Source organism: Equus asinus, chromosome 5, assembly GCF_041296235.1.
Source record: "Equus asinus isolate D_3611 breed Donkey chromosome 5, EquAss-T2T_v2, whole genome shotgun sequence".
Classification (NCBI taxonomy): Eukaryota; Metazoa; Chordata; class Mammalia; order Perissodactyla; family Equidae; genus Equus; species Equus asinus.
In genome coordinates this window covers 33,170,549-33,314,727 of record NC_091794.1, presented here as the reverse complement: position 1 = coordinate 33,314,727, position 144,179 = coordinate 33,170,549, and the positions used below count along the sequence as shown (strand labels likewise).

Genomic DNA, 144,179 nt, shown 5'->3' with positions numbered 1-144,179 from the left:
AAATGGAAAACAACGTCACGTGGCAAACACTTGAGTAGAAATGCCGACCAGAGATTCTGCGTGCACACGGTGTTTTTGTTTGTTCTCATAGAGATACACTACTCTACACATCCTCTACAATTCTGATACAAAAGTGGTGATGATGTTCAAAATCACAAATATCCAGTAAGTCAAGTCATCATAAAAGATTAACAAAAGGAGGGTAGTCTTCAGGCTTAAGCTTTCTTACAGCTGGTTGGGAGCATACTGATGCCATGGAGGAATGGGCAGGCTGCTCCTGCTCACCTCATCAGAAGATTTCAATCAAAGGGGAAGTTGGCAGAACAATCCAGGACTTCTTGAAGGAGAGGACAGGAGAGAGAGATGTGTCACTGTGGAACAATAAAGGCCCCACCCACAGACCCAGTTTGCTGTCTCTGACAGGTTGAGTTCCACCCTGTAAACAGCCTCAATCCTTTCATTCGACCCTTTGTTTGTGATTGAGCATCTGATTCTCAGTCCATTTGGTGAGGCGAGATTCAGACAGTGGGGTGACAGCACGAGAGCTCCCGCCTGTTTGGCTTTATTTGAGCCCATCACACCTCCACCAGCTGCCATCCGTGGTCTGGCCCCATTCATCCAGGAAGAGAAAGAAGAACCTCGAGGACCAGCCACAGCCTAGTCAGGGAATGCCAGGTGGCTTGTCACTGGTTCTGCAAAGAGATGAGATTTCTCTCTATGAGCTTATTGCTCCTGTCCCTTCGCCTAGCTTTCTGGCCACCTCCACCACTGACTTACACCTCCACCTAGGCTCATAATTTTCATGACCATATGTAAGTTCTCCATTCTTCCTTACTGCCCTGAGTTAGTGAGATTTGTAGACCAGCAGTTTTTAGCCTATAAAATCACTTGGCCTTCTTATCTATATATTGATTTTGATCTTAACTGCCCTACAAAATGGTAGGCTAGGTATGATTTTCTCCATTCGGTGGCTTAGTGAACAGAGGCTTTGAAATGAAACAGAAAATGATTTGTTTGAGTTTGGTCAGCAGGCTAAGGCCAAGATTAGATTTGATTCCTTCTTCTCTCTCCCTCTACTGTACCACCCAGCAGGTCATACCTTATCTCGAAAAGCTAAGAGAAGTGAAAGGACTTCCTGAACTGTCTAATGGCAAACAAAAGGTGTTATTTCCTTGCAGGCAGGTTGAGAGGGATATGTTTGAATTCATCTGATAGAGATTTTATAATGATATATAGGCTCCATCAAATAGCGCTATTTTTAGAGACCAAATGGGAGTATGTATGTAAAGGGACCTTGTAAACTGAAAAGTGATATGCAAATTCGAGAAGATGACTACATGGAGCCTGAAGCATGTTCTGGCTCTCTGTATAAGAAGGCTTTCCTTTGGGGCTGAATGACACTCTCCTAAAGTCAGCAGCAACATTATGAGGCACAAATGACAAAGGCCCTGGGGAAATATTTTAGCTTTTCAGTCTTACTGTGGTATGTGGAAAAGCAAATCTCAACAGGGGGGAAAAACACCGCCAAATCCTTCCAAATTGACTGCTGCAATTTCCTCTCTTATGACAGCTATCATTATATCTCATTGTTCTACAGCTTTAAGAAAATCTCATCTTCAGTGATTATGTAGTTTATTTTTTAAGATGCGAATTTTAGCTATCATTTTTCCCTACATGCTCAAAAGGTTGTATCATTCTTAGTTGTGGAAGGCAATGTTTCCTTGTGTGTGTGTGTGTGTGTTTGAGTTTGTTATGACAGTGCTAATATTCATCCCTGCGGGCCCACAGTGCAGTGGGTTGCGATGCTATACAATCTTTGGCAGACTTCTGTATATTCTTAGTGTCTTTCTGGCTGTGTCTTGAAGAAATCACTTAATCAATTAGCTTTTCAAAATAGAGAAACTGAAGCCCAGAAAGATGACATGAAGTGCAGAAGGCCACGCAGCTGGTGGTCATTGGAGCTGTAAGTCAAATGCAGATCTCTTACTCTTTTACAGCCCACGACATGTAGTGAATGGTGCCGGGCATCCCTAAGCAGAAGCATTAACTGTGTCATTTTGGAGATTGCACCCAGATGTCCTTTCAGATTCCTTTCACTTAAAAGTTTGAAGACACTTGGACTTTTTCTTAGCATCTAGTGGAAATGTCATACCCTGTAGAGTAGAGGACTTTTCCAGAGAAGCCTCTTTGCTTATTAACCTGGTTCTTGTGGAATATTTGTTTCAGCCAAGTTTTGGAACTTCTCCTTAGGTATAGGGTTGGAAGGTGGACAAACAATTGTGGTATCTTCACGTTATTCAACCAATCTGGAACTTTCTTTGTATCTTCTAGGATCCTTCTAAAGAGGCATCACTCAGTTCAGAACTTGCAATGCTAGTTGAGCTTTTATTCAGAGTTGTAGAATCTAATGGCAGGGTTGAGCCTGAGAGTTCCTTTCATCTGGGTGATTTCAGCATTCAAACGTGTTTTGTTTGTGCTGCAGTGGTAAACAGCATTGAAATAGTTGCAGATATTTAACATCCAGGAAATTTCTTGTAAAAATGCAGATATCTCAGTTTTCAGGAAGAACAGAAGATCTGGTAATAGCTGATCCACATTCCCACGTGGAAAACACATGGGCTGGGTCTGGGCAGCATGTGCTCCCTGTAGGTGGGGCATGTAGTCCCCAATCCTCCACAGCCCCTGTGGGACCTGATTTAGGCTACCAAGTTTTTGAGTTTGTCAACACTGGTCTCTTCCAGCCTCTTATGTGTTCAAATCATTCTCTTTCGAGGGAAACCTAGTTCTATATAATAATAGGCCAGGCCACAGATCAATGTCACCAAGGAGGAGATGAAATTAATTCTTTGGTCCTAACCTCTCATTATTTAAGAGGTAGAAGGAGGAATGATGACTTCAGCAGAACATGCCATTGGCTCTGATACCTACCCAGGATATTAAGCCAGATATTGACGCTAAGTGACTTGAAAGCTAAAATATTAAGGAAGCTGATGCAATTCCAGCATAATTTCCAGATGCCTGCCAGAGAAAAGGGAGGAAAATTGACAAATGCACAATAATACTCTTTACTCAAGAGGTCATGGTATAAAAATAAGAAAAGAAGTTACTATGTATGATAGTACATGGATAGCAACACAATGCCTTGCCTTCACGAAGAAGGCAGAACAAATCACTGAAATCCTGGAAACAAGCTTAATAACATGTTTTTTTATAATCCATTCACTAATAAATAATTTCCCGTTGATCACTTATGGTGTACATCACCCTAAGCTTGGGGATTTGGGGATGAAGAGCAATGACCCTTCCCCAAAGCGTCTTATTAGTACTGAAAATGTGTACACAAATAACTACAACACAAGATAAGACGTGATGAATGATACAAGAAGAAGAAAGCAAATGTTCTTGGTTTTACTGAGTAAGGAGATATTTATGGCAACTAGGTAGGTGGTCATCGAGGATGGTTGTAAGAAGGAAACGGCATTTGGCCTGGGCTTTGAACAGATAGAGGTGAGAAGAGTTTCTAGCAAAAGAATTTAAGCAAACTCATAAGTCAGTACTGTCTGAAGCCTACTTGAAGGATAGAGAACATTCGCTGTGGCTGTGTATGGGACCAATGAGACAGTAGGGGAAATGAGGTTGGAAATTTGGGTGTGCACCAGATCCTGGGTGCTGAGTGGTAGGCTGAGGGCTTCAGATCAGGCAGAACATGGTGACTTTGAGGAGCATTACAACTATTGACCAGGCATCTAGTCCAAGCTCATGACTCTCCAAGTCTATAATTGGGCAGTGACGGAATATCCGTGTAGGTATCACTTAGCTCTGCTTTAAGTTTTTCAGAAGAATTAAGAGCTACAAAACAGAATTGAGTACTTCTAAACACAGTGGACAGTATCAGATGCTTAGTGAGGGAGGCAAGGTGATATTATACAGTGGAATCAGAAAGATGGATGAAAACATTTTTAAAATACGTTAAGCAACTTGTAAGGAATATTTTGAAAAATGTGGTTAAAATTTCTTTTTTTTATTCTATTTTTTAAATTCTATTCTTCTGGGTTATCTGAAAGTTAGAAAAGTGATGTTGCATAAGTCCTTAACTTGTGGGATATGGAGGGTCATTTTTAGTTGATAAGCTTTGTCCTTTGGTCTGGGAGGCAGTCACTCCCTAAAGAATAGTTATAGAACGTTCTTGGATGTCCTGGCCCTAGACTCTTGCGTAATAAACACTGCTGGAGAATTCCATAAATACGTGAATGCTCTGCTATGGTTTTTAGCATTCCTGATGGGCTGAAGGGAAGGTTCTGGTCTTGTGAGGGGCTCCACCAGTCACCAGAACAGTGTTTACATACATACCCCAAGGGATTTATGTAACTAACCAAACTTTCTCATTTTCATGCACATGGGTGTGTGTGAGATCTGTTCGGAATTGTACCTCTATCTCAAACGTCTTTGCTTCAAGGGAAGTAGGTAGGTGATGTGGCACAGACTCAAATGAAGTATGCGAACAAGATTGATTCATTCAAAACTGTGTATTGATCAGCTCTTCTGTTCAATACAAACATCTTTTCAAATTTCACTCATTCAAAACTATTTATTGAACATGTGTTCAGGGTTTGGGAAAATAGCAGCAGTGAGTGAAAAGAAATAATCTCTGCCCTCAGGTAGCTTACATTTCTAATGAGACAGATAGAAAATAAACAAAATCAATCAGTAAAATACGTTATTTATGAAACAGAGAGAAAAGTATAAAAGAGAAGGGGATAGGAAGTCTTGGAGAGTTGAGATTTTGGAGAGGGTACTTAGAGAGTAACAAGTAGTTATTTGAGTAAAGATCCTAATAATACAAGGGAGTGAGCCATGTAAATACCTGGAGAAACAGCATGCCAGGCAGCTGGAACAGCAAGTGCAAATGTCCTGAGGCAGGAGCGTGACTTCTTGGCACCTTTGAAGAATAAAGCATAAACTGAACTGAGTGGAGAAATTTTTGAAAATGAAGTTAGAAAGATCATGGTGCAGTGAGGATGGGGGCAGCAATAATGCAGAGCCCTGTAAGACACAGTAAGGACTTTGATTTTCACTCTGAGTAAAATGGGATTCATTTCCACATTTTAGACAGAGAAATGACATGGTCTGACTTACATTTCAAAGGGATCCCTCTGTGTGTGTTGAGAATAGATGAGGGTGACGTCGGGACAGGGCAGGCAGAAGAAGGGAGATTAATTAGGGAGTTGTTACTATAATCCAGATGAGTGATGTGGAAGCTTGAACAAACAGATAGTGCTGGAGGTGATGACAACTGTTTGGATCTTGTGGTTGATTGATTAAATGGCGAATAATGAGACAGCAAGGAGATAATGATGAGGCCAAGATTTTTACTGAGCGACTGTTAGAAAGAAGTGGCCTTTATGGGAGATAGAGAAGACCTTAAGAGGCATAGATTTTGAAGGAACATTAGGAGCTTACTTTTGGACAAGTTAAGTCAGAGATGTTGAGTACTGAGTTAATATATGTATCTGGGATTCACTGAGGATATCTGAGCTGAAGATGAAAAGTGGGAGGTTGCAATATACATACACATGATATTTACAGCAATGAAATTAAAGGAGATCATCAAAGGAGTTAGTTTAGACAGAAAAGAGAAACGGTTTAAGGGCTGACTTGGGATGCCGTATGGTTTTGGGTTAGGGAGGTGAGGAGAATCTAGTCAATAGTGCACCAAAGAAGAAAGGGTGTGGTGTGGGCAGTCCCACATCAGCGGAGAGGAGGATTTTATCACTGAAATTATTTACAATCCCAGTACACGGTAATCATGAAAAGCGTTTTTCATTTCCATTTTCTGTAGACAATGCACCCACCCCTTTATCATCTGCATAATGAAGCAGCCCACTCCTACTGCCATCTAGACCTCTCTGGTTCCACGGGAACCAAGAAAGGAGATAGAAGAGGAGTAGCCGGAGTGGTGGTGAGTGTGGTGTGTTCTGGGATCCAAGTGAAGAAGGTTCCAAGGAAGAGAGAGTAGTGAGATGGCACAGATGCTGCTGAGAGGGGAGTGAGATAATGTCAGGGATCTGAGCACACAGCAGGGTGGCTGGAGTGGGTTCAAGAGAGAACAGGAGAAGAGGAATCGGAGCTGGTGAATATAGATGTTCTTTTCAAGGAGCTTATTTGTAAAGGCGCCCAGAGAAAACAGGCACAAGCTGGAAGGGAAAGAGAGAGGAGTTTTCTTTTTTCCTTAAGATGGGAGAAAGATGATAGAAATGTACTTTTGTAGAGATTATAACTTGATTAATACACATAGATAGAATATTTTTTCTACTCCTGTGAAGTAGTCCTGGTAAGGGTTATCATCTTACATTTTTTTCAGGGAAGGAAAATAGGGCTCAGAGGGTTTAAGTCATCTGCCCCAAATCACACAGCAAATTAATAACAGATGGGACTCAAACCCAGGTTCTTAAAAATTGAGTTCATTATTCTATTCCCTGCCACTGCCTCATACTAAACAGATAATTTTGAAGATGACTTATAACTTTAGAACTCTCTCTAAAGCTCATAAAACTTTCACTTTGTCATTGTTGAAGGACGTTACATGAATCCCAGGGAATTCACACTTCCCAGCAACGTCTCCTGAATGGCAGGTGCTGTTATACCAGTTGCAGGATGTTTGGGACCCAGGGAGGGAACTAGAACTCAGTGTCTGCATCAATGAAAACTTGCGACATTTGGAAAGAGTTTTCCAGCACGATCAACACAGGGCTCCAGGCTGAACCATCTGCATGCTGGTGGATGGGAATGCAATTTCTTATGCCTGTATCTTGGGCTGATTCTCGCATCCATCTTTTCCTCTAATAGTGAGTTTGTATCTACTTACTGACATTTATGATACATCCTTAATGCTATCTGCTGCTTTCTGTTCACTTGAAGGTCATACACTATTAAAGCTCTTTCCATTTCAATGGAGCTCCAAGCAGACGTTTCTGGGGCTTCAAACTTCCCTGGTTCCCAACTGGGACATTGTTACTCTATAAGCAGAGAAACACTGAAACACATACTATTCAATCCAGCTCTAGAAAGTGCATGTTAAGGATAAAAAGCTTTGCCCACCATTTGTCACCCCCCAGTGGCAGCTGTTCTCTCCCATCATTGATGGCACCGAAAGGCAACTCCTAGAGTAAAATATAACGTGTATCTTTCGGCAGTGGGTCGTCCTGGGTCCTTGGTGTCTGTTTAGTGTTTTGCTGTGTGCAAGAGCTCTTAGGTCCATATGTATCGAGACAGCTCAGTGTGACTCTGCCGTGCCCCTAGAAGGCGCCTATTGCTCTTTGTACAGATCACCATCTAGGGCTTTGGCCAGCCATCTTGCAATTATCTGTTTGCACATCTGATTCTTTCACAGACAATGTACTCCTTAAAGGCAGAAAATTGTATTTGCAGCTTGCTTCTGCTCTCTGCCTCTCTCTTTTCCCCAGCACAGTGCTTGGCACAGAGAAGGTTCCCCCCCAAATTTGTTTGAATTAATGAATTAAATGAAGCATTTTGTACCATGCACAGTTGTGCTATGGAGATTAATCTATGTCACACAGGAAAAAAATGAAATCCCCAAGTTCAAGATATTCTTATTTGCAGAATTAACGAATTAGGCAAATCAAATCTACAACTTTAGAAGCCAACTGATGGTTCTTTCTGTTCTATAGTCAAGGATACATAAACCTGTGTAATTGATGGGCCCATTTTGAAAATGTCACACCATCATTACTCATGCCTGTAGACCTCAGTGGCGTCAGTATGATCATTAACAGCTGTTCTATCATACACATTTGTTTAATTGTTAATGTATTTAATAAAGAAAGAATTCTTGTGGATCAGTAAGACAAAAAAAAGATGAAACTAATAAAAGTGTCAAACATATATTGCCCCCAACCTTTCAATCTCACAACTAAAAGAAGTATAGAAAGTTAAAAGAAATATTGGACTCATTTAAACTAATTGCAAAGTATTTTTTTTAAATTATAAAACCTCCTTCTGACCTGCAGGAAAATGGGCTTCATATTCTTTTTTAAATTTTTCTAATTTTTTTATTGAGGTATAATTGACATATAACATTATATTAGTTTCAGGTATACAACATAATGATTCAATATTTGTATATATTGTGAAATAATTACCACAATAAATCTAGTTAGCATCCATCACCATACATGATTACGAATTTTTTTTCTCGTGATGAGAACTTTTGAGATCTACTCTCTTAGCAACTTTCAATTATGCAATACAGTATTATTATCTATAGTCACCATGATATACATTACATCCCCATGACTTATTTATTTTATAACTGGAATTTGTACCTTTTGACTTTTTTCACCCAACCCTCACCCCCAGCCTCTGGCAACCACCAATCTGTTCTCTGAATCTATGAGTAGCTTTTGTTTATTGAGATTCCACATATAAATAGGCTTCATATTCTTCTGAGACTTGAATTGCTACAACATCTCTGGGAGGGGCAATTTGGCCATATAGACCTTAAACATACAATTTGACCCAGGATTTCCATTTGTAGGAATTTATACTGAGAAAAATTTAAGGATTATGAAAAGTTTTACCAATAGGGATCTTCAGTTCATAGCTATTGTCAAAGCAAAGTAAAAAGGAAGCAACATGGATAACTAACCATTGGGGATGAGTTAAATAAATATGAGTGGTTGTATAATGGAACCCTACACAGCCATTCATATGCTGGGGTAGGAAATTATTTATTAACTGAGTCAGGTAGCACAGTGGTGGAAAGCAGGGGCTTGAGGTCTGAGAGCTCTTACCGTTTACTAACTATGTGACCCTGAGCAAATTCTTCAAACTTTCTGAGTTTCAGTGTCCTAATCTGTAAAGTAAGGATAATTATAATACCTGGACCATGGGCTATGGTGAGTTTGACATGAACAAATGTAGTCAAAGCCAAATGTTTGGCACACAGTAAGTGCTTAATAAGCATTGGCTACCATCGTCAGTATCAGTATCCTTATTAAGTGCAAACGGCAGTTTTTGAAATAATATTTACAGCACAACTCCATTTTGAAGTAGAAATGATATCTATAGATAAATGTAGAAGAAGTCTTAAAGAATATGCATCAGAATTATTTACTTTCGTTTTCTCTGCATAGTAGATTTAAGGAAAGATTTCTTTCCCTTCTTTTGCTTTTATGTATGGCCTACAATGTAACAAGAAAAGTTAAACGGGTCCAAATAATCATTCACATCAATCCCCATAAGTGAGCACCTATCACTGCAGTAGTTCTCTGCCTGTGTTATTGCTGTTTTCCTCATTGTCAAGTCACCAGATCTCTCCATATCATTGTCCTCAAGGCCATATATCCAGTGGTTCATGGTGCTGGGCTGATTACCTCCAGGTTCCTCTTGCTCCTCTGCCTTTGTCCTTCTGCCATACCCCATATCGTGTGCATCATAAACATCTACTAAGTGTCTGTTCTATTCGGAACACTCTGTGTTGGCAGTGGGAGTGGGATACAAAGCAGCACAGAGGATGGTTTCTTGTGCTTGTGCCCCTGGAGGGAAAGGGCACTTACCTTATGGTGCATGTATTGCTTCAGCTCATTGGAGGTGGGGGGTGGGGGTCCATCTGTTCCAAGGGAGTTTTGGTGGCTAGGGAAAGGTTTCTTAAGTAGGTAGGGCTGAGCTGGACTAAATATGTCTCTTAGTTGTGCTTTAAAAACAAGTGTGTCTCCGTGTCCCACAGGTACAGTGATCTCTGACTAGGATGGTGCCCTTCCAAGCTCCTGTGTCACCATTACCCTGATGAGATTTCTCTCATGATTGCCTCTTTACCCACTACTTTCTGGGGTCTCAAGTTTTTATTCGTATATTTTAATCAATTCCTTTTATCCCCATAGCCTTAGGACCCTGACTTGTATTCACATGGTACACTTCCTTGAAACACTATTTTTAACATTGTTTTCCTCAATCATAGCTTTAATGTATGCTATTTTTAACATTGTTTTCCTCAATCATAGCTTTAATGTATGCTCAGAGCAAAAAAAAAAAAAAGGAAAATTTAGAAAAATGTATAAAAGAAAGTAAAAATCTTCTGTAAACCAGCCATGTAGACATAATCACTCATAACATTTTGGTGCATGTGCTTCCAAGGCATGTGCGGGTGATTTTAATACACTAATTTATAATCTGTGTTTCTGATTCATAATAATATATATTTTCATATCAATTAATATTTGTCTACAGGATTATTCTCTGACTTCCTTTAAAACCTCCTCCTTCCAGAGATAAACTCCTTTTAAGACTTCAATATGCTAATTTCTAGTGTTTTTCTTTGTTTATTTACACATCCTTTAGATTTTGAAAATAAAACCATAGGGTATGTGTTCCTTAGGACCGTGCTTTTTCACTTAGCATTATTATGTGAATTTTTATCTGTCATTTAATTGTCTTCAAAAATATGAATTCTAAGGTTGCATTATATTCCGCCATGAGTGTGTACACATAGTGTGATACAATAAATACCTTTCAATTTAAATCTCTTTAATTTAGGATTGATGCTTAAATTGTTATCCCCTCTATGAGGTTCTAAACTGCTTGCAAGAAAATCTAGTTTTGATTCATTTTTGAATCATGGTTGCATAGTCAGTTGACAAAGATAAAATCCTTCATTCTAGGTAAGATAACCTCTAAATGGAAGCTTCCACTATGTGAAGGGATCCAGGAAGCCACGGCTGGACCATTTCAGAGGCTGGAGAAGAGGCCGTGACCTACAATGTCATGGTCAGTTGGGTGGGAGGGAGAATCTCAGTTAGAATAGAGCATGTCTAGCTGGGTGAGGCCCTATGCTAAAGAGGTCAGTCCTCTCTGAAGTGCCACTCTCATTGGTTGGAAACTAGACAGGTTGGAAAATAGACATTAAGCGTTTCTTGCTTGTTGAATTAGAAAACAAAAACAAAAACAAACTAGTAACTTGTTCTTCACATAGATTTCTTATCCCTGGTACTCTTAAAGATGGAATTTTCTGTAAACATATAACCAAGGACTAAAACATTTTGATTTATAGTTGGATAAAGGTGATAAAATAAATATATTCCAGTTTTGTTACTTTGGTATTTGATCTGATTTGTAAAGACTTCCTAGCTCTCCATCCTGTTTAGAATGGGAGCCCTACACCAGGCCCATGTGGAGTCCAGACTAGCAGAACTGGAAGGAAACTTAGGGTTCAAATAGTTCAAGACCCTCCAAGCACATATGAAAAAACCCAATACCCAGAGAGAAGAAATGACTCACCTCCCAACCCAGATTTCCTACTACTTCAAGGCTTTCCCCACCATTGCTGGTTGTCATATACTCTGCTCCCAATTGTTCAAGTTGCTCTCACATAGATTCAGTCCATTATTCAACTCCTTCTGGCCATTCTTTTCCCCCAAGCTTTAAAACTATATTTTGAAACCGTACCATATTTTAGATAATTTGCTAGGCCTTTAGATCCATTAGTTCCTCTAATTCTTATACTGTGCTGCAAGGTAAATATTGGATCCACTTCACATTTGAGAAAATTGAAGCTAAGGATTTTAAAATTGCTACCCAACCTCAGGCAGCTGGCAAGTTACGGAGCCTGGATTGAAGCCCAGGTCTGTCTGACTCCAAAGCTTTCTCGACTGTGCCAGTCTATTTCCTGATACAGGAATTGATTACATGAAATGAATCTTTACTGTTCCTTGTCCGTTGTCTTGTGGAAGAGTTGGCTTAATTAATTCTCCAAACATTTGTGCTTTTGAGTTGTAGGTGAGTGATCTTGATACATCACCCACAAAGTTGTGTTTAAATCAAAAATAAAGACATCTTTCAGGCTCCAATGGAAGAAGCTAAATTGTGTGGCTTAGCCACTCCTACTGATTGGCTGAGCTCCCAAACAGGATTGAAGCTTAACTGAAAATAAACAAGAATTAAAGTTTTGCAAAGATTGAATTAAAAAACAGCATGAAAGGAAAAGAAAGAAAAAAGCTTATTCAACACCATGTAAGTAATGTCATCTCTACTAAAAGAGAGGATGCCTTTCAGGAGAAGTACCGATGTCAGAAGAGTCACTGAAGAGTTTGCAGGGATGACAAAATTTAGGGCTATGTTTTGGGATACAGATTCTCTTGGCCAGGCATTTTTTCTTTACCTCTTCTCAAAGAGAGATGGGCTATATTATGACTTCTAACTCTTTTGGCACAATGCAGGAGGAGGGAAGGAAAGAATTCTACTCTAGTTTGTTTCAGATCAATGCTTTTGAATCTCGCCTACAGGAAAGTCAGGTTAGTGTGGAATGTCTCCCATTGACAGTTCCCGCTCACTACTGCTCCATCAGGCACTCTAAAACAGAGTCACTGACACTTCTTCCTTCTCCAACTCCACAACACTTGCCATGACCTTCGGCTGGGAAAACTAGAACTTCTGCCAAGTTACCCTGTCCAGTCCGTCTGTAACTAAGGGCTTTGTTCTCAGAAGATCTATTCATGGGAAGTGCATTGGACTTATTTCTCTAAGACAAATATTTCCCCTACCTTTCTCCCTCATATAATTTACATAACAAGTTTGTAACTTCTTGGCCTACATAGCAGTTTCGTAACTTCTTATGATAAAACTTGCCCAAGAGACACTATCTTTCTCCATCTCTCAAAGCTTCTTTTGATTTTATTTCCTGAATGCCGCCTTTGCATATCAGTGGGCAGATAAAAGTCATTACCCAATAACCCACCTATCTGTGTACAGGAAATAGTCTCTATTTGGATATGAATTTTAGTCTTCTTCTGACTTTAATTTTTGGAGAATTTCTTAGGGCCAAAGTTTGATGTATTTTCTCCATGAAATAGAAATTGTTTTTTCCTTGATGGTGGGTGCTGGAGAATGGGAAATCTGTGATGAAAATGTGACTGCTTAAAAAACATTTAAGTTTGCAAATGTTTAGACTAGAACTAATTTTTTTTCTCATGATATCCTCTTTATAACAATTTTATCATAGAAAATTAGAAAATACAACTAAGCAAAAAAAAAATTTATAATCTCATTACCCAGAGAAAACCAGTGTTAACATTTTGGTGGATTTCCTTGTAAACTTTCTTTTATACATATCTGTTTTATTCTTACAAAACTAAGATCATGCTGTGTCCTATTTTATAACTTGGATTTTGTTTTCCATCCCTCCAAAGCCCCCCAGTACATAGTTGTATATTCTAGTTGTAGGTCCTTCTGGTTGTACATGTAACTTGGATTTTTAAAAAAGTATACCATGGATGTCTTTCTATTGTATTTGTACAATATTAATTATAATAGCTACATAGTATTCTATCTAAACTACATTTAGATAGCTTAGCTATTATAAATAAATTATAAACAAAATAACATTGCTTTTTAAAAAGGGCATTGGCATAAGGATGCACTTGGTTTTGCCGTTGGAAGATGATGAGCTAAAAAGATAGCTAGAGATATCACTTATTTTAAATGATGTCTCTGTTTCGTATGTTCAAATATACCAGCACAGCTTCTAATGATGTACCGGTTAATCCCACTTTTTTTATCACGAAACCTAAATCTAGAGTTAGGTAACATTATTAGTCAACAAAACTAACAATCTTAGAGATGCCTATACTTGATGTGAAGTAGAACTGGCATATATAATGTCCCTCCTAAACTAAAGATTCTATGTTCAGTCACTCCCAACAGAAGAGTTGATTTCAGCTACTCTCTGTAGCATTTTCTAATAAGTTTATCCACTGGCTGGGCTTTGGTGGGAGAATTACAGAGTTTCACAGTCAAACATGAATGGCATTTGGAGCCTGACATTGCCTATTGTAGATGGGATCCAAGAGAAGTAATGAATAATATTAACTAGGAATACTACTGGGTATTATGGATTGGCTCCAGCTCATTAAGAAGGAAAGATAGAACTTCCCTCATAGTTAACTGGGAATATATTCTGGAGACATGTCAAATATCTAATGATCTCTTTAAAAATATCATGAATGTTCAGGTGAAGTTCTTAGATGCAGAGACACTGCCAAACAGTAGTACTGTGGGCTAACCCACTTTTGGTGACATTTATGGCAAAAGAGAGCTCTATGGAGTCGTAAAACATCCATACACTTGAATTTCTCCATTTACAAATAGGAAATATTATATAAGATGATCTTTTACTGCTTTTATGTTCTGAAGGGACACTCTAGAGGCAGGAATCGACATAGGAAGCATGTATACAGGTGACTTGGGCAGCATGAGATTCTGGCCCTGTGGGCTTCAGTTTCTCTGATTCCCAGGGACAGGGGAACAATTGCCTTCTGGAAAGATTTGGCACATACCTGGTCTAAACACGTTGCCTCTCCTCCCTCTCACCTCCTACAACTTGCCAGTAGTTTTGACTTTGTCAAGATAGGAATAAATGCTCCCTGAAAGCTTTGGGCAGCCCCACTTTTATTTGGGCATCTTTCAGGGACTGCCAACAGCCTCAGCTCAGATATCATTTTATTGCCTGCTCCTTCTTCTATGATAACATGCTAATGGCTCTTCAAAAGATACAAGATCAAGGCGCTTCTTTGCTTACAAAGTACTTTCACAGCTTGTTCATTTCATCTTTACAAAAATCACATAGAATAAGCAGGACGGGCATCAACACGCACATTTTCACAGATATAGAAGTTGAGAGGTCTTATTATGACATGTATGTACACGTAATATATGAAGATGGCCTTACTGACCACACTTAATAAGGACTGTTTTGATTGATCTTTCCCTGCCCCATACTCTACTCCTCTCTTGATCACTTGGTAATTGAAGTAACACATTTATAGAAAGACTGATCAAAAGCAAACATTATCCCTCTACAACAATCCAGCCTTGAGATGCATATTCACAGAACCGAGAAAAGTGAATATCACAGGTAGCACTTTAATTTTCTCAGTGCTTTTACTGTCTATTTTGGCTAATGTTGCTCATTGCTTTAACGGGAGTTGTAGCAGATAACACATAAACATATATTTATCCTTTCTTTCCAGTATTCCGGCCTTATTTATTCACATATGTACATATACAGTTATATTTTCTTCGATACACTTTTATTTTTTGTTTTGTTTTCTTACTGAAATACAGAAAAAGAAAGAGCTTTTTGTGACAGATGTGTTGTTCCTCCTCTGTGTCTTTTATCTAACTACCTTCAACAAGGTAATAGGAACTTTTTTTTTTTAGCTTTTATTCTTTAGTATCCTGGAAGCCCACTTTTCCTAAATCAACTTAGAATGAATGTGAATGTCATTCTTGAAACAAAACTACTTTCATTTCTCCATACTTGTGTCCTGGCCTTCATTATTTTAATGAGAGCTGTTCCTATTGCTCAAACTCTCTTTCCTCTTCTCTCTCTGGGTGGAGCTCTCTGGACCCGTTTAGAGCTTCCAGGAATCTTGTAGAACAGGCTGAATTCCAGGTGTTACCATTCTCATCTACATGGAGTGGAAATGGGTCAAAGTTACCCTAGAATGATATTATTCTAACACTTTCTTGTATCTAACTATTTTGTCCAATTTGGTGTCTTGTTTAGCATTCACTATTTTAGGAGTTTAATGTATATTTCATTATTAAAATACAGATTGCCCTTCAGTTATGCTGACCGACAACCTGAGAAGTTGGCAGTATTTGTTTTTAAGACCCTGGGCTCCTCTTTCTGGTGTCGTTCCACCCCTTTCAAGTGCTTGCTCCTGAACACTGCCCTTTGGCTTCAGGATAAGCCTCCCCTCTATTCCCTTCATCCCTAGACCTGCTCTCAGGAAAGGCTCTCATATTTGTCACTTATCTCTCAGGAAAGTGTAAGGCAGAAGTCAGTTTTTCTTTTTTCTGTCTGTCTCTAGTGGTGCAGACATCTTCTGTGACATCTGCTGTGACTGACCTCACTGTGCTACACAAAGGGTTACACATTCTGTGTGCATCCGAGAGGACAAATGATGGCATGATTCCTTCCCTCACAGAACTCACAATCTGCTCATTGAGACCAATCACAGGCGAAAAGTAAAGAACTGATTGATAGAAGATCATGGTGCCTGGAGAGAAGGAAAAATTACATTTCTGAATTGCCATGTTACGCTTGTGGGAACTGGTGAGTTTGGAACCTGGTTTAGAAGAAAGGGTTTCAAATTTTCTCTTGTCGGGACTGGTTCCATCACATCTGAGGAGAGAGATTCTCGAAGTTGAATCTCTTTTGCATTTTCTGTCATGGGTGCTCCACAGAGTGAAGATATTTATTATGGATCCATTTATTCAGCTAATACATAATGAATGCTTTCTATGCCCTCTACTTGATACTAAGGATACCACAATAAAAAACAAAACAAAACAAAACAAAACCCTGACCCTATCATCAAGGATCTTCTGTACTAGTGAGGAGAATGTAAAAGTTAAGGCAAGTTAGCAGGTAGCTGTAACAGAGTATGATCAGTACTGTCATAATGATAAGAATGGTCTACAAGGAGAAACAGTGGAGAGGCATGTAACTCGTGAGATGAAATGGGTCAGAGAATCCTCTAGCCACTTTCTAAGATGAGGCAAGATGGGCAGTGAGACTTATCAGGTAAAGGAAATGAGAAGGAGTGTGGTGGATCTGTGAGACTAAAGGTAGAGTAGTATGGCTGAAGCATAGGGTATAAGTGCTATGGCGGGGTAAGGAAGATGGGAGAAGATGACGGAGAAGAAAAGGGAAGGAAGAGACTTGGCAAGACATGAACCCATACAAGTAAATAGGGTTCAGATCATGAAGGTCTTGCTTACCATGCCCAGGAGTTCAGATTTTATTTGGGTGCAGTGGGGCTCACTGAAGGTTAAGTGGCCAGTGACACAATCTGATTTGTATTTTAGAAAGATTAGTCTCCTTGCTGTGTGCTGCATAAATTGAAGAGGGTAACGCTGGAGAGAGATCAGTAAGAACGACTTTTAATGATCCTCAAGAGATGAACTAAGGCATGGCAATAGGAATGGAGCAAAGTAGAGACTTCAGAAGATATTAAGGAATTAAAACCTATAAGACTAGATGCCTGATCAGTAAGTATTGGGTGAGAAGAGGGAATCTGGCATGTTTCTGACTTGGGCAACCTGCTCTCATTCACTGAAATTGGAATAAAAAGGAAGAGCAAGTTTATGGGGAAGGTAAGAAGACAGTGAGTTCCTCTTTCGATGTGATGAGTTAGAAGTGCATGTGGGTCAACTAAGATGACACGTGTAGTAGGTAGTTATGTAGATGGATTTGGGGCTCAGGAGGGAGATCTTACTGGAGATACAATGTGGGAGTCATAGATCTATAGATTATGGTTAAACAATGAGCACGAAGAAGATTGCTTAGAGAGAACACCCAGAGTGTACTCTGATAAACATCTGCATGTGAGAAATAAGCTGTCTGCATGAAGGAAACTACAAGCCACGAACAAAGAAGTAGAAAGAAAGCTGGGAATCTGCAGTTCCAAGGAACAGAAGGACACAAGAACTTCAAGAAGGATGATGTGAGCAGTCAACAGTACAAAAAGATCAAGGGAGATAAAGAGTGGAAAGTATCTATTGGCTTTAGTCCAAAGAACTTTGTTGAGAATGTTTCAAAGGTATGCTGGGACTGAAAAGCAGATTTCTATGGGTTACGGTGTGAATGAGATAAAATTAAGTAGAGACAGCAAGAGTGGGCCATGTTTTAAGAAGCATGGTCATGAAAAACAAGAGATCCATCCATTCTTGTGCTGTCTAAGATCAAATGGAATAAATGTGCTTTTTTCCTCCTGGCAAGCCTTAAATATCTGAAGAAAGTGATCAGTGTCCACATTTTCTCTCATCTGAAATTCTTCAGTTCCCTCCACCATTCCTCATGTGACAGTTAGAGGTCCCTCACCATCTATGTGGTAACATCTTTAGAAAAGAGGAAAGTCATCTCCCTAGGCTATGGGTCAGAATGACCAATCTGATAATGAAATAATGAAATAGCAGAGATGAGTACCCGTTGAAAAGCATCTGTTGATACCTTGAAGTGTCTCTTCATGAATTCACTTAACAAATACTCCACCAGGGATCGATATACCAGGCGACTCTGACAGAGGGAAATTGATGGATTGTTTGGGTTTTAGAGCTGTGTCTTGGGGACAGCTCTTCAGAGCCTGGCTTTATGGGGATAGGAGAGAGCTAAGCTCAGACTGCTGGGGAAAGGAGTCATCATGAAGAGCAGGTTTCTCTTGCTCTGTAGGTCAGCTAAGCCTTCCCAGTGAATCTGAAGCAATAAGAGGAAAGAGGAACCTGAAACCCTGGCAGTTCTAACTCGCTTTATGAGCTGAAGTAAGTCATTTCCCTGCTCCCATCTGAGCATCTCGTTTACTTCTAAAATGAGGATGTTGAGTTAGATGATATCTAAAATGTCTAGCAGCACCTTCAAATTCTATCATGTGAAACCCAACTGAAGGTTCACTTTGAGAAAAGTAATCCTGTCAGGGTGCTGGTAATATGGTATTTCTTGACTATGTGATGGTTACATGGGTGTGTTTATTTTTATGATAATTCATTGATCTGCATACTTGACTTTTTGAGTGCATGTTGTATTTCAATAAAAATGTCATTAAAATAACAAAGGCTGTAGTTGTTGTTTTCGGGGAAAAATACAATTGTCAGCCTTTGAATAAATGTCTTTCCATAAATTTCATGAAATCCATACGTGAGAAGTCACGGCTGGCCTAGCAGGAAACCCAGGCCTTGGGACAACTTCCTTAATCAAAGCTTCCAGCCAGCAGCATCTGGTGGTGAAATGTGTGCTAATGCTCCTGCCTGGCACCAGGGTTAATGCTGGGTAGGTAGTAGTCGCCATTAGACATAATCCACACACTCCCCTGGGACGTCCCAATAACTGGGGAAGAGGTTTGTTCTAGTTTCTAAGCATTGTCACCATCTAGTTTCTGAATCAGCAGATTCAAAATCAGGAATCCTGTTTACTTTGGAGAGAGAAGGAAATGGCTGCTGCAGGCTGAATTGTTGACCTGGGTTGATTCTCATGATTTCCCTGCTCTTTTCTTTTTCACTTGTACATGGAGAAAACATCTGAGTGCTTGTAGGCCCCGCAAAATACATCACTAGGACCAACATCTTTATTCTGGTCAGTTCCTTAAATGTTGCTTTTTTTGTTTTTTAGACGGTGTGAGGAGGTTGGTAATGTTGGCTTAATTATTCTCCTCCCAAGAATGCCACCACTATTCTGTTCCCTCCTTGCCCTAGGCTCTTCATGGTCAGGCTATTGCAAAGTAGGACACTTCTGCTACTGCCTGAGATAAGTCCTTACAGTTGATGCCTGCCTTACAGGTTGGCTTCTTTCTACTTTTTCAAATACATCTCTAGTCAACTCTCCCCTGACTCACAAATCTTTGTACAGGTATATTTTAATATCTACTTCCAGAATTTATCTTTGTGGGAGAATTCCATTTATTTGGGATGTTGAAGGGGAAAACCTGAGAGACCTGGATATGTGGATGAAATAGATATGTATTTTAAATAATAAGCAAACACACACACAAAGAAGAAAGTGTTACCCTGGAGAGAGAAGAAACAGATGAATGGTGCAAAGTGGACCACACATGATGTGACTCACCTCTCCATGACTTCTCTCGATCTTTAATGAAGTTGTTAATCTCATGAGGTCCTTGAGGCAAGTGGAATCCTTACAGTGCTGAGCCCAGACTCTGCATTTGGGTTGACCATAAGTGATGGAGGTGTGACAGCAGAGAGAAGGGCATACCGAGAAGGTGTGAGGAGGATTTCAGACTTTCATCCTGTCAGACAGTGGAGTTTGAATTGAGTGTTACCAGCTCATCAAGGGGTGGGTGCTGGAGGTGAGCAGCAGATATCTCAGTTAGTTACGCCATACGACCTGCTGTCCTTTGAACACACCTCTTCTTCACACCTCACACCTCTGCCTGGAATGTCCTTGCCCATCCTCCAATAAGCAGTGGGGTCTGAGGCACCTTTCTCCACACCTCTGTGCTTCCACACTCTCAATCCCTCACCCCTGGTACTCTCATCTTCTGTTTCGATTCTGTTTTGTGCACATTCGCCTATTATGGCTCTATCACATCAGTCTACAATTATCCCCTTATGTTTCCCTCACCTCCACTAGACTATGACCTTCTATAGATGGAAGACTGTGGCATGCGTTTCTCTGTGTGTCTCTGTGAGGGTAAGTGTTTGTGTGCAGAAGATGGTTCCATTCATGCCTCACGTAGAGTTTCATTACTCAGTCCACAAACATTTACTGAGCACTCATGTATTAGGTATGAGGTAATGTGGGAAGAGCAATGGATCAGAGACAAGCCTTGCCTTTCAGATCTCACATCCGGCAGAGAAACAAGCAGAGCATCCATCCATCCGTTTGAGAACTTGAACTCAGTGCCTATTGTGTACATGCCCACACCAAGTGCTGGCTATAAAGATGAGTGCAGCACAGTTCTTGCTCTGGAGTTGCTCACAGCCCAGGAATGAAGACAGGAGAGTAAATGGTGATTACAGAACGACGTGACACATGCTGCAGGAGTCGGGAACTCAAGCACGATCATAACCCCAACTGGGTGAGTGCTGGAAGTGTTCATGGAAACGTGCAAGAAAATTAATCTCAAGGAGTCACAAGGGATTTGTAATCTCACATAGTTCTTTAGTCAATATCTCCTTGTCTTTATCAATTATTTTCTGTATATATTTTTGAGGAAACCCCTCTAAACTTAGTATCTTATGTGAAGAGCTCAGCAAAACTCTAAATTTTTCCCTTCTTAAATGCAAGAATAATTATTGAGGCTCTAGTACCTGTCTGACCCTGGCCTGGGTGAGGTGCCCAATGCTCCACAGTGGATGTCCCTAGCATCTCAGGTCAGTGTGGGTGTCCATTTGCATTAGAGGGAAATCAGAGGCCAAGCACCACAGCATCTCCACAATCGGTGCCCAATTTTGTAACTGCCATCACAATCCTCTTCCTCTAACCCTATAGCATTGGAATCACAAGGGTAATAATATGCTTGATTGGAATCATATAATGAAGATGAGATGCTCTGAGCGCTGGAGAAAAATCAATCAAGTCTTGTGAAGTGATTGAGCTAGAAGTAAACTTAGGAATAATTTAGTCCAACAGCTTTCAAACTTCAACACATCTTTTGCCCCAAATGAAAGCTTCAGAAGACGTCCATAAACAGATAAACGGATCTGTTGTGATTAAAATGGGTTAGTCATTTCCAAGAGTACAGTTCGCAAACCAGAAAGTCTGGCCCCTCGTTTTGTGGATGAGGAAGCTGCAGTGCAGAGAGGGCAGGCGACTTGCCCGGGGCTACCCAATGAGTGAGAGAGGGAGTGGGGACCCACATTTCTTTATCCTGGCCCTGAATTCTCCCCCAACCCCCTGCTGAGTGCAAGTACTAGTAGCAGAGCAGAGGGCCCTGAGCTAGGAGGGAAGAGACCCTCCATCAATTCGACTTTCCCGCAAGACATGGAGCAGCCCCGCTGGCATGCTATCACTAATGTACAAAATGCAAAATTGTGAAGAATTGTTTGCCAATTTTCTTATCTCAGTTGGCACAGAGGAGGGCTTGTTGGAGAGTTTCAAGGTGTTAGAGTATTGTTACTTATCCACCGCACATCCCTCTGCTGTTCTCACAGAAAGACTCAGGAAAGGCTGCACACATAAATTCACATAAATTACCTTTACAAAATGTCAAAATTAAAAGTGGATTTTTATTTCGGGGCTGTGTCTCAAGAATGTTAACCCTTTCATGTGGGTAGAGATGTCACCATCAGAAAAGCACAGTTGACATCTTTGAGTGCAACACAAACCACAGGAACTAACTCCCACGCTTCCTTCCCAGCCAGGCACTGCCTCACCTGTGTAAGGGGAGCAGTTCTTGTTAACAAACCATAGACTTTTCTAGGTTCCTAGTTGGCCCACAAATATTCTTCTGGATATAGTATTTTTAATCCTGTGGTGGCCATAACTTCATTCTCTGTTGTTTTTAACTCTTTTTTAATGAACGTGAGTGGGAGTTTAGGAGAGACGCATAACCCATCTGGGCCTCAGTTTCCTCATTTTACAAAATGTGGAGGTTAGAATAGATGAGTATTTCCTAACTAGGCAGTCTGTCTTCCCAGGAGTCCAGAGAGGTTGTAACAGGGACATTCAACCAGCTATTAACATTTCAAGAGCTTTTTGGAAATCACAGATACCTGCAGTGGCTTACATACGTTAAAAGACATCCAGTGGAGGGCCGGCCTAGTGGCAGAGTGGATAAGTTCATGCACTCTCCTTTAGCAGCCCAGTGTTCACAGATTTGGATCCCAGGTGCAGACCTATGTGCTGCTCATCAAACCATGCTGTGGGGGCATCCCACATACAAAATAGAGGAAGATTGGCACAGATGTCAGCTCAGGGCAAATCTTCCTTAGCCAAAACAGGAAGATTGGCAACAGATATTAGCTCAGGGCCAATCTTCCTCAGCAAAAAGAATTAAAAATAAAAAAAATCCCTTGGAGACTTTTGGAAATATCAGGAGACAGACTCGGAAAGTGAGGAAAGCAAGGAAGAGATGGGTTGTGCAGGCTTGCCAGGGAGACAGAGAGAGCAAGGAGCCAAGAACTTCTTAAAACAGATCAGAAAAGGGGGAAGGTAGTGTTGAAGAAATGAAGAGAGGCATAGCCCTTGAGAAGAGGTTGTCCATGAAACAGCCCTGGGTTTTACCAGTATCTCTGTTTAATGTCAATCCTGTCTTCTTGATAGAAACTATGATACTTTCTGTTATGAGCAAGCTGTTCTTTATTAAACTCTTGTGAGAGGGGGAAAAAAATCCCCAAACTCCCCCTTTCTTTGTCTCTGGCTGGAGTTGTGGCTACTCGGTGTCTCCAGCTTCTCCTTTCACGGTGATTGGAAGTTCTTGCCACAGCTAGAAGGACCTGCAACTAAAGCATACAACTATGTACTGGGGGGACTTGGGGAGAAAAAGCAGAAAAAACCCTGAAGTTCTCAGGGTAGTTATTCATGTACTTCTCTGGGAAACAAATATTTATAGGGGGTTGACTATGTTGGATCTCTGAGAGTTTAAGAAAGCAAAAATAATTATCTTAAGATTGCACAGTTTGTCTGCAGGACAGAAGATTTCCAGTACGTGGTGGAACAGACTCCTCCAGGATAAAGAGTTTGGAAAGTGCTGGAACGAGGGAATATTTCTAGCTCTGATGGTCTAGCATGGAGCCCCAGAATGGAACTATTAAGAAGGCAATGTGAGTAGTAGGATGAAGATGTGAGTCGGGGCCACATTATCACTTCCACGAGCCCAAAACTCTTTTGCCTTTGTGGACCTCTCCATTATAACAATGTAATATTAAAACTTATGTTTCTGTAACTTTAAATATTTCAATATTTTATTTTATTTCAGCTTTTGGCAAAATGTAATAGATTTTGGGTACCCTACCAATTTCACTTTTTTTCTGATATGAGAAAAAAATGAAAACGTTTATTCAACCATGAAATACAGTTTTTCCCTTCTGATTTTAAAATAAATTAAAACATTTCCTGAGGCCCTAAAAGTTTTGTGGACCCAGGCACTGTGCCTGCTGTTCCTAAGGTAAGTCAGCCTAGCGCCAGGTGTGGGAGAAAGCTTCATCGGGCAGTGCTGAGGCCGGGTGCTCATGGGGGAGAAGCTGGGAAGGAGCCCTGCTTCATGGGGGCTGTTTGGCCAATTCCACAGCAAAGCAAAGCTGACTGGCAGCAGCCATTTGGCAAAAGCGTCTCCATTTTACCAGTGCGTGCGTTTGATAGTTGCTTCTCTACTTTGCTTGTAAGTGCTACAACTTGAAATGGTGAGCTAGAGTCCAGGAGCCTGCTTTCATGTTTTGATTCTATTTAGCTGTGTGACTTTGGGCAAGTCTTTCACCTCAGTGTTCCAAAATTTGCAAAATGAAGGAGTTGGACTAGACGATAATTCTCTAGCTGTAATTTATGCACTATATGCTTCTGAAATATGAGAAAAAGTCACAAAGAGATAGATGAAAGCATGTACACAAAGGAGGCAGGTCTGCTAGACCAGGATCCAGAAATAAGTTATTTACTGCAATACTGTATTAAATTTAGCTCTGCATTTGCTGGCAGCTGAGAAATATAGAATTCTTATTGTCTGACCAAAGGAAGGGTAGCGCCTCTTTAGGTTTTTATTTGGCATTTTGTTGGAGGAGGTCATTGATAGGACGTGACCTCTGTTTGGCCCACGTGACCCAGGCAATGGGAAGCTCCTCACCCTCTTCCTGTCCTTGGAAATTAGGTTCTACCCACTCTTCCCACAGTGGGAGTCATTTTGAAGGATGCAGCCTTGAGAGAATAAGGTGTTGTTGAGAACATCTGGATGGTATATGTGGCTGAACCCAGTTAAGGCCTCTATATATAGTTTTAAGTTTCTGGTGGGCCAGTGTGGAGATCTGCTGTCTTGCGGACACCCAAGACAAGCCTTCGTGTAAGTTTCCTTGCTTACTAAACCTGCCACATACCAATGTGGAAGGGTCTGCTTCTTTCTCCGGTCTCTCCTTGCCTTCCAGGTATGGGGGCCAGTTTCAGATTTCACCCGGAAAGCTCCTGAGTTTGCATTTATTCATACATTTTGTTTCTTATTAGGAAAGCAGCACACACATGATTTTAAATTTTTTAAAAAGCAAAGATTCACTTATGATCCAACCACCTCAATCAATCTGAATATTTCCCTTCTAGTCTTTACCAATGTAAAAATTATTCAAATCATCATTACCAGGGAAAATTCTGGTCTTTGATTTTTTTCACCCAAGAAAATCCATCCTTTACTCTCATGCTGCTTCAGTGCTTGTACCTGCTGTTTTAAGTGTGTGCACAACACCAATTGGACAGACTTAGTGAGTCCTTGGCCATTAGGTGTTTAGATGATTTCCAATTTTTCATCACCATCCAGAATAAGCAATTAATGTTGTAGTCTTTTCCTTCTTTAGGATAATTTTCATTCCATGAATTCCCTGGAATGATAAAATTAGGTCAAAAAGTATACATCATTTTTTTCTAAGCCTTGACTGTCTGTTTCCCTTGGAAATTGTACTGCCTTTACACTCCTGTTCACTATATGCTAAGATAAATTTGCTGGATAATCTTAGGGAACAATGATCCTTTTCAATTCTAAATGGCTCCGATGGGTCTGTTGCAAGGCATCATTTATCCATGTAAGAGCAATGGCGACATCTTGTTTTCACTGGATTTGTTACTAGTATTAATATGCTTTTAATATTTCGATGTATGTTGTCTTATAGGGGAAGAGGGAGGACTCCCTCCCCCAACTCCGTTCCCTCCAGATCTCATAACTGGTCAAAGAATTAAAAAGGCAGGTTAGTAGGAGAAAATAAAACAAAGTTTAATAACATGTAAATATGGGAGAAACCCAGGAAAACTGAGCAATTTGCTACAAGGGCCAAAGTTGCCACCTTAAATACCATCTTCAGCTAAAGACAAGGGAGGATGTTGGGGATAGTGGTTTAGGACTTCAAAGGGGAAGAAGGCAATTCATATGGAGATGCAAAAGCAAATGTTTGTTAGACAACTTTTGCTGGGCCACCTATAGAGAATGTGGCCTGAGACAGAATTTCGATAAAATGGGCTTGTGGGTGCCTTTCTTATCACACCATTTTACATTATATGATAGTTATCTCATGGTATTAGCTCCTGCCTGGATCAGGCCTTCTATCCTAAATTCTTTTAGGCAGTTGGGGAGAAGGCCAAATGTCCTTCCTCAGTCTTCTGAACCTTTATTGTGTTCAGCTCTAAATAGTCCACATACCAGAGTGGCGCATCTTGGGGTGGCCTGCCCTGAACCCCATCAGTCTGTTTAAGCAGGGATAGAAGGGCATGTTTTGTTGAACAGGTGGCGATGAGGAATGGAGTGGACTGCTCAGATGCATGGCACTCCTCTCCTATCAGGGAAGCTATTGAAGAGGTTACATTCCTTATCCTTGCAAAGATGTCCTTACGACTGGCACAGAGCTGGAATCATTCCAGATGGAGGTGTCTGGGCTCAACTTCTGCACTGCTCGTGGCTGTGAGAATTTAACTGGAGCTGAGAGTTTCCTTCTTTCCTGGATCTCAAATAGTTCAGTCTCAAAGTGCTCCACTTCCCTTCCCCAAGTGCTTCCAGAGAAGACAGCCTGGGGGAGAGGAAGCGCTGCTAATTAAATCCTCCCTGTTTTCCAGGCACAGGAGCCTTTCGCAGATGTCTGTTGTGAGGCGCCTGTTCACAGAGTGTGACAAATACAGAAGCAGGCTTTCCTCCTCCAAAGGCACAAACCTTCCTTCACAGGTTACAGGGAACTCTAGAAATGCACTGACTTCCAACCACCACTGTATAGAGGCAGCAGACCTGCATAAATAGAGCCTGTAGCTGCCAGGAGGCCAGAGTGCCTCACTGATCTCTCTTTCTCTTTCACACACACGCGCACACACACGCATTAAATTTCTCCTGCTTCTTCCTGTGTAGCTTGTATTTCTCATAGGCCAATCTCTGCCCTTTGTACACCTAACTTTAAAAAATTACCTAAAACTCAGCGAAGCTTTCCCTTTGTAAGACAGCACGCATCATGGTGGTCATTCTAGACTCAAAGCATGGTTGGGAGTCCTGGATGGGTGTCCAGGTGCTGCCACAACTACCCAAGTGTGCCCTGGGTGAGTCCCATCAACTCTGTGATCCCCAGAGAGATGGAGATGAAACCATCCTCCTAGGGCTGCTGGGGGGATCCAGTGAGATAACCTGTAATATGATCTGCAGAGGCCTTCTCCCTGGTGAGTCCCCTAACCAACTGTGTTTTCTCCTACATTCAAAGCCCTCCAGATGATTGTACATGTCCCTGTTTGCCTGAGATATTCCCAGTTAACTCCCATCATCCTGGCATAATTGTTAATAGCACCCTTTGCATGCTCAAAAGTGTCCAGGTTTATGCAACAAATTACATGGTCACACTTTTTTACCTCTTTTGAATACTCTCATTAATCTCAATTTTAAGAATCAACTTGCTGGGGATAGGGGCTGTTTCTCACTTTCTGGTATTTCACAAGAATCTAGGAAATTTAATTTGTCGGATTAAGAACACCGAGAAAGCCCTGAGAATAAGATGGCTTTCCCAGGAACTCACAAAACTGGGCATGAAACCCTCCTTCCTCGTAGTGTTGGCAGTGTGCTTACCATAGGAATGACTATCCGGCTTCAGTTTGAAAATGGCGGCCTGATGAGAGCACTTTTCACTAGGCTAGCACGTGCCTTCTGTTTTATTTTGTTTTGTTTTGCTTATATTACAAAATAGAAATAAACTTATTGTGTTTTTATTTGTCATATACAATCATTGTAAGCATCCAGAGACTTATGAAAACAGAAAACAAAAATCACCTGTAACCCTACCCTCCAGAGATAATCATTGTTAACATATATATATATATATATATATATATTTTTTTTTTTTTTGGTGAGGAAGATTGTCCCTGAGCTAATATCTCTGCCCATCTTTCTCTATTTTATATGTGGGATGCTGCCACAGCATGGCTTGATAAGCAGTGTGCATGTCTGTGCCTGGGATCCAAACCCACAAACCCCAGGTCACCGAAGCGGAGCTTGCAAACTTAACCACTATGCCACAAGGCTGGCCCCATTAATATTTTATTTTAGTTCTTTTCAGACCTTTTCTAACCTCTGTCATATGATAAATGAATGTACATATGCAAGTCCAAGCTTTCTTCCTTCCTTCCTTCCCTCCTTTCTCTCTTCCTTCCTTTCTTCTGTTTGTCTTTCTTTCTGAATTCTTTTAACAAATTTGAATAACATTATTCACAATATTTTATAACTTACTTTTTTCTATTAACAGTATATTTTGGACATCGTTCTGTGATAAAAATACGCACTCACATTTTTAATGACTCCGTTGTATTTCACTGTATGGTATAACACGTCTTATTTAGCCAGTTCCCTGCTGATGGGTTCTTAGTTTCGCCATATTCTTTTGCTGTTAGATATAATGTTGTGTGTGTCTAATATTGCTATCACACACAATATTTTGCCATTAGACATAAAGTTGTGTATTTTTCTGCTATTAGACATAATGTTGTGATGAAGAACCTTCTATATTGACGTCTTTGGGCATTTGTTCAAATTATTTCCTTAGGATAAATTTTTAGAACTGCAATTTTTCTGTTAAAAAACCTGCTCAGTTCGAAGTGCTTTTTGTGCCCTATTACTACCTAGGTAGCACACGAGAAGGCGCAGTATTATTGCTTTCACCTCTTAAATAAGCTTCAGTCTGGTGGATGTTTAAGCAAAAATGCTATGAAATCTTGAAGAGAATTTGTCTCGTAATTATTTCATATTACTCTTGCCTTCTTCAGCTGCCTGTTCCCTGCCGTTAAAGATGAGAAAATGGAACTACTTGCAGCCTCCTTTTCTTTGTCTAGAGGGTCTCTGCTTCTCTCCCCTGGTAAATGGCCCTGTGGGATTGTGGAGTTTGCATTATTGAACTGCATCCATCAATGCCTCTCTTTAGTTCACGTGTGGGTGGGTTTGTCAGTTTCAGGAGCATCATTTGCTCACTGTAGTCTGTTTTGCCATAGCCAGGGCACAGGTGACTTTTCTTTTCTTCTAATGAGAAGATTATTTCTTCCCTTGTTTTAAGCTGAAGAGATGTCAATGATTGGGAGTTCCAAAGCATTCCAGCCTGTGTCTCTGAAGCAAGAAGGAGATGACCAACCCTCTGAGACTGATAAGCTGTCCATGGAGGACGGGGACCTAGGCAAGGACCCAGTGCCAAGCCAGATTTCAAGACAGCCAAGTGTGACTGAATCAACATTCTACCCCAATCCGTATCACCGGCCTTATATCTCACGGAAGTACTTCGTTACACGGGTAAAATTGTTGGTGCTCTTAAGTACTACATAAGACTTCTCTTTAAAAAATCCTAGTATCCTTCTATATACCACATGTTTTACTAAATGTTCTCACATGTCTCATGTAACAGTCATAATAACTGCGAAGAAGTTATCCTTATCTCCATTTTACAGATGAAGGATCTGAATTTCAGAGAAGGGAAGGGTCTATTTTTGATCACCAGATAATACTGAGGAGAAGCAGGTCCTCCAGCCTCCATAGATCTTTGGCTCCTCAGTCCTGTGTTCATGCTAAACCTAACATCAACCAATTAATGTTCTGTGGAAAGAGAACCAGAGCAGCTAGAATATAGTGCTGTGATCCCAGAGTTGGTGTTTACTGTATATTTGAAAAGATATGGGTGATGGAGTGAAAAAGCTTGCTGAGAATAGGCTGAACTTCAAGGGTCTATGTTGGGATACTGGTATTACAGTGTGGGAGCAGGCACTTTAAAATCCCAAACCTATAGCTGCAGTCTGGAGCTGAGCTCTCTTCCCTGTGCATTGGAGATGGGAAAGTAAATGGATGGATGGGTAATGAGGACGGGTTTGTATATCTAGATGTAAAAAATGATATTTAAACTTCTAGCATTTGGATCAAGTGGAGAGTGGACAATGTGTTTCTAGTCCCTTTCTTTGTCTTGAACTCTCTTTCCCACTTATAGATCTTCTTTCCCAATCCTTCAACATTCTTGTCAACACAGTAGTGGTTAGCTCATAGGCTACAATCAACTGGGGGCAAAATCAGGGATTTGCGTTGTGGCAACAGAGACCATCTCATTTTTCAAGTGCACGTGGAACATCTCTATTGAAAAAATTTTTTTCCACTTAATCTCATAAATAAATGAGGCCAAGGTTCTGTGGCTATTTGCAAAGCTTTAATTAATTAATCCTTATTTTGTAGCTTTTAAAATGTATCTTTGGTTAAGACAAAGTTTTAACCAAGGGGACTCAATGTGTTATGTGTGTGTTTGAAGATAACGTGTACCCATATCACCTATATTCATTGACTCTTCCGTGCAGGGTGCTTTGGTAGGTGCTGTACTGTGTTTGTGTGAGTCTTTTTGCTTATGTAGGACATATGGTTTGTTTTCCAAAGTATGGGAACTTTATTGAATATGCCAAGTTAAGTTATAAGATATAGCTGCAGAGGAAATCAAAGATTCCTCTAAAGTTTTCTTACCGTTGATATTGATCATGTAGCAGTCAGGGTTTGATGAGAGACGAACACCCATGAGAGATACAGAATAAGGGATTTATCATTGGAAGCTGGTGTCATTATGAGAACTGGCTGAGAAATCTATGCAAATCTCTTGTCTTTGCATCTAGTGACAGGCCTGAAGTTGCTATAGGTCAACCAGTTGGCAGTTGTGAAGAGGAAATAGGGAATAGGGAAAAACTGGAACCTGTATGGACAAACTGGAATTCCCCATGACCAAGTGGAACTAATGAGGAAAAACTGGAACCTGTGTCTGTCTCTTACAAAGTCTAAACTTGAAGATGTGAGTCCCTTTCAGGAGACACTGGCATCTTTTTCCACTGAGCTGCACACTTAGCCCACGGGAAGGAGACTCTGTGGGAGGAGCTCTGACTGTCACAAAAGGTGCTGCCCCAAGCCATCAAGTGAGCCAGGAGATCAGCAGCTGTGAATCTGAGTTGCCACAGTGCCTGGTGGCCTGCACTCATCTTCAGCAAGGAAAATGACTGATGTTTCATTTCTGCCTTTCCAGTCTTACACAAACATCTCTTGTGGCCAACCCTAATTTGGAAACAGACGGGAAAGGGAATTCTAGAAAATATAGTTTCAGCTTAGCTAAATTGGCACAGTCAAAAGCCACCATGGAGGTTTTATGTATTTATCTGCATGATGCCTTTATTTGTATGGCTCTATGGAGCTTAGAAAGTCAAGGTCCTGGGAGCAACGCTGTGAGGCAGGCAGGGAAGGGTTTCTCACTCTTGTTTTAATGGTAAACATACTGAAGTTTCAGAAGAGTGAAGTGACCTGTCTGAGTCACACAATATTAGTGGAAGAGCCAGAGCTAGAATCTGTATCTTCTGTCTGGAAGGCCAGTGCTCCTCCTACCATAATGTACAATTGAATTTATGGCCTATTTATAAGGATTTTTAATGTCTGACTCTGATCCATGGGAAGAGCATCTTCTCTATCAGGTGTATAGAAAATAACCATAAGTTCTTGGGAAGGAAAGCCTTCTTCTAATCTTATTAGTGAGTCCAAAGTAGACCTGAGGACTCCTTAGGAGCCGTGAGGACTGCATTCCTAAGGCACTCAACCTTTACTCCTTCAGACCAAGAGACGTGATATGAAAAGTTCTTTTTAGCATGTGAGTATAATGAATGTGCTTTAATGTATGTGAGGATAATGAAAATACAGCTGTTGGCTCAACTGAAATTTATAATGATAAGTGTTTTTTTGAATAAATGAAGGAATGATCCAGTTTTCCTACCATGTAAACCACAAATCTGGTCTGATGTAGTGGTAGTTGAGAAAATGGGGGAAATGCATGTATGTATGTGCGTGTGTGTGTATGCATTTATATTTACGTACAAATTTCCTCATCTGCAAAGTGTGGATAAAATACCAGTATTATATGGAGGTTTAAATAAGTTAACTTTGTAAGAGTGCTTAGTAGGGTAGCAGTAGAGAGACTTAGGTGAAAGTAGCCGATTCATTTTCTCAAGGAACAGTTAAATAAGACCAAGGCTCTGAATGATTCAGATCTATGAAGGATTCATCATAAAGTATCACTTCTCAGAACTGAAATGAGATCTATAGATGATCTGGTCCAGTGATTCTCAATCTTTACCAAGCAAACAAATCATCAGAGATCTCGTTAAAATGCTGCTTCTGATTCAGCAGGTCTGGAGTGAGGCCTTAGATTCCACATTTACATAAACTCTGTGGCAATACCAATGCTCTCTGTCCACAGACCACACTTTGAGCACCAAGGAGCAATCTACACTCTTGTTTTCATAGGCAGCCAAGGCCCAAAGAGGGACCGTTGCTTGTGCAATGTCTTGACAATTAGTGAGCACTGACTTGCCCAAGAGGCTAGTAAGTGGCAAACCTAGGGTTAGAACCACAATTTCCTAATTTCCAATTCATAGTTCTATGATCCCATGCAGCAATTAAAAAGAAATCAATTTATTACAGTGTAATAATTTACAGTATGTATGTTTCAAATTCAGAAGAACAGTACGTGAGTGAGTAGACTAATTCCTTGGTCAAGTGTTTTATTTTATTAAAAGACTTTAGGGGCTGGCTCTGTGGCCGAGTGGTTAAGTTCGTGTGCTCCGCTGCGGCAGCCCGGGGTTCGGATCCTGGGCGCGGACATGGCACCGCTCGTCAGGCCACGTTGAGGCAGCGTCCCACATCCCACAACTAGAAGGACCGGCAACTAAGATATGCAGCTGTGTACAGGAGGGGTTTGGGGAGAAAAAGCAGAAAAAAAAAAAGAAAAAGATTGGCAACAGTTGTTAGCCCAGGTGCCAATCCTGAAAAAAAAACAAAAAACAAAAAACCCCTGACTTAAAAAAAAAAAAAGACTAAAATCATTTCACAGGAGGTGGATTATTAAAGAAAAAAGGAAAATATGGATAAGCAAAATAAAAGTCACCATAATCCCATTGCTCAAAGTTAACCAAAATATGTTGAATGTGCTCTTATACATTTTGGTGCATATCCTTTCTTACTTTTTTTCTTACATGTACAATTTGTTGTGCAAAATAGGATTACAGGCAAAATATTTCTTATGTCAGTAACTTCCATAACATGATTTTTAACAGCTCCATAATATCCCACTGTGGAGCTGTCCTACAATTTATTTAACTTTTGCTGGATGTTTAGGTTGTTTCCTGTTTATATCTTTTAACCCATAAAGGAAAGTTATTCCTCAGCTTGCTGTTGCAGGATGGCACCCAGTTTCTCAGATGCCAGGAGTGGACACCCAGTGCTATAATAAGAAGGAGGATCAGTTTGATGAGTTTCAAGCTAGATATACAAAGATGTGACTGATATGGAAGTATAAACTAATTCAGGACAAACAAGAGGCATTTTTGGCATTATAATCTCGTAAATTAGATCACACCTCTCAATACCAGATCATAAAAGAAGTCAATCTGGTCCCTTAAACCTCCTGTGTTTTTTTATGGGTTACTCTGGGATGTTGCCTCCTTCTCTCAGTCTTCTAGACCATTATTTATTTATTGAAACTTTGCCCTTCTGATATAGCTCAGCAACATTCTTGCTCAGAGCCAGAAGGAGCCTCAGAGAATATCCAATCCAACCCATGAAACACACAAAGGAGATATGACTCGTCCAAGGTCAACCAGCAATTTAGGGGCCATGCCAGGACTGGAAGCTGGCCTAGAAGCCAGGACTCCTGACACTTTCCACCACCCCTCCACTGCCTCTGACAGTGCCTTGGACAATGAATGAGACATCACAATAATGAAGGGCTGACCCACTTGCTATCAGTCTGCTTGGATAACCTTTTCCTCCTGTTTTTGTTCATCTGCTGTTACTGCTTAGACATATCTAAAAAAGGCCTAGTGCCATCTCTGAACAAAAGTACCCCTCAAGGCTAATAACTCGAGGTATTATGATAATCACTTTAGTTGTGGAGACTGATATTCAAAAGCGACTTCTTATGAAAGGAACAATACTTGATCCGCATGGGGAAAGATATTTTTAAACTCCCTGTAGGAATCTATATTTGCAGATACCTTATCAGAAAGTTGAAAGCGATTAGGGATGGGGAATTATCTCTAAATTTATACTTGAGAATGTAAATTACATACAAACTAATGGGGCTAAAACTATTTGATCTTTTAATATTTAATTAATGGTTCCCCCTGGCCTTTTTATAGCCTGTGTTCTATTGTGAGCAACGAGACTTTAATAAGCAGGTTTGGGACTTCCCATTGTGTGGCAAGATGTCGTTGCTTTCATGACACTAATTTGGCTTTCACACTCTCTCCCTTTCCCTCTTCTCTTACTACAGGGTTCCTAGCGTCTTGCTCTTATATTGGGAACAACTAAATATGTTAGCTGTATTGTATTATTGTCTGTGTGATCTTCTTTCTGGTCTAGAAATTATATATCTCACTGGGCAAAAGGTTTCTCAACTCCCCTCCTTACACTGAAATCCCTTGAAGATTGTAATAGAGTTGATGTTTCTTTCTGAGGGCAGATACTTAACAATAATGAAATAAAATACATTTCTTTCATTTTTAGGGAAAGACGACTTTGCAAATCATATACAATTTGGAGCTGGTTTTCTTATCTTACCTATTTACCACAAAGTGATCCTTCTCTGGACATGATGACACCCACAGGAGAGATCTTACTGTGTCTCAGTCCCTAGGAGCATTCCTTTCTATGCCCCCCCTCCTCTCACTGTCTAGTTAAGAAGTCCAGGACAGAGGAAAATATTAGCCGGGGACAGGAGTGTTTCTTGTGTGACAACTGGCCCCGGGCTAGTCTAGCTCAAGGAAACAAACACATATGTCTTTGAAATTCTCTCAGTAGGTTTGTTTTGACTGAAGATATTCAGTGCTAGACTATTAGAGAAGATATTGCCTATTATGCTATGTAGTCCCTTATAAGTAAGGATCCCCGCTAATGATTTTTTCTTAAAATTGAGAATTAGAAATATATATGTCCTGCCTTGTGAAGCTCTCTTTTATCAGATGATGAGTACATATTATTCCATCATTATTTCCTATTAGTTTTAGTCTGCAAGGAGTCTCAGAGCTAATTGTTTCATTTCAGTAACCATTTGATCCCCAAATCCTGGTATGATTATTTCCCTTCTGTTTAATATTAACAATAAAAATGATAATAAAGTTTTTTATTATTCAGCGTTACCAAATGTTTTTGGCATCTCCTGACAGCTCTGTCACAGTTAATATTATCGTATCCATCTAACGAATGAGTAAACTGATGTACAGAATGACAAGATGACATAATGTGTGTCTCACAGCAAGCAGAAAGGCTGGGACTGAAACCTTGTCCTAGACACAAGTCAAAGAGTTCACATGTTTTATTTCATTTCCAACACTCCCTGGCTGAAGTTTATGATAGTACCAATAGCAACAAATGGAGGAAAGTAAAATACTTTATTGGAGTATAGTGTGTAACTGTTCCATAAGGGCATGACCAGTGTTTCTACTGAAGGTAAGAACGTCACAGACACAGTGAGGACATTGACAGAACTCCAGAGACTTTCACACCATTCGGTAAAGAACATGCTTTATTTTTAACGTTTAACTTTTGAAAAAGTGTACAGTAAAATATCACCTTCATCCACTGTCCCCATCCTTCAAGTTCCTTTCCCACCCTTAGGGCACCGTTGTTAATGGTTTCTACCTATTCTGTTAGACTTCCTTTAGGTATATACAAGCAAACACAAATATTTATCCTTATCCCTTATCCTCCCTTTTACTCAAAAAGCAACATATCTACCCTCTCTTCTCAACGTTCTTTTCTTTCACTTAATAATATATTTTGAATCTTTCCATTTTAATACAGGTTTCCTCATTGTTTTTTACATATTCACCACATTCCATTGTATGGATGTGTCCCATAATATATCTAACTAGTTTCCTATTGATAGATATTTGGGTTGTTTCCAAATTTTTGCTATCCACAAATAAGCCTACAAAGAACATTTTATACATATGTCATTTTGCACATACACAAGAGTATCTATAGTAGAACTTCACAGAGGTGGAATGTGTGGATCAAAGGACAGATCCTTTTGATAGATTTTGCCAATTGCTTTCCATAGGGAACACAAGAAGGAAGGTTTTGAAAAATTCTACAGCATTATATTCATCTTCACATATTTTTGGCAAAGTGCCTGGCTTAAAAGCACTCAACAAAATGCTTATTTTAGGATTATTTCACTATTTTCCAATTCCACTTATGATTTTTTTCTTCTGGAAAGTGTTGGTTTTACTACCAAGTTATATTAGCTGAGGCAGAAATTATATGACTACAGGAGGAGAGACAGTAAAAATACCCATGATGAGTCATTAAAGAAAGTATCATTTTTTAGAGAACGTTGACCAGTGAGCCTGGTAGAGTCAGGCTGCACCTCAAGGAGCTGAGGTTGGGTGATGGGAGACTCGTCATGGGATATAGAGAATTTCCTTCCACGGTAGTCCAGTCCTACTAGCAGGGTCACTGAAACCAGTGATGTTGGCACAACATCCTCTGTCAGTGGGAGCTCAAGGCATGTTTGATTAATGTCCCAGAACTTACTGATTTCATGACACGCAGGTTTCAGCAGGCATGGGGTGCCACATTAGCTTTCTGACAACACTTTAACCAGAAGCAAAGGATGAAAAGAAAGTTAGAAATCATTCAGTCCACTGGCTGACTAGCCAAGCTGGTGTCCCTGTTTCCTTTTGTGAGAAAAGGCTCTCAGGCTGGTAAAATTAGGAATGTTAATATTTTAGAGAAGATTAGGTGCTTAATATCAAAGCCTTATTATATAGAGAATACCTGAGAACTTGTAACCTACTCATCAGTAGCCCAGGGTTGGCAGTGAGGCCAGCACTGTGCTGTAGGCCTGGAAAAAGAAGGTTTGGGTTTCTTGCTTTGTCTCTGCCACTTCTTAGCCGAGTGAACCTGGCAAGTTACTTCCCCACACTTGCCCCTGTTCCCACACCTATAAAATGAAATGGTTTACACTAGATAAGCTCTGGGCTTGGGTGGTTGTCAACCTTGGCTACACATTGGAGTCATCTGGAATGCTTTTAAAAATCCTAATGTACGGATATGTGGGTCCCATCCACTGAGTATCTGACATAATTGGCCTGGTACACAGCCTGGGCCTTAAGATTTTTAAAAATTTCCTTGATGATACTGCTGTGTAGCCAAAGTTGAGAATAACTGCCTAGAGAGCAATGGTTCTCATAGTTGAGTCTCACACCAACAGCATCACCTAGGAACTTGCTAGAAATGCAAGTTCTCAGGCCCACCCCAGACCTACTGAATCAGAAACTCTGGGGACAGTGCCCAGAAATCAGTATTTTAAAACACACTTCAAGTGATTCTGCTGTGCACTGAAGTTTAAGAATCGTTGAGCTAGAGGGCCTATGAATTTCTTAGTACAACAGGGGTTAATCAATTTTTAAGCTAGAGGTAGGCCTCTAAGTAGGAACACCTGCGTAGAGAAGGGTGAAGAAAGCCAGGAAAGGAGACAAAAAAGCTCATTTCTCAGAGTCAGCTAAAATTATGGTCAGGATGTTGGAAGAAGGTTTGTTTTTTGTGTTTTGTTGTCACGTGCTCTTTGAAGAGAGAAACGTTTGATTTAAGAAATATATATATTGCTAAATGCTTTCAACATCCTGATAAACACGTTTGTTTGGAAAAGCTGGTCCTCTGAAAACGGCTGTCTTCATTTCTATGAAAAAGCAAGAGTAAGATTATGGAAGACAGGACTTGGATCACTTTCATCTCATCCAAGGAGAGCAGCTTAGTAAATACCAGAGTCCAAGACCAGCTCTCCAGCAGGCAGTGCCTAGAACAAACAGGCAAATGCAAGAACTTTCTTTCCTGATCAGCTTTCTGGAAGAGCTGCAGGACATACTAACTAATCCTATGCACAAAGAAGGCTTGGTCTTCTCTAAACTAGGTATTTTCTTCTTCCTACTCAGCCAGGAGCCATTGAGACTGCCATGGAAGATTTGAAATGCCACGTAACCAAGACTTCCGGAGAGACCATTCAAGGCTTCTGGCTCTTGACAGAGTGAGTAGTTATGGCTAAGTGAAGGGCAGTGGAAATGTAGCATTTTCCTTGACACCACTGTAACAGAATAGGAGATGGGCCTGTGGAAGAATTTCTTCTGGTTCCTATGTAAGGTAATTAATTGACTGACATATCCAATTAGAGAGTAAAGTTTCTCGGTACCCCACAGCTGATAGTACGACCAGATTTGACTCCTACAACTGTTTTCCGGGCTAGTCACTTCACTCAACCATTACTATGACTCCTGGAAGTCAGACTTTGATCATTGCTTTCCAGGACTATTGCAGTTGTCTCCTAACTGATCACCCTGGTTCCAGTCTCTGTCTCCCACAAGCATTCTCCCTCCAACCACATCAGGCTACTAACCATCCACTCTGGGTGCAGTGGAAAGGAAGGCTAGGAAAGAGTATGAACGAAGTCAGCATATACGGTTTGAATTTTATCTTATGCACAGTAACATGAGCAGAAAAACCAGGAAAATCCTGCAGGATAGAGAAGACAGGCCACGCGTCAAGAGCTAGGATAAAAATCAAGTCTAATACTTAAGTCTTTTTGCTTTAATAACTGCCTCCATTCACCAGCAAGGTTTATCTTAGCTATAAGGGCTTTCACTGCGAGTGACACCATGAAGATGGCCATGCTTCTGGCCTGCTCTGAAACTCTAGTGTCTGTGCAATCTTTTCTTCACCCACCAGGAGAATGTTAGCAATGCCATGGTCTTTACAATGTAAGTAAAATATTCACATAATAAGGGAATCACTTTTTTTCTTGTACAGAATCCGTAATATTAATTGGAGAATGCAATTAGAGCTTCATTTCAGATACTTAATCAGTTCAGTAAGTTTTCTGGCTTAGTAACATGATCACCGAAGGATCTAGCAGAAAAGCTCAGTAATTCCTATGCTTTGAGCGAAGAATTATTTAATCTTTCACCACTGGGCAGGGCATCTTTTTTGATTAAGTTTCTGGAGGGCAACAGTTGAATGTTTAACCATCCAGGCCAGCACAACTCCCTCAATCAATGAAATGGAGAACCAGATCAGCTGTGAGTCCATCTGACTGACCACCATATTATTTCAGTGTTTCCAATGTGTTCCAAGAATTGAATGAAAATGAACTTTTGAAAACTAACCTGACAACTTTTGAGCATTTGTTTCTTCATCTATAAATGGAGATAATGATATGTACTTGAAGAGTGGGTGTGAGGACTAAATGAGATAACATTATAAAACTCTTAACAAAGTCCCCAAGATAGTGGATTTCAATAGATATTAAGGCCCCTCTATTCACAAGTACTAACTGTTGGTAAAAGGCCTGTTTTTGGAAGCCTTTATTTCTGTCCTAGCCACCTCTATTTCTATCATCTCTGGTTACCTCTAATGAAAAGGAAAGCCTACAGTTCAGGCTTTTCTCTAATTCACCTTTTACCAGCCCACATTTTATTCCCCACTCTTCAGCTCCCATCAGCAGAGTAAAATTTGACTTGTGCAAATGAAACGTCTGCCTTGATTAGGACAGATGTCTGTGTAAATTCTAAAGGTCAAATCAAAAGTAAACCCTTACAAATTTTGTTTCTAAGGTGCATCTCAGTAATGGGGATGAATGAGCAAATGTGGTCCTTCAAAATCCAGTAGTGACTGTATTTGAATTCTCAAAAAATAGAATCAGTAATTTCTTTTCTTTTTTTTTTCTGCTTTTTTTCTCCCCAAATCCTCTCCCAGTACATAGTTGTATATCTTAGTTGTGGGTCCTTCTAGTTGTGGCATGTGGGATGCTGCCTTAGCCTGGCCTGACAAGCAGTGCCATGTCCATGCCCAAGATTGGAACCGCTGAAACCCTGGGCTGCTGAAGTGAAGCATGCGAACTTAACCACTCGGCCACAGGGCTGGCCCCAGTAATTTCTTTAATAGTGAATATGTTAATTGTTTGGTTTTATTTGTAAAGAAGTTTGACTCATTTTTTGGTTCATCTGAATGTTTTTGTTCAGTGATTATACAGGCCTGTAGATATCAATTATCCAAAGATAAATCAGATTGTGTGATCCGCATTGAGGTTTAGTAGCATAATTCTGTGTGTCTGATTTAACATCAATTAGAATGATTGGTAAAACTGGTAGTTTTCAGATTAAGTATGAACAGCTGTGCCCCAAAGACCCAAGTTTTGCACCCCGTGTTGAACCTAATAGGAAGCTCAAAGAGGTGGTAAGGACTATCTGGTAACCAGTTTTCTATTTCTGTTTTGTTTTTTGGTACCCATTTATTTTAAGGACAGCAATAAGGCTTGTATCCTGTGCACATGGAATTTCAAGCAACCACATTTGCTTGTTTACTGACAGGCTTTCTTCCTTTGCATACTGGAACCCATTTCTCCTCTTTAAATGGTAGTTCTTTTGTCTTCTGTTTGGTCTTCCTCTCTGCCAAAATCCTCTTACTCCTCCCCCACCCCCAAGAAAAGCTACCACCAAGAAAAGATCTGATTATAGTCATTTCTACCATAGTAAAAATTTGCCAGTTTCTTTTCTTTGCCAATTAAGCCTTACAGCTGGTTCAAACAGCCTTCTTGCAATGGAAAGAGCTGCCAGTTGGACAGAAGATGGTTCTGGCATCTGGACTAAATGAATAGGCTTCCAGTCACTGTGACTGTTTGAGCAGAAGGTGGGAGGCTCTTTGTCAAAGGAGGTGGGTGTAGAGGTTTCGAATGACCTTTCACACTTAAGTCTTTTGCTTGTTTGTAGTGCGTCAATAGAGGGAGAGGTAAAAACAACAACAGCAAAAGCAGACAGAAACCAACCACCCCAAATAACAGCATTAAAAAAACCTCAACGAAACAAACATATAAACACATAGGCCCAAAAAGGTGAGAACCTGGAGCTACTCTTGTCCCCTCTCCTCTTTATCAGAATGGAAGGAGAGCCATCCATTCAGCTCTTATGAATTACAAGGGCTATAATATCGACCAACTTCCCCAACCACACAAGACTCTTTTCAAGCATAACACTTCTTGTGTGTGATGGAAATGACTGGGCTTTATGCACATCGACTTTCAGCTCTGTCATGAGATGCTGCTCATTCAACAGTTTAAAGAATTCCTGCTTTCAAACAAGTATTCCAATTTTGGGATGATGAGAGTAACAACCCTTTTGATGTAGAGAGCACTTTGTAAAGTATCTTCACATCCATGAACTTGCTTTAGCTTCGTTACAGCTTTGCTGGTTTTATGACTGCCATTTTACAGATGAAAAATGGAGACTAGGGAAGATGAAGTGGCCAGATGAAGATCAGACAGAACAAGGAAGATGAACTGCACTCCTGTATTTGGGTTCTGATCCCTTCTCAAGGGTGTGAGGTGTTGGTGTGGGGTGATTAACGAGCCCAGCTCAATCTTTAGTCATGGTTGGCCAGACTCCTAGAAGTAGTTGGACATAGGAGGGCAAGGTGAGAACTGTCAAGAGAGGAGACTGGAGAAGTACTTAAGGGCCTCATGCATCATGGTTAAGAACTTAGATTCTGTCCCACAGGTGGTGGGGAGGCACTGAAGGGTGAGAAAGTGTGACTATGTTTATATTTTATAAAGATCACTAAAGGTCCACAATCCCTTATCCAAAACCTTTGGGACAAGATGTGTGAGTGAGATTGAGAACTTTTCAGATTTTAGAAAGGTAAAACAATGCGTATACTGTTTATTTTATGCCCCAAATGGAGGTCTGGGACAGCACCCCATAATCAAACTTGTTAATACTTTTTCAAGGAAACATGTGGTATTAAAATTAGAACAAATAAGAACAATAGATGGTCTCATGCTGGTTCTCACCTGGTTTTACCACACAGTGAGTTTGCACCACAGCTGCTATTTTCAGAGCTTTGTTGACTTTGGAATGGTGGATGAGGATTTGTGACTTGTACGTGTTTGAAATGTGAATGATCAATGAATAGATGGGAGATTGGGTGACAAGTTAGAAACTTGTGCAATATCAGCGAGGGTCTGATCCAGCGGTATGCTAGAGCTGGTTCACACTGGCTCAGAAGAGGTGAATTTTGAGAGTCACCTCTTCTTTAATTTTGTTAATTATTAAAATTAATTAATTTTGTTAATTATTAAAATTGAATTATATAAAATATCACACCGAATAAGTTAAATTGAAAACAAGGTGATATACTCAAAGGCCTCATTTTCTGATAGTTTACTTCATTTTGCTCTTATGTTATGCTGTTGGCGTTACTTATGCCTACCATATTCGTGTAGTGAAAATACTATATGATGGTGGCCTACCATCCCTTCTCAACTCCACATTCAGTGATGCCACGTTGGTAGCTGGGAATTGGTGGTGTTTACACAATGGAAATTGCCAAACACTACAGACCAGAGCTTGATTTATTGTTTTGTCGATTGTCTAAACTTAAGAAAGTAATGGTGAATATGTTAACAATGCAGATTAAACTTAAAAGTTTGCAGTGTCTGTGGCTGTTACATTGTAATAGCACACACACAAAAACTGAGGAAATATTCTTGCAGCATTCAGAAACTATTATCCAATTCAGCAAAAAGTCACCTTTCTCATTACCGAATGGATGAAGTCTGGACAGGTGGCTGAGGAAAGGTTAACGCCAGGCAGATGTTGCAAAGTTGCAGACGGTCTGTGTTCTGGGCCCGTGGCTGGGGCATATGCCACTGGCCGTTCTCACACCTACACTGCTGACTGTCAGCACAAGCTGGGAATTACGAAAAGCCTCTTCTTTCTCCTATATCCCTCTAGCGCTCTCTACTGCAGAAGCGTAAGGAGGTGCACACTTTAAAGGAGAAATGCTTAAAGAAATTCTGTTGTTTATCATAGAGCGTATACTGAAGGGTGCATTTGGAACTGGGAGGCAAATAAACTGATACCTGACATAGTTGGGCTTTATGGATCTTTCTGTTTAACCGTCCATGGGGAAGGAGTCCAGGGTAACTCTTGGGCTGTGACCTGGGAAACTGATGAGTTGACTGTTCCATCGTTCCAGCTTTAGAGGGAAATGATAACCTGTTAAGAAACTACCATATGCAACTGCTGTAGAAGGAACTTTGTGCACACAATCTCACTTAATTCTCCCAATACTCTTGTCATTTACTTCTTAAAGAACTTGTTGAGTACATTTTTGGGAAAAAATGAGTCTGAGGTGTCCATAGAGCATCCACATGGAGATGTTGAATAGATGGTTTTACAGTATGTCCAGATACTGTCTTCATAAGTGGTTTTTCAAAAGGGATAGTATTCTTGGGCTGGCCTGGTGGTGTAGTGGTTAAGTTCATGTGCTCTGCTTTGGCAGTCCAGGGTTCACAGGTTCAGATCCTGGGTGCAGACATGCACACCGCTTATCAAGCCATGCTGTGGCAGCATCCCACATACAAAATAGAGGGGGACTGGCACGGATGTTAGCTCAGGGCCAATCTTCCTCACCAAAAAAAGGAGACAGAAATCTTGACCTATTTGTTTCTTATAGCCTTGCATTCTATAGAAGCTAAGAGCATAAACTTGATTGTCAGTAAAGGCATTTTCCAAGGGATGTCACCTGACTTAGTTCAGGCGAGCTGATTTGTGATGTTCTACATTTATACAGATATATTGTGCAGTAAAATTAGAAAAATGGATTTGAAAACACTTAAGTGGAGGATGTGAGGAGGATGGACAGGGAAGCCAAAAGGAGATCTGGAGAGAGTAACCATCAACTCCAGCTAGATCCCACTTAGCTGAAACCATAAAGAATAGCCTAGGAGACTCCAGTTAGGACCCACGCCTCCAGCCCAGCCCAGCGCAGCCCATCCAGAAACTTTGTATGCCTCCACAGCTATCAAGACACGACAGTGTTTGTCTCCTCCTCTTACTGTCTTTCTTGGCCCTTTTGGGAAAGGAATTTTTAAAGAAATTGTGTGTACCCTTTTAGAAGCGATCTATTAAGCCAGCACCAGGGAGAACATCTTGACATTTTATGGAGTCTGAAAAAGCGTGACATGATGGCAATGAAGTGGCTCTTCAGTAGAATGTACTGAAGATGTTTTTGTCTATTGTGGTTAAGGAGGTGGGAGGAGACGGGCTCTTCCCTCCACACATATTAGTGTGGAGTGCTGGTGGAGGATTGTTGTTCTTATTCCTCTCATTCAAACAAGAGGACTCGCCTCTAGTGGCTGAAATCAAGTAACTCTCACCCTTCATCTTTGTGGAGAATATCTACAGTATATTTCATTGTCTGCTTTCCCCTAAACCCACCTAGGTTTCTATCCTAGGACGTTGGTATAATAAGTGCGCAAAATCCGTTAACTATCTACGTTGAACATATAGATAGCAGAATGAAAGTGAGGTCTAGGACTCAGCCTGGTGTCGTAGAAAAAAGTCCCAAATTTGGAATCAGAAGACTTCTGTCAGAGTCGGAAGATCCTGGATCTGCTATTTACAATCAATGTAGCCGGGTGAACTTGAGTAGGTTTTGCCATTTTCTTTTTAGTTAGTGAGTTTGTTTTAATACATTCTTTAGTCCATTAGAAATTTAGCTCTTGAAAGAAGCATGACCCCTGTTAATTTTTGGTATATATCATTCCAGCTTTTCTCCGTGCATTTTTTTGGCCAAAGATTATTATAATATTAATAGATAACATTTATTGAGTACTTAAATTGTACCAAATGTTATGATAAGTGCTTTCCATGCATTTCCCATTATATCGTTATAATACATATAATTTTAATGATCTCTAAATGGCACTTCTCTTAGGTTTTTTCTCGTATTTTTCCTGGCTTTCATGTAGCTTTGTAAAGTTACTCAATCATTCACCTATTATTGGACAATTACTTTCCAAACTGTCCATGGCTACACAAACTTAAATTTAAGGGCTTATATTGTTCTTTTAAAATTGAAGCACCAGGGCCGGCCCTGTGGCCGAGTGGTTAAGTTTGCATGCTCTGCTTCAGTGGCACAGGGTTTTGCCATTCTGGGCTCATCATGTCATGTTGAGGCAGCATCCCATACAGCACAACCAGAGGCACTCACAACTAGAATGTACAACTATGTATCGGGAGGCTGTGGGGAGAAGAAAAAAAAATTGTCAACAGATGTTAGCGCAGGTGCCAGTCTTTAAAAAAAAAAACATGAAGCACCAAGTAAGGGATATTTACCAGTGGGGCAGAATAAGACTTGACGATCAGAAAGAGAAATGAAAATATACAAGGCATTCTCCATTTATTTTTTGATAAAAGATAAGTAATATTTCTATAACACTTTGTAGTTTAAAAAGTGATCTTCTTGGGGCCAGTCCCATGGCCTAATAATTAAGTTTGGTGCATTCTGCTTCAGTGGCCCGGGTTCGGTTCCCAGGCATGGACCTACCCCACTCATTGGTGGCCATGCTGTGGCAGCAACCCACATTCAAAATAGAGGAAGATTGGCACAGATGTTAGCTTAGGATGAATCTTCCTCCAGTTTACAGATGAGGAAATCAAGGCTCAGAAGAGTAACTTAGCTCTAAAGTAGCAGGGGTCGGGCTCCAATGTATTATGCTGTCCTGACTTTGCTAAAACAGTCCTTTCGCTATTGTGCAAAGATTCCCTGTATGCCTCTTATTAAATTGTAGCTTTTGGTCCCTCTGGCAGAAATATGTTGGCTAAACTCAGAGTTCTGTTTCTTGGGCTTGGTGGGTTAAGTGGAAGTGTGTAGAACATCTCTCCTTAATTTAGATGGATTCTCAAGAAGAAAATTCTATCCTGGATGTTAAAATAAAAGAACAGCATCCTTGGAGACGAAGGAATGTTGAGGAACAGGCAACTGGGAACTACTTTCCAGGCACAGTGAGCCTCTCTGGAGTACACGGATCCCCAGAGCAGCACTGCATGTGATCGCTTTCACATTTGATCCTCAAACAGACCCACAGGAGAAGGCAAGGAGGAACTATTGGCTTTATTTTATGGGTGAAGAAACTCGGAGATTAAATGACCTGTCTAAGGGCAACCACTTATTAAGGGTCACAGGAGGGCTTGACTCCACGGGACCTCCCTAGCAGCCTAGTTGTCTTCTCACAGCACTGCTGTTGCTGGCTTTTGTGATTTTTCATCTCCCGACACAGCGATCACTGCAGTTTAAATTGGTTAAATGATCTTTGTGCCTGTGTCTGGTTTCTTTGTTGATTGTCTGTTGTTTGCTGGGACGAAGGTCAGAGATTCACTGGACAGGTTCAGAGACCTTTTCTTCTTTTCCTCTCCAGATCTTTCCTGCCCTTTGCTGTTCATTTGACTTGAGTCTTTCCCAGAATCAACTCAAAAGTCAGATACCTGTAGGGGAGGGAGCATGTCACTGATGGGGTAAGGCCAATCATACTTTATCTTGTCACAGTCTAATTATGTCACAAGGAGTGCTGAACTACTTCTATAAGGAAAAATATTGCCACTTAGAATTAAAAAATAAAAAGGCCAAAAAAATCCCCTGGAAATCAGGGATTTCTAATCCTTTTAGTGAAGAATAATACATACGATGCAAATTAAAAGTTCACATTCTGAAATATATTTCCTACCCAATCCCATTCATTTTTGCATACTTCCATCTATTTTAGACCCTTGCTACTCAAAATGTGAACTTGGAATCAGCAGCACCAACATCACTTAGGAACTTGTTAGCAATGCTGATGCTTAGGACCCACCCTAGACGTACTGCACCTGAATCTGCATTTTCACCAGATTCTCTATTGATTCCTATATACGCTGAAATTTGAGAAGCACTTGTCCAGATCACTCTGGTGCTTGTGGTCCAAGGACTTCAGTGGGTCCTCACTGCTTCTATGCTCTTCTGTTGTATCTTTAAGACCCTGCATATCGTGGACTGAATTTTCCTCTCCAGCCTTATTTACTATTATGCCCATTTACAAATTCTATCAGTCAAATTGAACTGCCTGATGTTCCCCAAAGTTCCTGACACGGTGCCTTGACCTCATGATTGTACTCACTCAATTTGCTCTATTTTGTATTCCTCTCTCTCCTTTTTGTTCATCCAGACCTTTCCTGTCCTTCACGAATGTTATGTCCATGAAGACTTTCCACATTAATTCAACCAGAATAATCTTCTCTCCCTTCTTTGTGCTCCCATCACACCACATAGTGGAGTTCATTGTGCACATTGTGAGGAACGTATTCCTTGAGGCAAGGCCCGATTGTGATTCACTTTGTTCAAGCCCATCTCTGCCCACCTCCCAGTGCTCTCAGTACAGTGTCTGGTCCATGATAGGGGCTGAGAACCTATAGTGGACTTGGCTTCAATTTAATTCTAGAAGAGTCATCTGCCATTTGAAGCCCTTCACTGACACTTGCAGGGTCCATCCATCGAATCCTGCCTCCATTTCCCTGGGCCTCCAGGCAGCTCAAAGCCCAGCAAGACTTCCTCTGTCCTTGGGTGAAAACACTCGGGCTGAGAAGTGCCTCAAATCTATCGAGATGTTAATGACCTGTGGCAGGACTCTGGCAGCAACAAAAGCACCTCTGTTGCCAGATTCCATTTATACTGGGTGGGTGTTTTCGACAACCACTTAATTAAACACATTGCTTTTCTCTATAAATTCCCCTTGGCAGCAACCTCATCCAGGTAGCTAATGGTCCCTGAGTGACCTGAATTATAGGACAGTGAGGGCATTTAGTTACTGCAGTCACAAATGTACTTGGAAGTGTTTGTTTTCCCAAGACTGCTACCAATTAGGGAGGAGTCAGAAAGAGCCAAGAAGTGAAAAAAGTCTGAGGCAGTTAAATTGCCCAGTTCCATCACTTACTAGCTATGTGACCTTGGTTGTATAAATCTCTTATATCCTCTGGGCGTCAGTTGTATCACTTATAAAATGGGCATGTAAAGAGGATTATTAACTAAAGGGTTAAATTACTTAACATATGTAGAATGCTTACAACACTTTTTGCCCCATGGTATGTGCCACATGAGAGTTGGATTTTATTATTATTATTTATTCATATTCACTCATTCGTACATTCATTTATGAATTTACCGAGCTCCTTCCATAAGCCAGACTCTGCCCTAAGTAATAAAAATACAGAGGGAGGGGCCGGCCCCATGGCCAAGTGGTTAAGTTTGCACGCTCAGCTTCGGTGGCCCAGGGTTTCGCTGGTTTGGATCCTGGGCGCGGACATGGCAGTGCTCATCAGGCCATGCTGAGGCAGCGTCCCACATAGCACAACCAGAGGCACTCACAGCTAGAATATACAACTATGTACTGGGGGGCTTTGGGGAGAAGAAGAAGAAGAGAAAAAAAGAAGACTGGCAATAGGTTTTAGCTCAGGTGCCAATCTTTAAAACAAAAAATACAGAGGGAAATAACCAAGATGTCTGTCTCCAAGGAGCTCTCAGTCATCTGAAGAAGGACATGTAACTAAAGTCGCAACAGAGTATGATAAATCCTGACATAAGGTCCTGCAAATGATTCCATAGGAGCACAGAACTTACTGTATCTATATTATTGAGTTACGTAAAGGGGGAATGCAGGATTAAAGAAGAAAGAGAAATTTCCAAGAAGATATTATGGGAAAGAAAACATTCCAGGAAGAGAGAAGAATATGATCAGAGTAACAGACTTAGGCTCAGGGAACCACACACTGTTCAGTGTGGCTGGATTACTGTGATCAAGAGTGAGAGAACAAGAAACAAGAGCTGGAAAGGCAGAAAGGAACCAGAAAGTCAATAATTTTGAATGCCATGCTAAGGAGTTTGGGTCATATCTTTTTCTAGAGTCAGATTAGAGCTCCACAGGCCATTTGAATGCTTTTAGATAGGGTGTGTGTTCCCAGTTTGCCAACAATTTGCCACCCTCCATTGCCTTACACTGGCCCTCTTCATTCCTTTGATGCTGTGGTATGTGGTGGGTTCTCCCACTCATGAGAGCCAACCATGTGCATCTCTTCCAACTACATGTCCAGTGACCTCACCTTGGATCTTGAAATCAGTCATGGTTGGAGAATTTATAGCAAGGAAATAAAATCAAGGCATCATCATTCATTATTATTATTTTAGAATGTATTTACCATTTACGCCACACCACTGCCTTGATGTTTCCTTCATGACCATTATAGGCATTTCTTTCTTGGGTTACTGAAAGATATCAAATAGAGTGTTGACATTTTCAGAAAGGCAAGAGGCTCTGGAAATAATTTCCCAATAATTTAAACTTAATCTTGATTGTTTAGAGGCCTGCCAATGTAGGTTTTATTAAAGAAAATAAATAAGAACTCAGTCTTAATATTGAGGCTATCAACACATTTAGGCCACTACAGCTGTTATAAAAACAACAATTATAGACTCTTATGAATAAACATCCTGCCTGATTCACAAGCAGTAAGTTGTCTCCACTCAATGGAGTCCCTAGGTTGCCTCAAATTGCCCTGCTGTAGGGAAGATAGGAGGGGTCTAGGAGGAGTAATCAATGTCTAGAGGAAGGGGTCTCTGCTTCCACTGGTCTGTTTAGTAGAAAGAACCAGAAACTTTAAGAATTGCTGTGGCTTTTGAAATGCTGTGCTTTGTGAATGAATAAAACTGTAGATTCCTGAGCAAAGAAAACTACCAGGGACAGAGAAGGAATTGTGTAATGATACAAGGGTCAATCCACCAAAAGGACAGAGCAATCCTAAAAGGTTATGCACCAAATAACAGAAGTGCAAAATGTGTGAAATAAAAACAGATAGAACTGAAAGGAGAAATAGACAAATCCATGATTATGGTTAAAGACTTCAATACCATTCTCTCACTAATTGATATGACAAATAGGCAGAAAGTCAGCAAAGATTTAAAAGAACTCAATACCACCAACAGGAACCAATCAACATTTGTAGAACACTTTACCCAGTAACAGAAGAATACACATTTTGTTCGAGCATCTACAGAACATATACCAAGATCCAACATATCCTGAGCCACAAAACAAACCTCACCAAATTTAAAAGAATTGAAATCGTACAGAGTATGTTCTTTGACTACAATGAAATCAAATGAGAAATCAGTACAGAAAGATAACAGGAAAATCTCTAAACACTTAGAAACTTCCAGTGATCAAAGAGGAAGTTTCAAAGGAAATAAAAAGTACAACGAACCGAATGCAAATAAAAATACAATATATCGAAATGCTGGAATACAGTTAAAGTGGTCCTGAGAGAGAAATTTATAGCACTAAAGAAAAAGTGCTCAAATCAATTGAGGAAAAGTCTTAAAACAATAGTCTAAGCTCCTGCTTTAAGAAACTTGAAAAAGAAGAATGAACCAACTCAAAGTGAGCAGAAGGAAGGAAATAATAAAGAGTAGACATCAGTGAAAAACACCCCCAAAACAATAGAGAAAATTAATGAAGCAAAAAGCTGGATCTCTGAAAAGTTCAATAAAATTGACAAGCTTTTAGCAAGACTGACAAAGAAAACAAGAGAGAAGACACAAAATCCCGGTATTAGGAATGAAAAAGGGTATATCACTACAGACCCTGCAAACAACAAAGAGACAATAAGTGATTACAGCTAACAACTCTACATACATAAACTTGACAACTTAGATGAAATGGACCAATTCTTCAAAACGCAAAAACTACCACAACTCACCCAATATGAAATGGATCATTTGAATAGCCCTATAACAATAAGGAAATTGAATTTGTAACTAAAAACGCCCAAAAAAGAAATCTCCAGGCCCAGATTGTTTCACTGGAGAAACTTATTAAATGTTTAGAGAAGAATGAACACGAATTTACATAATCTTTTCAAGGAAATAGAAGAGGAGGGCAAACTTCCCAGCTCATTCTCTGAAGCCAGTACTAACCTGATACTGAATCCAGACAAAGACATTACAAAACTAAAACTACAAACCAATATCCCTCAGGAATATAAACACAAAAGTTCTTAACAAAATGTCAGCAAATAGAATTCATTAATATATAAAAATAACTATATACCATGACCAAGTGGAGTTTGTTCCAGGGATGCAAGGCTGGTTCGGTGTTGGAAAACTTATCAGTGTAATCCACCATGGTAACAGGCTGAAGAAGAAAAATTACACGATCAGATCAATTGATGCTGAGAAAGCATTTGACAAATTTCAACACACTCATTCATGATAAAAACTCTCAGAAAAATAACAGAAGGGGAACTTTTTCAATTTGATAAAGAACATCTACATAAAACCTACAGTTAACATCATGCTATTGGGAAAAGACTAGTGTTTTCCCCCTAAGATCAGGAACAAGGCACAGGTGTCCTCTCTCACTACCACTATTCAGCATAGCATTGGAAGTTTTAGCCAGCACAATAAGACAAGAAAAGGAAGTAAAGGGCATATGGATCAGAAAGAAAGAAAGAAAAATTGTCCCTAATTATAGATGGCATGAGTCTTTGTAGAAAATTCCAAGAATCTACAAAAGAATTCCCAGAACTAATAAATAAGTTTAGCAAGGTTGCAGGGTACAAGATCAACATATGAAAATCAATTGTATTTCTATACACTAGCATTAAAGAAGTAAAAATATATTAAAAATGCAGTAACATTTATAATCACTCAAAGAAGAAATATTTAAGTGTAAATCTAATAAAATATGTATAGAACTTGCATGCTGAAAGCTACAGAATGCTGATGAAAGAAATCAAAGAAAATTTAAATAAATGGAGAGAAATACCATGTTCATAGATTGGAAGACCCAATATAGTAATGATACCAAGTCTCCCCAAATTTGATATACAGGTTTACATAATTCCTTTCAAATTATCAGCAAGATTTTTTGTAGATATAGGCAAGATTCTTCCAAAATTTTTATGGAAAGACAAAGTAATTAGCATAGCTAAAATAATCCTGAAAAAGAACAATAAAGTGAACCTCACTGGCAATTCCTATTTTCTGCTCTGTAACTTCAGCCTCTGGCCATCACTGATTGGTCAGATAGGGGCTCATCCATCAGCTGGCCTGTGACCCAAAAAGACAGCTCAGAGGAATGATTTGGATGAAAAGAATTTTCTATCTGGAGAATGTGAACTGGGAGATACACAGCTATAGAGGCCAGTTAGCTATGAGAGCGGATCCGAAAATTCATGTAGAGTCAGGATGAAGGAAAGAATTAAAGGTCATAGGCAAGGTTGAATTAAAGAGAAATAAACTTTGGCAGTGAGCAAAAGGAGCACACCAGTCAAGGGAGACAGATGAGGTGTATAGACACACACAGAAATGATAGAGACAGCCTCTGAGAGAGTAGCTTTCATTCCTGTGACTTTCCAGGTATCATAAAGCCCAGCCGTGTATGGTTCCTGTTCTTGGATTTCTGTGGGATTCCTCAGAGTGTTTTGATAACCCATCTTCTCTTCTTGGGCTTGCCTGATCTGGGCTGTGTCTCCTATACCCAGAGATCTGTAACCAACAGTACAGTAAGCAGACATCTCTCCTATTTTAAAAAACACAACAATGGAGGTGGGGAGATATGCGTATTTGTTGTATCTTGTCCCTTTGTTCTTCCCTCTCTGCCACCTCCTCAGAATTAGGCCTTGTTCTCCTGCCAGCTTCCTTGGCTTCTGATCAAGTGGATCCCCTGAAGTGAATTCAGGGGAGGAAAAAGCCACTCAGCGGGTGGGGCCCTTGTTAGCTCCTGGTGTGCTGTGGAGGACTTGAGCTCTACAACAGCTTTTCAGTCATTTTGTGGGAAAGAGAGAAGGATAGCATGTGTCCAGAGTCTTGTCTTTTGTGTAGCTTTTAAAATATCCTCTTTCTGATGGTAGTGTTGTAGGGAGAGCAAAGTTGCCTGGCTGCGTAGGGAAATAAGTGGGAGAAGCAGCCAGATGGAACGTATATGTCCTGGGCTGGGGGTCAGAAGAGCTGGATTCTGGCCTTGGCTTTGTCACTTAGTGCTAGACAGATGTCACTTTATTGAGGTGCGTTTCCTCCATCTGTAAAGTGGAGGATAATAACCATTTAATGTGAAAAACATTCCTAAATCGCAAAGAAACTGTGGGTGTTCGGCCTGTGATGTGGCTTCTGTTTAAATCTCCCTCCACTCTCCTCCTTGCCCCTTTCGCTTTGGTCACACTGGCTTCCTTGCTGTTTAATGAAACGTGATGGATCCCATCTCAGGGCCTTTGCACTAGCTCTTCACTTCACCTAGATACTACTCCTACAGGGATTCACCTGTCTCCCTTATATCTAGGTCTCTATATTTATGCATCTGTGTCCTTTTGTCCATGTCCCCTCCTACAACAGGAGCTTATTTTATTCACCACTATACCAATACAGCCTGGAGTATAATAATTGCTCAATAAACATTTGTTAGATCATTAGGTGGGATTATTTCTGCACTGGTTACCTGGCATTGTTTTTCTAAAAAAATACCTCCTTTATGCCACTTAGAGAGAATAAGTTCAATCGCAAATCAATGACTTGACTCTGAGCAATATTCCTTAGCTGCTGCCTTGTGACTTCTGACTTGGGCTCTTTTATTTATTTTTTTTGAGGAAGATTAGCTGTGAGCTAGCATCTGCTGCCAATCCTCCTCTTTTTGCTGAGGAAGACTGGCCCTGAGCTAACATCCATGCCCATCTTCCTCTACTTTATATATGGGACACCTACCACAGCATGGCTTGCTGAGTGGTGCCATGTCTGCACCCGGGATCTGAACCGGCAAACCCTGGGCTGCTGAAATGGAACGTGCCCACTTAACCACTGTGCCACTGGGCTGTGGGCTCATTTTTTAATCCACTGCTGGCTTCTCCGGCCAGGGTGTCTAAATGAGTGTGACATGACTCCTGCAATCGACAGTCTATGGGTGTCCTGTTTGGTCTTTGTTTCAACTACTCCTAGTGTCTTATAAGGTCTCCTACAGCTGCCATCTACAAAGAGAGGTTCACATAGAGTGCATGGTCTATATTTTTTAGAGTAACTCAAATATAAGATCCAACATAATGAAAATGCATCCAGCTGTGTCAGACAAACAAACAGATAAACAGACAAAACTTGTCTGACATATGTGGAACTAATGAGTACCCTTTTAAGTTCTAGGAAATTGAAATAGAAATATTTTGTTTATCCAAAAACTGTCATAGGCTTGAAGATTTCTTTTTAAGTGGCTTTACTTCAATTACCTGTTCATTAGTTTATTTATTACTTCAATAAATGTTGCGAAAGTGTTTAAAAGGGATTTAGAATAGTTCTTCATCATCATCATCATCATATTGATAGCTAACAGTAATTGCATATTTTACATTTTACTAAGTGTTCTATATGCACTCTTTCTTAAATTCACAACCCCATAAGCTATATACTATTATTATTTTCATTTTGGAGGTGTGGAAAATGAATCTTAGAAAGGATAAGTAACATTTGCAAGATCTCGCAGCTAGGAAGGGTCAGAGCTGCATCTCCGTCCACAGGCCAGCGTGATAGGCTACACTGCTGCTCAGGAACCTAGCACTTGAAACACAAAATAAAATAAAGACTGTTTTGTGGTTAAAGTGAATCTTAAGTTCCTAGGAGTCTTGACAAAACTGACAGTCAAGTACAGTTTGTCTTCAGGGAGGGGACATAAAAAAAGAAATTAGCACTCACAAAGCGGTTTCTCTGTGCCAGGACAAGATTGGGACCATGACATGCTGTAGTGATGCTCTCTGGTCTTAGTTATCCTGTCTAGAGGAATAGGAAGCAGAAGAGGTTCATTCCTGGAGTTTAGAGAAATTTTGACAAAGTGAGGGTGGTCAGGATTAATTATTTGGATTGGAAAAGCACTCCTTGGAAATACTCTGAAGCATTCCAATTTGAAATGTTGGGTAAATCCACAAATCTTCCAGTGCCACATAAAAATTCTTTGGGTCTAGGCTCAAAGAAGGCCCACCTGGGTGGCTGAAAGCTTCCAGATATAACTCAAATTTCTATATCAGCTCCAGAAGATGTCTTTGTTTTTGGGTTGGTTTTATTTATTTTTAATTTTTAAAATATTTTTATTTATTTATTTTTATTGAGGTAACATTGGTTTATAACGTTATACAAATTTCAAGTGTACGTCATTATATTTCAATTTCTATGTGCACCACCCAGTCTAATTGCCATTTATCACTGTACATATGTGCCCTTTTACCCCTTTCACCCTCCCCCCGCCTACAACCCCTCTGATAACTACCAAACTATTCTCTATATCTGTGTGTTTGTTTGTCGTTGCTTTTTATTTTCCACATATGAGTGAGATCGTACGGTATTTGGCTTTGTCTGTCTGACTTATTTTGCTTAGCATAATGCCCTCAAGGTCCATCCATGTTGTTGCAAATGGCAAGATTTCATCTTTTCTATGGCTGAGTAGTATATATATACTGCATCTTTATCCATTCAGTGATGGGCACCTAGGTTGTTTCCAAGTCATGGGCATTGTGAATAATGCTGCAATGAACCTAGGAATGCATATATCTTTTCCAATTAGTGTTTCTGTGTTCTTTGTTAAGTACCCAGAAGTGGCATTGTTAGATCATATAGCAGCTCTGGTCTTCATTTTTTTGAGGAATCTCCATACTATTTTCCATGGTGGCTGCACCAGTTTGCATTCCCACCAGCGATGTACGAGTGTTCCCTTTTCTCCACGTCCTCTCCAATGCTTGCTATTTCTTTTCTTTTTAATAATAGCCATTCTGATGGGCATGAGGTGATATCTCATTGTGGTTTTGACTTGCATTTCCCTAATAATTAGTGATGTTGAGCATCTTTTCATGTGCCTGTTGGCCATCTGTTTACCTTTGGAGAAATGTCTGTTCATATCCTCTGCCTATTTTTTAATTGGATTGTTTAAAAAATTTGTTTTTATTGTTTGTTTTTTGCTGTTATTTAGTTGTATGAGTTATTTATATATTGTAAATATTAACCTCTTATCAGACGTAAAAGGATATAGACGCCTGGGATCCCATCTCAGCAATCCTGAATCAGGAGCTTCATGGGTGCTCTCCATGGTTTTCATTTACATACTGTGCAAACACGTTTCATCTAACGTCATCCTGAACACATCCCTGTACATGCAGCTTCCTCTGTAGAAAACTAATTTCTCTGCTCATCCTTCAAAGCCTTCCTGCATGCTTCACCTAGAGCCTTGCCTGACTTCCAAGGTGGTTTTAGATGCCTTTCAGTAAAGCAAAGTAATTAATTAAAAATGTGGACTCTGGAGGCAGACTGCCTCAGTTTGAACTGCAGTTCCAGAACTTCTGGCTGGATCACTCTGGGAAGGTTATTTAAATTTTTTATGCTCTAGTTGCTCATCTGGAAAATGGGGATAATGACACTACCTTCCTCAGGGTTGCTATGAGCATAAATGAAGTAATCCATATGAAGCACTTAAAGCAAAAACTCATACAATGTAAGCACTAAATAAATGTTAACCGTTAGTCAAGATTTCCATAGCATTGTAAGTAAGTTTCCTTCTTATTATTTGTCACTCTATACCATCATATTTGGTTTACTTATCTTCTCCCACATTGGATTATAAGCTTCTTAATAACAGGGACAATTGTAGAGGAGTTCACAGTCTGAACACTTATATAATGTCTTTGCTATGCTATAGATATTCAGCAATATTTATTGATTACATGGAGAGATTTCATTACCTTCTTAGTGGATGGTGGTTTGGTAAAGTAGAGAGCTCAATGGCTTAAAGTGAAACATACTTTGGATGAATCCTGGCTTTGTTACTTAGAACAAGTTAACCTCCTGTATTAGTCAGCTCAGGGGGCTATAACAGAATACCATAGACTTGGTGGCTTAAACAATGGACATTTGTCTCTCCCAGTTCTGGAGACTGGGCAGTCCAAAATCAAGATGCCTACAGATCCAGTTCTTGGTGAGCGTTCTCTTCCTGGCTTGCTCTCTCACTGTGTCCTCACATCCTGAAGAGAGGATGTCTCTTCTTATACGAGCACTAATCCTATCATGGGAGCTCCGCCCTCATGACCTCATTGAATCCTGATCACATTCCAAAGGCCCCACCTCTTAGCACCACCACATTGAGGGGTTAGGGCTTTAACATATGAATTTGGGGGGGAACAAATGTTCAGTCCATAACACCTCCCTGAGCCTCAGCTTCCTCACCTGTATTGGTGAGGATGAAAAGAAGTAACATGTACATAGCATCTGGCACAGTACCTGATCCAGAGAAGACCCACAGTCAATAAAGGTTTCTGTTGTAATCTACGGAAAATGCATGGCAGAATTATTCGTAAGTACATGTAGATCTCAGAAGCTTCAGACCTGGCATATATATACATGTACACATTCATATATGTACACATACATATATACATACACACACCTAAACATATATGTAAATTATATATATGTATTATTTCCCAACTAAGACTGATTGTTTCTAATTTTTATTATATTTTCAGAACCCACAAACCTCTTTGTTTTCCAAGGGAAAAATTGACCATTGTTTTTTTGGCAATCAGCTGAAACAATATGAAACTCCATGATAGGACTTCTCTCACCTAGGAAAACAATAGTCTTTGTGGATACACAAATGGATATTCCCAGGTCCGTCCTGTCTATGTTTTATGGGGACACTCTGTCCTACAGTAGTACACGGTAAAGAAGTGTTGAAGTGAATAAGTACTCCTGGGGCCTTTTTTGTGTCCATTCCAAAGAATCATTTGTACTTTGCAATTTGTGCTTCTCTAACACGGAGGCGTTCACCAAATAGCAAGAAATGAAGTGTTGATAAGAGAATCTTGTTCAAGGGCATCAAATGACAGATGCCTGGGGCTCCTGTTCCTCATCCCTGTGGCCAATGGACTGGGAATCTGGAGAGCTGAGTCTGTGGACTTGTGTTACCATTATCAAGCCTCTTCAGGCCGTTGGGTGCCATATTAGCTCTTCCCTACATGGTTTCACCTCACATCTTAGAGAACTATGTATTCCTTAAGAGCAGCATGCTCTTTTTGGTACTCCCAGTAGCTAGCACAGCACCTGGTATGTGACTGGCTGCATGTGGTGATGGGGAGAAAAAATGAACCACAGGATGTCAAGTCAGGGGACCTGGGACCAGGGAATGTTTGTGGACATCAGGTTTTTATTAGAATATTGTGTTTACTTGGAGGGTCCCCTATTTTAAACAAATTGGAGAGGCCCAGGGAAAGAGTAAGTAGAGAATTGCATGTAGATTATTTAGCTAAAGGTTTTTTAAGACTTCACTTAACTCAGGGGGAGGGAAATTGCTTTGCTGCAATGCCATGCATTTTTCATCTGTTTGTGTTTGAAGAGCAAACCAAAACTGGATTCTCTTCAGGGCCTGGAACACAGTGGGTGCTCAGCGAATATGTGTGGAATGAATGATTCAGTGTTTTCCTCTTGGGTTGCCGATTCCTGGCTAGCCAAGGTACTGTCTTCCTCTTTCAAGGGCTGGGCTGTGCTCAGAGGCTGGAGGGGTACATGAAAGAAGATTGATCTGTAAATCAGGTATAGTCATTGTAGTCAGCATCAGGGAAGATGTCTCTACTGAACGGTGTTTGTATGTGTGCATGTGTGCATGGGTGTGGGGGGAATATTATTAGAAAAAAATCTTCTTTGGAGGAAAATCATTTCTAAACTACAAACTGATTTGACACAGCCTTAAATGAACAACTGAAAGTATTGTTAGGCATAGGTCTGGGGCCACTGAGAAGGCATCTGGGATGGTTTGAGTAAGCGGGTGGGGGTCTTGGAAACTTTCTCTGCTGGGTCCTACCTGTCATTGCTAGTTCGCTGTTGCCCTCTGCTGGCGAAACTGTTGTCATCTGAGGAAACTGCGAATTGCACAGGGCTCCTAGGTCCCCCTTATGTTGGAGGGTAGGGCCCCTTCCCCTCAAATAGTGAAATGACTCTGGTGCTGAGGAACAGCGGGGGCAAGAGGAGATGTAGCAAAGCTTCTGCTAGGAGAAACGGGCCCCCACACCAGAAGGGAGAATCTTAGGTTCTAGTTTTTTAATTCCATGCTCTACTCACTTGCTAAGACCCTGCTTTCTTTGACTCTGTGCTGGCACAGTAAAGGGTCCCAGACATGACTAAGGCACCACCTCTCCACCAGAGGGTCTCTCCTCAAATGTTGGGGGAACAATAGGACAAATATAGAAATCACCGTAATATAGAGAAGGTTGTGATGAAGGCCCTAACCGAGACACTGATAGAGACTTGCAAGTATTTAAAGGAAAGAAAGATGACATCCCCTCGGGGGTGAGGAGGTGAGGGGAAGCCTCTGTGAAACAGATAAGATTTAAGCTGGGTATGTGAAGGAGGGATGATATTTTTTTCATTTTTAAAATTATCTTTTTTATCATAAAAGTAGAATGTTCACTATCAAAAAAATTAAGCTCTAGCTAACAAAAGCATGAAAAGAAATGAAAGTCATTTGAAATCCCACCACTCAGAAATAATCAGTATTAACATTTTGATCTATGTATCCTTTTGTTGTTGTTACGAAATTGGAAGTATACTGAAGGTAGTATATTGTATCCTGCTCTTTCTCACTCTTATCGCATGAACATTTTCCCAGTGTTACTGATTATTTCTTGAAAACGTGCTCTTTTGGGGAGGAGTATTTCAATGTGTAAACCAGAGGATAGGATTCTGCAAGCAGTATGAGGCAAGGCATACAGCTTGCACAGCACAAAGATTGGTAATTCTTCACTAGTTCATTTCAGAAATATTTTTTGGATACCTACACAACCTTGGAGACACAATGCTAAGAATGCTAAGACACACCCTAACTCTGTCTTTGTGGAGTTTACCGCATAGGAGAAGAGATAAACATTAATGAAGTAATCATAGAAATAACTGTAAAATTGCATCTTGGGTAAGTACTGTGAAGGAGAAATGTGAAGTGCTATGAAACTATATATTGGAAAGAAAAGAAGAAGTCACAGAGATCTGGGAAAGCTAGCCAGAGTAAGAAGTAATTGAGCTCAGCACTGTAGGAGTTAACTAGGTGAAAAAGATCAGGAAAAACATTGCCAGCAGAGAGAACAGCATGTGCAAAGTCCCTTTGGTAGGAGTGGGCACAGTGAGTACAAGAAACTGAAAGACAATCAAGGAGAATGGAGTGGAGAGTCCGAGCCCGAGAGGAGGTGAGAGAAATAGGTAAAGCTTGACCCTGAAGAGCCTGGTAGACCAGGTGAAGAATTTCTGTCATTTCTTGTAAGAGCTATGGGGAACTATTGGAGTGTTTGAAGCTGGAGTGGGGAGGTGAAGGCCCAATTTGTTTTTCTGAAAAGTCTACTTCAGTGCAGTATGGTGATGAGGTTGGAAGGGAATAAGAGTAGACGTAGGCAAACTAGGTCTTGGTGACTAGAAGCCCAAGCCTGGTGAGAGGGTGACTGCAACAGTCCAGGCAGGAGAGACAGAAGACTGGATTAGGATGGTGAAGCTTGAGATGGAGAGAAGCAGGGACTTTGAGAGAGATTTTGGGAGTAACATGTTTAGGACTTGGCACAGGAAGTGAGGAAATGGGATGAGTCCAGAATGACTCTTAAGTCTCTAGCTCACATAACTGAATGGAAGGAGGGTTTTTGCCTCAGATGGGGAACACTGGAAGAGGACAACGTTTGTGAGGGACTGTCATGAGTGTTGTTGCCAGAGAGAACAGTGCCAGGAGAAGAATACATCATCACATCAGCTCCTTCTAGACGTGGGTTTTACCATATTTTCACTCCACACTGTAGGGTCTTCCACTTGGAGGAGGGAGGGACTGGGAAGAAAACCGACACTACGGCTGGATTTGGTGTCTTGATTGATTCCTGTTTCAGATCTCTGCACTACTGCTTGCTGGGTTCAAAACATTGGGCAAGTCATTTTAGGGATCTCTGGACCTTCGTTTCCTTGTCTTTAAAATAAGGGTAATAACATCTAGTCGAAAGGGTTGTTGTGAGGATTAAACGGGGGCATCCTTATTCAAGGGCTTTGTAAAGCTCCAGGAGCTGTACGAACACAGTATATTATTGTTACTCCTGCTCCTGTATTTGTTGTGGATATTATTGCCAACCAAACTTTAATTATATTAATATTAGAAATATGAAATTCAATGTTTTCTCCATGAGTTACTTGGGAAAAAAGGTGTGATTGAAGTCTAAATAAATAAATATACCACCCAGGAGCTAGAGATGGTGGCCCCAAACTATTTATAGGCCTGTGTGTTTGCCTGAATTCAGACTTTCCCGACATGTAAATTATGCAGAGTCTGTGTCAAGCAGAGCACTCTGTGTTCCTAAAAAGAATTCTTTTTTTCCAGAATCCTTTACCTTTTAAAATAAATCTCATTATGGAGTGCTGACATTTTCAGTAAAACCATTCAACCAAAAGCTGTGGTTTTTTTAGACTAAAAACAAGTCTGGTTTATTAGGCAGCAGCTTATAACTTGCTGCTAAGTAGATGCAATCTATTTAGAGGAATTTATGTAGATATCTGATAAGACATTTCAGAGTTCCTGTCTCTTTCTGACTAAAACGGAGACTGTTAAACAGATTATCAAGAATTCTCTCCTGGTCTCAGTGGAGTAGGAGTTGAGTATCACGGTGTTGTTGGAATGGATGGAAACCATAGAACCAAGATTTAAACCAGATCTCTTGGACTCTCCCACTAACTCTAGTATTGTGTTCTAGCTGAGTGACTTTAGATGTGACTTTCTTCAAAGAGTCATGGGGAAATGTAGAGCTAATACTTTTGCATACACAATGGCTGGCAGACACAAGACCTCCATCAACCATCTCAGATCGCATCCTTCTTTTCTTCCTTCTTTGACTTCTCCCTCTTTGTCTCTTCTTCATCTCCTTTTTTCTCCCCTTCACATCTCCTCTTTTTCCTCCTCCCATTGACTTACCTGCTAACTGTCTCTTGGCTGTCTGACTTTAGACTACACTGAGGAATGGCATATATTTGGGTCACCCAAAATTACTCAATGACTTAGGTCCCTGCCAGTGATAATAACAGCTAGTTTATAGAGCATTGATTGAGAATAATTTCCCTTAATCCTCTCCCCAAACTTATGAGATGAGTACTAATATTGTCTCCATTTTACAGACATGAACAAGAGCCATAGACAGATGAAATGTCCAGTCTTACAGAGCTAGTAAGTGATACAGCTCGAAGTTTCCAGACCTGGCCCTTGCCCAGCCCAATGGCCTCCAAAATGGTGATAACTGGCACTCATTTATTCACTCAATAGACGTTTATTTAGAGCAGGCTGTTTGACAGGAACTGGATAGAGTAGCCCAGCATTCACAGTCTCTGCCTTCATGGAACACACACACACACACACACACACATTTACATGTAGAGATGATCCTCAGCCCCTACTCATGAGCATCACCCTATCCTCTGTATTGGTCAGTCAGTGTTCACATGGTACCTGTTGCTAAACATTTTACGTATCATTTCTTCTCACACACAGTGATAAGTGCCACAAAGGAAAACGGATCAGGATGCTCTGAGAGAGTGTAATAGGGGGTCAAGTTTATATAGGAGTTTAAGAAATCCTGTTTGAACAAGGCATTTGAACCATGACTTGGACAATGAGTGTTCTCAGCCTGCTATGAGATAATGCTGGGCAGAGGCCAGGCCATATAGGGACCTGCAGTCCGTGTTACATAGCTTGGATTTGATCCTAAGATCAAAGGGATGCTACTTAATAAAGTGAACAGGGGAGTGATATGATTCGGTTTGTACTTTAAAAATAGCCCTGTGGTTACTGTGTGAGAATGGATGGGAGTGCAAAGCCTGTACTGTCTGTACATCAGACGATTCTGTGTAGTGTGGATTCAGATATGAATCAGTCACAAATCATCCTTTTCAGTCTTTTAGGGAAAACAAAGCATATACTAAAACAATTCTGATAAAAGTCATGAAGTTCTATATCCTAAAGGCTATAGTAGACAGACAGCAAAACTGCTGAGGGCAAGAGGAATTACAGATCCTGCTCACTTTCTTTTGACCAGAAGCCGTTGTTTTAATCAATCTCTTCTTGTTCTCTCTGTTGGAGAGAATCTTAACTCTCAGTCAGAATTTTCCATGCATGCCCTAAAAGGCTCTCAAGTCTGAAGCAAATCAACTCAGTAACATGTATCTAGTGTCTACTTTGTCCTTGGCTCATAAGAATCCCACTTCACTTGCTTCACTATATTTATACCACAAGGATATGATAGAATGAGCTGAAATAGTGGTGGCTTGGGGGTCAGTGAACTTGTGTTCAAGTCTCGATTTTATCTCCAGTCAGCAATTCAACCTTTAGAGGTTAGCAGAGGCTAAAGAATAGTGAGTAAAGTTTGTGGTACAGATTGAATTAGAACAAAGAGATGTTTTTGATATCCTTGGAAGAAGATCTGCTCCATGAAGTTTTCCTAAGAACTGAGAAGATGTGGAGGAGCATGAATCAGTTGACAGCCAACATGATGCAAACTTGCTACTCCCCTAATGGATCCCGTCATGGGTAGTCATCTCTGAGCTCTGTGGTCATAAGATATATCCCTGTGATCTTCCACTTTCCCTCCTCCCTTGTTCACGGGGCTGGACTGAGAGAAAGGGGATGGCATTAGGTATTCCTCAGCCCCTCTTTCTTCTGAGGTGATCAAACCTTACTATCTTCTGTTTTAGTAGAGATGTTTCAGTGAATGCCATTATCTTAAACTTGGAAAGATTATGCCATCAACTTTTCTTCTCTGTGATGATTCCTGCAGGATAGACCACTGGAACAATGAGAAGGAGAGGATTTTGCTGGTCACAGACAAGACTCTCTTGATCTGCAAATATGACTTTATCATGCTCAGCTGTGTGCAGTTGCAGCACATTCCCCTGAGCGCTGTCTATCGCGTCTGCCTGGGCAAGTTTGCGTTCCCTAGGATGTCACTGGACAAGTGAGTATGATGTCTTAGACTTGGAAAAGTGGTGCAGTAGGAGCAGGGAATGTAGGGAGATCAGTCACAAAGTCAGTTCAGGACTGTAAGCTGGGAGAACCCAGGGGAGAACACTGAAGCTCTACAGTTGAGCCCATCCAACAATCATTGAGTTCCTCTTCTATGTCGGACACCAGGGATACAACGTTAAGTAAATTTGTACTTTAATATGAGAACCTGACAAGTAAATGGTTGAATGTAAGGTGCAAAGAGCTGCAGGAGCATGGAGGAAAGGCCCTCAACCTAATTCATGTGGCAGAGAATCAGAGAAGCTTTCCTAGAGAGGCACATGAGCCAACATTTGATGTTAGTAGGAGTTAGCCAAAGAAGGAGAACAAAAGTTTCAGAATATTCCAAACAGAAGGAATGGCACAACCAAAGGAGTGGAGGTAGGAAAAAGTGTAATGCCTTTGGAATTGAAATTATTCCGTAAAGTTTAATGGACAGTTTTCTGTCCATCAATTATTCTCGAAAGTTTAATCCACGATGGCTAATAGCTCTTCTTAAAAGAAGTCTCTTTGGGATCTTCCCTGGAAGTTTAGTGGAGGGGACATCAGCTGTCTCAGAGATGTTGACAGTTACCAAGAGACCTGGCGGGGGTCTACAAAGGGGACTTGTTAAACTAAGTTCTGGTAATGGTCTCAGAAGGAACTGCCTTTCCTAGACATTTTAGATCTAAGCCAGAAGGACAGCAATCTTTCTCTGAGCCTCTGAATGTGGGTTCTTCCCACTGAACTGTGAGCACCTTGAGGGCAGGTACTTTTTTTGGGGGGGGTCACTTAAGCACCTGGCATTGGGCCTGGCACAGAAAAAGAACTGAAAAATCTTTCTAAACCACATCTTGATCAAGTGATTGGTTTTCCTTACATAAACCATACCAAATCAAAGACATTTTTTTTTAAGATTTTTAAAATTTTTTTCCTTTTTCTCCCCAAACACCGCCCCCCCCCCCCCCCCCCCCCCGGTGCATAGTTGCATATTCTTTGTTGTGGCATGTGGAACGCCGCCTCAGCGTGGCCTGATGAGCAGCGCCATGTCCATGCCCAGGATTCGAACCAACGAAACACTGGGCCACCTGCAGCAGAGCACGCGAACCCAACCACTCAGCCACAGGGCCAGCCCTAAGACATTTTTTATTTACTTTTTTCATCAATGCAATTAATTGATCCAGTTCACTAACTTGCTTTGACAGATTGATTTAGCTCACTATCTTTTTGAACTGGTAGAGTTTTTCAATAATATATGCACATGGTAATCATATATTTAAACATCACAAAAATGTTTATTTTCAGGAAATGTCTCTCCCACCTCCGACTCTCAGTTCTCCAGAATTATCTCCATAGGTGATAGTCAGCAGTTTCATTTTTTTTTAAGAAATAGTCTATAAATATATACAAATGAAAATGTCTTTGATGTATATATGTGTGTTTATACACATTTGTAAGTATGTGTCTACACACACATTCATCACAAATTATTTTAGCCAATGGGTACACATGTTGTAAACTCTTTTGCCTCAAGCTATTTTACCCAGTGATAGACCTTGGAGATTTTATTATATAATCCTGTATAGATCAACCTCCGTCTTTTTAATAGTGCAGAATATTCCCTTTTAAGCCTACTCTATGTATCCAGCCCTTCATCAATGGATCTTTATTTTTACTTTTAAAATTTTTTATTTTTAAACAATGCTGCTCTAAATATTCTTGTCTGTAGGACTTTGCACAAATGTGAAAATGTATCTGTAGTGCAAATTTCTGTAAGTGGAATTATTAGATCAAAATTCATTTATTAGATCAAAAGTCATGTGAATTTTAACTGATATTGCCATCTTGCCTTCTACACAGGTGACACCACTTTATGCATCCTTTTTCACACATCCTCAGAAACATTGCGTGTTATCAAACTCTTGCTTTGCCAGTGAGATAAAGAAAAATATCTTACTTTTGTTTTCTTTCCAGTGGTAGAATTTGAAGAAAGTTAAAGATGTTTTTCTTATGTTAGAAAGCCATTTATTTATTTTTCTGTGAACTGTCTATTTATGACTCACTCTTTGAGTTTTAGGCTGTCAAATTTATCAATCTTTCAAAGTTTTTAAGTTTATTTCTTTTTGAGAAAGTCTTTCTCCACATTGAAATCATAAAAGATATTTCCAAGTTTTCTTCCAGTGTTTTTATAATTTTATTTTTAAAAATAGTTAAATTTATGTTTCATCTGGAATTACTTTAAGTAAGGAGAAATATGTGCAATCAGCTTTATTTTTTATTCAGATGGCAGGTTAGAGTTTTCAACATCATCTATTCAATACTCCATTCTTTCTTCTCTATCATATATACATTACCATGTGTGTTTGTGCCTATTTCTGGATTCTCTATTCCATTCATGTATTTATTAAAGTACAAAATGGTTTCAATTATTATAACCTTTTATTATGTTTTAATATCAGATAGAGTTACTCCCTTCTTATTAACCTTCTTTTTTTTTAGAATTTGTTTATTTATGCATATGTATTTTTCCATCAGCTTGCCTAATTTTAAAAAATCTTATTTTTATTAGGATTTTAAAACATTAAATCAACCTTGCATTCCTAAGATAAACACATTTAGTCATGGGGCATTATCCCTTTTATACATTGCTGCATTCAGTTTGCTAATATTTTTTTAAGGAGTTTTGTGTCTATGTTCATGAGACAGATTGGTCTTTTATTTAATTCTTTCATAATGTCTTTGCCAGGTTTCAGTATGTGGGTTATGCTGGCCTCATAAAACAAGTTGGAAAGTATTCTCTCCTCTTTTATTTTCTAAAAGATTTTGTATCTGAGTGGTGTTATCTCTTCCTTGAATGTCTGATAGAATTTATAAGGGAAATCTTCTGGGCCTGAGATTTCTTTGTGGGATAGTTTTCGATAATAAAGTTAATTTGTTTTATAAATATTGGGTTACTCATACTTTTCGTTTGATTTTGTGTTGACGTTGGTAAATGGTATTTTTCAAGGAATTTGTTAAGTTTATTTAAATTGTATTTGAAAGCATAAAGTTGTTAGTATTCCACTATTGTCTCTTTAAAATCTATATTTAGTGATACCTTCTTTCTTTCCTGATATTGGGGATCTGCATTTTCTCTTTTTTCTCTTGATGAACCTATCAATTTTCTTGGTTTTAACAAGAATATGCTTTTCATTTTGCTAATTTTCACTGTTGTCTGATTTCTATTTAGTTGATTTTTGCTCTTTATTTTTTCCTTTCTTCTATGTACCTTTGGTTTACTTTGCTGTTCCTTTTTTCAACTTTTTAATTTGGAACCCAAGGGCACTGAATTTTTGCCTTTCTTCTTTTCTAACATGAGCATTTAAAGCTATAAATTTCCTTCTAAGCACTGCTTTCACTGTTTATCACAGACTTTGATAGGCTGAGCTTGTATTATCATTCAGTTAGAAATATCTCCTAATTTTTCTTATGATTTCTTCTTTGACCCATGAATACTTTAGAAGTTGTATTGACAAATTTACAGATAAGTTGAGTTTTCCCAGATATTTTAACAGTACTGAATTTTCATTTAGAGGACATATCTTTGATTTTAATCATTGTAAATATATTGACATTTGATCGATTGAACTATATAGTATGTCTTTGTGAATGTATCATGAGCATTGATAATTATTTTGTGTGTAGTTTTCCATAAATATCAATTAATTCATTGTGTTTGATAGTGTTGTTTAGACTATCTATGCTTCTATTGATTTTTGTCTAGTTTTTTTTTTTATCAGTTACTGAGAGAGGAATATTAGAATCTACTATCATTATGGGATATTCTTGTCTCTTTAATTTTATGATTTTTCGCTTCATACATTTTGAGAGTCTATTTATTAGATGCGTACACATTTATGATTGTTATGTCTTCCTGATGAATTGAATCTTTTTTTATTATGCGGTGTTCCTCTTTATCTCTGGCAATATGTCTTAAGTCTATTTCATATCTGCTATTAGCCACTCAGGCATTTTTATCTTACTTTTGCACTGTATATCTTTTTTTTTCACCCATTACCATCTATGTCTTTGCATTCAAAGTACATTTCTTGTAGATATCACATAATTGGGTCATGCTTTTAATCCATTCTGGTAATCTCTGCCTTTTAATAGGGATGTTTAGTCCCTTCACATCTTATGTAATTTTGATATGATTGAAGTTAAGGCTACCTATTATTTGTTTTGCATTTCCCTCTTCTATTTTTTTATTCCTTAGTCCTCTTTTCAATCTTTTAAAAATTATTTATGTATTCTTCATAATTCAATTTTAATGTATTTATTGGCTTTTTAGCTATGATGTTTTATAGTTTTGTGGTGGCCTTAGGGGGGAGTTTCTCAACCTCAGCACTATTTACATTTTGGTCAGGACAACTCTTTGGTGTGGGAAGCTGTTCTGAGTGTTATAGGATGTTTAGCAGCAACTCTGGCCTCTACGCTCTGGATGCCAGTCACACCTTGCCTCTGTTATGACGATCAAAAATGTCCCCAGACATTGCCAAATGTGCCCTGTGGGCAAAATCACCCTAGACTGAGAAGCACTGCTCTAGGAATTATAATACACTTATCTTTCACAGTCTAGTTAGAGTTACTATTAGAACACTACACTTAAAACATAGAGACCTTGTAAACACACTGTTCTAGGAATGTAAATGTTGAACAGGGTGTGATGAAATCAGTGTGGCCATAGGAGGACACAAGAACAAGGTGTGGAAGGAAGTTTATTGTACTCACAAGTCCCAGAAAGGGGGTCACCACATGCCACACAGGGCCACAGGGGAAGATATCAGTGTCAGTCAGGAGGCAGAAAGGGTAGGAACTAGGAGAGAACTTAGACCATGGTCTTTACTGCAGTTTCCACAGGAATAGCAAGGCAAGGCAGGGTCAACAGTTTAGGATTGGCTAGTTTGAACAATTTTGGTGGGCTTTACACTATAGGGTGGTCCCTTGTTGCCTGGTCCCTAGTTCTGGATTGATTAAGGCAGAAGAATATTGCCTCATGGGATCTACGGGCTAGATAGAGGTGGTATGGCTCGGAATTGTTTGATTTGCATATCAAAGGCGTGCTCTGGGCTGAGCCCTCTGTTATCTCTAAGAACTGACTGGCTCTGAGAGGGGCAGTCTCTTCCCAGCCAGAAAGGTTTTTTTTTTGAAGATGTCAAAACATCATAATATACATAAAATAAAAAAATACATACAATATACATATAGCTCCCTTCACATCCCCTCCTCACCGCTCTTTATGCTGCAGTTATTGTGATTTTACTTCCATGTGCATTTTAAACCCCGCAAAACAATGTTATAAATTTTGCTATAAGAAATCGCATATATTTCAAAGAAATTAGGATATAAAATTGTGTTTTATATTTATGCAGATGTTTTCATTTCTGATACTCTTCATTTGTTTCAGAAGTTGCGTTTCTCTTTGATGTCATTTTCCCTACACGTGAAAAATTACTTTTAGGGGCTGGCCTGGTGGTATACTGGTTAACTTCACGCACTCCACTTTGGTGGCCCGGGGTTCATGGGTTCAGATCCCGGGTGCGGACATACACACCGCTCATCAAACCAGGCTGTGGTGACATCCCACATACAAAAAATAGTGCCAATCTTCCTCAAGCAAAAAGAGGAACATTGGCAACAGATGTTAGCTCAGGACCAATTTTCCTCACCCCAAAAAACCCAAAATTATTTTTTAGCTTTCCTTGTAGTGTAATCTAGTTGTGATAAATTTTCCATTTTCTTTTTTTGAGGGGAAATATCTTTAGCCTTCATTTTTGAGGACTATTTTCTCTAGTTGGAGACTTCTGATGACATTTTTTTTCCATCATGCTCAAGATGTTGTTCCACTATCTTCTGGCCTCTATAATTTCTGCAGAAAAGTCCACAGTCGCTTGGACTGCTATTCCTCTGTATGTTCTCTAGCTCCTTTCAAATGTTCTCTTTCTCTTTCAGAAATTTGACTATGACGTGCCTAGGTGTATGTGTTTTTTTTTTTTTTTTAATATTTATCATGTTTGGGGTTCCCTGGGCCTCTTGCATTTATAAATTTATGTCTTTCAACAAATTTGGGAAGTCTGGGGTTATTACTTTTGAAAAAATTTTCGCTTGCCTATTCCCTCTCTTTTTCTCTGATACTTTAATTACATGAATGTTAGACATTTTTTTTTTTGTCCCAGAGGTCTCTGAGTCTTTTTTGTTGTTGTATTTTGTGCAGAATTTCTAGTTGTTATCTTTAGGAGGGGCAGTCTGCTGGGACCCTATGCCTGCCTAGCTATCAAATTTTAGCAAATACTAACACTTTTTTGTGGCATCTTTGAAGATGACTGTATATTCACTTTTCTCCTTAGGTCTAATTAATATAGTGAGTTATGTCACATATTTCTTAATATTGAAATATTTTTGTACATTCAAGGTATGAATCCCACTTGGAATTATTATATCGTTATTTAATATGCCATTGAATATTCATTGCAATTATTGATGGGGTTTTTTGAATTAATATTTATAAGTTTGATTGATACATAGTTTTCTTCTCTTGGGCTATCTTTGCAGGTTTTGATATCCATGTAGCTTATTTTCCTAAAAAATAAAGTTTTCCTTTTTTCTCTATTGACTTTATCAGATAAAGAAAAGGCTTTATATGTTACTTAAAAGATTGGTATAGGGGCCAGCCCCATGGCTGAGTGGTTAAGTTCATCCACTCTGCTTCAGCAGCCCAGGGTTTCACTGGTTGGGATCCTGGGCATGGACATGGCGCTGCTCGTCAGGCCATGCTGAGGCAGCATTCCCACATGCCACAACTAGAAGGACTCACAACTGGAATATACAACTATGTACTCGGAGGATTTGGGGAGAAAAAGCAGAAAAAAAAAGAAGGTTGGCAATAGTTGTTAGCTCAGGTGCCAATCTTTAAAAGAAAAAAAAAGAGTGGTATGTTTCACCTATGAACATGCCTGGACCTAGTGCTTTTTAAGGAGGAGTAGCGCTACAGCTTTCTCAATTTTCTCTATGATATTGGCATATTCAGACTTTCTCTTTCTTTCATGGTTAGTTTCTGTAATTTCTATTTTACTAGAGAAATAACTCAGTTTTATTCAGGTTTGTAAATTTTCATTGATTTGAGAAAAATAAAAAAGGGATGATTAAAAGAATAATAAAAGATTTATATGTAATACATTTTTTCCTTGTATGGGGATTTAGTTGATCAATTGATTGATTTCAAAACACCACCTCTTGAGTTTACTTATTCATAATAGAATAATTCGGTCTTTTCCCATTTGTTATTTTCTATATTTATCTGTTATTTCCCACTGCTCTATTTGTATATATTCTGTTATGCATTGTGTAACTTCTTCAGTTGAAAGTTTAACTCATTGAAAGTTGTTTTTTGTTAGGTAAGTAAGTTTTATGGATGTTGAATTTTCTTTCATTATACTTTTTCAGATATATAATATTTCATTATATTTCGTATACCCTATTATTTTTGTTTGTTTGTTTGCTCTTTGATTCAAGAATACATTGAGATAACTTTTTTTTAAGTTGGAAGGGTTTTTACTCCTTTGAGTTATATTATTAATTTCTAGTTTATTACATTGTGTTTAGAGAATGTCTTCTCTACTATTTCTAGTCTTTAGGATTTATTAAATATTTCCCATTTAAATAGTTAATTTGTATCAATATTTTATAAATACTTGAATGTGCAGTCTCTGCTTTCTGTGTATAGAATTTGATAAATGGTACATTGGTCCACTCTCATTACGTTATTTATGTCTTCTCTGTCTTTGCCTATTTATTAATTAATTTTTTTGGCCACTTGATCTGCCATAGACTGAGAGAGGAGAATTAATTTTCCTTAATTACTGTGGTTGTGTTTTTTACTTTTGTGAGTTTACATTATGCAGGTCGATATTGTCTTGTCTAATGGAGGAACATTTATAGATGTTGAATCTTTATTTTAGATTATAATCTTTTTCACTCTGAAGTTTATCTCCTTTAATCGCTTGCGTATTTTTGGTCTTGTCTTTTGAATATTGAAAACTTTATGTCCTTTTTCTGTGAATTCTCTTCATATATCTCTGCCTTTTTCTACTTTAAATTTTCTGAGTCTCTATTTTTTTATGCGTCCTTGTATACAGCATATAATTGAATTTTACTTTGTGATCCAACCTGGCAGTCTTTTCTTTTAATTGGTAAGATTAACCTATTTACACATATTGATGATAGTTTTGGTCTTAGTTCTGCCACCATGAATTTTGTATTATTGTATTTTTCTAAATATATTGCCATATTTTCTACATTTCCTTTGCTTTCTATTGAGTGTGTTTTTCTTTTAACAAGAAGGTTTATAGTCTATCTTTTTCTACTAGTGATTATAAGTATAACTTAACATAGTATTCTTAATCCTATCTTTTTTGAGCATTATCTGTTGACTCTCAAATATAAATCCATTTACATTAACAACTCACTTCTTTCATTTTCTTTTCATACTTCTCCATCATTCACTTTTTAAAAAAAGTTTGCTTATAATCATCCTTATTAGTTACTTTGATTGTTATTTATTTAAATTATATGCTTCCAATCGATGTGCCATCTTAAATAGTGTATATTAAACCTCCATTCTCAAAGAAAAGAAATCTACATATCCACGATATTCCCATGTTCTCTCATCTTTCACCTCCCTTCTTTCATTAGTTTTACCGGACAAATTTCTTTCTTTATGGCATATTTTGTTTTATTTCCCATGAGGCACCCAATTATTATCACAGAGAGTTGATGTAATTCCAGCCCTCCTAATTAACTTGTGTAGCTTTATCCAGATTTGCATTCTGGGGTTGGAGTGAGAAAGCCTGTGCCAGCAGCTGGCATGCTGTTAAATGTTAAAGGGCTTTCAATGGGCCCCTGGAGGCAGGAACACAGTGTGATGAAGGGGGTGGTTTTTAAGTTCTGCTCAGTTTTTTAGCAAAACTCCATAGCAAAGTTCTGGACAAGGAGTAGAGTCCCGGGTTTCAGTCAGAATTTTACAACTGTTAACTTTGTTTCCTCATCTATCAAAAGGTCATTCGTATTAAATGCCACTCTGCTTCATTACCAGTCTTATTGTAAGGCTCCGACGAGATAGCTTGAAAGCGCTGTGTAATATGCCTCATAGATATCAGGTGTTACCAAGTTTTGATTTTTCTCCCAGAGAAAAGCTTTTGTTAACATGGAACTAAGTAGATCAATTTGATTGTTATCTTTACTTCCAAGCCAGCTGGCTCTTCTTGGTTGGGTATTCAGTTGCCATTATAAGGTCAGAGGTCAGGAAGCAGCAGGCAGAGAAAGGAAGCAGCAGCAAGGGAAAATCAGCTGCTAAATAATCATAAGCTGACTCCAGAGGAAAGCTTGGACAGTGTCTGGACAAATTCTCTTGTTATAAGAAAATGCAATGATTTAACTTTAGCTTCTACCCCCACCCACCCAACCCCTGCCCCACGCCAGCTGTAGGTGGTAATGCTGACACTGTTTACCAAGAGCTTTTACCACTCCTGTGCCATTTGACCTTCAGCATCCGGGAATAAAGAGGGCTGATTGCCTACATTTTATAGATAAGAACAGTGAGACCAAAAGGGTTCAGGGATTCAGGTACCATAAACTATTTAGTATTAGAACTAGGTTTCAAAATCAATTCTTCCCACTCCCTGTCCAGTGTTCTTTTCTTTGAGTAAACAATCTTTAATTTCCTTTTTTCTCTTTTTCTCCTCTTTCCTTCCCTTCCCTCTTTCATTTATTTTTTTAACTTTTATCACGAAATAATTTTAGACTTACAAAAAAGTAGTAAGAATAATACAAAGAGCTCCCATATACCTTTCAACCCATCTTTCCAAGTGTAAATATTTTATATAACCATAATACAAATATCAAACCTGGAAACTTGTGGCTATAATACCATAACACTATATTGGTAGAAAGACACTGGTTTAGGATTCAGGGACCTGGGTCCTGATCCACTTTCCTGATGTTAAGTCCCCTCCCCTTGCTGAATCTGTTTCCTTATTTATGAAATCTCTAAGCTTCTTCCTTTTTTTTGGTGGTCTTGAAACTCTGCGCTTTCATGGTGCTCTATTGGTGTAGCAATATTCCCAAAGTCATTTATCTTAAAGGGCTAAATGATTTTACCTAATCAATTACTCCTGTGAAAAATGTCTCAAAGAGGTTTTTCTGCTGGAAAATATTGTTGCTGTCACATCAATATGTCAACAAAAGCTGAACAGGAAGGTCAGGCCAAGAAATGTCTTCCTGCGAGAGTAGGCGTTGCACATTTCTCTATCCATGCTGTTTAAAATTTGCTCTCTGCAAAATATAAGGGATAGGCAATGCTGCAGAAGCAAAGCTCAGGAACCGTTCATGGTGGTCACTCCTCATCCCGTTTGCAGAGATGCTGGTGAAAGCAGGAGATAGGAGCTGCCCCCTGTTGACTTAGTGTCAGCACATGGAGGGCGGGAGGAAGTCATCCCAGACAAGACTCCATCACCTCAGCTTTGCTCCCTTGGATCCAAAGCCAGGCTAGCTGCTCTGTGCCTTCAAAGTTCTAATTTGGCATCTCTTCCTTAGACAAGAGCTTCAAAGGGCCTCTGCTCTGGGTGAAAGCAGCTCGTGGCCCAGGCTGATTCTGCTGGCTTCGCGTCTGTCAGTGCTTTCTAATCACTGTTATAAGCGTGGTTCTGCGGAACACGTTGTAAAATATTTTCCTATTGCTCCAGCAACATCTCCTGTCTAGACAATCTAATTATGAGTGCAGAGCAAACAGCTGAAGTGTATGCCACCCCCAAGGTTGCCTTACTCCAGGAAGAGGGTGGAAGGATGAGGGAGGGGGTGGGAATGGTATTGGTTACTTTTTGTTGATCTGACCAGAAAATTGAGTGCTCCAAAAGAATCTGGCTAACTTTTAATTAAAAAGAAATGATCTGGTGGAAGCTGGCATTTTGTTGTTTTTCCAAACTCAGTGGAGGATTAAAGGTACTGATTTATTTCCCTCCAATCACATCTTTTTCTTGGCTTCAAAGGTGGTTTGTGGTCTTTTCTTAAAAAAAAAAAAAGCCACTGATTTAATAATCTGCCCTCCCAGCAGCACTATGAAGATAAAAAGCGGCCCCCTAAAGGTATGTTCTTTCCAAGTAGTAATTTGATTGCATTCAGTGAGTCTTGCCTGAGCCCTGGCCAGGTGGCAGGTGTTGTGTGTGACAGTGACGAGACATGGCCTCTGTCCCCAAGATGTTCACAGGCTCACAGGAAGGCAGACACATATGCACTGATGCCTTAACCAGGCTTTGGTTAGCGCTCCAGCGGAAAGCCAATGGTGTCCTGGGCACAGGAGAGGGAGAGAGACTTTCCACTGGGAGGTCTCAGAAGGTCTTACGGAGGAGGTGGAATCTAAGCAGGTCTTTATAGGATGAGCAGAATTTGGGCAGAGAGATAAGGGGGAGCAGGGCAGTCTAGGTGTAAGTAGACAAATGCCCAACTGGCGTGATCATGCCAGGACTCCCACAGGGCTGAGTCCCAACTATTGAGAAGGTATAGTAGAAGTTTCTGAATGGTTTTGAATAATAACACGAGGCATTTGGGTTTCAGTCATATTAGGATCTGAGACATTGACAGTTGTTGGAGAGAAGCCTAAAACAACTGGCATTTTGTTTCAGAATGATGTGTGGCAACAATATAAGAGATGGTTTGGAGAAAACTGAAACTGAAGAAAGGGGCTGGCTAGGGGAGAGATTGTCTGATGTAGAGTTGGGAAATTATAAGGACTTGAACTGGGCCAGTGGATAAGAAGGGAGAGCTTGGGAGTGAGAAGACTTGGCTGAAGGAGAATTTCTGGTGCATGATAACTGGATTAGGTTTTCCTGGTGTGGGAGAGGGAGGGACTGTGAGCCTGTAAGTGGAAGATGCACTTCGTGTTTATTTGTTGGGGTGTCTGAATGGCTATGGGAAAAGATGATGGTTGGGATAAACTATTCGCGCAACTGACATTTATTGAGCACTTGCCATTGCTAGTTGCTGAGCTGGGTAGTGTGGTACCATTCAGATAAAGAGAGAGTTTCATGGAGCTCACAGTCAAAGGGCAATCAAACAGTAATCATACTGGTAAGTATAAAATTGTCACGGTGATAGTGCTTTGAAGGAGAGCTATATGGGGTTTGTGAATTATCTATTGCTATGCAGCAACTTACCTCAAAACTTAGTAGTGTGAAATAACAAACATTTATTATTCCTGTTTCTGGGTCAGGAATATGGATTTGGCTTAGCTGGTTCAGGATCTCTGCAAAGCTTCAGTCAAGGTGTCACTGGGGCTGTGGCATCTCAAGGCTCCACCAGCGGAGGATCACTTTCAAGCTCCCTCATGTGGTTGTCAGCAGGTGCAGGTTCTCATTGGCAGTTGGCCAGAGCTCTCAGTGTCTGCCATGTGAGTCTCTCCTTAAGGCTACTGACAACATGGCTGCTGGCTTCCCTCAGAGGGAGCAAGAGAGGTTGAGCAAGATAGAAGCCACAGTCTTTAGGTAACCTAATCTTGGAAGTGACATTTCATCACCTCTGCCACATTCTATTCATTAAAGGCACGCTAAATCCAGCCCACACTCGAGAGGAAACTATCACACTAGGGCATGCCTATCAGGGGCAGACAGTACCGGAGGCCATATGAGAGCTGGCCTACCACATGAAGAATATCAGAGCGTTTATTACAGGATTTAGACCTAAATTAGAGGGTGAAGAGCAGGGAAGTCTCTGAGGAACGGATTCTGGAGCTGAGATTGGAAGGATGAATAAGAGTTGAGGAGGTGAAGCAAGTTGTGGAGAGAGTGTTCTGGGGAGAGGGGAGAATATGTGCAAAGGAGGGAGGGAGGCTGGGACCTCTGAGGAACTGTAAACAGGCCCACAGGGCCTGCTAAATGTGAAGGGCCTGAGGGACGCTGCCATGGAGACGAACTTTGTATTTAGATGTGGAAGAGCTGCGGGCGTTTTGCAGCAGTTAGAGTAATTCTGCTTTGATCTGTGACTTGCACTGGCATTCCCTAGAGAGTGATGGGCTTCACAGTTAAAACTAGTTTGAAAGCCCTTGCTCTAAACTGTGGGGCCGTCTCTGGAACTGCTGGGAAGTGGGTCTGATTCAGTGTATAAAATGAATAAAATTGCCCACTTATCACTTAGGATAATTACTCATTATGTAATGAGATAATGCTCATAAATCACGTTGGGCTTCTTGAGGAAAGGTGTTATATAAACACAAGGCTTTATCATCGATGACGGAAACAGACTTAGAGGATTAAAATCAGATGTGCATCTTGGTGCTATGGCTTTTTACTCCAAACTAAGTGACCTGTGAAGTTCACTTGAGTTCTTGAGGACTGTTTTAGGTTAAGAAATGGAGGCAGGGGCTGGCCCTGTGGCTTAGTGGTTAAGTTTGGCATGCTCCACTTTGGTGGCCTAGGTTCGAGGGTTCGGATCCTCAGCACGGACCTACACCATTCATCAGTGATGCTGTGGCAGTGACCTACATATAAAGTGGAGGAAGAGTGGCACAGATGTTAGCTCAGGGTTAATCTCCTCGAGCCAAAAAGGAGAAGGGTTGGCAACAGATGTTAGCTCAGGGTGAATCTTCCTCAGCAAAAAAAAAAAAAAAAAAAAAAGGAAGTAGCAGGGTATCAGTAGGTGACTGGAATGGATGTAGGCATGGAAAGGAAAGGTGGGGTTGGAGATGCTCTCTTGTTATCTCTTATACTCTGGTAAAGAAGAGAGTTCCCCTTGTTAATCCTACTTAAATGAATGTGACTACTTATAAATGCAGCATGGAGACTCTACTTCTGAGCTGAAAATGAGAAAATCTGAATTCTTGTCTATTCTGCCTTTAATTCTCTGTGTGTCCTTGAAATAACATTGTTTCCCCACATTGTTTCCCCTCTCAGAGCCTTAATTTACCCCCATGTAACATGAAAAAGGTGAAATTGGATGATCTTGAAGGTCTCTACCATCTCGTGCGTCAATCACTAAGCAAGATTTTACAATGTTCTTTCCAGTTTTGCTCCCATGAAATGAGAACAACAACACTTCTTGTCAGCAATCAAGAAATACTGTGACCAATGACAGCTTTTGTTTTGGGAAAGTTTAACATTGGCGGCAGAACTTGGACTTTTGTGTATTTATTTTGCAGACCCATGGAAAGGATAGAATCAGAGAAGAGAAAATCAGCCAGAGTTGATGTTTGATCCACTTTTTTCCAGCTTCCACTGACATATTCTCCTTTCTCCTCTTTTTCACTCGTCTGCTCTCCTCTTAGTCCAAACTCTCTGGAACCAGCCATGTAGTTCATATTTTTTATTTCACGTCATTCCTTATTTCTCTCTTTATTAAAAACGCTCAGCCAAGAATGAAGTAGGTTAAATTATTCTTCATGTAGGTGTGCCTGTCTACTAGAATATCCATCCAACAGAGTGTTTACCTCACCAAAGAAGGTTTTTGTTTTCTTTTTTTTGCAGGGAAAGATTCACCCTGAGCTAACATCTGTTGCCAATCTTCGTCTTCTTTTTTTTCTCTCTCCCCAAAGCTCCAGTGCATAGCTGTATATCCTAGTTGTCAGTCCTTCTAGTTCTTCTGTGTGAGCCACCACCATGGCATGACAACTGACAGACAGGTGGTATGGTTCCACGACCGAGAAGCAAACCCAGGCCATTGAAGTGGTGAGAGTGCTGAACTTTAACCACTAGACTGTCAGGGCTGGCTCAAAGAAGGAATATTTTTAAAAACACAAAGCAAAGTGTTTCCATTAGGTGGAAGTGAGGTGAGAGGTCATTGAACAAGAGTCCAGTCTGTTGTCTTTCCTGAGGAGTAACTCCCCGGCTTCTCATCTGTTCCTTCCTCAAATACTCTCTCAGTAAACAGGATAACGTGACACAGTCTATTTCTCCTCAAATTAATTATTTACAGAAATATTTCTGCACACCATAGGACTCAGAGTGAGAAACCCTGGGAACACCTGACTTCCAAAAAAAATTATAAACAGCACTGGATCACCCAACAAGCAGACAAGCACCAACATATGACAACAGCAAAGCACTGCCACCAAACAATGACAGAAGTTCAACCTTCATGTCCTTATTCAGAATTTTATATGTATAATTCTTGAAAGAAACTATTTTAATTTCAGTATTCAGAAAAATGTTCTGCTTTTTGATTTAGTATTGTTTGTGTTTTGACTTCTACCTGAGTAGAGAAGGCCATAATCTTTACAGTGCTAAGGGTCACAAAGTGTTAGTATGGCTGTCAATGTAAGTGAGTTGTGGAACTGGTGGTAAAGTGAGTCCTCTCTCCTGCGGAGTGGCATCACGCTAAAGAGTTGTGACATGATTGCCTCATCTTTTCCTTCCACTCAGGCAAAAACAACAACTTTGACCTTCTCTGTAGAGTGTCGTCAAGGCATGAACAAAAGAGACCCAATTTTCTTCTTCTACCTTTTCTTTTCTACTTTAGAATCCTTAAAATTCTGTCTTCAAAACTTTAGCCTTCAGAGTAGGAGAAATATCCACTAAGTACAAATAGCATGAGGTAACATTCTCCTACCTCCCCTTCTGACAGGATTCCTCAGTTATCAGAGGCAGCCATATAACTAACAGAAACACTACATTTCTGAATCTCTCTTGAAGCTAAGTATGTTCATTTGACTAAGTTCTAGCCAACAAAATATAAGCAGAAGAAATGGGAGAGCCTTTTGGGAAGATTCCTCAAAAGGCAAAGAAGCATTCTTCTCTCCCTTTCTGCTTCCCCCTCCTTCTGCCTGTAATGCTCCAGCCACCATCTTGGACCATGGACCAAAGGATCAAAACTAATGGTGGCAGAGGGGGAAGCTGGAAGGAGCCTGGCTTCTGAATGACTCTGTGGAGCTGCCTTCCAGTCTTTCATGGCTCACCTTTGATCGATCTTCTTTTACCAAGAGAGAATGTGTGGTTCATCTCAGTTGGGATTTTTCTGTTATATGCAGCCAAACTTCATCCTAACTAATAGAGCCATAGAATAGGAGAAGAGGTTCTGCCAACTCATAAAGGTTGGGGATGGTGGGGGTGGCAGTTTCATAGGTTAAATTGCTCATCTGTTTCAGGATTCCACAGACCAAGGTTCCAATCCCAGATCTATCATTTACTGGCTTTGCTACACAACTTTTCTGAGGCATGTGTTCTTACCTCTAAACTGGGTTTGATAATATCCACCCTATGGACTTGTGAGGATTAAATGAGAACGCTTGAGAGGTACCAAGCTGGTGACTGCTATGTGTGCTCCAAACATATTAGTTTCCTTTTGTTTTTCAATTTGCTCTGTTTTTATTAGGAAGATGGTACTCTATGTGTATTCTTTAAGATATTACAAAATGCAAATCGATAGCTACTCGCTGAGATGCTCCTGAGTCACTGAGTGGGGCAGTCAGGACCACAGGCCTGGGCTGTAAGTTGAACAGGAAAGGAATGTTAATCATTCACTCAACTCCAGGCCTGTTACTCAGAGACAAACTAACGGAGAACTGGAGCCTGTTTTCTGATGGCAATAGGAGCTTGATGAGTTGGTTTGAAAGACCCCAAGCCCTATTAGTGGGAGACAGGGGATCTATTTCTGTGAGCAGGAAAAGCACATGTTAAGATGCTCCTAAGAACAAGATGGTATCCCCCAATTCAGACCAAATAGGAAGCGCTTATAAGAAGGGATGGCTCTACAGGTAGGCATAGAGAAGTTACCTTAAGCCCAGTACACGACCATCTAAAACATGGGTTGTATTTTGTACCATTTGATAATGGGGCAGCAGGCAGAAGAAGCTGGTTCTAGAGCAAAACCTAACTTATAATAAGAATGTTACCTAATTAATATTCCATGACTTTTTTAGGTAAAAATTTGTTTCATCTATTTCGTATAGTTACAGTCATTGTCTGTTTTCCTTGTATTTTTTCTCCTTCATGGTAAATTGGATATTACTCACCCAGATCCTGGAAACCAGGTTTACTTGTAATGGTTTTAATGTGGTGATTCAACAAATGGAGGACAATAGCCTAGTAGTGTCTGAAAGGAAGGAATGATGAATTATAGACTGGCCTTGTCCTCAAATAGCTTGAGATCTAAATGGGGACAGGGAGAGTAAATATATAGAAAACTAATTTTTATATAACACGTAACATGCCAAACCTTAACGGAAGCTAGAAGCCTTGTATTATGGGTCCATAGAACAGGCAGTTATTTTTTAAGGATTGGAATTGTTACTAAAGAGACAACAGACTGATGAATTTTGGTAGAGAACAGTAGAGTGCCTCAGAGGCTGGGGGAAGAGTATTATCAAAAGACGCGATGGTACAAGAGTGTGAAAAGTTGTTTCAGAAACCATTACTAATCTCCTAGGTGACTGGAGTACAGGGAGAGTGGGGGCAGAGAGGCGAACCTGTTCGTGAACAGTGTTGAATGGCAGGATAAGGAGGTTATATGTATTTTGATTGGCCAATGGGAGTCATAAAGGTTTTAGAGCAGAGACACTATTCATCTTTGGGTCCCTAGAGCTTGTAGCACAACACTGGTATGTGACAGGCACATGGCTGTGCACTCCATGAACGGCAAGTAAATGAATAGAACAGGTAGCGGTGTGTGAGATGGATTGGAGCACTGAGAAAAGTTTGATCAGATCTCTGAGTCAGTTCTGGCGAGAGGTGTTGGATGCTTGACTTAAGTGTGGAAAGGAGAGGTCATACATGAGATTCTGAGCATCACCCTATTGCAGGTAACACTGATTAATGGCCTCAGGCTCCAATGTGGCACAGTCACTTGAGATTTGCTTGGATGGACATTAAGTCTGGAAACAGAATTGCCCTGGGGTTTATGGACCTACCAACCTCAGCAAGGATCAAGTTACATCGCATACTGTGATAAACTGGGCAGCAAGCGAGGATTTTGTCATGCGTGTTCTTGACTTTGCCTTTGGGGATCTGGGCCAAGAATGCCCTGGATTTGATCTTGGGTGTGGTGCTGTCCACTCACTCATAATGCCCAGGAGGCGTGTTGACAAGGATGGGTGGATGGTGGGGGATTGCTGAGCTATTTATTGGCAAACCTCTGGGAGAAGGCGTTCCCCAAATGCCGCAATCCTGTTATTTTTGAGTAATGGACTGAACCCAGGTGCCTGATTGGACAGGGCCACTCCCAATTTCTTCTAGATAAATATTTGGTTGCCAGGAGGTTATATTTAAATGAGAAATGCCTCCTTAGGAAGTTGTTGCCTAGCAATTCCTGTAGAGGGCAGGATCCCATCCCTGCTGGGAAATGTTTGAGAATCATCTCAGAACTTACCCTGTGCTCACTATGTACTTCAAGTGAGGCACCCAGTTTGAGGTTCTATAAAAATGTGATTCTCTAAATAACAAGAAAACGCATCAGTGTTAGAGACGCTGCATTTCTTTGGGGAAATGCTTCTGGTCTTTAGCGTCACAATGGCAGGATTCTGAAGTACAAATGGAATCCAAGCCGGGATTAGGCTTTATAGAGAGAAATCAGTTCTCTGAAAAAGAGCCTGGCCTTTCTGGAACTTAAAGTGCAGAGTCTGGGCAGCTAGGGAATTTGGATCTTTCCGATATTGTGCACTCTCGACTTTGCTCTTGCTACTTGTAATCAATGTTTGCATTTTGGCTTTTCAGGCCCCATCAATTTAGCTTTTCTAGTCTCTCTATGGGGAAAATCCACTTATTTAATGTGTTTGCCTTCCATTTCCACTGAACAAGACTATTACGACTCAGCAATTAAATCTTATAACTGTTTTGTGGATCATCTATCTTTAGAAGTAACTCAGTTAACAGCCTCAGTTTTTTTTTTTTTTTAAGAACACAGAACAAAACATACAGCAAAAAAAAACAAAGCATAAGGCAAAAACACAGGTAAAAAGATTTGCACTCTAACTTTCTGGGTCAAAGGTCAGTGTTTTTGATCATCCTGTCAAGATCCATCCTAAACATACATTCTCCATAACAACGTGTGGCATCAACATCACACGTCGTGACTCTCCCGTGACTTTCTGAATTCTCTCTTATTCACAAGCCATGTATTATTTTTTATTTTTAACACTTTGGACCCCTTTTCATTAGGTGTTGTGCTAGTGTCCACTGTCACAGGTCACCTCAGAAAGTGGAGACCCTACCCATGTGTACCAACTTAAGTACAAACGAGAAGAGGCTTGTTCAACAGATTGGGCTGAGCCCCAGGGCTCTGTAGGGTATGTCTTGGTGAAGACCCCCCTGGAGGAATGACGTTGGGACTGAGGGATGCTCAGTAGAGAGTCAAAGTTCAAGATTTGTTTCCTCTAATTTATTGCAAAAAAATACTGTTAATTATGATATGTTTAAATTCCACCAAAGTGCTATTATTATAATTCAATAAATGAGAGTAAGTGATAAGAAACATGAGCTTTTGGAACTGGAGGGGATTTTAGAGTGTCTGGTTCAAGCTCCCTCATTTTACAGATATAAGCTGTGGTCTTAGGCAACTGTGGTCAAGACCTCCAGTCACAAATCTGAGAGTAGAACTCAGATGGCTAAACAACTAAGGATGTTGTTCATTGACCTAAATTTCTAAGTTCTAGCATTTTTAGGTTTTCTACTTATGTCATCAGAAAACAGGGAATCTGCTCTTTAGCAGATTTAGCATCTAAGGAATGGAGCATTGGCCAGATAGATAGTAAATGTGGAATTAGAGTTTTGACTTTCCATAAATGAGCTCCCTGACATTGGCTATTGACTCTCTTCTCTAAACTTTTTTTTTTAAACATTTGTTGAGCAATGAGAGCACAGTCTATGCTCTCATATCTTCCAGATATCCTTCAGAATGCAAATTCTATAATCTGAAATTGCTATCTGGGCACTCTTAAACAAAATAATAATAATGACATATTCAGGAGAAAAACAAGGTGCCGGTGGTTTTATAGCATTTATACCATATGGAAGAGAAGATGTCTAGATATTAGCGTTAGGATTTTTGAATTTGACCCAATCCAGCTTTTCATCCCTCATGGCTTTGTAAATTGTCATTGTTGAGGAAGAGGCTTTCAAAAAAGGTTTCCCCACATTGCTTCTTAGAATTTTCAAATAACTGTCTCCTTAAAGCCGTGCAGTTCCCCTGGGCAGTTGCTGGGTGGCAGCAGAAGTGCTACAGTGGTGGCCCATGGAACAAGCAGAATGGCAAAGTGGTAGTATTCCCAGGTTCATTGAGCACTGAATGCGCCCTAGTCCCTAGAGCAAGTGAGTGACACAGCTAGAACGGCTGGTAGGGCCAGGACTGGCAGGTCGGGTCAGAGGAGAATCTTTCCTTTCCTATAGTTTGCCATTGGCCAGTTGAAAAGGGTGGTAAATAATTACAGTAGCCACTATAATTTATTAAACAGCCACTGTGGAGCAGACACTGTATTAGGCTCTTTAGATATGTCATAGTGAATTCAAATATTGCCACTAGTGAGGTATTATTATCCCTATTTTACAGATGAGGAAACTGAAGAAGAGACAGTTTAATAAACATACTCAGCGCCACAAAGGCAGCCAGTGGTTTGTCTGGGATGAAACACAGATTCCTGAACACCAAAACCCATGCTTTTCCTACCAGGAGACTGCTCAAATAATAAAGATAAAACCAACAATGAAAATTTTATCTCTGTTTTTGAAGTGAGTGAATCGATGAGAGTGAAAATGTTAGGCAAAATTTTGGCTAGAGAGAGAGGAAGAATGTCAGCTCTCAGTACTTAGTGTCCTGGAATTTGCAAGACACTTGCACATTCATTATTTGATTGGATTCTCTCACACTTGGACACACACTCCGATAGTAAATGCAGGAAGGTGGCTAATTTTGAATTTTATAAATGAAGAAACTGAGGCTCACTTGAAAGTCAAGTCATCTTACCAAAGTTTTCAGCAAATAGTGCAGACTTGGGTCTCCTGATCCCTAAGCTATGATATTTTTGCTACACCACAGAGCCTTGAAGAGATGGGTTGTTTTGTCTACACAGGGAGTCCTGTAAGATCAGTTGGCTCAAAGGGAGAGGGACCATCTTAGGCCTTGGTGCCCAGAATTGAGACGGACCCCACCCACTTGATGGCCCTTGTCTTTCAACACTAACTGACTCCGCTTTACATTTAAGATGAATTCTGTTTAAGCTGCAGCTGCTTACCAAGCCGTGCACATCGTAGATGTCTCACTCAAGCTTGCTCATCATGCACATAAAGAAACTGTAAGTATGTTGCTTCTTTCCTGAAGGCCTCCATTGGGGCCCACATTCAGATAGACTAGCTAAATGTGCCCTCGGAGAAAATAGGAAAGAAAGTAATCTAGATATCTTGGATATTGTGCATGCTTATGTTTTAGACTATTTATTTTTGGATAGAATATATGTATATATATAAGAACTTCTTTTCAAATCTTGAATGTTTGAGGTTGCATCAGAGAACTTTTAGAACTAGAATGGACCTCAAAGTTCATCTAAGATCCAAAGAGAGAAAGTTACTTATGTAAAGTCCAACTCATTTACAGAGGCGTGGATGACTGGGGTGTCCTGATCCCTTGGGAAGGAATTTGGGCGTGGGAATCAAACAAATGTAGAGTTGAATCCTAATTCTGTCACTTACTGGTAGTATGATAACAGGTTAAACACTTAATGTCTCTGAGCCCCAGTCTCATCTTTAAAAATAGAGATAATTTTAACTACTTTGCAGGGGAGTTGATCAGTCTAAATTAGCTAGAATATTGAAAAGTGTAACGTAGTGTTTCTGTACTTTACCTTTTCAATACGTCCTGATGCCCCAACGTCCCTCATTTGGTTTGGATTCTAACGAGATCATGAGCTTTAGAGTTTACAGTACAGGTGACCCACATGATATAGGCATACAACTGAGTCCTTACTGGGAAAAACAGAGTGCAATCAATCCCTTTATAATTTGTTCACGTCATAAGTTAACCATGTTATAGCATGCTTTTCTCATATGTAGTTTTAGCATCTATTATTACATTTGGGATCTGCTTTGACTTGTATTCTTGAACCTGTATAATTAAGTGTTATATTATAGTGGGCTTCACAGCATTGGGTAATGAAAAGAATTCTGGCCTTGTAATCAGCAGAATTTTGTGCCAACTCTACCAGGCACTAGCTGTGTGATTACAGATGTCTCCTTTTGAGGCGTAAATATGAGCATTTTAGTTCAGGTGATCTATAAGATTCTGATTAGTTTTCAGATTTGATTTGTCTGCATTTTCTTGTACTAGTATATATTGAGACACCTGTTTATTACATCTATATAATGCTTCCAATGGGGCAGGGGCAAGTGTCATTCTTCTAACACAAATCAACTTAATAGTGGAAGATTAATCTGGCTTCCCAACCATAGACTGCTCCTGCTAAATTGGATGGGATTTTTGGTGTTTTTGTTTTTGTTGTTAACTGCAGACGCTCATTACTAAATAGGATCGGCGAGTTCTCCAGTCAGCTCAGGCCAAAATAGACCTTTATAAAGTACCCCAGGTTACAGCAAGGTGGCACTAGAGACTCTTCCCTCAGAAAAATGGTGAGGCCTGGGGTCTGGAATGGAGTAGAGTCCCAGAACCATTAAATTGGAGACCACCCAAAGCAGGCATCTTCTCTCCAGTAACCCTGACAGGTGGTCATCCAGCCTGTTTGAAGGCTTCTGGTAACAGAGAATGCACTACTTCTTGCTTTGCCAGTCCAGCTCTGGGAGGCTCTGATTAGAATGGTCTCTTCTGTACTGAGTTGAAATCAGCTCCTCTTAAGTAAGCTGTCCTAGTATTTTTCATTGTAGCTACATGGAATCATGAGCCAGTTCATTAACTCAACAACTATTTAGTTCCTATTATACGTCAAACACTGTGCTGAGCTCTGGAGGGGTGAAATATGACATCTTTCTTTTCAAGGGCTTATAATGTGGTTGGAGAGGTAGATAAGTAAAATGTCAGTTGCAGTCTGATGTGGCAAGTGCTGCTTATTTAAACTGTGGGCAGACAGAAGAGTGCATCTTACTCAGTTGACAAGAGCAGGGAAGATATCCCAAAGAGTTTGAAAACCAACAGTTTTCATGTCCCCCTTCATCATCTCTATCCTCCTCAGGCTAGGTATACTTTTAGCATGTGACAGGCAGTGCAATTTTGGAAGTCATAGACAGATTCAAGAGACTTGAGTTCTAATCCCAGTTTTGCTGCCATTGTCCCTATGAGACATCGAGCAAGTTAATCCATTTCCCATAGGAGAGGATGCAAAATAGCATCCTTTATATGTTATTAGCCCTTGACATTTTAATTTTTTTTAAATTGTTTTTTGAGGAAGATTAGCCCTGAGCTAACTACTGCCAGTCCTCCTCTTTTTGCTGAGGAAGCTTGGCCCTGAGCTAACATCCGTGCCCATCTTCCTCTACTTTACATGTGGGATGCCTACCACAGCATGTTGTGCCAAGTGGTGCCACGTCTGCACCCGGGATCCAAACCAGCGAGCCCTGGGCCACCGAGAAGCGGACCATGCGCACTTAACCACTGTGCCACCCGGCCAGCCCCTAGCCCTTGACATTTTTAAATAAATAGTCGATGCACTCATCTGATGCATCTGGCCCAGTATATCTCCCCTCTTTATTTCTGCTCCTCACTGATCAGCCTAGAGTAGAAAATCAGCACAATTTTCCCTGCATCTGGGCCAAATCAAGGTCCACGGTGCCCCCTCGTCCATACTCTGGGCCTACATTCTGGTGACCCTTAGCTTGTGCCTGAAATGTTCTCAGCAATCATTAAATTAAAAGAACACTTAGAGAAACCCACAGAAATTTTAAACGTGCCCAGGCAAATTGGAAGTTGCCCCTGGGATCTTTCCATTGACCAGCACAAAAAAGATGACTAAGGCACTGTCTGCCCACTCCTATGAGGAAATAATGTTGTGTTTGTCTGGAAGCCAGTGAAAAAATATATGTCGAAAATGACCCGATGACAGGTTATTTTGTACCCCAAATGCCTTGATACCTCAAATCCTTTATTTTTTCAATTCTGCACTCGAATTTTTTCACTGATCCTCTGAGGGATTTTTAAATTTTTTTTTTTTTGAGAAAGGCTGCCCCTGAGCTAACATCTGTGCCCATCCTCCTCTACTTTATATGTGGGATGCCTACCACAGCATGGCTTGCCAAGCGGTGCCATGTCCGCACCTGGGATCCAGACCAGCAAACCCTGGGCCGCCCAAGCGGAACGTGTGAACTGAACCGCTGTGCAACCAGCCGGCCACATCCGAGGGATTTTTAGAGAAAGGGCTAGCTGTCCAGTCTCAGGGATCTGAGGAGGCTGTTAGAACTGAGATAGGCATTGCTCTCACCTGCTTCAGCCAAGCTCTGATAATGTTCTTAGAGCTAAAATGAAATGAAGATATTTGGTGAATGGGACATCTCACAATCACTAAAGGGAAATCTCTTTTGGTTTTTTTTTTTTTTTTGAGGAAGATTAGCCCTGAGCTAACATCTGCTGCCAATCCCCCTCTTTTTGCTGAGGAAGGCTGGCCCTGAGCTAACATCCATGCCCACCTTCCTCTACTTTATATGTGGGACGCCTACCCCAGCATGGCTTGCTAAGTGGTGCCATGTCCGCACCCGGGATCTATCCGAACTGGCAAACCCCAGACTGCCGAAGCGGAACATGCACATTTCACCGCTGTGCCACTGGGCTGGCCTAGGGGAATCTCTTAAGGATGGGATATGGAATCCAGTCTCCAAGTCCTGTTGCATAAAATATTATTTTCCCTGGAATAGGAAAAAATGTAATTGCCGTTTGTTCAGCCTGTCTGGATAAATTTCAAGGTCAATGCCAATCTTTCTTGGGAGATTTTTATGTTATGCAGAACTTAAATCAGAACATGGACTCCAAGGGACAATGACCTCACTGATCTTTGGATTTTGAATGACTTTCGCAGATGTGGTAGGGAGAGTAGTAATTGCGACATGAGATCTAGGTAGTAGCCCTGAGGACTCTGTAGGGACTCAGCAGATAGATTTTCGAATGTAATATCAGTAAACTTTCATCACTGATTCAAATTTGCAAGAGAACCCCCAGGATTTGCCACCTCCTCTTTTTTCCCTAGACAGAAGGAAATGAGGCTTGTCCCTCAGCTTGGCAATAAGTATTTCTTACCAGTTTAAAAACATTTGGAGAGACTTCACTGATTTTGATCATATTTGAGAGCATATGAATAGTTATCAATTCCCATCTTTTCTTTTTGTTTTTAAGGAAGATCAGCTCTGAGCTAACATCTGCCACCAATCCTCCTCTTTTTGCTGAGGAAGACTGGCCCTGAGCTAATACCCCTGCTCATCTTCCTTTACTTTATATGCGGGACACCTGCCACAGCGTGGTTTGACAAGTGGTGCTTAGGTCCGCATCTGGGATCCAAACCAGCGAACCCCAGGCCGCTGAAGCAGAATGTGTGAACTTAACCACTGAGCCACCAGGCCAGCCCTATCAATTTCTATCTTAAATTTAATTTTGATCTTTACTTTTTCTAAAACAAATAAGAGTCACTAAGTTTTCCCAAAAGCGTATCTTGGGAATTTAGTGAATTTTGATATGTAGATAAAAGTGAAATAATTATCAACTGTAACAATTATAATCCACAAATCCACAAAAACTCATTTATTGAATATTAATTGAGGTTAAGGCACCACATGTATTTATGCCTTTTGATTGCTCCAGGAAGAAGAGAATGGAAATTGCATCACCTGTAGGAAGGTCTGAGGCCTTTTCCTTTTTGACTGAATTCCTCCAAATCAAGCTTCTGCTTGACAACGTGGCTCAAATGCCAAGCAGCATGCACAAAAGAAGTATTTCAAGCCAGGTTCCAACAGTCTGTTCAAATAGAATAAGCACACGTTGGGTGGGAATATGTACACCTCACTCTGTCAGGTACTGTAGAGAGATAGAGCTAAATACTACAGTCCTTGCAATAAGTGGTGCATATTTCAATAGCAGAGATAAGTCAGGTACATGGACAGCTATGCTTTAAGGTACAGTAAGCTTATGCCATTGAAGAGGAGTTGACACCAAAGAGAGAATTTATACAGCTGTGGCTGTACCTGGGAAATATAAAGGAAGTGGTATATGACATGACCTTTGAGGGAAGGAATCAGAATATTGGTGGGGAGCTGGGATGTAAAGAGAGGTTTAGGGGAAGAGGGCAGTCGAGGTGGAAGGTATAGGAAGAATAAAGCCACATGGTCAGGAAAGAGCAGGGAAATGCAGAGAGTCGTGAGTGGGTGTGGTTTTGCTTGAGTATAATGGATGCAGAGTGGATGATAGGCCTAGAAGTGGGGCCAGATGAAGGAAGAGGCTTTGAATGCCAGTGTCGCATGTTTATACTTTCTTGATGGCAATGAAGCTACTGTTGAATTTTAAGTGAGGACGTGCATCCATTTAACAGGAACAATTTTTGGCATGCCCTTTACAGGTCAGGCACTATGTAAACTGTCAAGAAGTCAAAGAATAAAATAGAAAATCTTATGCCTCAAAGTCACAGTGGGGAAAGAAGCAAACAGAATCATTTTAATATAGTTATGAGTACTGAAAGGGGCATCTTGTTCAGAACTAGGGGATCATGAAGAGTTTTGTAAGGAAATGAACCATAAGTACTGGATGAGGGCTATCTAGGTGGAGGAAATGAGAAATGCTGCTCCAATGAGACCCTTGCAACAGTTTATGTGGTTGCTAACACAAGGAACACTGGGACGAGAGGTTCCAGTGGGAGGACAGAGGTAGGAGGATGCGGGAGGGAGGGAGGCTGCTGCAATAGAACAGGTCAGAGGAGTTGAGAGCTTGGACTATTGAGGCGGCTGTGAGGATGAAGAGATGCTGACCCCTATGGAAGAGGCAAGAGCAGCTGATCTTAACAGGATGCTGGAAGTGGGGATGGGGGTGGGAATTGCAGAAATGGAAAAGCATGAGAAAAGAAGTTAAAAATGGCTACAATTGGAAGTCTGGGAGGCAAAGAGCATGATACTACGATTAGTAGGAATGCAGCAGCCAGGAAAAGCTGGTTCAGGGGAAATGTGTGGAATTCAGCGATGGGTTACTACCAGAAAGCAAAATAAGCAAATTCCATAAAACTGAGCCATGAGTAAAATTTCTTGCATTATGATGTCATAATTTCTCCCTCGTCTCTCCTGGAAAATTTCTGGCCATCGGACAAGGGCCCAAATATTGCCTCAAGCATACTTTAAAGTATTGAGGTCTAAGGCAAAAACATCGTGTGTTAACTGTAAAGTGTAAAAACCAGACATTGTTAACAAGTCCTAGACTCTTCCTTGGCTTGGCTCATGGATGTTCTAAATAATACCTTGGGATTATTTACGATGACAGGTTTAGCGCTCTTCTTGGAACATGCACATGTCCCCTTAAGCAAGCGGCTTCCTCGGGAAGAGACCAACAGAGGCACGGTCCTCTCAAAACACCTAATTTTCATTTCTTCCTCCTTTCTTTTAGTTAGTGAGTAAAATTAGTGATTACTGGACCACATATATGTATTTAATGACCCCACATGCTTTAGCGATGAATCATGGTGGCCTCCTCTCTTTGCCTCCTCATTACTTCATTTCCAACTCCATTTCTGTCTCCACTGTAATTGCAGCACTGGGTGAGACGCTGCTCGAGGAGGAATTAGCTGAACGGTGGTGGTTTGGCAACAGAAGGATAGAGAGGAAATAACATGGAACAGGAGGTCTGTGTGAAACATGGAACCTTGTGGTTTTTTGCCCAAGCAAGGCAGCTTCCTCTACAGTTCTCAGCCTTCCTGGGGCTTTTAAAGCATTGAGTGTGAGATGGGGATAAGCCCATATGCTGCGTTTGCCCCAAATGTAATTATCCAGCTATGAAGGGGCACCTTAAACACACGCGTGTGCACACACAACACCTCATACCCTGAGGTCCCAGGGGAATTTAAAACCATGTCCGTGTTTCAGAAAACAGTAAATTTACCATATGGAGAGGAATTGATTTGGGTGGTCTGATAGTTTGGTGGAGAAAAAAGAACATGGCTAATGGGATGAAGTTAAGAATGGGAATACAACACAGCTTTGTTCTATTAGAAGCAAGCTTTTTTTTTAAAAAAAAAGTGTTTTTCCATTTGCGACTCAAGCCTCCCAAAATAAAAATGTGACGCTCACTAGGACTTTGCAGTGGGCGCATGTTTGACCTCTGGACAGAATATAGAAGACTACACGAAAGTTTATGGCTTTGAAGTGCTGAAAGCCAGTTAATCAACTCGGGAGATCAATTGTTGGAAAACTGTGTATAAGCAACTTCAAAACGAACATTTTGAAGAGGATGCATGGCATCAATCCATGAATTAGAACGTATTTTTAAGCTTTACTGGTCCAATTCCACATTCTATATTGGAATCACTATTGTATTAGCTGGCAAGGGGGAAAGTGGTGTCTGCTCCAACATGCTCAGAAATGGGGAGCTCACTCTCTCCTCAGGCAGACTCTTCCATTTTTTAATGAGCTCTAACTCATAGAAACTTCTTCTATTTTGCCAAATCTGCCCCATCAGTGCTTCTTTTGCCTCTGTAGCCACATAGAAGCCTAATTTTCATGTCTATCAACGCGTTTCTGATTTGTGAACATGAGCTTTCTCAGGCTTTATGTCTCCTGGCTGATTGACCCTCTTCACAGAGGACAGTCACTTATCTCAAAGACCTCTGCCACTGTGCCTTCTGTGTACCCCTGGTTGCTTGATTTAGGCTTAGTGCCTTTTCTTTCCATGACATTCTGTCTTTGTGGAGTAAAAAATTTCGGGAGCAGTAAAGGACCTGAGTAACCTATTGCTTGGATCATCAGACCAAATGCTCCCAAAGTGAGCATTTGGGTTGTGGTCACCACTCCCCTGGATGGGGAAAGAGCAGCAAGGGTCCAGAGGCCACGAGAATTCTGGACTATCTTAGTCCCCGGTCTTCTAGCCCAGTGTGGGTTGCTAGAAACTGGTGCTGGGAAGCAGATTGATTTACAGAGATTATTCACCCAGATCCACAACGTCCCATCTCAGTAACGTGGGAAATGATGCTATGAATAATGCTTGTTTCTCTCCATCTCATGACGGTCCATGTGCTCATTAAATAATGTTGGATGTGGCATCATGGAAGGAGAAAAGTGCCAAGCAGCTATGCTCAATGTTCTTAGGAAGTATGTACATAGTGTAAAATGATAAAATTCCACAAGTCAAACCTTTTAGGATGTATTTGAGGTCAGGTATGTTCTAGGCTAGAAGTCAGCAAACTTTGTCTCTAAAGGAACAGATAGTAAATATATTAGGCTTTCTGGACTATAAAGTATCTATCACAATTACTCAACTCTGCTGTTATAGTGAAAGCAACCATAAACAAGCTATAAATGAATAGACATGGCTGTGTTGCAACAAGGTTCTTTTTTTTTAAATAACAGGCAATGGGCCAGATTTGGCCATAAGCTCTAATTTGCCAATCCCTGCCCCAGAGTGTGGACAGTTAGCATAGTGGGGGACAGTCCTTGGCGGCTTATAGCAAGGTCCTGTTCTGTCCTGTTCAACATTCCTACACATGATTCAGTTGAAGTCACAGGGCACACCTGGTAAATCTGCAGATTTCAGGAAATCAAGAATGTTCTCTTCATATATTTTGCAACACAATTAGAAAGATAGGATGGAAAACCTTGCTGAATCAAGAACAAAAACAAAGGAAGCCATCTGGTTTGGAGGAGAAATGACATAAGCTGATTCATCACACAGAGCCAGAATCCCCGACTGTTACTCCACGTTGTATCTGGAGACTCATCGTCAACCTGTAGAGTGTGACGTCGGCTGCAACAGTACAGAGAAGTGATTCCCTCTCTAGTGAGGTGATTAAGGAAAGTTACAGAGGGGGAACGTATGAATGAAAGAGTAAACCGGATCCAATTCTTCAGGGAGGCAGAAGAATTAGAGGAAGAGATGTCTAAACATGGAGTTAGGATGTTCTGGTAGATCACAGGTCTTTTTCTGGAAGATCTCTGAGTTGATCTGTGGCCAGTTCCTATTACCTCCATGTTTGGATCGGATTCCGATTGCAAGGATGGGAGGGAGCAGTGGTGTACTACAGCTTCCCTTTTGCTACTTAGGGATTTTACTGTTAATATAAATCTCACATCGGTACCAGCTGTTTATAAGACTATCACCATGCTAGACTAGAAGACATCTGAAGTGATGAACTGGGTCTTACTTAGCTTTGGGTTCCTCTGGCCTAGCAGACTACAGGAGAAAGTGGTTTTTTAAAAGTATGATTGTCATACTTGAAATAATAAATTAACTAGGAAAAAAATGTATCAAAGCCTATGGGATACAGTAAATACTAGAAGAAAATGTAGTCTAGTCAGCAAAGCGTTTTATATGTTCACTACAAAAGAGAAACTATTTAAAAGTTACATAGTTCTCATTTTTATAAAGGAGGGAGTATTAAAATGAAATGAAAAAAATGAGGAAATAGAATTAATAAAAATAAAGGCAGAAGTTAGCACACTAAACAAGCAAATCATCTAAAACCTGATGCATTTTAAGGCAAAACAAAGAAGAGAAAGGTATCGCTAATATGAAGGTAGAATGTTAGACACTAATATCATTAATATTAGGCAGAAATAAATTAAATTAGGAATGAAGAAAGAGATACAACCACTGTTAGAGAAGAGGTGAAAATAATCATAAGAGAACACCATGTACAATTCCATGGGAAAATATTTGACCTTTGGGAGGAAACTGATGATTTCTCAGTAAAATATGAAATACAGAAACTCAAGAAGAGGAAAACTTGATAAGACCTATTATCATGGAAAATATTAGAAAGATGAGTAAAGGTCTACCAAAAGTGCATCAAAATCCATATCGTTTCTTTCTTATTTGTAAGCAACTAAGACACTTCCTATGTCTTTTAAACTATTAGGAAAAAAATCTGAGTGTCATGAGTGAGAGGAGACTCAAATACAGTTCACTCAATACATGTATTAATAGCAAGAACTGAAGAACTTGTAGCTCCTTAGATGTCCTTCTTACTCATTTCTTCCTCCATTTCTCCACCCCGCTAAGGGTGGTATAGAGACAAGCGTATAAATCCTTTCCACATGTACCTGTACAGGGCTGGAGGCAAGCTATGCAAATGGAGACTTGAGGAAGCCTTGGATCTTCCTTTAAAAGGAAGCTGATTGTCATAATGGAAAGGACACAGGACTTGCAAACAGACAGCCTGAGTTGAAGTACCAACCCCACCATTGTTATTTCCATTACCTTAGGTAAGTTGACCCCACTGAGGCTTAGATTCTCTCTGTAATAGGGGGATGACACATTCTGCATCAGAGGGTTGTAATGAAGGTTAATGGATATAATACATGTAGCAGATGGTGTTGATTGCTGACCCAACATCCACTTACCCCTTCTTCCATTCTAGCCAGAACCGCTTCTATTTATATATCAACTTTCCTCTGAGAAGTCATGTGATTCAGGGAAGGTGCTCTCCAGGCCCAAGAGATGAGTGATTGGTCAGCTCCCTCCCTTGTCAGTTAAAGCTTTAGACATGAGGGTGTGACCCAATTCAAGCCCAATAACTGACAAGTAATAGGACTTACTACGAACCAGACGCTGTTATAAGGTCTTTACATACATTAACTCAGTTAACATCCTGTGAGGTAAATACCAATATTAACCTCGTTTTACAAATGAGAAAACTAATGAACAGAGAGGTTAAGTAACTGGTCCAAGGAAACACAACTAATAAGTGGTAGATCTGGGTTCAAACCCAGGAGTCTGGCCCCAAAGTCTGTGCTCCTAAACACTAAACAATATGACTTCTCACTTAAGTGAAAGTCTGCTGGGGAACTTCAGGGAAAAGTTGTCTTTCTTGATTTAAAAAAATAATAATAGGAAGAAGGAGCTCTGCATCGTTAGGTCTGCATGTGAAACCTGGTACCGCGGGAGCCATCTTGCTACCATGAGAGCAACTAATGTCAAATGTGAAGGACAGCAAAGTAGAAAGATGGAGAGAAACTGGTTTTAAAAATGACACTTAGCTCCTGAGCCAAACAACCCTGGAGCTGTATCATTGTGGATTTTTGTGCTCATGCGTGTGTCTGTGTGCGTGTGGTATTAGAACATTTTTTGTTACATTGATTATGCAACACATATAATTTTATAAATATAAAATCAAAATGTAATTAGTATTTTTTCATCTTCCTTAGTTTCTAAACACAGATTATATGTTCATTGTAAGCCTGGGTTTCACAAGGATTGAGTGCTAGTTGAGAAGGTAAATTTTGTCTTCAACGACTTTGGCTTTTGATTTGACTCTTTTTCCAGCTCAGGTACTTACTAGCTTCATATTTTCTAGCCTTACCCCCAGGGTCCAAACAGCACCCAGGAAAGACCTTGAAAGACACCCATAAGAAGACTATAAATGTTGCAAACAGGCTGAAAGAGTTCCCTAACCCAGGGCAATGTCAGTAGGCATCATAACCCTTCCAAAATAAATGAAGCATGAACAATGGAATTTTAGGCATCAGCCAGTGGATGAAGTGGTGTTATTTTGGGCAGTGGGTCTTCCGGGCGCTCCTGAAGTCATATCTTGTAGGTGTTTGTCTATGAAAGCAGCGTGCCAGCCCAGCTCTGATTGTTGCTTCTGCACACTCTTCTAACACCTTTATCTGCCTGGACATGCAGTTCAAAAGGCAGAGAGAGTGCGGGAGTGAGCATTGAACACGTGGCTTTGTGCCTCATTTTGTTTTTGTCTTATTTCTCCTTCAATCTCTCTCTCTTGTCCTCTCTCTAGTTTTCTCTCTCATTAGTTCTCTGTCTCTCCTTCTCTCTCTATCATCCTCTCTCTCTCTTCCTCTCCCTTGCTTTCTCTCTCTCAGTCTCTGTCTTCCCCTCTCCCTTTCCCCTTTTCCTCTCTGCCTTTCTTTTGTAGCTGCTTTAATGAAGTAATATTTTCTGGATTTTCTACAATATTGCCTTGGGGCACTTCACGGAATACCCATCCCATCTTCTTGTTTTGATTACTTCGAATAGGCATACACAGCTGGCCCCTTTTCTTTTCGAGTAAAACCACAATCCACTCAGCAAATCACTGCTTTTCATTTTGCTGGCGGGAGGGAGAAAGGATCAGATAGGCGAGGTGAGGATGTGGAGGGGGATGGGGAGATAATGGTAGATTTGATGATAATTAATATTTTCTGTGTCTGAATAGTGAAAGTCTCGTCCAAGTCCCCCAGCCAAGCTCAAGTTAAACTCTTGGTGTGTGGGTTTAAGTACTCTGCAACCTGGCATGCTGGGGCTGGTTTAGAGGGAGTGATGCTGTATATGTGGAATTTTGTGGTTCTCTTTTATTATTATTACTGAGTAAACCATGCATATCTAAAAAGGAAACTTTAAGTCAACCCACTCTCAAGGTGAACTAATGTATTGAGGTCTGAGCTACCTCGCCTGTAATTTAAATTACAAGAAGGTTTCTGTATTAATTATTAAAGGCTTTAGAGTTCCTCGACCTCTTATTTTTATTTTTATATTAAACCTCAATTATTTGTGCCTCATGTTTGTGCCTATTATTCAAAGTAATGGGACATCTTAGATTTGATGGACTGGTAATAATTTTTAGATCCATTAAATTGACATTAAAAGGACTGGAAATACCACCTCTATAATTCCCAGGTTTTATTCTAGTTTTTCTTTCAGAAAGCTGACTAATCAATTCTTTGAGATCAACAATAGAAATTAAGAAACAAAATAAGATCTTCTTGTAATATAATTTGTTGAAAATTTTGATCCTATGAAATTAGAGGGCTTTCTTTCTTTATTTTTTTGCTAAGGAAGATTCGCCCTGAGCAAACATCTGTTGCCAATCTTCCTCTTGTGCTGAGGATGATTCGCCCTGAGCCAACATCAATCTTCCTCTTTTTGTATGTGAGCTGCCATCACAGCATGGCCACTGACAGATGAGTGGTTGTTGGTCAGCGCCCGGGAACTGAACCTGGGCCGTTGAAGGGGAATGTGCCAAACTTAACCATTAGGCCACCAGGGCTGGCCCTGGAGTATTTTATTCTTTAATGAATATGTTTTAATAGAGTAACTGAATGCAGTTAGAGTGTACTTACTATAAAATTTATATTTTCAACAGTAACTTTAAAAATAATGTTGAACAGAGTCATAGAAGCCAAGAGAAAAGGTCATGCTGGGGAATGGCTGGCAGTGACCAGTCAGTCATTCATTTCATAAAGATTTGCTAAAACTGAGTGTGGCAAGGGATTGCCACACCCATTGTTTCATTTAATCCATGAGATAACCCTGAGAGGTAAAAATTATTTTCTTCTTTTTAAAAACAGGAAAAGTAAGGCACAAGGAGATTAAGTTACTTGTCTAGATCACAGAGCTACAGCACAGCCAGGATCCACACCTGAATTTTGTGTTAAGTTAATCAAAGATCTGTATAGAAGGATTAACACTTTAAATTTACTTTGCTATTTTCATGTTTTGCAACAGAGGAGATGACTGGAGACTTCCTCCCTTCTTCTATGGCCAGAATTGTATTAAAAAGTGGGGCAGATTAAGGACATTTAACAAAAAATGGGTGCTCAGATATAATAAGGACAGACATCCATGTAGTCCCACTCATGCTCCCTAAGCTCTTGATCAGTGTTTCTCCATTAACTTCAGGAAGAGAACTTTGTGCCATCCTGCTCCCCACCACTCCCCATTTTTTCTTTCCCTTTCAAGTTCCTCACTTTTCTTTAAGAATAAACCTCATTTTTTTTCTGCAATACTGGTTGCCACATTGTTGGGAGAAGAAGGGTGTCACAAACAGTTTGGAAAGTGTTGGTGGCCTTTGACTTGTGAATGCTTCTCACTAGGACCTGCCAGACCTATGGAGTGTGGGCCCTCAGTGCCACAGGGCTCCACTTAGGGAGAGCACAGCAGCCTTTCTCTGTCCAAGAGGGATGGGTCCTTCCAGGACATCTGGCCCAATACATTTCATGGAATCACACATATAAATAAGGTGTTCAGGGCTCCAAGTAACCGAAGAAATATCAGACTGCATGAGGTCAAATAGGTGTTCTACTGACACACTTCTGGAAGGCCATTAGACTGACGTGTATTAAGAACGTCTAAAAGAGAGTTTTCCCCACAGTTCTTTGATCATAGAACTCTTTCTTCATAGAGGGTTTCTGCATATAAATATCACAGGCACTATGCCTAATTTAACTTATTTCCTTGTCTCAAAAATCCTTTAAGGTCAGTATTAACTCTGTTTTACCTGAGAATCAAAGAGGGCGAATCACACCTCCAAGAAGCTGCAGGTTGAAGGTCCAGGTAGGATTCGAACTCAGGTCTTTGACTCCAAAGCCCATGATCTTCCCCTTGTGTGATCTTGCCTTGTACTTTTTCCGTAGAGACTTCCCTGACTTTCCACACCTGCTGATTTCTTTCTCCTAAGTTCTCTAGTCCATGCCTATCAGATTGTCATGTATATCAGCCCTCAGGCATTTTTGAGGGCTGTTGTCTAGTCCATCTCAGACTTGCTTGAGTGGGGGCCCTGCTCTCAAAGGTGGGGCCCAGAAGACATGGTCTGACCCCACACTAGACTTATCTGCTACAACATGCCCCCTAGCCCACTCTACTGAAGATATACTTGCTTTCTTGGTGTTTCTTTAAAAATACTAAGCAAATGCTCTGGTTTCTGGGTTTTTGCATTTACTATTCTCTCTGCCTAGAAGGTCATTTTCCAGATATCACATGGACTGCCCCCCTCAGTTTCTTCAGATCTCTGTTCAAATGTCACCTTCCCAGAACCCTGAGCACCCTATGGAAATCGGGTAATTTTCCCTGTCATATTGATCTTTTGCTTTACACTGCTTTATTTTTCTTCGTACTATGTATTATATAGTTGTCTGTGTCTTGCCTGTCTGGGTGAGCCAGAAGGTGAGCTCCACAAGAGCTGGGGCTTGTTTTGGTTCATGCCTGCTTCCCAAGTGTCTAGAACAGGGCCAGCCAGAGTAGGGGTTCAATAAATAGTTTTTGACTGCAACTAAGTGAATAAATGTTTATTCCATGCTACCCCCACGCCAAGGCCATGGGAGCAGATGCCTCTCCCAAGCAGGACCAATCATATTCTCCTGCCCAGGTATTTGGAATTGGGACTGAGAGACACTAGTTGGAAATTGAGAATTGGGGTTGGGAGTAGGATGGGAAAAGACATGTAACCTCCGATTTGGAGGCCAGCCATGTGCATGTGAGGCAGAGAAAAGTCTCTGGTTTCTTTCCAAAGAGAGTAAGGATATGGCTGTGCAGAGAAGAGTTCAGGCATAAGAGACCATGTTGCCTGGGACAGAGAGAGATGGAATACCTCTCTGGCTTCCCTGGCAGCTTTTTATTTGCAGCTCTCTATCTGTTAGGAAGCCAGCTACATTTCTTTACTAGGTTTTGGGAGAGATCTATGTATCCTTATAATGAGCTCTCCTTTTTCACTTAGAAGAGCTTGAAAGGTCTAGTTCTAAGGATTGTATATAGCTGTTGAGACTAACAGTGGCTTAAACACTTATTTGTTAAAACACTTGGGTCTGGCATCCAGTGATGGCTCACTGAGGCCATCAGGAATTTAGCCTCCTTTCATCTTCCCATTCTGCTCTCCTTCACTTGAAGACCATGGTATCATTATTGTGACCTCATGGTTGCAAGATGATGCTGTACCTCCTGGCGTAACTTCTGCCTGTCAGACAGGAAGAAAGGGGAAGGAGGAAGAGGCAAAGAGGCTTCTCCGGGTGAGGATTTGCCTTTTCATTTTGGAGATTGTCTTCCTCAGGGAATTCCACTTATATCTCATTGTCCAGAAGAGTGTCCCATCCTTAAGCAGAGATATCAAGTATTTTTAGATTTCTACATGAGGATGGCAAAGGAAAAGGAGGTTGTGAATGGCTTTTGGTTAGTCAATCAACAGAATCTGATACAAATAGCGGCCAAAGAACCTTTTACATATTACAGAGTTTAGCCTTACCTGTTCTCAATTGTCTTCGCTTTCCAATTTGAAGGTAGAGCTTTTGAGAGAAGGAACATATCTAATACTTCTGTGGTCTTTAGAGCATGCAGTGTATGCTGGACATATAATATGTGTCTATATGCAGATATGATTATAGATTTTAATTTGGTCTGAGGATCTTATTTTGCATAGAGGAAGGCTTAGCTGCAACCCATATTAGTTGACAACTTCTCTGACTCTAGAACACTCCTTGTCCAACTATTGTCCAACTTCATGTCTAACTATTCCACAACTCCACTGTAAACGCTTTGCTGGTCCTTTTACACACTCCTAAAACAAGACTATCATCATCATCAGGGCTCAGTGAATCCATAATAGGTGCAATACATGTCATTGAATACCACATTTCAGAACTCCTTGTGTCAGAGGGCCATTTATTTACTAACTTATTGATAAGATTTCATTTGTTTGAATATTTTTCTAGAATTTGAATAAAAGTAATGTGTATAATTTCCCCATAAATATCACCACTTAAGATTCTCTAAAAAGAACGAGATTATAAACTTTATTGAATGTTATTAAAATGCTGAAGGGGTAATCTGCAAACGTAGTGACGGCAGACCTTGAATATGAGCACAAATGAGAGAGAGAGTGGAAGCCAATAGATGGGAAAAGAAATAAGAAAGACCTTAGAGCCCCCAGGCAGGTCAAAGGGCATTGTGAGTTTCCAGGGAAATATTTCCAATATCTGAGCAGTTAGCTCTGGGTGCTGATGATTTTAGAGAGGAGGTATTCAGAGCTGCTGGTGTTGCTTTACTGTTCTAAGTGCTATGGACATCACACTATCTGTCAGGACCAATGTTATCTTGGTTGAAGATGCTGGGTTAATGATGTCCAGAAAAATCACTGGGCTGTTGCAATAACTGTTTAAAATATGAGCATTTTCAATGAGGAGTCAACTCTTGAAGCAGAATTCAATTGTGTTTATCTTTGTATATTTTCCCCCCAATTTAAGGTATGATTTTTAAAGGGAAAAATTTTTAAGTAAGAGTGTGGGAAAAGGTTTGTTAGAGAACTGAGTCTGTATTGATTAAATATGACTTTATCATTCAACTCTAGAATCATGGAAATTAATTGGCATTTTGATTTTAACAAAGTTTATATCAGAAAGAGTAACAAAGGGAAGAGAGACAGAGAGAGGGAATGACGTGTGTGTGCATATGTGTGTGTGTACACACATAAAGTTCAGCTAAATAATAAAAGTAGTTTTCAAAATATTTAGATTTGGACCAATAATATAGCTGCTTCACTTCTTTTAAAAAATGAATAATATATTTTGTTTAACAAGCAGGTGCTGCTATTTGTGAAAAACTGAGATAGCGAGATTTATATATTCTGTTTAGTTCTTTCTGGAATCTGCAGTGAGATTGCAGTGAGAAGTCAGAACCAAACTCCAAAGGTCAACATATATTGCAGAAAGAAAGGAATACCTAATAGCACACAGGACTACTACAAAAACGTTACATACTATTCACCATATGATTTGCGGGTGATTTGCATATTTTTTTAGAAGGGACAAACCCAATCAACGCCATCATCACAAATTCCTAGTAACTGAGACACATAATCAGCTATGTAAAGGGCCCTGGGGGTTCTGTATTCCACCTCTTCTTTCTTTTGCCAACTCTATTCTCCTTGGACTCTCTTCTCCCTTGTCCCCTTCTATCTTTCTTTTCTCTTCCCACTCAGCTGAGTCAGGGGCCCTCTTAGGCCTAACTTTGGGCAGAAGAAATCATTTTGAGCCAATCTGAACTTTCAAAACTCCTGAGTAGACTTTGTTATCATGCAGGAGCAAATTCACCTTTACAAGGACAGTTTGCTGCATGGAAGGAAGGAATTACTCAGCTGTTACTGCTTCTGTGCTCAAGCTGCTGATTTGTGTGCCTAATACTTTGGTTTTGGAAAATAAGCCGCTTAAGTGGTTTTGCAAAAGATTCCAGCTTGTTATGAGGTGGCTGAGTTTATGTGTACCTGTGTCTATTTGTGAGCATTTTTTTTTCCAACTCCAAGCATTTATAGAAAATTCTATCTTGTGCCACTCATCAATGTGCAAGGTAACTCTGAAAACTGAAAACCTAGGCTGAAAATAGTTGATTGGACCTTTAGCAAGTCTGGGGGCCCAGTGATAGGAAACACTCCACACCTGCATTTCTCCCCCTTGACTGTCTCCACCTGTATACCCCACAGGCATCTCAAACTCAACTCATTATCTTCCCCTCTATCTTATGCTTCCCCAACAAAACTGCTTCTCTTCTGTAGGCCTTTATTTATGAGGATGGCCTCATTATCTTCCCAATTATCCAGGCTTGAAAAACCAGTCATCTTTAACTCCTTCTTCTTCTCCAATCTAATCAGGTGGTCAGATTCTGTCAGATCTATCTTTGCCACATTTCTCAAGCCTAACCCTTTCCCCGTCTCCTGTTGTAATCTTTCTTTGGGTCTTTATTAGCTCTCATTTCAATGATTATGGTGTTTTCCTCACTGTTCTTCAATGTCACAGTTAAGAGCCTGGACTCTGGAGATCTGTGCTGGTTTAAGTTCATGTTCGGCCACTTACAGACTATGTAGTCTAAAGACTATAGTCTATTCTCTTTCCTTTAGTTTCTTCATCTGTAAAATGGGGATGACGATAGTTTGTATTTCATAGGATTGTGAGGATTAATTGAGACTATCTGAAGTGTCTAACACAGCACTAAATAAATATTAAATACTGTGAGATTTTCAGATCTTCCTGCCTCCAGTCTCCACCAGTCCTCAAATTCATTCGACTTAACGCTATCAGATTATCTTCTAAAAAGAACTACTCTGATCAATTCATCTATCTCCTCAAAATTTCACCAATGATGACATATTATCTATTTTTACTTCACAAACTAGATTATAAAAACTCTCAGGTAACAAAGAGTTGTGCTAGGGGCTATGAGAAACCACAGATAAACATCCCGTATCTACCCGAAGTCTAAATTTTGACTGATGTTAAATGGTTTAGACTTTAGAATATTATTTTTGTGTTAAAATAAACCCATATAAATGAAATGCAATAGGAAACATAATTATATGATTTTAATGATAGAACAGGAGATTGCGAGTAAATTGTGTGTTTACAGCAAGTGGCCTTGGCCCTATGGCATTGGAAATATTCTACTGGCAAAGTATGAAAAGCAATAAGATACAACTTCATAGCTTAACTTATAAGCCTCTTTGCAGTATGGTCCCAACCTACTTTTCTAGTCTGTCCATTCCTAGATTCCCTTTATATAATTCATAACCACAGCAAATCAGACATATCAATATTTCCCATACATTCTCATCATTCCTCTGCCAGTGAATGAACTCACATGGTCCCTTCCTCCTGAACTGTCCTAAACCATTCAGCCATCATCTGTCAACACTCACCCTCAATGCACGTACTTATCTTTGGTCTAAATTCATCCATCTCTTAAAGCCTAAGTCTTGATAATGAATTGATAGAGAGTGATGAAATAAGGAGAGGTGTGGAAGATGACTTGAAAGTTTCTTTCATTGAGCATCTTAATGTAGAAAGCTTTGTCTGCCCTGTTAGGGGTAAGTAGAACAAATGATATATTATTTGTCATCAATGAAATCAGCAGTTCAGGAGGAGCATTTATGAGAGAAGTGTTGGTTTCCTTTGGAAGGCATAAGACTTTGTGAAGGAAAATGTTCAAATGGTTCCAGGGCAGAGAGGCTTGGCCATGTCTGATTACAGACTGTTGTAGGTGAGAAGAGGTTTGGGATGAAGCCATTTTTGGAGAACGTTCGCAGATGTCTTTTGATTTGTATAGGCTGGAACTAAGTCAGGTGAACCCCCTCTCAAAATAGGGAGCACAGGTACCAACTTTGGGGTATTTGAGGAGTTTACTGGATGGGGAAGTTTTCTATGATTGTGTGACTGAATACTGAGACAATTGCAGTTTAGGGAAAAAATCCCTAGGTAGACCCAGTTACAGATGGAGATTTAACTTCTACACATTTTGTGACCTTAGGCAAATTGACGTCTGGGTCATAGATCCATCATCCGACAAAATAGAAATAATAATGGGGATATATGAATCAAATGAGGTGATCTGTTTATATGTAAAGACATTGTAAATTTTAATGGAGGGGCTGGCCCCATAGCCAAGTGGTTGGGTTTGCTTGGTCTACTTCAGTGGCCCAGGGTTTCGCCCGTTCAGATCCTGGGCATGGACATGGCACCGCTCATCAGGCCATGCTGAGGCAGTGTCCCACATGCCACAACTAGAAGGACCCACAACTGAAAAAATATGCAACTATGTAGTGGGGGATTTGGGGAGAAAAAGCAGAAAAAAAATAGAAGATTGGCAATAGTTGTTAGATCAGGTGCCAATCTTTAAAAAAATATGAAAAAAATTTTTTAATGGAGTTTCCTTATCTGTGAAATGGAAATTATAATATATCTCCACATAGGGTTATTTTGAGGATTAAGTGAGGAATTCAGGAAATCATTTACAAAGTGTTTGAAAATATTATTCCAAAGGCACTATTAGCCAGCATTATTATCATCATCATTTTTACTATTCATATTCTACACCTATGAAACAATCTAATATTATTATGGTAGCATTTTGATTATGGTTTTACCATAATTTATGGTTCATGGTTGTAAAGGGGTAGTGTCATGATTCCTTTAACCCCTCGGTAAAACCTTCATCTCAGAAGTTGAGTGCTTAATTATTAGAGAGTTTGACAATTATCTGTCATTTGCATAGTGTTTTATTTCAAAGTGCCTTTATGAATATTCATTTCATTAATTCCTGATAACAGCCTTGATCATTCAGCTGAATTAGAGTGATAAATGCCAATTGGGAGATTGAGAAACTGAAGCTGCTACCAGTGAATCGGGTTCTTGTTGTCCCCCAGAGTAGAAAGCAAGAGAGACGACAAACAGGAGAAGAAAAGTAAAAGTTTATTAGCTTGTGCACAGGGAGGCATGAGGGAGCCAGTGTGGAAAGGAAAGGGACAGGTGACCAGCTTGTTAGGGAGCGGGATTGTGAGGCTTTTATTAGGTAAAGGCTGAGGAGGAGGGCTTTGTCATGGCTTGTAGAGCAGGGTTTTTCTTGCACTTGTGCTGTTGTTTGACATGCCACCTCATGTGTTGCATGTATCATTAGCATGCTAGCTCTCCACCCCAGGAGTGATTTTTACTATGCTAATGGAGCTAGGGTCACCTTCAGACAACTCCTGCGTGCAAGGGTGCACGCGTAAGCCCGGGAAAGTCCAGAGGCTGGGTACTGTGGATCTTGGTGGTCTCTGTCTGATTCTTAGCTTGCTGATTGGTTAGAGGCCTTCTCTTACTAGGCCAGAGTCCTTGCAGATGGCCATGTCTTATTAGGCTGGTTCCTGTCTCAAAGCTGGGGAGCATTATTTTTTGATGATGGTCACAAAACAAGCATATGGTGGTTACAGTGGACCCCTCTGGCTACTGCAGAGCCTTCCCAGAGGTCTGGCTATGCCTCAACTTACCCATGGCTGCCATTTCAGGTGTGCTTCTGGAGGACAGTAACTAAAAGAACACAGATACCTTCTAATTCTCCAGCCAGCAAGCAATGTTCAAGCATGAAGTAGGACTTGCTGACTGCTTCTCAAATTCACTTTTTAAAAACTGTGAAAATATCTCTCCTGCTTTTCCTTGATGATTTTGAATATAATGAGAAGATGTAATTTGTTCGAAAACTTTCTGCAGCATCACTATAGGAGCTCCAAAAAGGGAGTTAAAAATTCTGCAATTGCAGGATTTACAACAGAATATTAAGAGTGATTATCTCTGGGTGGTGGGATTAGATGTAATTTTCTTTATTTTTTGCTTTTCTGCTTCTCTGTACTTTCTTCTTGTTCCCTCCCTGCCCCCTTTTAAATTTTATGTAAAAAAATCACAGTTATATTTGGTTAACTACAGTATCACATTTTGGAACTGGTAAATGTCTCCTCCACTTGCCACCTGGGTGACCTTGGAAAACTTCCTTCACCTCCCTGATTCTCAATTTCCCCCTCTATGAAATAGGAATAATAATAGTAATAATAATAATAACAACACATAGCTCATAGGGCTGTAGAGGGATTAAAAGAAATAATGTAAGGATCCTGGCATATGATAGATCATCAATTAATATTCTACCACCAACCTTATCTCTTCTTCTCTACTCTTCAAACTTATAATGGTTTCAGGCTAGAAAACAATTTTGGTGGTAATTCTAAATTCTGTGTGGAATGAAAGATTCACATTTGCAAAAATAACTAAGAGAAAACTTAAAGGGGATGAATTATACCAAATCTCAGTTGTTTCCTACATGTCCTTTGGTGACCAGCTCTTGCAAGATATTGTCTGTCAGCAAGGAGCAAAGAAGTCTGGCCAGATTTTCACAGAAGGAAGGTTAGGGAGCACGGTTTGCACAGACAACCTGAGATGTGAGGGGATGGATGAGCGCAGCCTCTGCAGTGTGGAGTGTAGAGCTACCTTCGGGGGCAGGCCAGAAGTCAGGCATCCTAGAGTCCTACGTCTGCTTATTTTGGCCCCTGTTCAGAACACACCACCTAATAGAACCAGCAGCCTCTGTTTCAGAGCTTGGGCTTGGTTTTGGCAGCTCTCTAATTGGTTTATGTCATTCATTAGGAATTTCTTGTCTCTAAAGTTGGCGACTTGAAGTCAGATCATGAGGAGAGATTCTGTACCACTCATATCTGTTTTGTTGTTCCCCAGGTTATAAACAAGGTGGTGTGGGGGCTCCTCCGGCAGTGTCTTTAGCTTGGCTCCCAACTTCCACAGAGTTGGAGGCCTGGTCTGTTTGGATGGGAGGCCCTCACCTTCCACCTCCACCTTCACAAACTGGGAAGGGCCCTGGTGGCAAATGCCTACGGGGACCAGCCACTTTCTTCTTTCCTTCTGTACTTAAAACCGAAGGCCTCCTGATCTGGGGTGTGATAATTAAAGAGCTCTTTCACTCCCGGAGAGGATTTGGCAGAGGTTAGGTGGGGAAAGATGTGGCAGGAAAGGGAGCAAAGAAATGTCAAGGGTGGGTTTGCTATACCACAGACTTCTCAAACTCAGGAGGCCCGGGAATAAACTCATCTCCCTCCAGACCTGCATTGACTGCTCTGGTTCAGGGTACCCCTGTCTTCTCACTTGCTGAGGATGAAAACCTCAGGACCATAGAACAGTTGAGAGAAGGGTGTGCTAAACAATTTTTCAAGAATATTTCCATTGAGATCAAGCCTTCAACTCTGAGGTCTACCTCGTTCTCCTTTTTATTCTCCTTGTCACTACCTTGATCCAAGTCTCATGATTTCTCCACATAGAGGCTCCTAACTGGTCTCCCTTACTTCCTACTCCCTAAAATCCATCCTGCCTCTCAAGTTCTGACGATTTACTCTTCATAAATCAAAGCCATGGTCAAGGTCAGATCTCTCCCCAGCCCCCAGTTGTTTATAGGATAGTGTCTTACAAGATAAGGATAAACTCCTTAGCCTAGTTTTCAATCCCTTCTATTACCTGATCCAATCTATTTGTCCAGCCTCTTGGTTGACCTCTCCTGTGTATACTAGGTTTAAATCTCACTGGAACACTCAACAGTTTCTGTACATTGCTTCACAATTTCTTCTGGGAATATGATATGAAGTTCTCAGAACAAGGGGTCGCTGGATATATAGAACACGTGAATGTCTCTTTCTCAGTTTACCCTTCCCAGCAGATGGTTCTGCCCATGGAGGACTGACGGTGATTTTGAAGACTGAAGTTTAGGTTTCTAGAGAATGATAAAAGCAAAGATAATTTGGGATCCAGTATTGAGATACTGCATCACCTTGGCAGTGATATGTAAGATCCTATAGATGGGGGAAAAAAGAAAAAGAAAAAGCAAGCCGTTTCTTGGAACTAATTCTAAATTATGTAATAACTAAATTGATGGCATAATATCACCATAAAAGATAATAAAATTTGTACTTGAGGTCCCTTTTACTTCTTGAGTGGAAGAGAACGAGCAAAGGTAGAACTGAATGATAAACCAACATTATTGAAACAATCTGCAGCCTACAAGATTTTTGTGATGAGTTTGGCTGGGGAAAACATACTTCCAGCCTGTGTCTATCCACTTTGGAGAGAGGGGGAGTGGGCTGTGTATCTTGGGGGGAAACGCATAGGCCCTGATGTCAAATAGACCAAAGACAATACTTCACTGCTTTTAAGTAGGCTCTTAAATAGTCTGTGTTTTGATTTCCTCCTAAATATAGAAAGTAATATCTGCTTTGTAAGATTGCTGTAAGATATGTCGACAATGAATGTAAAGTGACTAATAAATAGCAACTATGTTTCTTGTCATACCAGGCCATGACTTACCAAAGAGAGTTTACCGCATGAAAAATCTGTGCTTCCTTGCAGAACATGAATGCTCTCCTTTTCTATGCCACCTCTAGTCACTCAACACACACACCACACACGCACACACACACACACACGGGGGTGAGAGAAAGACAGAGGAGAGAATTTTTCCTTCATTCTAGAAAAGAGAAGAATTTGTTAAAAACTTTAAGCTCAAGGACAATACTCAGTATTCATCCCATCTAGGGTGAAAAGTAGAAAAACTCCAACACTTTTCCACATTCATGCCTTTATATTATGTCCTTCTATTTGGAACAACCTTTTTCTGCATCTTTGAACGCCTGCTTCTTATCCTTTCACGTTCCAATTGCCACATTTTTCCAGTATTTACTGCTCCTCGAGTCAGTGGTGGCATCTCCTCTGCTTCTCTTTCCATGGTTTTCTTTCCTGTATTTCTTAGAATACTGACATTTTTCCTAGTAGACTGAGCAACCTGAATGCGGAGGAATTTCCTTGTTATCTCCGATGAGGCTGCCTGGGGCAGTGTTTTGAGCATAATTCCGCTGAGCACACACTTATTGAATGAATAATATTGTTGCTAAGATAGAATTCAACACTTACATCTTTCAAACTACATTGTCTCTCTGGCTTTAAATGAGAATTCATTTTTGTTTAGTATTCAGTACTTAGTTAATATAAACTCTATTGGGCATCACTCAGATTGCAAAAAAGGCCTTGGTCTCTTTGACCTTTAAATTATTATGAAGAAGCTCCTTTGATATTCCAAGACTTGTTTCTTCTCTGCTCTCTGTAGAAATATGTGGGGATATGCTAGAAGAAGGCTGCAGTTGTACCCGAAGCATCTTTAGGGGATTGTACATACGTGCAAATTTTAATTTCAATGATTAGAAGTTCCCGCGGGTGCAGGCTGCTGTACTAGGCACGATGCAGGATTAATTAAAGACCGTGCTCAAACTTCATCTTTATGGCTCTTACAGTCTTTTCGATAATGCTTATAATGCAAATAGAATTAATTTTGCCAGACACTGAAATGATCTGCCACCTTCTAATTATGTTGTGGGAAGATGATTTATTTGTTTTTATTTTAAAACTTTTTTTTTTTTTTTTAACACTTAAGCCATTTCTTAAGCTTTGGCCAGCATAGGAGATCAATCTATCAATTGATCTATCTATCTATCTATCAATCATCCATCTACTTATCTACTTATCTATCTATCTGTTACCTGTTTGGGGCTCTACCTCCCTTGATCCAGGAACTGTTTCTAAAATGGAGGTACATTTTATGATGAGCTGGTGATTCAATGCTTGTCTCACCAGGATATAACATATTCAATTCCTTTTACTCTTGCCATAAGCATTTAGCCTAAATAAATCATCGAAAGGGTTTGTTTGTTCTGCCTTATAGTTTCCTATCAAAAGCTTCTTTGTGAAAGATCGGGTGCCACAGGTAGAATTTAACTATGGGCTGTATTTTCCATGTCTACTTTCTCCAAAAGTCCATTTGAAAAATTAACTCTTCACCATGTATTTTAGCAGCAGCAGGTGTGAAAAAGACTTAGAAATTAGAAAGTGTTTTTGATGGTGGACTCCAGGTGAGTCGCTAATGTTGCTGTTGGCCAAGTTAGAAGATACACAGCCTCTACAAGGAAGGAGGAGGCTGTCGTGGCATATTCCACAGTGACTGGATCACTCTTGCAGTATTATTTTCCTTTCTCAGCCACATACCTTATTAAGGACATTGGAAAACTAGAACATGTTCAGAAGAGGGTAACCTGGCTGGTCAGGGAATTTTGACCTTGTCAATTTAGAAATGGTTGAAGAAACTAGGTGTTTGTTGTTGTTGCTGTTACTTTTTAAACTAAAGCTATATATAGAGAGAGAGAGAGAAAGAGAAATTCTATGATAAAAAGTTGTGTCACTGTAAACATTTGAATATCTTCAAGCAAACCTAACACAAGTCTGTTTTCCTTTTTTTGGGGTGAGGTAGATTCACCTGAGCTAACATCTGTTCCAGTCTTCCTCTATTTTGTATGTGGGATGCCCCCTCAGCATGGCTGATGAGTGGTGTAGGCCCACCCCTAGGATCCGAACTCATGAACCTGGGCCACTGAAGCAGAGCACGCCGAACTTATCCACTACCCCAGGGGGCTGGCCTCATAAGTCTGTTTTCTTAATGAAAAATAGATTTTCTTGAAGACCTGTCTGATAATTCCATTATATGATTGGAAAATTATATGATAAGATAACTGAATTGCAGGCTTTGGGTTTTGCCTTTAACCATAGATCACCAATAGAATTCTCTTCTCTTAGAGTCCTGCCTTGCATTCAGGTGCAAACCATTGTGCCTTCCAACAGCCACCCAAGACCCCTGCCCTAGTCCCACATTATAGACAGCCCTTCTTTGATCCTTACCTAGCTGTGCCTATCTCCACAGGGTGAAGAGCCCTCAGAGCAAGGGGCTATGCCCACCCACCACTGGTGCCCCTTCCCCCAGCTACTTGTTACAGGACCAGGGGCATCAGGATCACCTGGGAGCTTGTTAGAAGTACAGAGTCCGGAAGTACTGTAGTCGTCAGGACCTACTCCACCAACTAAATCAGAGTCTGTGTTTTAACAAGGTCCCCAGGTGATTCAAATCTGCATTAAAGTATTTGATTAAATTAATTTTAATTAAATTGTCGAGCATTGTTCTGGACCATGCTCTGGGTCCCTGAGATCCTAGAATTCCTTGCCCAAATGACCCTGCATCTGCTTTCAGGGCCTTTGTGGGCTCTTCTATGGATTTATCCTTCCCAAAACATACCATGCAGCCAATGGACACATACTTAGGCCTGAGGGGTGACCAAGAGGTGACCATTTGGGGAGAGGCTTGTGGAGGGAGCTTGGAGATGTGGGCTGATTGTTCTTACCCATGTATGCAAAGCTGCCACACTGGGGAACAGAACACCAGATTGAAAAATAAGTGGGAGGATCCCAGGTCTCTATCTGTCTTGTTGAAAAATAAGTGGGAGGATCCCAGGTCTCTATCTGTCTTGTTGCTCTAGGCCTGGGAGGAAATATAAAGCTCTGTGGTAGAGGTAAGTCTTAAGTAAAAACAAAATAATAAAACCCCAAGCTCATATATATGCAAAGCAATACTATTGCAACACGATGATAAATCAGAAACCCCAAGTAAACCCTAGCTCACTTACCCTAAAGCAAATATACACTGTGGAATGTTGGTGAATCAGTTCAATTTCAGGAAATGTCTGGAATTTCTTAACTTTGCACATAGCTTAGTATTTTACAGTATGTTTTTTCTTTGTCTCTCTCCGACACACACACCAAATCTATGATTTGGCAGTTTTTGGTGGATGCAAAAGAAGTTAGCAGGGGTGCAAGAGAATTCATAAATTTCTTTTCTTCTGGTTTACTTTTCAGAGCTCTGTTAAAGGAGTGTTTTAAACCCTTGATGAGAGATACCAGGCACTCTACATACAGCCCTACTAAGTTCTGCTAAGTAGGCATACTTATCTCCATTTTGCAAACGAGGACATAGACTATGAAGGTTAAAGTGACTTCCCCAAGATCATGTAATAAATGAAGCCACTGAGATTTGAACCCAGGTCTGCATCTTCTAAACTCTATGACTTCTTCTATGATATCAAATACCTCATAAATAACATGGGTTTTTTGTTGTCTGAATTTCACCTAAGATAGGTAGAATATAATCACTTTGGTCAGGAATGAAGGGGGCCAGTGAACACCCAGTCCTTGCTGAACAGTTTGAATGGCTCACATTGACCATGATCAAGAGGAAAAATGATGTTAACTGTGGACTATATCTGTGTCTAGAAGTTAGAGATGGACATTTTTGTTTTGTCCACATAACATATTGTGTGAATTACTGTAAATAAACTTCCCCAGGGAATGTTTTCATAAACATAAAGGAAAAAATAAGTATATCAAATGGGATCTCTTGAAATTTACTCCATTTTAGATTCCTCCAAAGTGGGGAAAGCAAAGTGTTTGCAACCATAGCAGCATGATCCACGGGGAAGTGTTAGGAGAGAAAAGCTGGGTTCCCGCTCTGTCAGTCAGAGCCCTCTGTACCCATTGCCTTCCTGGGCAGCCCTGGCTGTTTCCCAAAGGGCCATGGAGAGTTGGGCCAGAAATTTGTGGTAAATGGTCTCTCTGATTGCCCACGTATGTATTCCAGACCATCTACTCTCAATCTCCCTTGAGAGGAAATGGAAACAGGAGATTCAGAAAAATATTTTTCTCAGAAGAAGCTTTTTTTTTTTTTAACTTAGCTTTCCTGTGCCTGTTGAAACTTGGTTATTTGGGAGTGCTCAAAAGTAACTTCCTTTTAAGAGAGGAGTTGAAAATTTACACAAACCTGAGGCCAGTGTGATTTGCCAAATATCCAATTTATAATAGAGAGAGTTGCCTCAAAATTGTTTCTTTTATTGTGTGGCATTTTCCTGGGTAGCTTTGCAAGAGTTGTCCTCTCCTCTCTACACAGGAAGCCTCGTGGCACAGAAAGGCCCCAGTGCAGAGCGGGTTGCCAGCATCTGCAGCGCAATGCTTTTGGAGCAGGATCATAGATTACCTGCATGCTATGGTACAGCTCCTCCTGTCCTGGGCATTTCTCTAAAAATCTCATTTTATGTATACCCTAAAATTGATCAAAGATTCCCCCATCCCTTTAAACAAACAGAAAACACTTTAAGAGCTCAGTTTTAAACAATGGAATTCAGAAATGTAAATTAATGAGAGACAGAAGCAGCCAGATCAATCTGGTCTGAGGAATGAGTATTTTTGTTTTGTTTTGGTTTGTACTTTTTACAGTGAAGGCTACAGGTCTACTCATTTAAAAACTGACCATGTGCTATAGAATAGATATGCTGGGGGCAACAGATTTGATGTAGGCATGGACCCTGTTCTTGAACAGCTCACAGTTCATTTGATGATATGTGAGAAGCATTGAGAGTAATTTCGTGTTGGTGAAATGATCGCAAATGCTGTAAGACAGGTTCAACAGGTTGAATTGTTTGGTGGGAGCCTTGAGGAGTTGTGGCTTGGAATACTGGAAATGAATGCTAGAAGAGTGCTGTGAAGGCCCTGAATGTCAGGCTTGGAAAGTGTTTCTGAAGTTAATAGGCAACTGGAAGCCCCTTTAGGTTTCTGAGCTGGTTGGATCAGCACTGTGGAGAAAGGAAGAGGGTAGATTAGTTCATGTCAAGAGAGACTATAAATAAAAATGCAAGCTCTACCGTGACTGTCTTTACCTAGGCTCTCTGGGAAACAAACAACTCATTGGTATGTTTCTTTTCTTCCTTGTCATGTGTATCCATAGAGTACCATGGAATTTTGAGGAGTGATGGAACCAGAGAGACCTAAATTCTAATCTCAGCTCTGCCACTTACTACTTGATGGCTTTGGACCTTGGTTTCCTCATCTGTAAAATAGAGATTATAAACTAACCTTGTGAGTTTGTGGTACAGACTAGAGACGATGATGGTAGAAGTCTTAGCACACTGCCTGGTACTAATTAGTCCTTGCTTTGGTTATGATGGATGACAACATTTTAAATATGCAAGTTTTCATTTACATGTAAAAATAGTACTTGTTCATTACAGAAAATAAGCATTTCTGAAAGAAAAATAATTCCATCATTCTATCAATAGTGTTAATATTCTAGTGTGTTTCTTTCAATCCTTTAGTATGATTCCCACGCAGCTTTAGTACCAGGCTAATGAACTGGAAAGGAAACAGGCTAGTGTTTTCCTTCTTGAGACTTCACTCCTTCCTGTTGCCAGATTTGCTTTGCTGTTCATAAGAGGAGAACCGGAGCTGACCAGACAGGCTCTCGATGCTCCTTTTCTCTTCCATCACTGCAGACACAGTCCTGCCCCAGACCTCTACTCTGAGCACTGCTAAGAGTAGCCAACTTCTGCCAGCAATGCCACTAAGTGTCCTCTTTGTTGACCCACTTGCCATCTCCTATACCTTCTTTGATACCTTCAACTATAAGGGATTATTCCAATGTCTGAGTCCTCATTACGATTTATTCAGAACAATTTCTCTGGACTTTATGGAGGAATGCTAGCAGGGATTTGCTGATAACGTTTCCACTCAGAGTAATTGTCAAATGTCGTGGGAATTACATTCTGAAAGGTTTGAAGGAGGGATCAGAATGTGAGGCTCATTATACAGAATACGACAATGCCAGTCTACCAGAGTATGACTCTAAGAATGACAAAATTTCATGTCATCCTGATCAGTGCAAAGGAGGTAATAATTTTTAATCCTGGGATCACATTTATCTCATTCTAATAGGCATGGAGCTCCAAATGGACCTTCAAAAACATGAACATTTAGATGCCCTTGACTAAAGGAACCATACAGTTTCTTTTCCTTTATCTAAAAGTTATTTGCCATCAACCTCATGGGATTAGCTCTCCATTTAAATGGCATCTGTGAAACCAAAGCTTCTGTTATATATAAAATGGATACATTTCCTTTATAGGAAAGGGCATGCCAAAGAGGGTTATTTTATTTAGTTATTTGCCCACAACTGCAACAGCAATGCTTTTCTAATTTCCCTGTCCATAGAAGTTTAGAAAAAGCAAATTAGAAGAGCTACTGGAATCAGGAAAGTTGATAGCAGCAAGAAATGACAGCCTGATGGTGAGGGAAGAGGCAGATCACATAAAAGCTAATAAACTTACTCAAGAATCTTTTAGAGCTTGGGTGACTAGCCTTATTCTTTGTATACAACAGTTGACTTCCATAAAGGAGAGCACTGGAATATAGGAAACTATTATTAATCTAAGTAACGTTTTAGATTTTAGATTTCAGTCTCTGTTTTGGTAAAATTAGGGGGTCAAGGACTTAGGACATAAATGATTAGTAATAAATGCCTTCTAGGTCTAAAACTTTGATTTGTGATGACTTTTATTGAGGCTTCAAAGAATTAGTTATTTTTAATATAATCTGTTGAGAAAATAAGTATGTAAGTTTTAGAATGACTTCCAGCTAAATAATCCATTCATACCAGTTCTGGAAAATAAAATGTCTCTGTATGTTATTTAAGTGAAACCCAAAGGTAGGTGATCCTTGGCTCTGGGTTGGAAGTGTTAGGTTTTTGCATAGTTGGAGTATCCTCTAGAGAATATCTAATCCAAGGCCTCCATTGTTTTATAAGAAGTATGTCTCAGTCCTTTTGGGCTGCTCTAACAAAACACCAAAGACTGAGCACTTATAAACAACAGAAATTTATCTATCGCAGTTCTGAGGCTAAGTCCAATATCCAGGTGCAGGGGGACTCAGTTTCCAGGGAGAGGCTGCTTTCTGGTTCATATATGGCACCTTCTCCATGTATTCACGTAGTGGAAGAGGTAAGGGATCTCTCTGGGGTCTCTTATAAAGGCACTAATCCCCTTCATGAGGACTCTGCTCTCATGACCTAATCCCCTTCCAAGGGCATCAGTTCCAAATTCCAGCACTTTGAGCATTAGGATTTCAATTTATAAATTTTGAGTGGAAACAAACATTCAGACCCTAGCAAAGGGAAATCGAGACCCAGAGATGATGTGCCCGGCTCTAAGCCACACAGAAACTTAGTATCAGTGCTAGGATTAGACCCAGGTTTTATTCATTGCCAGTCCAAGGATCTTACTACCATAACATAGAACATTCTAAGAATGGAATATATGGCATTCAAATTCACAGGCATCCTGACTCGGTCTTTGAATGTATTCATTTGCTCATCTTCATTAAGCATGGATTTATTAAGTGATTACTATATACCTGGCACTATAGGTGTCCATATTTATTTTAGCCTAAGTATCCGGGGCATGCGTGCACACCCACACATACACATTCCAACACTGTGACTCACAAAATCTTAGGTTGGACCTTTGGTTTGGACCATAGTCTTCTTCACCTCAGCCTTGAACATGACCACCTCTAGAACAAGCACATCTAAAATTTTTTAAACAGATAAACATCTCTTTGAAGGACTTTCAGCCTGGGAGGTTCTATAGCCTTTTTCTATAACCTTTTTGTAATTATTGACCTTCATTTTCTCTGAGTTCTGCTTTTGGTTTAACTTGAGGTCTTTTGTTGTACAGTTTAAGATCATTTCTTTTCTAGAAGAAGTAAGATAAAGCCTCAGCAACCCTCTGAGAATTTCTCATATTCATTAAATTATCCTTTGGCTTTGTGTTTAACCAGTATAATACAAATTATTTTGAGCTTTCAACACAGATATTAATTTATTGGGACAGAAAATGAGTTTAGAGATGATCTAGTGCAACTACCTGATTTTACAGATGGGCCCCTGGAGCCCAGAGAGAAGACAATGGTGCAAATTCCCCCCTAGTTAGTGGCAGATCTAGCCTTTGAATCCAGGCCTCTTAACTGTCACTCAGACTTCTTAACCATGGTACCTGTGAATTCTCTCTGTATGGACACTGCTGATCTGTTTTTACTTTATCACTTACCTCTCCCTCGAATAATATAACCCATAGAATTTCTTGGTTACTCGTGCCAGTAAATGGTTAATCTTCCTGAGCCCAAGGCCCTGGAAACTTCTGGGAGGGAGCCAGGTGAGCAAAGAGAGCAGATAAAGGCAGCACCTGCCGATGGGTTTGGAACAGCCCGGGGACATGGAGAGAATGTAAACACATTCTGCAAATCTTATTGTCTGACTCTGTGCCAGCGTCTTTTGGGTTCTTGTCATGGAAAATATTTCATCTGAGGTCATTCAATAAGCAAAGAAGCATTGAATACCCTCCAGGGTGCCAACTCAGTCCCCCCTTTTGTCCAGATTAAATAAGCAAGGAACTAACATTTCAGGGGCCCAGAAGGCCCGCCATTCAACAATACAGGCTGTAAGGTAGGGAGAAAAGAAACATGAAGAAAATAGATTGTGTTGTACTGAGCTGCTCTCTCCCCCTTGCTGTCCGCCCTCCTCCCCCGCGTGGCCTCCCTCTGTTTGCTCACCCATACTTACAAGCACACGCCCTGCGTTTAGAGCAAGAGTTAATGTCTGTGCTTCCTCATAAATCTCAGTTTGGTGCCTGGAGCTATGTTTTTAATTCTGTGGTGGAGCTTTGAGATTTGAGATGAGTAGAAAGGAGGGGCAGCTGACGGAGGTAATAATGGAAGCTGCCATTGCTGTTCTGAGGAGCTTGGCATACTCATTTATTTCTCCTAACAGGCAGTTGAATGCCTCAGCCCAGCACCTGTGAAGGCCAAGATAGAAGGAGAGTGGGGAGTCAAAGGAAAGGAAGTTGGCTATCCTGTGTTACACAAAAGGATCCTTGGCATCTCTTAGAAGAAAGAAGAATGTGTGGAATGAGCAAATTAACCCAGACTGGTAGCTGGCTGCCATATTTTTTTAGTGCAGCTAAAAAAGAGTTCAAGGAGAGGCATCTTTTCCAACAGAAATAATTGCTCATCTTACAAAGCTTGTTATTGAAGAAACTCTTCCCTCCATTCAACTTGGAGCTCCTTTTTGTGTTGTTAAACCATGTTTATTTTTCATGATTGGGTCCTTCAGCACTTGTGTGGTAGTTGCTCCTGAGTAAACCTCATCAATATGCCTTTGCTTTTTTGGTGCAGTAGGCAAATCTTCTATTGGGCTGCTATGATCATTTAAGTAGTAATTGCTCAGGCCTTCCACCCTGGCAACAACTGTATTTGAGTAGAATTCTGAGTCTGAGTCACTGAGTAGAACATGTAATTATCATGACTAAAGGAAGAACTCTGATCTTTGAAAAGTCTGGTCCTCAGTTTATATATCTATAAAATGAAAAAATTGGAAACACACCTCTAAGGAGTGTTCCAACTAGACAGTCTAGGATCCTAAAATTCTCCGACTGTTATGAACCCCTTTCTTTCACCAAGTTCTTATAGGTCCTTAAGAAGTCCTTCCTCTACTTCTATGACTTTCTGTGCTGCTTTGAAATTTACCAGAAGTAAAGGGTACATTGCTCTTCTTGCTTCCACTATTGTGGAAATGGACGTCAGATCCAGCTAGTTTCCTTGAGGACAGAAAATGGGAACGAAATAATTTGTAATAGGTGACCCTCTACTTCTATAAGGTGACTTCTGTACCTCTTTGAGGTCTGGGAGGAGATGATAGTAAAATAGGCCCAGAGATTATCAGATGATGGGTTTTTGGAGTTCAGGGGTTGACTCTTACCCATTTCTCTACTTGTGACAATACACTGCACAGAGGACGTGTTAAACAAATGGTGGAATTGAAGGTAGACAATTTAGGAATGTTTTAGGGAACCGCCTCTGAGATAATTTAACAGATTATTGTCAACCTATTAGAAAAGCATTACAGAACTGTGCTTACTCAGTCTGAAGAAGAGAACTGAAGGGCAGGCTTAAACTATCTGAATGGAAGTCTCTCTGGTGGATTTAAGATTAAGTAAGAAATTATATACATCGAAACATTGATGGGATACAAGAGTTGAACACATAAGAAGAATGCTGGGACTCAGAATCGGGTGGAGGCAGAGTGATTGATAAGTGAAGACAAACATGGAAGATCCCAGCACCAACTCTCCTGAAAATTTGCTCCTCTTGTTTTGTCTCTGTCCAGTGATCACAGTGTTTCTCCTCCCACTGTTTATTCCATTCTATTAGTGGTTCTTGACTTGGTGATCTGATTAATCCTGGCTATGGTCTTTCTCTTATTTCTTGTTAACTACATCTATTTCTACCAACAAAGTTCAAACAATTACTATGAGTTAAGTAAAATTTAAAAATATAAAGTCTTTAACAGTACACAGTAGGCATTATGTTACATACCAGGCACTCAATATTTGCTGGTTGGACAATGCCTTACAGCTTACAAAACATTTCCTCATCCATTATCCTCTTATTTCTTTTAGAATTATTGTTTCTTAAAGTTCAAAAAGGTGGTGTGAATTGCCCAAAGACACAGAGCCAGTGAAATCCAGGGTTTACACTGAGTATGATTTCAGGAAGAAAACTCCCAAATCATTCTTTGCTTCATAATTTGATGTTGGCATTTTTGCCCTGGGACTGTACTCCCATTCTGATTAACCTGACCATAGCAGCTAAGTAAGAAAGGCCCAATCTTCTTACCCTGACAACATAACTTTTTTGAAATTTCCCCCTTCACTTCCACTTCTGCTTTATTTTCCTGCAATCTCATAATTGCTAATATTGAGTGTATATAAAAAGCTACAGTTCCTTTTGAGACAGATTTTCTTTCTGACCTTTAGCTAGGATCCCCGGGCAGGCTTTTTGCCCACAAATGAGGGTAGGCCTCTTAGGGCAATTCTTTGAACTCTGTGCCTATTGTATATAAGCTGTGTTCTATAATGGAAGGACCTTAACTTGGAATATATTTTGTAAGGGTAGCCTAGAACTGTGAAAAGACCCCTAAACGAGGTCTTGAGAGACCAGGGCTCTTACCAGCTCAACTCTGTCTGTAGTGATACTTTGGGAAATCTCTAGTCCTTTCTGAGTCTTAGTTTTCCCATCTCCAGAAAGATGGCACTGGGTATAGCTTCCAAGAGCCCTTCTAGCTCTGACATTGTATAGTTTATGAACCTTAAACCATTATTCCACTATATAGTGACTGGTTTGTGCTTTTACATGTTTGTGAAATATCATGGCAGGTGCTAAAGGTCCATAGGAGTGATTGGACGTTACTTGATATAGCCTTTGCAGCAGAGGATGTCTTTTGTTCAGGGAGGCACATTTGATATCTCCAAACCAAAGAAGCCATAACCCAGAGGCTTCTTACAGGTTGAATGCTAGTAGCATGATGACCATAGCTGTCTATTCCATTTACACAGAGTTACTGAGGTCGTGGAATGGCACCACATGGAGACACTCTAAAGAACTTATGGGGAAACAGATTCAGAAATAAAAATGAACTTGCCTGCAATCACACAGCATTAAGTGTCAAAATCAAGACTCAAACACAGGACTACCTGACATTCTATTCATTGCGTCTTTTTACTCCACTCTATTCCTTCACATGCCTTCCCTCAGGGTAAGCACAAACAACTGTTTAATAAAGCATTCCTGGTCATAAAGGCATCTGTACTCTCCACAATAGCCCTCATGACATTTGACAGAAGGTAGACTTTCATAACACTCGATGCTAAGGGCTTTACTGAGAAGCACCACCTTAGTTTTACCTTTGGAGACACTACTTAGTTCTAGATTTTTCTTCCCAGCTATCATCCTGAAGTGCAGGAGAGAAGGTTGGCTGAACTTGTACACTTAGAGGTATACTACATCTCTGAGAAAGGTCATTGCCATGCTCAAATCGATTCGTTATTTAGAAATAGAGTCCCTCTTGAATTTCCTTCTTAAACTTCATCTGAGGTTTCCCTAAGGTGAAAGAATATAAAATGTACTTATTAGAGAAGTTATCTTGGCAGATTTTCATCCCCTTTGGATAAAAGCAAAATTGCACTCAGCACATAAATTGACATATGAAGCAGTAAATAATTCCATTGTGCAAGTTGTTTTAATGGACTCAGGCCAGAATGCTCCATTAACCAGCATGCATAGAATATTCATTGAGCTTAGGGCTTATTACCAGGCCAGAAAAAAAAAATGAAGGAAAGTACAAGGGGGATGAAAAATGTCAGTATAGCAGCTGAGAAGGTGAGGGGTTAGAAAAGCAACTTTAGAGGTATGTACAATATTTTTCTTTTCCTTCTTTTTTTTTTTCTTTCTGGGCAAAGGATTAAGTGCAAAAAAGGTTGGGTGTCAGCTTTCGAATATAATCGTCAAAAAATCTGAGAACTAGGTAGCAGAATGTACCAGGCTGATTTCATACTTTTCCTTTTGTAAGAAGCTCAGGAATCAGACAACTGGGGAGAGGGGTGTTATATGCATATGTGTGAGATTGTGTTTATACGCATCTCTACATAGATAAAGATTCAGAAACCACAATAGCATTCCCAAAGCAATCGTTCCTTAATACAGGAAGTGACAGCTTTGTGAAGGTACCACAATTAAGCTCTAGTTTTTCATTCTAGATCCCAGGATTTAATTTCTAGAAGAAATGAGACCTCTGTAGTGTTCCATGGAGAGGTTTAGAATTACAGGCAACTTAGTTTTAAAGCTTGTTGAATACAAAGCACCTGAGCTAGGCTTAACCTCCAGGGATCTCTTTACATTCAGAGATGTCTAAAACCACAAATCATGAATTCTGATGGGCACATGCAAAAGAAGAGGCTACAGAAATTGCAATTTTGCTATTCAATGTGGCCATACTCCCCTGCCACAACTTCCCTCCCACCACTCTCAAGCTGACTTTCTCTTGCTCTGTATTTGGTTTACCAGATGACCAGGCCTGGGCTCTATCAGAGAGTGGCTGCCTCCCACACACTGTGGGTTAGGACTGTGAATTTAGTGGGAAAGGGTAGGCTCAGTCTCTCCACGAGCGTGGATGTGTCTGTTGCTGCAATTTCACTGAATAGAATGTGTGCAGAGAATAGAGAATCATGAGATGTAGAAGCTGAGGTCACAGGGAATTTTGAACTGATCATCGTCCCTCTTAAAGCTCATGTGTACCCTCCTATTTGGGAAGTCCCATGTCTTTTCTCCGTTATTTATTGCTTGTGCTTACTGCTTTGTGGAAACTATTGTTGTTGTCTCCTTTCTCCTTGAAACTATCTCCCACCATGACTGTTTCAGTTCCTGTCCCACCACTTTGACTCTTCCTTCTTCCTTTCTCTTCTAACTCTCACCATCAGAATGTTGTTATGAGATCAATATGCACATTTCCAGCCCTGGCCTCTGTCCTGAGCACCAGAGTCACATTTCCAAGGAGGCATTTTCCACATAGAACTCTCAACAACACCTTGAACTCATCATGGTTGAAACCAAATTTATCCTTTTTTTCTCACCTCCTAAATTCCTGGAACAGTTCAACTAGTTGGTAGGTAAACCACTTATCCCAGCATCAGTATAAAGGCTGACTGAGATATTACATTTCTTTTCCACCCTTTTCTTTCTGTCTTAATCTAAAGGAAAACACTTTTCTTGTAGGCGACAAGGAGAAGGCCTTAGGATCTACTGGGGGAGTCCGGAGCAGCAATCCCTACTGTCCCGCTGGAACCCATGGTCCACTGAGGTGCCTTATGCTACCTTCACTGAACACCCTATGAAATACACCAGTGAGAAGTTCCTTGAAACTTGCAAGGTAGGAGGCAGCTTGGGCATCATTCTTAGATTAGCTTTGTTGATGAAGTTTTATGCTTCTAAAACATGTACTGATTTTTAAAAAAAGATACCACCAGGGGTTTCTACAGGTAAAAACTTTGATAGGCTTATAGAACTTTTTTGTAGTTAACAGTGGAGCTGTTTTATATACAAAAAAATATTAATATTTATATTAACCATATCATGCTGTTTCCTCCTTGCTAATTTCTTAGTAAGAGATTATAGTGTAATATTGTTTAAAAATTACAGTGCTTATGTTTGTCTGACTGTGTTTATTGCCCACGGGGTTCATATAAATTTCAGTATGTAATTAAATTCTAATTATTTTATTCAGAGAGGGAGTGTGGAATAGTGTGAAGTATGAAATCAGATATGGTTCTATGGTTGTGTTTAAGACTTTAAACTTGGGCTTTGATAATCTCATCTCTAAAATGTACCCTACCCTTCTTCCCGACCTCATTGGACCATTGTAAAGTTAAGTGGGATGCTGTGTATATAAATGCTCCATAAATGTAAGGCAATTGACAGTATTTTTGCCTTTAAATTTCATCTCCCCAAGTAGATTCTAAATTCACCAGTGGCAGGGAGAGTCCGATCTGCTATTCTTTCATCTTCCCAAGGAAAACTTAAGCAGTGCTAGGACACTGTAAGTAGTCAGGAAGTAAAACAGCTGGAGCAGTACATGCAATGAAAGATCAACCTTTATGTTTTCACCAAGCCAGATACACACATACAAGTGCGCTCATAAATCTAGAAATTCTTACCCTCTCTGTCCTTTCTTTGTTTACCTCTATATGCTGGCATTCACTGCAGAATATTTCAACTCTTCATTTGCTATAAATTCAAAACGTGGCAGTCTGCATCTAAAGTCTTCTGAGGTTGGATGGCATATGTTACATTTCTTGCAGTGTTTTAAACACACCTATTCATTCAAGTGTATATGGATATGTATAAACACATATTTTGACTTGATAAGTCCCCTATTCTAAAAGGAATTTGAGGCCAAATATATGTGATTAGAGGCTGTATGGAGTCTTTATTCCCCTTAATATACATAGATAGAGTTGGCTTGAATCCCATTCTACTCTCAGGAAAAGTCAACCATCCTCTCAAGATTTATGCAGATGTCCTTAGGAGCATATGGTCTCAAGGATTACCTCTGACTCCAAGTTATTGCAAGCACTAAATTAGTTCATTATATGGATCATGTTGTTACTCTTCATGTGATACTCCTATTTCACAATACCTCAACCCAAGCATCAACATCAGCCCCTAGCCTGATTCTTTACCACCCAAAGTCAACAATAATAAAGCCAATAAGAACAATATAACACTTACACAAAGGCATTTATTTGAGAGTAGACTTATTGAGAGCTTCCAGAGGATAGAGTGGGAGTTATATCATAATAATGCCCCAAATTGCAAATGGAATATTAGCTATCCCTGTTTTTAAAAGATCTTATTAATAATAATACTCTGACGCATTGCTCCATTACCCCCTCTCCTCTCTTCTCTGTCCTCTTCTTGCCCCTCCTCAAACTCCTGGGTTTTTTTTCTTATTAACAGTGCAGTTTATCTGTTTCTTTTTTTTTTTTTTAACACTTGTTACTCCAACTGAAAGAGCTTAATAATGTATTTTTCCAAAGCCATTTCTTTCTTTAAAATAATATATATTTTTGAAGTAACGGTAATTGTATTTTATTGTAAATCCAAATAAACAACAATTGCCTTGGCTATTACATTCATCTCTTCCTGGACCAAGTCTTCTCTTATTCCTCATACCTGTTGCATTAAGTACTGGTTCTCTGAGTGTCCTTTGCTAGGAGTTCAGGTTGAAGGATTAAAGAACAAATTCTATTAACTGCAGAGAAATGCCACTGCATTACTCTAATACCTGATAGTGCTTTGTTTTATTCTGTTACATATAGATATATACAATCAAATAATTTTAAAAGGAAGATGAAAAATAAAATATCAAAAGGGGGATGGAATAATTAGTCGCCAAATACCCATGAATACAGTTAGTAGACTAGAGTATTAAATTTTGCCCAAGCATTCCTCTTAGCCAAGGCTAAAAGGGAAACTTTTGATGTTTGTATAGTTCTTGTTGGATGGAAAAATAGTAGGTGTGTGAGTGCGCAGGTAGCACACGCATGCATGGGCATGAGCTCGATGAATCGTTGGCTGGTTGGTTGGTTGGTTTTCAGTCAATAAAACTACATTGTGGATCTGTTAAGTGTGTTTCTTCTAAGGCTTTTCTCCTTAAATTATTCTTCCCAAATCCTTTTTTTTTTCCTCCCTGGCAACAGAATGGCACTTTCATTTGCCAAGTGATTTCTTATTCAAAGGCCACCCCATGTCCCAGCTCTCTAGGAAAACCAGTAATCTCCATCTGGGATGTGAGATGATGAGTGCTCTGATCCAGTTCTTTGAGTTTCAGTTTCTCTTTTTTTGTTGGTTTTTGTGTCACAATATTGTTTGCGTTTAGGACATTTTCCAAGATTGGCTTTGATTAATACCCAGTTATATTAATGTGAAAGAATAAATAGGAAGAAAGATAATTCTGGGCTTATGGAATCCCTTTTATATGAATATTTTGGCATAACGTAAGATTTTACAAGGGTGATATAAACTAGTTTTTCCGTTTCCCTTATGGATGAAATAGGAAAAAGTAGAAGAATATGGTGGAAACGCGTAACTAAATCAAATGCCTGAAGCAATTTAATTCAATTTAGCAAACCCATTATGGCGCAGGAGAGGAAATCATGTAGAACTGAGTTACACACAGTAAAATTTTTCAAATTATTTACAATCTAATGGAATGACTTATTACTTAAGAAATCCAAAGCTTTTTTTACTCAGAGACTTTTTTTCTACAGCACCTGGAATCTCTTTATTCAACAAGTATTTTCTGACAGCTACGTAGTGAAGGTATTATGATTATTGTTAAGGATACAAACCTAAATGAGACAAGATTCTTATTTTTGTGAAAGGCACTGCTTAATAGAGGGGGCAGATAAAAATGCAAAGATGGCATTGATTTTATTTGACTTTATTAATACAATTAATAACAATTTAATTTGGCATTGATTTTATCATTATAAGACATAAAAGTAATCTTGTGTAATATTATGTAATTGTATTTTGTATTTATTGATTACAGTTTGCACGTTTTCATGTAATTCAACTAAGAAAAACCCTGTGAGGTCAGGATAGCTATCTCTACTGAAAAAATGAGGGTACTTAGAGTGATAAGTGAATTCACTAAGGTATTACAGTAATAGCTCTATTTCCACACCCAAACAATTTGCTGATACTCAGGGAAATGGGTATAAACCTGAGGAAATGTGTGTCTATGTTCATAGTCATTGGTATGATATGACATGATATGATGTGATACTTTACAACCAAGATCAATTAGCCTCAATTGTTTCGTCCACTTTACATTTGCAACCTGTAGCCTATCTTCCCTTTTTTAACCATTGTCTTGCTCGGTTCTTGGATATATGGAGAGTCTTGCTGAGGGGGACTAGTAACTGAGCCTGGAGCTTATGAATAACAGTGAATGGATCATGGATGCTCTGCAGCCAAATCAAAGTGATCTACAGACCAACACTTTTACTCTTTTCTGGTATCTTTAACCTTTTTATCAAGGAAATTATGAAAGTGAACCAATGGTTCCACAATCAAATGTGACTGTATAGCCTTAGCCCCTCGATTTCCCTTCACATCAATTCAACAAATATTCATTGAGTACCTCTCTGGCATGGAACAGCACATGCTGGGCAATGTGCTAGTAACCTGGGAGACCAAGAAGAATAAAACAGATTTTGCCCTCCAGACACTTGTGGTGTGCAGGAAGAAGGCAAAAAAAAAAAGGTAATTACCACATTATAATTTAATGTATGAAGACTGTTAATAGAGAGATTCAAAAGCTGTTCTGGGAGAGCAGAAGAGGGAACAAACACAACAAAACGTCAGCAGGTGTGATGACACGATGTGAAACGCAAGGTAAAAGTGATTTAAGTATCGAAGAAGATGGGAAGAGACATTTTAATTAAAAGAAACATAGTTAGAAGCTGCATATTGCAAAGGTAGATGGACTGTTCTTGGATAAAGAATAGTTTATTTTAGCTAGAACTTAAAGTGTCTGTGTGTGTGTGCACGCGCGTGCATGTGTATTGACTGGGGAGAGTTGGGGAAAGGACTAGGATAAGGATGGAAATTAGGATGTGTAGAAACCTCTCTTTTGTAGGAAAGAAGCTTCTGCCTTGTCCTCCCTTCTCCCTCTCCACACCTGAATATACCCACAGTCATGGTGTCTCCATAGAGATAATTCCAGGTAAAATATGCAAGGATGATATATGCATTCTCCCCAGCTGTGCGACTTCCCAAGTAGTTTCCAGTATTGAGTATTGGATGGACTTACTCTTTATTTCAGCAGGCTTCACTTTCTACTTGGTGAGGCTGAAACCTATAGCCAGAAGGCTTGGAAAGTCTGCTCAGCTGAAGAACGTGGGCCTGCAGGCATGAAACCCGGTCTCCCTACCCATTGTAAACAGGAAGCAAGTGATGGTTGTAATAAGGAAAATTGAGACTCTAGGCAGTGAACTGCTGGCAGACAGCCCCTGAAGCAAACCAGGGGCCCAGTCACTCAGCTGGTAAATAATTGCTGTAAAGTCAAGAAGAACGTTCAACACTCCCCCACATCACCCAAGACACACACACACACTGCTATACCTTACCTCAACCAACACACAGCCCCTATGTAACCAGAGTTGTTAAAACTTGACCCCGCGTTTTTGAAACTGGAATAAAAGAAGGAGCCAGGGGTGGGTGTATAAAAGCTTTTAGAGAAAAGTATGTGGTTAGTGGCATTCATATCAGATGACATCGCGTTCCTGTCACACAGATTGAGTTCAGGTGCTTGAAATGCTCAAGAGCCAGCTTGGGGAATTGGCCTTTTGTCTGCCTCTCCTTCAATGCGCTGCTTGTCGCTCTGTCTGCACAGACCCTCCTCCTTTTAGAGGGTTCACAGAAATGGCTAGAAATGAAGTGCATCTTACTTTAATGAAATGCCAAGTTCATTGAGTATGAAATAGTGTCAAGTTCTTTCCGGCACTTAGATTCTGAGGCCACAGAGGATTCTCATGAACTGAAGCTTATGGTGAGGACTAGGGAGGCATGCAGTAATACAATTTGACAAACACTGGTTGATCTATGAAAGGTATCCTGACAACCCAGAGAGTGTTTGCATTGGAAGTGTTGAGATGAATCGCACTTTGGCCTTTAAATCAGTTTGATGATAATGGTGATGATGATGATGCTGTCAATGATTTATTGGTAATATTTATTGGTTATTGGTAACAGGCTTCCTTTATGGTCTTTGTAATGTGACTCTAAATTCCAGCCTCTTCTTATTCTACTTCCTCAGCTCTTCCTGAAATATATGAGTGTGTGCGTACACACACACACAGAACTTATACACAAACCCTTTATTTATTAAAGTTAGTTTAATCTTTACAACCACCCTATGCATCTGATACTATTAATATCCTTTTATTATGGAAAAAGAACTATAAAACTCAGAGAGGTTCGATAACTTGTCCACAGTCAAACAGCTAGCAAGTGCCATATTTGAAATTTAAAACCAGATAGATGTGTTTGATCTCAATACTCATGTTCTATCATGTTATACTTCCTTTAGTTCAGTGGTTCCCAACAGGGGATGATTTTGCCTCTGGGGGACATTTGGCAATGTCTGAAGACATTTTTGGTTGTCACACCCGGGGTGGAAGTGCTACCGGTATCTGGCGGGTAGAGGCTAGGGATGCTGCTTAACATCCTAAAATGCAAAAGACATTGTCCTCTGCAGCAAAGAATTGGCATTCAAAGTATGAAATTGAAATGAATAGGACTAAGGAAGATAAGTGTTTCCTGCATATAAATAATGATAATATTTATATCTATAAATATTATACTTTATAAAATATTATTGAATAATTAACAGAAATTCATACAACATTCTGATGGGGTTAGTATTTACTATCATTATCATTATTATTATTTTCCCGTTTTCAGATGTGTAAGCTAAGGCTCACTGGGATTAAATGATTTTTCCAAGGTCTAACCATCAGTAACTGATAGAGCAAGGAATCAGACCTGGTCCTATGTATCTAATCCCAAGAATTTTCCCACTGTACACAGTGGTGGAATGGACATGGTTAGATAGCAATAAGTTCCATATTATTGGATATATCCATGTAAATGAGTGTAGCTTCTTGGTCAGGATGTGGTAAGGCAAATAAAACAGTAGATAAGTGGCTGGAATTGATAAACTTAAGATCACTTCTGACCTTGAGATTCAATGATTTTAAAACACAGTGATTAAATGCCCATATTGTTAACTTATTCGTCTCTTTTTGCTTTTGCCTTTTGGAAGCTGAAGAAAGAACAATTCTTTCTGCTTTTCTTATCCAATCAACTAAAGCGCTGGTGGAGTTCACACAAAATCCCCAGGCTGTGTGACTATAGTTTGTTTCATTCAGTAACACCAATAGTTCAGTGCCTTCTAAGGTCTCAAAGAGGATGCTGGGACTGGTAATTAGTAATAAGAGGTAGCTTCTGTCTGTGTTTGCCACTAGCGACTGAAACTCATGGAGAACAAGCAAAACCCTGCTTGTCTCTCAGTCTTTAGCCTCAGTGAAGTGATTCTATTTTTTAAATTAATGTTTTGATATTATCCAATTAGGTAAATATTACTTTAAAGAGAAATAGAGGGACTAAACCTTAGTTTATTTTGAAAACACATACATATTGACGTACTCTAACAAACTCTATGCTGTTTTATCATCAAAATCACTAATTTTTTTTACTACTAATATTATCAAAAAACTATAGATTTCAATGACTATTTTCAAAACAGCAAACTGAGGCTCAGAAACGGGAAGTGAATTAACAATGTCATGCAGCTAGTAAAGTATAGAAATTTCATTTGCATGCCTTTTTTTGGTGTATCATTTAGGTCAACTAGAAATAATAGATACATTCTAAATTTTAGATTTTGCTTACTAGTAAGGAAACTAAGCCTAACATGGAGAAGTGGTGTGCCCAAAGGCAATTTGGTATGAAATGAAGAATCCAGGATAAAACCTATATGGAAAATTGGATTATGGTGAAAAACTGCAAGCTACTCCTTCTTCATTGAATTATCAGTCTTGTGTTAGTCCTTTAAAGCTAAGATTTACCTCCTCATGGAGAAATGGGAAGAGCAGTGGTCATTTTATATAGTATGCCTAATAATTTGAATGGATATTGGAATATACTCTAAGAGTTTTAATTTAGACTTGTTTGCTAGTTGCCTAGGAAACAGACTTGAATCTCACTGTGAGTCGGCCCTCTTCCTAATGTTCTTTTTTACTGTAATGTAGAAACTGGAGTGACTGTAAGTCACTAACCTTCTAAGAGCCTTAGTTTCTAACATGGAAATGATGATACTTTCTTTTACCTACCTGATTAAGTTTATACTAGAATGAGATAATGGACATAAAAGAGCTTATTGGAAATGCAAAGATGTGAGCTTTCCTAATTCGTTTCCTTTTTCTCTCTCTGTTTGGAATGCTCCCTATATTGCCCTCCTCTTATCACAATTCAACTTAGCTTGACCAAAAGAAGGAATTTTTTTCACTCATTTAACTTAAAAGTTCAGGGTAGGCTGATCTAGTAATTCAAATGACTTTGTCAACAATTCGTCTCTCTCCATGTCATGTCTTAGCTCTTTCACCTTTGTGGGCTTTGTTCTCAATCAGGTTCTGCTATGTGTGGCAAAAATGACCACGGATACCTCCAGGCTTGTAACCTATCAGCTTTGCAACCACGTTGGTCATATGTCCATACCTGAACCAACCTCTGTGTGCAGAGGAATGGATTCCTCTGATTGGTTAGGCCTGAGTCGTGAGCTAACATCAGCTCCACTTAAACTATTTGGACTAAATGGAAGAGGGTGGTTCTCCAAAGGAAAATCAAGGTACTCTCATTGGAAGAAGAATTGCAAAGGATGAAAAGGATGCTGAGTTGGAAAAAAAATAGCAGCTGTCAACTAGGCCCTCCCTAACCCCATTTCACCTGTTGAAATCCTATTAACACTTGACGGATTGTCTCCTTTTAAAGCCATTCCTGATCCTCTAACCATGTATGATTTATCCTCTTTTGTGTTCCTTTAGCATCTTTTGCCTCTCTTTGCTGTTTATTTTCATGAACTTTGTATAATCACTATGAGTTCATATCTTAGATCATTACAGTGTAACTTCTTTGAGGACAAGAATCAATATCATACTTGTCTTTAAATCTTCAGCAGCACCCATCAGGTGTCTGATTCATAATAAACTATAAGCAAATATTTATTAAATTGACTTCTTAATGTTGTAGAAATTATGAATAATGAAAAATAAACAAGATGAGGCAGATACTTTTATTATGTACATAATTTATTAATTGATTAATTTATTAAAAGGCTAGCAGAAGCAATGTTAACAATTCTGAGAAAGGATTTCTGTTTAAGAAGTGGAATGACTGCAGCCCCAGGAGAGTGGTCAACTTTTGTGAGGACCGACTGGGAAGGTGGTATCTCTGGACCAACTGCGCATTCACTAACTCTGTGCTTCTTTTCTTCTTTAGTTGTCTGGGTTCATGTCTAAGCTTGTTCCAGCTATCCAGAATGCCCACAAGAATTCCACTGGATCTGGAAGAGGAAAGGGACTGATGGTGTTAACTGAACCCATTTTGATTGAGACGTACACGGGGCTGATGTCATTCATTGGAAACCGCAACAAACTTGGCTATTCCCTTGCTCGTGGGAGTATTGGTTTTTGAGACTCTTTCATGTATAAGTACCTCATCCATAGATAAATCGTAATTAAAGATTCTGTTTCAGGTCACCGTATTTTTATTTATTTATTTATTTGAGGAAGATTAGCCCTGAGCTAGCATCTGCTGCCAATCCTCTGCTTTTTGCTGAGGAAGACTGACCCTGAGCTAACATCCGTGCCCATGTTCCTCTACTTTGTATGTGGGATGCCTCCCACAGCATGGCTTGACAAGCAGTGTGTAGGTCTGCACCCAGGATCTGAGCCAGCGAACACTGGGCCTCGAAGTGGAACATGTGCACTTAACCACTGCACCGCTGGGCCAGCCCCAGGTCACCATATTTTTAGACAGAAACAACTAACTACTTTTAAGTAGCTTTACATGTTTTTGAATATTTAGCATCTTAGGAAATCTAAAAGCTTTATTAGACTGATAGATGCACATTTCAGACCTCATATGAGAGCAATCAGATTTTCTAAAACCAGAAGATAAATTATGCTAAGCCATCAAATGTTAGCAATTGACTGCTTGATCAGACACTCAGGTCAGACTTTCTGGGTTCTTGTTCCTCTATCTTCTAATTGCAGGCATTTTCTTGGCCTTTGTTTTTAGCCCCCTGATCCTGATTTTCTCTCTCATTGGGGTCTCCTTGTCTATTATTTTAGCTACCATGTAAGGATTACTTCCAAATCCATATTCCTATCTCTGATATTTCTTTGAGATTCAGTTTTGCATTTCTGTCTGCTGATAATCTGTATCAGTCTTCCAAGGGCCACTCACCTTTGGCATCTTCAAAATCCTAGATTTCTCTGTGGCGTTTTTATGGTTCCAGTCATCATCCCTGAAATCTGTCGGTTTTGATTTCTTATAATTCCTTGCCAAATATATTCCCAACAGTAACTCTCTTAGTCTGTTTGGGCTGCTATAACAAAATGCCACAGACTAGGTGGCTTACAAACAACAGAAATTTATTTCTTTCATGTCTGAATGCTGGAATTCTGAGATCAGGGTGCCAGCATGGTCAGGTGAGGGCCGTCTTCCAGGTTGCAGACTTCTTGTATCCTCACATGATAAAGGGGCAAGGGAGTTCTTGCACTTCTTTTATAAGAGCATTAATTTCATTCATGAGGGCTCTGCCCTCATAACATATTCACCTCCCAAATGCCCTGCCTTTTAATACCATCACATTGAGCTTTAGGATTTCCACATATGAATTCTGGGGGACACAAACCTTCAGACCATGACAGTACCACATCTGTATGTGGCTTAGCATTGTACTCCAATGCCCAGATGTCAAACTTAAAGTTCATTTTTCTTTCCAAATTATTCACGTACTCCTTCTTTCCATTCTCACAAGTATGTTATCAAATCAAGTTTTTAATTTTGTTAACCTGGATTATTGCTACAGCCTTTTCATTGGGATCCCTGCTCCAAGGCTGACCCTGTTCTAATCCGTCCTGCCCTTGGTTGCCAGATTCTTGCAGCACAATTTGATCATATCACTCTTTCCTCAAGAACTTTCAATGGCTCATTTCCTTTTGCAGTTTTTGTTCAAACATTTTTTTTTCAACAGCAGACCCTTTCCTTCTAATGAAATCTATTTCAGATGCCCGATATGTAAAACAGATAGAAGCAGCTGCACTGTGATTGAAGTGGAGACGGGAATGCCATTGGCCTCCTCTTTTTGAGGTCTCAGAGGTGCTCCTTTTGGAATGTCTTTGGATCCTAGAGGATTTTGAGGAGCATGTTTTCAAAAACACCATCCTAACTCATTCTGTTTCTGTTGCTCTTTTCTCTCGCATTTCCTCTTTGTCTCTCTGATTTATGTGTAATTTTGAACAATTTAGGAGATTATCTTATCTGTTCTCATCTCATCAAGTTTCTTTTCTTTTTCAATTTTATTTTATTTTCAATTTACTTTGGAAAGAATCTTTGAATGTTGAACACCATATACAATATTATAATTGGCTTTTTGCTTGTCCCAAGACCCAAAATTGAGACACTTTGGTTAGCATTCAAGTGAAAAATTCCAGCTAATCTTTTTTTTGGTCTTATGTGGAGTCTATTTTTAAAGTCTTTTCTTCTAAAGTCGTACTTCCTCAATTTCAGAGATTTGTCCTCTAGTATATTCACAAACATCAATTTGGTGCAGGTATTCAAAACCCAAACCTTGAATAACCATTATTTTATTTTGTCTGTTTATTTCCATGAGTATTTCTCTCCCTCCCTCTCTTTCTCCTTCCCAACACCCACTTTCCCCTCCCGGTGATGGCAAATATTGTTACAGTCCCCAAGGCAGGAAACTTCTATTCAGACTGTAAAAGGAAATGTTGAAATCCTTAGCTGTCCTGTCAACAGTAGTGGAATGAAAAGTCGTTGGATTATTTTGGCAGTGGTTCTGAAGGAGGCATAATTGGCAAATTATTATAACACTGCTGCCCAAAAATCCCCATTTGCCTCAAGATAGTGGCATTTGTTGGCAGAAGACTCTGAAATGTCCAGCACATTCCATTTAAGGATCAGCCTGACAATTGACTTCTTTCTGCACATTTGTCCCCCTTGTAACCTAAGCCGGACTATTCCCAAATGACCTTCTAAAGGACACAGTGTAGCATCATCAGTGGAAGTAAATCAGAAAAGATGAGAGGAGGGAGATGTCTCTTAGCTCCGAGGTCCAGTCTGTAATAATCAAATAAGCATTTAACAACGCCAAAGCTGTTTACTACGGAGAAGAGTGAGCTCACAGATGACATGAGAACTACCTTCACATTTGCCAAAGACTGTTCTTTAGGATATCCCATAAGCTGATAAATGGGATCTAGAAAGGAAGATGATGGCCAGAGGGTGAGAGGATTCAGGAATTTGGATGGCACTTTAAATAAGAAAGAGCTTCCTATAGTCAGAAATGTCCAAAGATGGGCTGGTTGCTGCTTGAAGTAGTGAGCCCCTCCTCACTTGATACGTTTAGGCAGGGACTAGATAAAGTGGATATTGTGAAAGGGATTGCAGGAGGCATGATTGATATATAATTGTTTAAGGCCAGAAACCTCTTAATTCTCCAAGTAATTGTTGCTAGTGATTAGATAACTAGATCCTTTTTTCTTTGGAAAGAGTTGAATCAGTCATGTGAGACTCTGGAAAATAACCTTTAACTTTCCTAAGGTTTAATTTCCTCATCTGTAAAATGGAGACAATGATCCTTCATAAAGCTCTTGTGAGGACTCAATAAAATGAGGTTAGATTATTTTATTAAATAAAAAGCGTTGAGTACCTGCCTGTAGAGCGATGTGACTATAGTAGCAGAAAGTCACACGACATCCAGGAGAACTAAAACCAGTTCCTTCTGGGAATTGTTTCTTGGTCACTATGAACCTTCTGAGCATCATATTCCCATTTGACACTTGGTGTTCTCACTTGCATTCCTTGTCCATAAGCTCATAGGCAGCCACCAATCAAGGGACCTATGTACAACTGGGCTTTTCCTTCACCTGAACTATACCGATAAAATTTCCCAAAGGGACATCATAGATTTGATTGAGAATAGGATTAGATACAAGAGGTGTTAAGTACAGAGCATATCATCTTAAAAATGTCATGGGTGGCCATCTTCTTTATCTCATCTCTGTCCCATTCAGGAAATCCCACTGGAAAATTCCCAGTAAGTCTCCTTTCAGAAACTCTTTGAACATCTCTATTGACAGATTACTCATAGTCTTTTGATATATCTTGAGCATTACTGATGGTTAGAAAGTTCTCTTTCTGTTAGTTTAGACTCTGTAATGTCCATCTGCCATCTCTTTCATTTAAAAAAAATTCTTATGGAGTAGGTTCAGCTTGGGTTTCCATACCAGGGTGTGGGACATTTGTGTACAGAGGCAAGGCTGATGGATTCTCTAACATTTACAAGAAGAGGAGCAGTCAAGAATCACCATGCCTGACCTCCAAGTGGGCAATTGAGCCTCTTTAGAGGCCTGACATTTGGCCATCCTCTAAGGCAGAAAAGAGAAGCCAATTTGTGAGTTTTGGATCTTTTGCCTTGGGGCCCGTTCTCATTATCCCTTTGCTGAAGCTTTACAAGGAAGCCAATTCACAGAGTCCTGGGGCTAAGGAAGCATAGAAACCATATAATCCAATGCTTTCATTTCCCAGAACATGAAGCAAAGGTCTAGAAACTGGAAAGAAATTGCTCAAAAAGCAGATGGTGATTTTTTGGCAATACTGGGATTAAACGCCAAAGCTGCCAATTTCATATTCCTGGATCACTGTTCTTTCGATAGATCTCCATTCCCAGGGAAATGTGTCATCTCAATCAGTGTATCATAGTTTCTGGGTTAATTCTGAGGTGAGAAAATAAGAGATCACCATTGTTTAAGGGAATTTCCAGAAATTACCTGTATTTTCTTAAAGGCTAAGGTCACTTACAGAGCTCTCTAATTTCCTATCTGATCAAAAAGCCCAAACAAAGCTGCGGAAGCCAACAGAGCCAGCAGATATTTTGTAAGGCAGCTTTACCTCTGCCTGGCATTTTGTGGGGCAGGAGAGGGGAGGGCAAAAGTATTAAATTTAGGCTTAAAAGCTCCTCAGAAATTCTTTACACACAAGAGACCAAGTTGGAGAAAAGAAGATGACTCGTGCCAAGGGGAAGAAAGAGAGAGACTAATGCCTGTGGTTTTCAAAGGTTAACAACAAAAAAGAGCCCAAGTATTTGCACAGGGATGAATGCTCATTGGCTCTTGGCCAATAATTATACAAGGGCTTGTGCCCACATCCTGTAGCTGTGGTTTAGGGACGCTGCTCATGAGTGACTTCTTATGCTTAGTGGCAGGAAACTTTAGTCACTGATGTGTAAACTCACCTTTGGTCTGCACCTCCCACAACGTGCTCCGAAGGCAGTGAGGGGCCCAAGGCCTCTTGATTTCCTTGCAAATACCAGTTCCTCAGAGGCTAAGGAAGAACTCCATCTCAGGCCTTGGGAGTCTGAGAGTTGATCCATATTTATCTTATTCTACTCAATTTTGGCAACCCCTTAGAATAATTCTGTAGCCGCAAGGAGAAGTTATGATATCCTCTGCTAAACTCTCACTCTAGCCTCGAAATCCAAGATAAAAAATTGTGAGCTATCTTTCATTTCAGGGCTGTAACCAATGCGAAATATGAGACGCAAAGTCATGAAGTTGCTCCTGAGCCTAGAGTTTGTTCTGACGTGTTATTTTACACTCGACTTTTAAAAGTTCTTAGTAAACATCTTACAAGTCTCCTTTTCAGTGAAGCCAAATGGAATTTGCCAGAAATTCTTCAAAAAGCAGTTGGTGAATTTTTGGCAATGCTAGGGTTAAATTCTAAAGCTTCCAATTTCTTATTCCTGGCCCACTGCTCTTTCCATATATCTCCATTCCCAGGGAAAGGCATGTCATCTAAATCAGTATATCATAGGTTTATTTGAGGCGAGAAAACAATAGGTCCAGTTTAATGAATTCTTAGGTTTTTAGGTAGCTATGAGAGATTATGATGCTACATTATGAATGGAGATTATGTTGGGATCAAGTTCTATGAACCATCACCTTGCCTCTCGCATCCTGTCCACAGTGCCTACCCCATGCATCTCAGAAACTCCTTTTCCTTCTTTTAACATTCCCTGCTTACTCTTTATGGAATCATTGACACTGAGATTGGATGGGACCTTAAAATTCATCTAGTTTAGTCTCCTACCTATTTCAGGAATGCCCTCAACCAAAACACGCACAGCGGATACAGACTCAGCTTCTGCAAAAACATTCCCAGTGCACAAAACCCCTTACTTTCCACAGCAGCTAATTCCATCGCTAAGCAGCCATATGGAATAGAGGGTGTTTCTGAATATTGCACCCAAATCTTCCTCCCTGGAAATTGATCTATTTGGTCCCAGATCTTCCCTTGAAGTCACCCCAAGTAAATCAGTTTCATATGGTCACACTTCAAATAAAGGCAGCTAACTGGTGCTTTAGATGTCCCCTACGAAAATCGTCACAAACTCCAACAAAATTCCATGGACAACCTCAGCAACATGGATCCTGTTAGTGAAAAGCTGAGAATGACTTAACTATCTAATAACAGGGAGTTGGCTCTCCCAACAAGTAGTTTTGTTTTTTGGCACAAAAATCCCAATTACCACAAACATTCTTCATGTGATAGATTATCCACAGCCCTTATTGAACTTATGTATTTGGTTGACATTTTTTTAAAAATACTGTATTCAACACTGGTATGGCAGTTCAAACATAGCTTGACCAGTGCAGATTAGAATATAGTTTTTCTTCATTTGCTACTGTATTGTTATTGATGAAATCCAGGTTTTCTTTATCATAGTGTTTGTTCACATGAAATTTATGGTTAATTTCATACTATATATAATATGTAACTTTTGTTCTGGTTTAGTAATCTCATTCAAGGAACAAATGAGACTACTGTAGTATGGATTACTCATAGTGCACCCATATTAGCTCTCAGTAATCACTGCTTTCTTCTTGGCTTTTAAATTTACTTGTTGATTTTTTTTCAAAGTTATCTGTTTAACATTTTATCCTATAGTTCTGCTTGAGTCAGTGTCAAAATCCTTCTTCTATCATATCTGGAAACGAACAATATTTTCATTTATTTATTTGTTTATTTATTTTTGAGGAAGTTGCTATCTCAACAGTAGGCACCGTGATCACACCACCGTAGTTACAATCCAACGATCAGGAGCTTCCACTAGAGCTGCTGGCTCCAGAGCCACATTGCATCTACTAGATTTGCACCCACAAAATGAAAGTGACACATTCTCCCCTTCCTCCTTTCTTGTTCTGAAGTAGCACATGGGAAAGGCATTCCATTTCTTCCTCTTGCAATAGTAATCGTAAGAATCGAGTGTTTCTAGGTACCAGGCAGTGTGCTAAGGTCTTTGCATTCACCAAATCAATGAATCCTCAAATAGCTCTCTCAATAAAATAATATTAATGTCACAATCTCCCTTTTGAAATGAGGGAAGCAAAGTACAAAGAGGCTAAGAAACTCGGCCAAGATTCTGTACTTGTAGGTAGAAGACCTGCATTAAGTTAGAACTTAATCACATCCAGAATCTAGCTACAAAAGAATTTGAGAATTGTAATATTTCGCTTTCTAACCTCTGCAGTAAAATAATGCCCACTAGACCAAGATTGGCATAGATGTTAACCTGACTGTTCTACTGGATCCACAACCTGGCTTATCTTAAAGATAAGTGTTAAACTATTTTCTCTTCTGATTGTGAACTCCTTGAAGGCATCCCAACTTCTCCCCTAGCACAGACCTTTATATATATTAGGCAATCAGTGAATGTGTTTTTTGATGCTAATGCCATAGGCATTTTAGTTTCAACCCGTTTCAGTAGCACATGTTTAAGCTTCTATGAAACCACTGCCTTTTTGTGGTCTAGTTTTACAGAACAGCAGACCCAACTTGGGCCTTCTCCCTGACTTTAGAAAGAAATAGTATTTTGATTTTACTAAAAGCCTTTTTATTCCCCAGACTTTGTTGTGGTTATATCAAAAACACATAGCAACACTCAGAATGTGTCATAGTTACATAAGGTGAGGAATGGCATTTTACTAGGGTAAAAAAAAAACATCATAAAGAAGACTAGCTGAGTGATGCCCAGAGCACCAGTCAGGAGTTTGTCAGTTTTAGAACACAGCTCAGTTAGCAGAAGCACAGGCCACTCCTAGAATAAGCACAACATGATGACCTGGTAGATACTCTGGCCAGAAAAGGTGTGCCAGGAAGAGGTGATGAACTGAGCCTCTCCCAGACTGCCCTCAGCTTCAGGGAGAGGGAGCTGCAAGCAGTAGACACCGGCCATCTGATTCTAGTGACTTTTCAGATGATGGTTCCAACAGCAGAGGTCGGGCATTCAGGAAGTGAAAATGAGTCATGGGAAATACAATGTGTTCGGATTTGGAGACATTGAGTATGAGGGGCTATGGGGCATCAAGTGAAAATATTCGTGTTTAACCAGTAGGCACATGTGAAGGCATGTTGTTCTGGAGACAGGCTCTTTGGCTAGAGATAAAGATCAGGAAGCCATCCAAGAATGAGTGGTAGGTAGTTAAAACTTTAAGTGTGGGTAAGATTGCATAGCGTGAGTATACAGAACTTTTTGCAATAATGGAAAATTTCATAATTCTATGCTATCCAACACAGTAACCATTAGCCATGAAATATAGCAAATGAGACTTAGGAACTGAAATTTTAATTTTAATTAACTTAATTTCATATAGCCACATGCATCTAGACACCATCCTATTGAACAGCACAGGTACAGAATGCAAAAAAAGAGATGGCTGAAAATAAAATCCTTATTAACAGCAATATTGAGTATCTGAGGTTATGTTGGTGCCACCAAAGATAAGCAAGAACACATGCCTTTTTGATATTTTTTTCTTCCATATTTTATCAAATAGTAAAGAAAATCAAATGATACAGAAACCCTTGTTTTGGAAACCAGCAGCTCCCCAACTCGTCTCTTCCTACTTTCACCTTAGTCATAACTTATTTTAAAGAGCCTTCTTTCTGATTTTGCTGGTAGTTTCCCTCATAACTTCCAAAAATGTTTATATTTCTATATATTGATTTATCAACATCAATATTATCTATTCACTTCCTCTATGAAAGAATCACACTTAGTTCACATACACTGTATTTCATCCTTTCTTTCCCTCCTTAAATATTTATTTTCTCTTTTCTATCAATGACATTTATTACTTAAATAATATACTTTCACTTCTATTTCTCTATCAACTTTAGTTTCTACCTCATTCCCTCTCTATGAAAATAAAGATGTTAGTGAGATGACTCTAGCATTTCTCCAGCAACTCTTATTTTTTGCCTTTTGTCAAATATGTATTTACTTTTACATTATCCACGTTGTAAACATTTACATTCTGTTCTGGAAGCATATTCAGTGTCACGCTTGTCTGCACTTAGTAATTCTGAGGAAAGTAGTGATGGGGCTCGCGGACAGAGGAATGTGAGAGAAATTATCTGCTGGTTGGCTTTAGTTCTCTATCTTATTTGCTGATGCAAAAATAATAACTCATTGTTTACATATCTTTAAATTTATCATGCATTTCATTTTTGTGATTCTCCTACAGGCCAATAAGTTATTACTATTCTTGTTTTGTGGATAAAAAAAATCAAAATGGAAATAAATAGATGACCTGACCAAGGTCATACACCTTGAGAGTCTGATAACATACCACCTCACAAATCTGTCCTCACTAAGGTTTCCTAATCGCTCAAGTTTGCAAAAAAGTTATGGGCTGGGTTCTTTGCTTCAGGATTACAATCCATGGTTCATGTTGGAGCAGAGAAATTTGAAGCTTGCGTACTGTGACCACATTTTCTTTCAAGGAACTGTAGAAATGCCTCCAGGCATCTGGACGCTTCATGAACTCAAGTTGGCAAATGCTTACCTATGGGTAAAGAATCACCTAACATTAAACTAACATTTACCAAGCATTCAGGTGCTAGTGTCTGGGCTAGGATATTTCATATGCATTATCTTATTTAATCCTCATAGCAACTGTCTAAGTAGAGAATAGATCAGAGTTGGAATTGAGTAGTTTGAATTTCAATAGTCCATCACTATGAATGAGTACTCTCCTTCTGTAAAATGGGCTAGAATAACCTGTCCCCTAGACCTATTTCGCAAATGGGCAGATAGAGAAGATGAATAGAATTTGGAAAATCAAATGAGATTAAATGGTTTGGTTGCTTAGGAGATAGGCAATATACAAACATAACACTGATGAGTAATAGTGAAGTATTATAAGACTTTGCTCCTGTTACCAGCAATGGAATTGACCCAAATGGATTGGCATTGGGAACTGTTCCTGTGCAGAAAGCAAAAGACTTTGAACCCTCTTCTAATTTGCAAAATTCCAATGAAGATAGTGCTAGAGCGATTGTACAATAGGGATGGCTTCCTGATCCACAAAATTCACCCAGGACATTTCCCGTCATTTCCAGTAATCCTGTGATTAAGGCAAACTCATTGAAGAGGTATCTCAGGCAGGGGGAAAATCCAAATTTTGTGCAGCTTATATGATATAGTGGCTCTCTAAGAAAAAAGAATATAATATTTAAACACAAAATTAGGCATAAAAATGAATATTTTTTGAAGGACAAAATATAGCTCAATCAATTACAAAGAATTATAGATATTACAAACCTGACAAATACTACAAAAAATAAAAAAATACAGAAAATAACATAATACCTTTATTAATTAACACATCTACATAATAACTTTATTGCTACCTATTCTTGACTATCTGTTGGTTGATTACCTCTTTATACATTTATTAAATTATTTTCTGTAAAGAGAATAGAAAATTTAATTTTTCATCAGTTGACAGTTTAGGGAAGTTTCACTCAGCTTCACAGTTCATTATTGATAATGGAAAATGTCTATCAAGTGTCTGCCACACATAAGATATGAAATTTAGAAGAATTTTCGCAGACTACCTCCCAGCTTTGTATATTTTCAACCTTGTTCTTCTCCACCACCCTCGTGTTCCCTGTGCCAGATGCCTTAGGACCCATCTGTATCTCTATAGAAACTGAACTTTGGCCCTGCCCTTCCTTTGAATTTGGTGCTAGTTGGTTGTAGAAATGTTCTTGGAGGCCAGTCCTACATCAAAATAAGCAACAACTTAACTCTTCATGAAAGTGACCGGAAACCACATAATTACATCCTACTAAATCCAAACTAAATGTTAATCTAAATCAACTTCCCCTTAACCAGAGCACACAAATTCCCATGGCCATTCTAGCACCCAGTCCGAGGGGAAGAGTGATGGAGGGGAAGACAGAATGGAAAGAAACAGCATGCTTCATCAATTGCAGTTAAAATATTTTACTTTTGAAAGTTGAAAGAGAAAAGAAAAAGAAAAACGACTACGGAAATACATTGCTAAGTCCCCTCTCATGACCTCAGAAGGGGCCCATTAAAGGAGGTATTTAGAAATTTAATCTCCATTAGCTTCCCAGTAAAATCCACTCTGCCCCCAGGATTGTGGAAGGAGTAACAGATTTGGAGTGCAAGACTCTAATTCTAGTCCTGGCTCTCCCACTGACCCACTATATGGGCTTTGGACAAGTTATTCACCCCTTGCCCCCCAGTTATTCCTTTAAAAAATGAGAGTTTTGACTAGATAACGCCCAAAGTTCTTTTCTCCCTCTGACATTGAATTGTTTCAAATAGAACTGGCTGCAATAGCAAAATCCATACAGAATCTTTCCTGCCTTCAGGGGCTCAGGGCACATAGCATCTAGGCCTAAATTCAGGAGATAGAAGTAACCTTAGCAATTTCCACTTTGTTTTGGAAGTGGCTGCCTTGTTTTTCAAGGATACTGTCAGACAGCTCTTTTCAAGGAAAAAAGGTGTAGTCTTTCCAGGGACTCTAGTCCCCTTTGCATCCCAGTGCTGTCCTTGTGAGTCACTAAATGATTGATGAGGGGGTTGTTTCCATGGTGACCACTTCTGCCCTTCCCAGCAGCTGGAGAGCTTAACCCAACCCTGACACAGCTTCCTCAGTTGGGTTGGGCATCCACTTAACCAAAGCATTCAGGGCAGGACTTGACAGCTCTGCACTTTGGGCTCTGGAAGGGATTCCAGAAGGGAGAAGGGTGGGAGCATGATGAAACCACTCAACTGTGCTCTCATTTTTTCCATAGGTTAAGGTCTCAAGAGGTATGTCCTAGCTAGAAAGGAACGTTAATGGCAAAGGAGTCTTGAGGATCTCTCAAATGCTGAATGAAACATTTCTTGGTGGGTGGGGCCATCTGGTGAAACTTCCCATACCATTTGCTTCTGACCTTTCTAAGAGTAATCTTCTATCTTCCCTGGCCCATTGGGCTAAGTTTTCT

General features: G+C 39.9%; 1 protein-coding gene across 1 annotated transcript; it reads left to right on the top strand.

Moving 5' to 3' along the window:
* Positions 1-28,731: 28,731 nt before the first annotated feature.
* On the top strand, positions 28,732-132,315 carry TPRG1 (tumor protein p63 regulated 1). The gene is made up of 5 exons (XM_044771290.2): positions 28,732-28,955; positions 37,661-37,752; positions 63,431-63,607; positions 123,216-123,369; positions 132,066-132,315. The coding sequence occupies exons 1-5, from the start codon at positions 28,734-28,736 to the stop codon at positions 132,258-132,260; spliced, it is 840 nt and encodes a 279-aa protein (XP_044627225.1). The 5' UTR covers positions 28,732-28,733; the 3' UTR covers positions 132,261-132,315.
* Positions 132,316-144,179: the final 11,864 nt, after the last annotated feature.

What these genes read in the sequence shown, in the direction of transcription:
- TPRG1 (XM_044771290.2), top strand. Translation starts at nt 28,734, where the DNA reads ATGTCAATGATTGGGAGTTCCAAAGCATTCCAGCCTGTGTCTCTGAAG. An exon ending in GGAAGTACTTCGTTACACGG is followed by an intron (nt 28,956 to 37,660) that starts GTAAAATTGTTG and finishes CTTCCTACTCAG; the next exon opens with CCAGGAGCCATTGAGACTGC. An exon ending in GGCTTCTGGCTCTTGACAGA is followed by an intron (nt 37,753 to 63,430) that starts GTGAGTAGTTAT and finishes TGATTCCTGCAG; the next exon opens with GATAGACCACTGGAACAATG.